The following is a 144,179-nucleotide window of genomic DNA, read 5'->3' on the forward strand; positions in this document are numbered from 1 at the left end:
ATGAATGCCCAAAACAGGTTTATTCATAAACAACCCAGATATCCATCAAAAAGCCAGCAGAAAACTGGAGATATAGCCACACAATGGAATGCCACACATCAATGAAAAAAAAAATGAACTTCTGGGTCCTTCCCAAGGCTTCATCTCAAAAGCATGCTAAGTGAAGGAAACCAGATCCAAAACAATTATATGCTGTATGGTTTGATTCACATGAACTTCTGCGATGAACAGCTGCAGGGGAACAAAGGTGCACACAGAGAAATCAATCAGAAGTTAATGTAATGATCCAGATGGAAAAGTCTAAATCAGGGTGGCTGCAAAGATGATGAGAACTGGTCCAGTTCTGAAAATATCCCCTCACAAAAAAAGTCGGTGTCATTTTCTGAAGAACTTAATGCGGTTTGAATGAAGTAAAGAAATGAAGCTGACTGGGTCTGAGCAGAAGGAGAGATGAAATTTTTGTTGATTTTAATGGTGAAGCTGATGGATGGTGCAGGCTGGGGGAGGGGTTGATGAGGCTGGCATGTGTCCAGTCTGAAATGCCCATCAGATGTCTAAACAAGAGTAGCAAACCAACAACTGGGTGAGCAAGATAAACTATAGATAGAGTTTATATAGAGATAAACTATAAACGACTACAGATAAACCACTGGGAGCCTTTTACCTCGCTGCTCCAAAGGAAACGATGAAGAGAGTTCGAACAAGAAAACACATAAAGAGGTGTTTTTATTGTACAGAAAGGGAGAATCTACTTTTTAAAACACAGAAATGCAGTTTGGAATCGTTGGTGATAAGTGGAGTCAGGGAGACTCACTAGAAACTCAGCAAAGTCTTTGCTAGGATCATCAAAGTCTTGCACATTTGGTATATCCTGGGGACCATCTTGTACTCCTCTGGTTCTGTCAAGTGTTGGGTGGCTTTTTACCTACACATTGTTGTCTAGGTAACCCACCTTCCCCAAAGACTTCCTGGCAGGGCTCTCCCAACAGTCTCTGCCAAGTCCCCACCTCCTCCACTTCTGCAGTCTGCCTCTGGGCCAGCATGTTCTTAGACCCTCCAAGTTATCAGGTTCTGTGACCTCTGAAATTTATCTGGTAACTTGGTTCTTAAAAGGCACACCTTCAGCCAAAGGGAACTGCCTGACGCTAGGGCTAGAGAAGTTATCATAGATAGCTGCAATCTGTGCGGTACGACGTGATGAAGTAGGTTTTTAAAAAGCATCTCTCTTCAGATTCCTGAAATTCCACTACTATTATGAAAGATGGAAGCAAAAGCCTGACTTGACTTTGGATGAGCAGTGCTGGGGAGAAGGAAGAAACTGTAGATAAGAAAGGAGAGGAGTTGAAAGACCAGCAATACCACACACACACACACACACACACACACACACACACACACACACGGTGCAGGCAGGGGACAGGCATGCATTCAGGCAGGTACACATTTTGTTAGTGTGAGTTCCATTTGGCCCACTCCCAACTTGGAGCACCTAGTAGGCCAGGAAATTAACACATTCGTTCTCACTATTGCACCATTTGAGGAACCAGACCCTCCCTCCATCAATAAATAAATTAAAAAAAATCTGAAATTAAAAAGTAAATGACCATCTCTGAATAACCTTAATTTACTCTCCCAGGAATCATTTCTTGAGATTAAAAAATATATATTAAGCCATTTCCGTAGAACCTAAAAAAACTCTATGGGAGTGATATTTAGCATCATGTCTCAAATCCTTGTGAATCTGGAAACCGAGGGGCCTACCGCAGAGGACAGTTGGACACCCCCAGACCCCAACGCCGAGGGGCGCGCTTTCCCGCGGGCTGCAGCCTGGGCTGGGCGCTTGCGCCTCCCTCTCTCTCCTCCGCCCTCCTTCGCCCTACTTCTCCTCCCTTTCTCCTCCTCCTGTGGCTGCTGCTGCTGCCAGACCTCGCCATTTCAGACCCACCGGGCTGCCCTCCCCTGAGCACTCCTTCACTGCCAGGGCAGGAGAGTGGCGCGGTACCCCGCAGGTAGGAGCCCCAAGCCGAAGTCGCAGGGTGCGCGCTGCACCCGCGGTGGCTGCACCCGGGAGTGTGGTGGGGTGACCCAAGAACTATCCCAGTCTGTGGAACCCGGCAGAGGAGAGGGAGGTGGAGGTGAGGGTCTGGGAATGCAAACTGTCAGCCTATGCCGGAACTTGGGTGACATCTGTTGGGATGGGGCAGAGTGTGTGCGCGGGCTACCAACCCCGAGAGTTTTGCTGGTGACCATGGTCTCTAAAGTTCAGCGACGGATGTGCAAGATCTGAGAGGCACCTGGATTGCGCAGCGGCTGGGTGGAAGCTAAAGCATTCAGCGATTCACGCTGACAGGCGCCTAGTAGCTTACATCTAAGAAAGTGGATCTCAACTCCCTGCAGGCACCAAGCCAGGCACCCAAAAACCGGTACCCGGTGTTGCGGTGCAGTCTGATGTCTGACCCTACGCAGCCTAGACCAGTGTGTAGCACATTCTGAGACCTTGGGACGAAGGAACAAGGGATCAGTGACTTTGAGTGGCTGATCTCTGATGGCCTGAGTTGGGAAACAAAGTTGAGGGCGCGATGGAAAGGGTGATTCAAGAGAGGGGATATGAGAAGTAGCCCTGCGGGAAGTGAGAAGCTCTGTGAGAATTTCTACCAGAAACTTGGAGACCACTCTTCTAGTTTTGTTTGAGTATTTTGGAGTTTGGGGGAGCGGGCGGGGGGGGGGGGGAGAGAAAGTCTGAGGCCATATTGGTTCACAGGTATTTTTACTGAGCTGAAAAAGAACTTCACTAGCTAAAGGTGAGCCATGTGGGTATTCTAAGATTCCACAGAACAGACAGGTGCTGCCCATTTTCCCCTCCGCGGGGGGATTGGGGGAAGGGGGTCGCACAGTCGTTTTTGGAACTGATCATATTATATAGCCCCCTTTCGACTCCCGTTTTGGAGCCTAATGCGTAGGTGCGGTATAAATAGACGCTGAACATCCTTGGTTCAGGATGAATGAAAAAGAATAAACGAGGTGCTGCAGTTTCTCTTCTCGGTGGCTGGGGGCGGGGGTGCGAAAGCAGACTGGAAACTGGGTATCTTGGGCTCTCCACCCTCCCTCTCTTGCTTGTTTCTTCACTGCTAAAGTTTTGATTTTCCAGGCAGCAGACACTAAACATACCTTTGTGTTTTCCTTAGAAAGTCACGATGTTGCAAACCCTTTTCCTAACTTTGCTGACTCTGCTGATGGTCAAGTCCCAGGACACCGAGGAAACCATCACATACACGGTGAGGGGCGATGGAATTTGAGATAAGTGTATTGAGTGGTTGCCTGTAACACAGCCTTTACCCGCCTCTGTCAGGGTAATAGGGCTGTGTTCTTTAAAGCAAAGTAACTTAAACACTTTAATATGACTCAGATTTGGGATTCCTGAGAAACTGCTTTGGGTTCTTTCAAGGGTGCATTCAGATTCTCAGATGAAATGGGAAACAAAATAGAAGGATTTACGAAAGACCGGAAATGAGCACTTTAATATCTTCATCCATGTAAGCTCTATGTTTCTATGACTCTCAATGAATCAATGAGTTTGAGGAATCTGGAAGCCTGGATACATGCAGATGAAATCAATGCATGCGAGGAACACTGAAGTCAAATAAGAATGTATTGCATAAGGACACTGTTTCATCTGTGCCTGTGCCCACTGTCCTTATGGGTGATCTTTATTGAATTCATGGAGGCTGTCTACTCACATCAGAACCCTGCAAAGAGTTTCTCTGTCAGCAGGAGACAGCATTTGCTAAAGAGGATTTAAAATACACTGTGTGCCTCCTGGTCTTGTAACTTCTATTGGCATCTCTGGGATTTCTGAGTCAAATCTGATCAATTAATTAGCTGCACCAGTATAGCCAATGTTTGATAAAATATTTAAAACATCTGGCCCACCCACTGCCCAGTGTGTAAGGAGAGAGCAGGCCAGGGCTCACCTCACTGTGATGAGGTGCTGGGTCCTCTGTTTTGTGTTTCAGATGAATGACATGTGTCCTGGGTGAGTATATGAAAAACACATTTTTCTGCTTCTTTCCAATTTTTAAAATTAAGTAATCCTACTAAAAAGAATGCAAATGTTTTCATAATAAAACTCAGAAGTGAGCTAATATCAATTACTAATAATAAACATTATCTCACTTTTGCATTATGTTATCCCTATAACATTATTACCCATTCAGCAGATGTTCCCTTCTTCTGTTCACATCAACTGTTAACAAAATCGGTTAGTGAAAATACTGTGTTAACATGAAAATAAAGAAAAATGAAAATGTGCTGTTTATCTTCAAATGAAAATATTTTTTTGCTACTCAGGATAAACTTACTACCTTCTCAATAAGCTATTATCGATCTAATAAAAGAGTTTGCTCATTTTTCCTGAGACTCTCTCCTAGAAATCACCATGTAGACCAGTCTAGCCTTGGATGCATGATCTGTCCATCTCAATTGCCTAGGCAGTTATTACTGCTTTTAGAATTGCTTATCTTATACCTCCTCCTTTTTCCAATCACCTAAATCTTATTTCTTTTTAGCAGAAAGTATCCATTGTGAGTTATAATGCTACAGTTTTAGGATTGTTAATGTGAAGGTCTTCCAGATAGGATGCCCGCTTTGTGCTGAGAGATAAAAGTCTATCCTCTTGTAAGATGTGTATGCCTAACAACTGATGGTTCAGAGAGCAGAAGTGATTAGCCAGGCTTAGTCACCTCAGTATGAACACAATCTCTGCCCCCTTGCAGCCAAGGGTCAGGTGAGTGGCACTATCCTGTTGATGGTGGGATAGAAGGACAGAAAGGTTATCCACTTGATTTAAGGTTACACAGCCAGCAAGGAGGGAAACCAACTTCGTTCAAGCAGACATGTTTAATAGTAGAGCCATATTTAATGCAGTAATTTAATGTGATAAATACCTAAAACAAACTGCAAGTTTTCCTTATTCATCACGCCATTATCAAATGAATTGCCATCTTGACATGGTTTGAAAGATTGGTATCTACAAAAGAGACAGTCTTATGTTCCCCTTTCATATTAGAGATAATCGGGTTCACTAAACTACTACTGGACAAATATCTACATAAACAACTCTTTCACTATCAAAAGTGGTTAGAGTTATTGGTTTATTGAGACAATTCAGCCCTCTATGTTGGGGAAGATATTGTTAAAAACTACAAGGCTTCTCAATAAAATTATCATAGATTATACAAATCACCAAAGACAAGGAAAGGCAAAAGTGGTTAAAGTCAGCGCTAGTGTAAAAGAGAATAACTTAATGTTGGCTCTTGATGGAGGTTCTGGGATCAACTGTTATAGGAAGGCTGGAACAGCCTCTTGGAGTTTCTGAGTTCAGATTGTGCTAGCAAGACCTGGAATGGCCCCTGGATGGAGGTTGTGAGCTCAGATTGTTCTAGGAAGGCCTGACATGGTCTCCAAGACACATGGAAGTGATTGTAGAGTGGATGGGGAAGAGGAGCATGTCTGAGTCACTGTGAGTTCATAGGTGGGGTTGTAAACCTGACCAGAATGGCTACTGTGCACCGAATGTAAGCATAAGGAGTCCTGCCTCATTGAGAAGCCAGGAAGACTCGTATGGGTAATATAGACATGGAGGAGTGATCAGAGCTTGATGGTGTACCTTAAACAGTGTTGGAAAAACCAAGACAAATCAGTGGAAGGGATAATGTGAGCTGAGTTTTCACCCTAGTAGGTTTCACATGTCACTAAAACAGCTGACTTGACTTGGGTGCCTCCACCAGATAGGTACATGCTAAGCGTTTATGTGTACAGTCAGTTCTCGCTTCTAGTTAATGAATTTGTCTGCTCTACTTTTGGGAGTCTGCCTGAAGCATCCTCTTCACTTCGACTTTCACAGATACCATCTGATCAAACCACTCCCTGAGTTTAAAAATTCTGCCGAGGCTTCTTACCTTCTCTAGTGGTGTTTCTCGGATATCTACAGACGACCTTCATGGCCATTGTCTGAAGTACTTCTCAGGGTGTAATCTACAGACGACCTTCATGGCCATTGTCTGAAGTACTTGCCAAGGAATCAGATTCCAGGCATCCTATCTAGACTGACGGAGTCAGATCCTTGAGAGCCAAAGAGTCTCATTCAACTAGCACGCCAAGGGATTCGGAGGCCTAGTAAAACCTGGGAATCCTACCTTCAGGGTAGAATCTAGTTCCTCACTCTCAAGGAGAAGGAAGACTTCCTGGGTTCAGTGCGGCCTGCCTTGCTGACCTCAACTCCAAACAGAACTTTTTGCCTCCTCAATAATTTCATGACTCCGTTCATAATGATCCCCATTCCTAGAATTTCCACAGCTCCCTGGGGGAAAATTGACCTTCAGGAAATCCTAGTTCACTCTCGCTATCTCTGCAAGAACTTTCCTCCTGTCTCCTCCCACACAAAAGCACCCCTGACATATTGGTATAACTCATTCCCTACCCACCTGCTCTTCTGGCCCATGAGCTGTCAGAGGAAAATGACAAGGTCTTCGCCATCTTGAATTCCCAGGCCTGGGACAAAGCCTGGTGTGAGCAGCTGCTTGGTGGTTGTTCAGTGAAAAACTAGAGCTAGGGCCAGACCTGGAGGTGAACTCAAAGTCAGGGTGTCAGGGAAGCTACATACTCGGTGACAAGTTTGGGGTTCACAGTGTGGAGGAGACACATAGGGGGCTTGCAGCATGACAGAGGCTCTCTTCTGAGAGGATTTCAGACCCTAATGCTATAGACAGATAAACAGCATGCTGGAGTCTCTAGGGAGTGCCCAAGCTCATGTGGCAGTGTGGGCAAGGTCCCTTCTACACATACAAGTTTTAGCAAGAGGGGCTATCATGCATGTGGTTGATTCGTACTCCACAGTACACATGTGTCTCAGGCTGGCTCTGCTTCATGGGAAGCAGGGGAGGGGGGTATGTCTTGCATTTTTGCTGAATTAAGATGAATAAGATGTTGATGGGAGAATCTTGAGGTTGGGGCTTGGCATTTAGCTAACAGGCATCCATTATAAAGGGTGTGTCCCTAGTAACCCCCGATTGCTTAGAGTCTACGAGTTCATGTATACAGAATGAACTATGAGGGTGAAAGGAAACAAAACCACATGGGCAGCAGTTGGTCCAGGTTCTAATATCCCTAACTTTTTATTTATATAAAAAATAGAGGAATAACTTTATATGGAGGGGATTGAGATACTGAACACCATGCTCAATATGGCTGTCTCCTGCCGAGTGTGAGGGTCTATCCTGGAGTTAGAGGGAAGATAGCCTTGGACCTGTCCACACTCACTGCTGAAGTGCCGACCACACAGCAATCACTTGTGGAACAGCTTTTGAAGGAACATGAGAAATATTGTTCCGTGTATTCCGTTGCCAGGAAGGCCATTCCTAGAATAGTCAGAAAGCTGGGTCTTGGGAGAGAGGCATCGTTACTAAAGCTGTGACAGAAGAAATTCCTGAATCATCTTAATTAGTCGTAATAACCTGGTTTGATTTTTTTTTGTCCTGTTCTTCATAGCTGATGCAAGAGAAGTACTATGTCCCATATTAACATAATCAAAAACATAGTACATCTTTATTCTTTTTTTCTCTTTTGGTTTTTCGAGACAGGGTTTCTCTGTAGCTTTGGAGCCTGTCCTGGAACTCTTGCTATAGACCAGGCTGGCTTTGAACGCACAAAGATCTGCCTGTCTCCTCCTCCTGAGTGCTGGGTTGTTTTTTTTTTTAAAAAAAAAAAAAAGTAGGGGTAGGCATAGTATCCTCCCTACCAGACTCACTAAGAGCTTGGCTGCCCTTTCCAGAGCAATGAACAGAGAGGTGACCTTAGAGATGGGGCACAAGTTTCTCTGTTACCTATTTTTCTGTTTTATTTTGGTTTGTTTTTGTCAAGAAAGAGTTTTTTATCTGTGTAGCTCTTGCTGTCTTGGATATAGCTCTGTAGACCAGGCAGGACTTGAACTCACAGAGATCCACCTGCCTCTGCCTCCCAGGTGTTGGGATTTAAGGCGTGTACCACCATCACCTGTATAGAACATCTTGAAGTAAAGATAAAGTAAATGAAGAAAACAGTTGCTCTAGTGTAGTCTGGAAAAGGTCATTTCAAATCTTTAGTTATTCCCAACTGTAGCAAATTGAATAAAAGGCAGAAGAGGAGTAATCTAAGTGGTTGGACTCAGGTATTATTTTCTTAAATTAGAAAAGGTTGGGATTTGGCTTAAGAGTTTGGATTAAATTATGGATAACCCACAAATAGAGTTTCTTTCAGAAGATTTAAAATAAATTTTGGTCAATTTCAAATTAGATTTGTTTTATCCTTTTCAAAGACAGTGAAACATTTGAGATGTTTAAAGATGTGAAGTTAGTCCAAGTAGGGTAAGGGATCTGAGTAAGTAAACAGCTACATCAAAAGCATGATTTAATTAAGAATACAATATAATATTTACCTTAGTATTAGGAATGTACCAAGCTAAATTTCAAATGTCTTTTACAGATAGCAGAAATGAAGAAATAAGGAAACACAATATTCTCCCTCTAGACTGGAGGGGTCTTCTTTTGCTTAGTGAAATCTTCTCATTGTCTTCACTTTCCACGGGCTTATTTTGAAAAATTCACAATTTACTAATGGTAGTTATTTATTGAATTAGCCCTCTGGAGAACTGAGAATCATAGTTACAATAAAAATTCGTATAAGGGGTCAAATTAATAAGTAGATATTAATCATTTGTCTACCAGAATAAGTTTGATAATTAGTGTTTAACTTAGCAGGAATATCTCAGCAGTAAGACTTTTTCACAACAGAACCTTTCCTAGTGTTAAGACAGTTAGTACCAGCAAGTGAAGGCTTCATACAATAGGAAAACATGTTTAGCATTTGGAGAAATCTAATCACAGGGTTTAAATATCTCACTTACTATAATAAAATTCTTGGACAGTGAGATTTTCAGTAGGTAAAGGCACTTGCTGCCATGCCTGACAAACTGCATTCAATCCCAAGTCCCATACAGTAGAAAGGGAGAACTGAGCCCCAAAAATTGTCCTCTGATTTCCATACATGAACCATGGCACACATGAGCCTACACACATATGCATAAATAAATGAATTAAATAAATCCTAAATCTAGCTTTTATAAATATTATTAAGAGAAAAATTAATACTTCAGGAAGCTAGAGGCTGGGGAGATAGTTCAGTCATCTGCCATGCAAATGTAAAGACAAGCATTTGGATCCCCAGAACCACATACGTGCTGGGCAAATGTGGCAGCTTGTCTATAATTCCAGCCCTGGAAAGAAATGCCCATGGATTCCCCAGAGCAGGTGGGCTAGTGGGACTACCCATATCAGGGAACTCTGGGTGTTATTGAGAGAGTCTGCATCAGTCATAAGGTAGACTAGAGATGGTGGTGAGACTGCCCATATCAGGGAGCTCTGGCTCTGATTGAGAGAGTCTGCCTCATTGAATAAGGTAGACAAATAACTGAGATCATTCATGGCTTCCACCTTCAACTCCCACAAGCATGTATGCACATACACCTACACATGTGCAAACTTACACACATACATGCATACGACACACTCACAAAAATAGAAGAATTAAGGCATATGCTTAAGGAAAACTTATTGTAACAAGACAGAGAACTAGAACATTGATTTTTATCTCGATACTTAGAATTTTGGCTATAGCACTTATAATGAATTATATTTCAACTACGTTATAAACCATCTTTCATAATAAATTTCCCATATAAAAATCTTTTGTCTGAAGACAATAACCCTTTCTAACCTTTGTTATGAACAAAGATTAAAATGGACTTACACATTTTGTACACATAACCTTTATATCTCTTTTTAATTTGATGATTTTTTTTGTGCCTAATGTTCAATAAAATCTTGCAAACAATAATCTTCTAAATGAAAGCTTAACAAACCATATTTGAAACACAGAACATGCACGTTGTATTCAAATATCTAGCAGACATAGGTATGGACAGCATGGAGGTCACCTGAAGTCACTGTGAAAGAGAAGTTGACATTTATGACGTAAGCAAGCACAGGCGGTTGTTTGTGAAGGTCCCCGCATGTCTGTGCAAAAACCCCTGTGTCTTTAAACGTTTGTAAACATATATACAAACCCACTTGTGCGCATACCCATATCTTAAAATCAGGTACATAGCACTCAATTGCAGTAACTACAGGTTCTATTTAGTTTTTTTTTCTTGGAATACAGAATGGCATCTAAATATAAGTGACATACATGTGGCTCATGAGCCCAAGCCAAGAAACATAAGCATGCAGCCCATAAACAAATGGCACACGCTTAAGTAACATGATTTCATTCAACCCTGAGAAGGGCAGAGCATCCAGTGAAGTTCTGCATCTGAGCAGACCTAGCAGCAGCAGGCCCCTTGGCCTGGAGCCAGTTTGGGCAGTTTCAGCAAAGGTTTTGCCACTTGCAACTGAGAGCTACAGGGATCCAAGGGGTGGGGGAGGATGTAGACCTTCATGTCTCAGGTGTGTAGTTCCTGGAGAGAAGGGGAAGGGAGGAGGTGTGACTGAAGAGAATCTGGAGACTACAGACAAAATTTAGGAGCCTGCTGGTTGGGCAAAGAATGAAATTGCGTAGGAACCAGCGGCACCACGTACTGCCAGTTCCAGAACAGCCCTGGAGAGAAATCCTGGAAGGCGGCCCACAGGGAGAGGAAAGGCCCTGAAAAGAATGTTCATGTGGAGATCAGAAAGAAAGGGCCAAAAGCAGAGAAACAGGAAGAATTCACAGAGAAGCTCTCACAGGGAAGGAGGGGGCAGCACTGAACTTCCTTGAGATCAGAGGAGCAGAGGGCAAAGGAAGAGAATCTGGAGACACCAATTTAGGAAAAGTAAGCGCTATTCTCATGTGATTGGAGCAGGGTGTCTGTCTTGAAAAGAGGAAGATTTGTTATCTCTCACAGAGAAAAACTGCAGTTTCCAGCCAATCAGAAAAAGAGGCTTTGGGGAGTGGAATTTTAGTAGAACGAAGGAGGAAAGCATTACATGAATGGCAGAGAGGAAAGCCCTTCCTAAGGTCTAAAAGAACTCTGGGAGCAGACCCTATAAGTACTTGCCAGTGCACGTACAGTCTGGAAGAGTTCTGACATAAAATAGAAAATCCGTTAAGAGGTTTCCAGCATCCATTTTCCTTCTGGGGAAGGAAGTTGTCAGAAAGGGTGAGAGTCCGTTGCTTTAGGGCTATGGAGTCCAGTCCAAGTTCAGGGGAGCATCTGACCCAGAACCAGAATAAAGTCAGCAGACAGTCAGAGCTCCTGGTGAACCCAAAAACCTCCCCAGTGGAGACCAGAGGAGGGTGTAGGGATGGAGAAAGCAGCAGCAAGGGTAGAGCCCCCCCCCCCCCCCAAAGGATGATCTTCTTCAGTGGTACCCCCTTCTAGTCACAGCACTGTGGCAAATGTTTTAATATCTGGAGTTTGAGGAGATTAATGGGAGAGACATTAACAGACAAACAGAAGGCATGAGGGAGGCTCTGAGAGCTAAGGCTCCCTGCCATAGACAGACAGTCGGGGCTCTCAGGAGAGCTCAGGCCCACGTGGCAGAGTGAGGGGTCCCTTCAGATGTGTTTCAGAGAAAGGAGAAGAGCTATAGGCCAGGCCGTTGATGAGTAGTCCATAGTACAAGTGGCTGTCAGGATGTCTCTGTTACCACAAGGAGGTGAGAGAGGAAGGAGTCTTGTGGTTGGGCAAAGAATGTGTGACCTAGATATTGGGGGTCATTTACTTGACTTTAATCAACCACGCGGGGCGTGCCTGAGAACGCCCGACAGCTTGAACTAGGCTCCACTAGCCTGAAGAGAGGAACAGCTATGTGTGCACAGGACCCGAGCAGCAGTGGGCTGGGTTCTGCTACACAGCTCCTCAGGAAGATTTAGAGAGATGCAAGAATTCAGGATGGGAGAAAACAGGGAGCCCAGTTGACCTTTTTCTCAATCATGGGTTTTTTGTGAAGTTTACAATGCAAAGCAGGGAGAGGGAGCAACAAAAAATATCAGTCGGAAATATTTGGGGTGAGCAGTCTTGAAAGAGGGAAAGAAATTCTAAGAAGATGGTGATGGACAACTGTCCCAAACACACCATGGAAACAGGCCAAGTGAAGGGAAAAAAGGGACCCCTAAGCTGCCCATTAGCCATACGTGTCTTAGAGGGGAGAATGTGGAACTAACTGCCCATCTCGTTTCTCTAGGGTTCCAAGACTCAGATAGCCCTTTCACGGTAGCGTCTTAGGGAAGCCATTCATTGTCTCCCGGCTCCATGTCTGATATTTTCTTTACAGCAATGCACCGACGGATATGAGTGGGACCCTGTAAGACAGCAGTGCAAAGGTAAGCTTGCTTCAAAGCCTCGCTGTCCACGAACAGCTCCCAGTCTCCGTCTCTCACGTGTTTCCCTTTCTAGTCCTTGCGTGCTAACCCACACACTATCCGCTGAGAAGCTTGCTGACTTATTTTATTACTGACTACAGATATTGATGAATGTGACATTGTCCCAGACGCTTGCAAAGGTGGGATGAAATGTGTCAACCACTATGGAGGATACCTCTGCCTTCCTAAAACAGCCCAAATTATTGTCAATAACGAACAACCTCAGCAAGAAACACCAGCTGCGGAAGTACCATCGGGGGCCGCTACCGGAAGCATAACTGCCAGTAGCGTGGCAACCAGCGGTGTGATGCCTGGAGGTGGTGTCATAGCCAGTGCCACTGCAGTTGCTGGCCCTGAAGTGCAGACCGGCCGAAATAATTTTGTCATCCGGAGGAACCCAGCTGACCCTCAGCGTATAGGTGCCAACCCTTCCCACCGGATCCAGTGTGCAGCAGGCTACGAGCAGAGTGAGCATAACGTGTGCCAAGGTGAGCGTGACGTATACTGACAAGTAAGTTCTTGCCCAAGGGTACCTCCCGGTGAGGATGTAATAGCTCCCATTGATCAAGGGCTTCCCACACAGGACAGGGTGACAAGTGCCTCGTCCACAGTAGCATACCCCATCATTGCCATACTCCTAAAAGGTACTTGCTCGTGAATTCATTATTCTTTTACGGACACGGAAGCTGTGCCTTCGAAACTTCACCAGTGGGTCCCAACTCACTGCTCTATTTATAGTCACTTAGGAGCCTTTTAAGGCTTCTCAGTGGCCAAGCCACGCCCTAGCACAATTAAACAACACTCCCTCAGGATGAATTCCAGGCATCAATATTTCTTTAAAGCTCCCAGTGCGGTTCCAGTATGCAGCCAAGTTTGAGAAGTGGAGGTCACAGGTGTTAGGCACAGAGCTGGCTTTTAAGCCCAAGCAGAGAGGTGCCAGAGTCATGGCTGCTGGGCAGAGGGGTCCGGTTATTTGTTTGGAATTTGAAACTGTGCTGTTGACCTACTCCATAAACGTCCCCCTTCGGTTTCTCAACCTTTTTTGTTTTGTTTTTTTGCCGTTGGAGTTACCACTAATTTGTTTTCCCCAATCAAGAGGAAATCTCCACCTTGGCGGGCAGCTCTGCATTCACGAGGCTGTTTCTTTTAAAGGTCTCATTTCAACACATTTTATTTCTACTGCATGCACCACGGCACCATATGCCTGGGCTTCTCTGTTTATTTCCACAGAGTACACATCACTGCATATGCTAGAAACAGCTGAGGGGTCATGCTAGCAGAGCGATAAGAATCGTAGGCTCTGAAGATATGTAAGATATTAACTAACTAGACTGTGCTAAAAGATTGTTTGCCTTTTCCTTCTTGGCAAATTCTCTCAGAACTGCTCGGGTGATGATTCTTTTATTAAGAACGGATTCTATGAGATCCCAGACTCCTTTCACATTGCTAGGGGCTGAGTAGGTAGATCCCCTAGGATGGGCAGGCCTGTCATCACCATCCACACTGGGCAAGGGATGGGGCTTAGGAGCCCTGCCCTTCTGCCTGGTCATGAATGAGGTCATGAATCTCTCAAGAGGTAGTACCATCAAGCATCAGGGACATGGTCTCTTCTCTAGTGTTTTGTTCTGTCTTCAAAATAGAAACAGGAGCTTTTCAATGGCTTCTAAGTTAAGTGAGGAATTCGCCCTGTTCTGGTTTTTATTATTTGATATTTTGTGGGCAAATTTTAAGTCACCCCACATCAAGAGCAAACTCATGCAGTGACGGTGTCACCTTTCAGGGGACCTCAGAAGAGCATCTGTTTTGTGTTACTGTCATGAGTCAGAATTCCAGTATTGATGATGAATGCTTCAGCATCTGCTTGGTATTTTGGTATCTAATTTAGGGTTATGACAATGAGATAAACTGATGAGGTTATATGAGAATATATGTATTCGGATGAATACTGGTGGAAAAATGCCTTCAGTTTGGTTCAGATAGTCCATCTTTTAGCTGAGTTATTTAAATACATTAGCTTGAAAGTTTTGGTGGTATTTTATCTGAAATAAAATATCTTTGGTGAAGTTGTTTAGATTTTTACATTCTGAGCTATTTTTAGCCCTTTCGGTATTATATACTGTAATGATACCTGGAAGAAAAAAAACAGGTGAAGAGTGGGCTATTTATCAAAGTAGCTCATGGCTCATCATTAATACTTCTGGCTGAATTGCGGAACAATGTCTAAGACTGAGTGAAGAAATTTTAGATTACAGCAAATCCAAGACATACATCAGGTATAGCAGAAACACACTTGTGAACAGTGAAAATGAGATCCTGTGTAATTTTCCTTTAAAATATTTAAACTAGTTACCTGTGCTTCTATGTCCTGGGGTGGGACCCCTTGAAATTGCCCCATCCTTGTTAGCCTGCCCATTGATATTGCTGTTGATCCAGTCTTGCTTGTTCAGCCATTTCTAGGAGAGGCTGTTTCCCAGCAGATGCCCTAGTGTTCTGGCTTTCACAATCTTTTCTCTGCCGCTAATCCCCACAGCTCCGGGAACTGTGATGCTGATGTATCTGTAGGTGCTAAGCTCACCACAATATGTTGACCTCTGCCTTGTGTCCGGTTGTGTTTTTCTCTGATAGTCTCCACTTGCTCTAAGGTGAAGTATGGTAACTACACTGTGTAAGGATAAGATTTAGAGTGTAGTAAGAAATTGTGTTGGACTAACCAAGTGATGTAGTCGATTCTTTCCTAATACCCATAAGGTCACTGGCCCCGGAAATCTGCTAGGCTTATAAAATTGGCATGACTTTCCTTCTGGTGCATGGGCTTTAAGTCCCGTTAGGCAGCTGCTGGTTACCACCAACATGTCAGCATCACATATTGCATCTTTATGGGTATCTTTCTGATTATTGCCATGGTTCCTAGGTGCTGCATCTGGGTAGAACTGTTTAATTGCTTCCCTCCCTTGGAAGCTTGCATAGTATTTTCTGGACCATGAAGGCGAGACCACAGGAAAGAGGTTTTCAGGTCAGATCCAGTTTGAGTCATCTGAATCATGTGCTCTCAGTGTGTGATGTTTTCATCAATGGAAACAAAACTCAACCCCTGAGAGGCAACCAATGGCTACATTAATAATCTATATCTTTTGGGAATCACTTGGACTACCGTGACCAACCATTCAAAAGGAGGTTTCTTGTACCCAGTTACCAAGGTTTTTGTTAGTCTGTGATTCTTATGGGGAACACTACAGTCAGAGTGGTTTAACTTCCTTTATGACACACACACATATACACACATATAGGCACACACACAGACATACAGAGTAACACATAAACATACACAGAGACACACATACACATACAGACACAGGCACACATGCACACTCAAGCACTACAGACACATACACACACAGACACAGGCACACACACACTCAAGCACATACACACTTAGACACACATTCAGAGAAAAACACACAGACACACACACAAAGAGAAACACAGAGACACACACACTTTATATGCATTCTGTATAATTTTATGTAAATATAAAATGATTCATTGAAGTTTATCAAGCAACCTTGGTGTTCTTTGTCCTTTATCCCTTCTTCTTCTGTACTGACCTCCCTCCTCCCCAGTTGGAGTTCCCCTCTTCACGTCACCTGTATCCTGCTATGTGCTTCCAAACCCAGCACCTTTCCACCCTGCACTCCCACCACCTGTGGTCACTGTGGCTACTCTAGGTCCTGTCTTCCTCTCTGAGGATTGGGACTAGGAACCACAGATGAGAGAGAACATGCTTCAGGGGTTTTCTGGTCCTTACTCAGTATAGTCTTTTCTAGGTCTATCCTCTTATCTAAAAACTTTGTGGTTTCATATTTTCTTTGTAGGTAAATAGTATTCCAGTCTGTTCAAATATCACATTTTTTTATCATCTATTCGTCTATTGAAGAACGTTTAGGTTGTTTCCACTTCCTGACTATTAGGGATGAGCTCCTTTTTCATTAACCAACTGAGAGTGGGTAACCCCAAAATCATATACACACCACCAACAAAATGGACTCAGTAAGTTGTATTTATATATTGTGCATATATATATGTGACAATAATAACCAAAGAATATAGGTTATCCTTTTGGGAGTGAGGGTAGGACTTGGGAGGGGTTGAGGGAGCATATCTGGGAGGGGCTGGAGGGTGGAAAGAGAAGAGGGAAGTGATATAATCCTATTTCATTTTAAAGCATCTCAAAAAAGCCTCATAGGAACAGACATATTTAATTAATAGAAAAGGAAAAAGTATCTTTCTAAAGCCACTAGCCACATATCTAGGGTCCAGGTTTACAGTATTGTCACAGACGTGTTATGTGCTCTCTGACTAATTGGAAAGTTGTGCTTTTAAGTAGTCATTTAGCTATTTTTCAGGTTACTGGATGAAGTTTTTCTTACATTTATTAAATTAATTAAGTACCAAAAGATATATTTAGACTACCTTACAAAGGTTTTTTGCATATTAAAATACATAATTTCAGTTCTCTGGGTAATTTTTATTTACAAATAAAAATTATTAGACACTTTGCTTATAGAAAATATAAATACATAGCTATCTATTATATACACACCAGAGTATTTAATCTAAGCTGTTCTAAATAATTCAACAATTTCTAAAATTTGGGCTTGGGGTTCTGTACTGGGCTTATGTACAAAAGTAGTGTTAAAGGTTCTTTAATGACCTAAGGCTTAAAATTGGATTTCTTCCCACCTCCCAATTTTGCAAAGTGCCCATAAATGTGGATTTACTTAATTGTTGATAAAAAAGAGTTATAATATGATAACAACAGAATAATCTGTCTAGGGATCTGACTAATATAAGTCCAGTCATGCTTGTGCCCATTTATTATTGAGCTAATCAAATATGCAGCCCAGCTCCTTTTAATTGCCTGCAGATGTGTGACGTCCTCATTCCAGGCCAGCAGCATAAAATAGTGTTTCATAACCAGTGTGAAAGTGGGAGGGCCTCTGCTTACAGCAACAGTGTGCTCCAAGGACCTAGATCCCTGATGCCACCATGCCATTCGAGGAACTCTGTTTTAATAAGCCTCTCTGCTCCCTTTTAAATGCTGCAAAAGTGTGTCCAATAAGCCAAACACATTTACGTTGACTGTCTGGATTAGGATAAATGAAAGCTACACATGAATCATAGTTGTACAAAAACTATTTCTTTTCTTCACACATATTTTTCAACAGGTATATGTCATCACACAGTCCAGAACTGAGAACTTCTTACACAAGTGCTATGGTCTCTATTGTGTTTCTGTCCTAAACAGTGCTTTCAAACGCATCACGCCAATCACATGTCCAATGGAGCCACCATTAGATTTTTTAATAAATATATAACCAATTGTCTATGTCTTAGCAGTTTAATAAAAACATGAAAGTCTTAATCTTTTCCACATGCTTTTCTAGAGTTTTCAGTTTTGTGGGGAAAAAAAAACAGAAGGCTTGAGATATGATACAACTTCCAAAGATCACATCATGGCATTTTTAAAGTAATTCTTGACAAAGGAGGGTTCAATAGCGGAGCCAGACATACTAAGAGTTGTAAGTGGCTGGCATTACCCTCATAGATACACAATAACATGGTCATTTCCGTGTTAAGTATCTGAAGTCCATGTGATATCATCCACCTCAAAGACAACAGAAACTTGTGTAGAAAAGCAAGTTGGATGGATAGGAGATACATTAGAACCCATAGGTGGCTGGCCTCTTGTTTTCCACATTGCTGTCCCTATGTGGTCTTCCTCAAAGAATGGAGTTAGGAGGCACTAGTTGAAGTTAAGAAAGAATTTTTTGTCATATAAAGTTTTCTGAGTACAGCTTTGTAGGGGAAAATCATTTTGAAACTGGCAGAAAGAGAAAATATGAATTGTCGTATTTAAAGGAATGCGTGTGTTTAATTGAACTTACAAAAACTGGGATATTTTGCCTCGCTTGTAAGAAAAGAAAAGATATTAACTTGGTCACCTTTCACAGAGACAACTACTAATTAATGAAAGAAACTAACTAGGCCATCAAGAATGAACTCAAGATGGTTCAGTGAATAAAGGCACTTGTCACCAACTCTAACAATCTGAGTTTGACCTCTGGGTCCATAACACTGAAAAAAAAAGCTGACTCCAAAACATTGCCCTCTGACTTTAACATGCAGGCCATGTCGTGCACATGAAAGCCCAGGCACATGCACTCATGCACATGCACATACTCCGACATGTCACCTTCTTAGGCTTACAGACAAAGCCTCCACCCTCTGTGTATTTATAGCTAAAATACTATTTTGAAAAAGGAAGAAGTAATTATGCATGTACTTCTCTAAAAACCTTGAGCTAACACATTCAGCATCTTAGAGGCTAGGGAAATATTCCTGTTATTTCTTTCATTTTAAATGGATGTGATCTCATAACCTAAACAGATGGCTCAGCGAACCTCACATTGTTCTTAACAGGCAACTCTAAAATGCTGCCCTTTGTTGATCTGACTAATGCCGCAAGGGTCTTTGGATGCTTGGGGTAGTTTTGTGAGAAAATGTCTGGATATTCCTGCGTATAATTACACAGCCCAGTAAAGAGCTTTGATATAAGAAAACATATTTTGAAAAGGGAAGACTATAATTGTGTAAATTATGATATAAACCTAAAAAATGCTCAAGTAGAAAGAAAAATGGGCATTTAAACGTGATTATGGTTTTTCATTGTTAATTAGTTTTGAGTATCTGACAATTCTCTATACAGAAATGTATAGCAGAAATTTGACTTTTAAATAAGTAGATACATTGAAGTAGAGATGATTGTTTTCCTCCTAAACATAAAATATATTTTATTATTTTCTTTTCAAAATACTGTGGTCATTGAATTTCTAGTCAATTTAAGGTTTAAAATGACCTTAAATGCATTTGTGAAGAATATATGTGTATTTGATTCATGTAGAGAAATAGCCTTAAAATTTCTCTATAATAGACAGGCAGTGGTGGCATATATCTTTAATACCAGAACTCAGGAGGATCTCTGAGTTGGAGGACAGCCTGGTCTATAGAGTGAATTCTAAGAAAGCAACATGCATGCTGTGGTAGGGTAGGGTCCTACTGTGTTTTCCTTCTCTTCCTGCTGCAATCATTAGCATGCGGTCACAGGACCATAAGCCCCTGCTAGAAATGTATCCCTAAACCAAGGACGTGATAATGCAAATCTCAAAGAGAGGGAGTAAAGAGGGGAGTCTCGCATCTCTCCTTAAGGCCTGAGGGGGTGAAGTCTCCACATTGTTGGAGTGAAACTATCATTGTGTTCTGGTTGGTTGTAATGAGTGGCTCTCAGCATCATCTGTAACTTCTCTACAGATCCCTGTAAGCTGATGACACAGACTGTGGTGTGAAGCAGTGTGGTTTGGAGGCTCAGGGCACACTGAGCCACAGAGGGATGAAGTTGGCCTAGGCTTTGGCCGCAGAGCATCATTTTCAGCTACTGAAGCAATAGGGAATCTTCTCAGTACCGGTTGTGCAGATGACCGTCCCACTTGGCTCACACGCTGAGTCAGCCAGCATTTGAAAAGTACATTGTGTCTTTTTTTTGATATAAATTTGATCAAAGATGTGTTTCCCATCACAGGAGGAGATTCTTGTTAGAACAAGTTAACACTTAATCTGTGGAATGAATTTCCCTCTCCCCACAGATGAGCAAAGCAGCAGATTAGAGTAGAATTGCAAGCCTGGGTAACTTTAAAGAATGTGTAAAGGGGCCAGGCGGTGGTGGCGCACGCCTTTAATCCCAGTACTCGGGAGGCAGAGGCAGGTAGATCTGTGAGTTCGAGGTCAGCCTGGTCTACAAGAGCTAGTTCCAGGACAGGCTCCAAAGCTACAGAGAAACTCTGTCTCATGGAAGAAAAAAAAAATAAAGGATGTGCACAGGAACAGGCCCATTATTTCTTTGTTCAGCAGAAAACCCCCAAGCTGTATTCTCTGAAACAAATGTTTCCTTTTTTAAGGATGGTCTTTGCACTTGTTGGCTACTGGCATGATTTTATTCTTTGAAGCCAAGGGGTAAACAAAATTTGTACCGAATGTGTTTGATTTTGCACGAATGTACAAATAAGCTATTCACACCACATCTGAAATTCATTAGCACACTGCCTTTTCCAGGAGGTAACTGCAAATTGCACACTCAAACCCAAAACTGAGCAGGAAAACTGGAAACATTGGCAGACGAAAACACTGTTGTTACAAGAAGTTAAAACAATTGCAGGTTTGTCATTTGGCTCTAATTGATAGGTAAACATTCAGAGTAAGCAAAGTGGTGAAATACATGAAAGGAAGGCTAAGTAGCAAGATATTTGCAACAGCATGGAATTCTTAGTCTGAATGGAGATTAAAAGGACAAAAAGACAGTGGGTCAATGTTGCATAATTGGCTGGTAAGTAGAGAGAGAGAGAGAAAGAGAGAGAGAGAGAGAGACAGAGACAGAGACAGAGAGACAGAGAGAAACAGAGAGAGACAGAGAGATATCACTTAAATTTTAAAATTTTACCTACTCTTCAAATAGTTGCGCATTTATGCTAGTCCAGGCTAAGCAGTCAGTATTTCAATGAGATTGCCCAGTTACAACACAAAACTATTCAACTAGTGTTTGCCAAATGCGGTCAAATCTGAGAACCACTTTCTATTGTCATTTGATAAAGTCAAAATAGAAGAAAGGCATTTCGACACAATCAAAAGAAAAAAGAATGATCACAGTCTAATACTTAGAGAGAGAACTCACAATTTGACCCACAATTTGGCAAATGACGTTAAAATAGGCAACACTTTAGCCAAGCAATCCATGAAACATCTCAAGTACCTGATGACTGTTAAAAGTCAAAACAAAACTAGTTTGTGACACAGAAAATCTCACAATTGGTTAAAACACATACTCAGACCAAACACAAAAGTAAACACCAAAAAGCAAGGTCAAAGATAAAAAAAAAAGTTCCTCCTTGGAATGGAGCATTTAAGAGACAATGTTGGAGTAGAGTTGGAATAACTTGGAAATTAATAGCCAAGCCTCAGAAGAAACGACCATCCTATAGCCAGGCAGAATAGTGAGGAGCATTGTGTCTGGGTCCCTTTTGTCTCAGAGGTCCTATCGGAGGTTGCTTCCGATAGGAATGGCAATGATGTAACGAGGGACAAACCAGATCGGGAAGAGCCTATGATGTGCTGGCTCCAGTAGCTTTCCCAGCAAAGTGCTAGTAACCTAACCAAACTCTGATAAACACCTTCCTGGGTCATTTCATTTAATATCCAAAGAGCACTAACATGCTTCGTTTATGTAAATGACCAGTTTTTAATCACAGGCTCTAAGACCTCAGCTATCCTTGAAGATGAACCCATTGGCTATTATGTCCCAACCTGTACTATAGGCCCCAAAGGAGTTATTTAAAAGAATTTTCCATCCTTTAATGTAAGGCATTTTGGAGAATCTGTTCTATTTAAGCTTTTCTACAGGAAAAGGGGGATTCATAAAACCTCTTCTTTGCAATCCTGAATTGTTATGTTTTAATAAATACTAGTAATTAAACAGGATGTTCTTAGTCCTAGGAAAAGGAAAATTGGAACTATTGAAGCTATTTTCCAACAAACCTTTTCTGTAGTGACCTCAAGTCTATATCAGATATACCTTTCCTCAAGCTAATAAAAACTTGGGTTGGTAGAATTTTAATATTCATGATATCTGAATAAAATAATCACAAGGATCGAAATTTTATCCAATATTTTATTGTACTTACTTAACTAATGTGTAGGTGCAGGTGTGCCATGGCAGGTGTAGGAAGGTCAAAGACAGCTTTCAGGAATCGGTTCTCTTCTCCCACATGCATGTCTTGGGGATGGAACTCAGACTGTCAGGCTTGGAGGCCAGAGCTTTTATTCACCGAATCATCCTTCTACCCCTTTATTTTTTTTTTTTATTTAAAAAATCTATAGGGCTAATGATGAAGCCCAGAGTCTTGCGTATGATAGACAAGTATGCTACAACTGACATATATCCCCAGCTGTGTTTTCATATGTTTATTTTACTCATTTTTATGTGTGTGAGTGTTTTGCCTACATGTATGTCTGTGTATCACATGCTATGCCTGCCTGGTGTCCTCGGAATCCAGAAGAGGGCATTGAATCCCCTGGGACTGGAGTTAAAGATGGTTGTGAGCCAACATGTTGGCTGGGAACTGAAGGCAGGTCTTCTGGAAGAGTAGCAAATATTCTTACCTGCTGAGTCATCCCTCCAGCCCCTGAGTTTTTATATTTTAATTGGCAAGTAATAAATCTATATGTTTTGAGGGCATGGTGTGATTTTTGATAGGTGTACTTATTATGGAATGATCAAATCAAACTAAGTAATATCTCTATTTCTTCACATACATTTTATGATATGGACGTTAAAATCTACTTCATACATTTAGAAATATACAATAAATTATGAGCCATATGTTCAACTTGTGGAAGAAAGCTCAAAAACTCATTCTGCCAGACTAACTGAACTGCCCCCTTTTTACCAGCGTTTCCTCGCCCCTCATCTTCCCTATCCAGTATCTGGTCACCACATTCTTCTTTTTCTAAGTTTGGAATTTTCAGGTTTCACATATGTGAGATTTTGTAGTCTATCTGTGTGGCTCATAGATATTCATATGAGTTCTCTAATAGCCCAACGAAGGTCAAAACTCTTGATGAAGGATGGCACAATAAGAGAAAGGAGGAAGAAGGACGGCAGCTTGCCTCTGTGGCATATGTCCTCTGACCTACCTTTGGCCCGCAGGCTGTCCTCTGCTTTTAGAACCCAGAAAAGACACTCAGCCAAGTGATGAGTTAAGAACGATCACGTCTGATCTCAAGATGGAGTAGAAAAGATTTAATTGCTGGGAGGCAAGAGAGAATGCCAGGGTCTCAGGACCTCCAGAAGAGCTAAGACCTGGCTTACACTTAATGCAGTTGGCAAAGGAGAAGCGAAGAAAGGAGAGAGCTGTGGGCTAACTTAGTGTCACTAGTGTCCCACGTGCCCAGCTTACACAAGAACCATGGCAGAGCTTGCATCTGCCTTTGCGCTTTATATGGTTTTCACTCTCTGCAGTTGTGTGGGCTGTCAATGGTCTAACTCTGCTCCCCGGAGGGAAGCCACGAAACATAATCCAAAATGAGAAATATCTCCTGTAATCCCACTCAGTGTCCTCTTTACATACCAAGTCCTTCACAACCTGGCCTCAGGAAGAACTTCTATTGATGTGATTAGATGTCACCATTGTTCATAATTTGAGACCTAAAGAGATACTGTTGCATAAAATGGGTTTCTATCTTTTTAATCTATCTATTTGCCATCTTTATTCCTGAGAACTCTGTGATAATGGAATATTCCAAGTTGTTGAATGGTCATTAAGAAATTGACCTGTGTGAGATGGATGTACCCTTTCTTGCGTGGAGCCAATATATACTAGCAGTTTTTGCTTACATGTATGTACACATACAGACACCTACTCTAGCACGTGTCTGTACGCATGCAAGCACAGAACATGCATTTGGCATTATTTGCAGAAGGAAAGCACCCAGATTACACTTACAGGAGACAAGACTTCAGTCAGAGTAACCTGAACACAGCCTCGCAGAGAACAGGACACCTTGGACAGCTACAGCATTATTTGTTCAACCAAGAATTTCTATAACATTTTCCCTAGAAGAGTCGACAACACCGAAATGAAGCTGATAAGGCACAACCCCTGGCTTTGTCATGACACATTTGTGACACATTGGGATCATTTCTTTGCTAGTCTGAGAGACTCTCAGCAAAGAGAAAAGGCTTGAGAAACCATGAAGTGGACTAGAAAATAATATTTTAACTGGGAATAGTGTTAAATCTCCAAATCCTTACATTCCTCGGACTTTGGTAAATTACATAGTCAGAAGGAAGTTCTGAATGAAGACCTGCTCAACAAACAAGACAGAAAATTCCAGTCATTCATGATGAATTAAACTTCACAGTAAAAAACTGTGGGCCCTTTTTGTTAAAATAGTTCATGACCTGTTGGAATCCAGGGAAGAAGCTAGGCTGCTAAAGAGCAACCTTTGTTTTGAGTTTTAGTTGTATAATCCCCTACCCTGTCCCCACCTTCACCCCTCATCCCCAGATTTCGTGATGGAGAAAAAGAGCTAATGATAAAAGGAAGTTAAATAAAAAATGGAAATTTAATTGTGGTGCAATTTAAGATGTTAATGATAGTCCTTTGAAAGAAAGAAAGAAAGAAAGAAAAAAAGAAAGAAAGAAGAAAGGAAGAAAAAAGAAAGAAAGAAAGATTATTTAGTGAATAGATCATTCAAAAAATAGTTAAATAGAAAACATTTGTAAACTAGAACTCAATTCTAAGTAAACTGAAAAACCTTCTCATTGATGTTTTAATCAAAACATGAAAACAAATTGAGTAAGCAAAGCAAGGTAGTCATTTCCAATAACCCAACCTATCACAGGTGGCTAATTCCTCAAAAAAGATTACCAGGATTATGCTCTATTAGAAAAACCTGGATAACTTGGTTATCATTGTAAGAACTAGCTACAGACAGTAGTAGAACTCTAATAGATGGCACTGAAAAATTATTGCAAAATCTGCTTGTATTATATACAATCAGAAATAGGCAGACATACAAAAGTGTGAATCCAGTACAATATTATTTCAGTCATGTATCGTCCTTAGCAAACTATTGTTTCTTCTCTCAGATTTATAGTGTCCAGGTATAGTTTATAGTGAATAATGGGAAATAAAGGAGATATCAAGAAAAAATACATAAATAATATTTTGGTGGTGGTGGTGTTTGTTGTTGTTTTGGGGTTTTTTGTTTGTTTGTTTGTTTTTTGTTGCAAAAATCAGGTAGCAGTTGTGAAAAATCCTCTTCCTTAGTGCAAGTCTTGATTTTGAGTTTCCTTTGTAATAAAATAAGGGAAACTGATTTTTAAAAATCATCTCAATAGATGGCATATGACAATTGTGTCAAAACTACTTTATTCACTAGGAAGAAAACACAACTGTCCTTTAGAAGAAATGGGTTTCTTCTCCATGGGAGAGATTGAGTTGGGGCTGTCCAGAACAGAGCTGACTGAGGGGAGAGAGAGAGAGAGAGAGAGAGAGAGAGAGAGAGAGAGAGACTTATCATGGGAATTGTCACATGATTATGAAGGCCAAGAAGGCCCATGGGACACAGACTACAAGCTAAAGAACCGTGGATACCATTGATGCGAACTGATTGGTCTGAAGGCCTGAGAAGGTAGGATCATAAGAGACCAAATGTCTAAGATCCAGGAGCTCTGATGCCTAGAGCAAGATAATGTTTCTGGCCAAGAAGCAGAGGGTGATTTGCCCATCATCTACACTTTTGCCTTTTTGGACCTCAGTATACTATATTATATCCATCCACATTGGTAAGGGCCATTTGCCTAATCCAGTCGACCAACTCGAAGACTCTCTCTTTTGGAAACACCTACAAGTACTCACAACAGAAATAATATTTCACCATGTATCTGGGCAATCTTAGGTCCAGTCAAACTGACATATAAAATTAACCATCATACCTCTTAACTACAACCATTACCCCTAGCAAAGTGCAGTTGTTGAGAATGTATGACTTGGGTGAGACTATTATCATATAGTATTTGGACGAGATGGTAAAGCCAGTCACGAGACATCTTGGGTTTCTCTGCCATGTGACCCAGATACCTAAGAAAATCAGTTGTGAAATCTTATTAAAAATTAAATTTAAAGCTATATAAAAGTATTTACATTCAAAACTCAGTTTAGAGGCCAGCCTGGTCTACAAGAGCTAGTTTCAGGACAGGCTCCAAAGCTACAGAGAATCCCTGTCTCAAAAAACAACAACCACAACAACAACAAAAAACCCAAACATACAAACAAAAAAAAAAAAAACCAACAAAACAAAAAAAAAGCAAAAAAAAAAAAGTATCCTTTGCCTGGAGGTGGTGGCACACGCCTTTAATCCCAGCACTCGGGAGGCAGAGGCAGGCGGATCTCTGTGAGTTCGAGACCAGCCTGGTCTACAAGAGCTAGCTCCAGGACAGGCTCTAAAGCTGCAGAGAAACCCTGTCTCGAAAAACAAACAAACAAAAAAAAAACAAAAAAACAAAACAAAACAAAAAAACTCAGTTTAATATACTTTAAAAACTCTTATTTGCTATGCATTGGGAACCAAAAATCTTCAGACTTTAATGAATTTACAAATTACCTGAGAACCCTATTAAGAAAGATTCTGACTGTACATCTAGGCTGACACCTGACATTATACATCTCCAGCAAAATGTCTCCATCTTCTGTAGCTGGCCATGGGCTTCCTGCCATGAAGCCGATTTCTCCATTGATTCTTCGGAGTCGGTCTTCTGCAGTAGCCAGTCTCATATGGGAATAATCAGATCTGCATGTGGTGTTTTTTCTCCTTTGTTAGCCGCTCGGTTTCTTCCTTAGGAGCTCACATGTAACCCCTACAGCTGTGCTACATGGGTATTTCCACTGCTTACTGATGAAGAGACTTTTATCTCTGGCAAACTGCTTTCATGTTTGCATGCTCAGGGGCATTCCAGAAAGTAGCCTCTGGCAGCAAAGAGTGCTAGAGACTCCACCACACTAAGCAAGACACAGACAATTGCCCTCCAGGTTCTCCCCTAAGAGAACTGACAACCTATTAATCTAGCTCGTCTCTCCAAGCTTTAGTTTCCTTAGCTCCTACACTGAATTCCATATGCAGACATACTGCCAACAGTAAAGAGAGAAACAGAGGTTTCATCCAACCGGTATGGTGGCAACGCTCTGGCTCTTCACTGAGAAATAGCTGACACTTACAACTGTTTCTGTTGATGGGTATTTTTCTCTGCCTCAGATGGTATTTTTATCAATAAAAAAAAAATTGAGCCTGCCAGGGCAAGTTAAAATCTACCCTGAGAAGAAAGCAGGAGCATCCTGTGATTGTAAAACTCTCAATGACTCAGAAAGAGAAAACCAGACATGTCTAATGATCTGAAGGTTTATTGACAAAGCAGTTCACACCTAGTTCTGCTTGTCTACTGGATGTCTGATCCAAATCACTGAAGCATCTAAGCTGGATCACCACTCTACCCCAGGCACTGTGGTGACTTGGAAAGGAATTGTTTTCATTTTGGCATATGGCAAATAACCATTTGCATGTGTTAACAGGAACTTCTTAATAATGTGGGAGTACAGACTTTAAGGATGACTAGCCTTCTGCTGTGTTCTTGATTCTGAGCTGGAATTTCTCACCTTCACTAGGGATAAGAGTGCCTTTCAGCAAGGATAGATCACTTAAAGTGTACCAATTCCATACATTTTGAAATGATTTTTTTTTTCAGCTTTGCACTCAAACTAGATTCATAAACCAAACAATTTATCTTGCTTAGATAAATTTATCTAAGCAAAAAAAATTTATCTTTTTTATTATTGTTTCTCACACATAAACCATAGGGAAAGCTATATTTGAGTTATCCATTGCAATACATAAAATTACTCCCAAACCCAGAAACTTTAACCAACGAACATTGATTATCACACAGCTTTTCTCGGTCAGGAGTACAAGTGTGACATTCCAGCTTCTCTGGTTTTGAGTCTTTCACAAGGCAGCAGCCATCTCTACACTAGACTCAGAGAGATTCACTTCCTCCTTCATTTGTTTGTAGTTATGAGCAGGGCTCACTTCCTGCTTTCACCAATGGAAGAATTCGTGACTTTTTCCTTTATAATTCCTGTTGCATAGCATATCTTCATGGCATCCATCACTGCGCAGCTTCTTTCATTAAAGGACATAAAGAAAGAAGAAAGGTAGAATGGTAATTAAGCTAAAGTCACGGTCCTTTGTAACCTAATCAAAGAAACAGACACCAGTCTAGGACTTCAAAATAAGTCAGTGGATCCAGCCACACTCAGGGGGAAGAATGCCGAGAAACTGGCATCACTGGGAGACAGGTCAGAGGTACCCACAACAGTCTAATTAAAACTCCAGAGTTGATGCTGGTCAAATTTTACAGTTAAATCTAGAATTTTTTTTACATGGATTTTGTAAACAGAGACTGCTTATTCATTTCCCAGACACCCAGACCCAAATAATCACACAGAAACTATATTAATTACAACACTCTTTGGCCAATAGCTTAGGCGTATTTCTTGCTAATCTATGTATCACCATTATCTATGTATCTTCTACTAATCTATGTATCACCATTAGGCTGTGGTCTATTGATAAGGTTCCAGTGGCGTCTTTCTCCTTCAGCAGCTACATGGTGTGTCTTTGACTTCACCTGCTCTCTCTATATATCTCTTTTTGGATTTCCCACCTGACTTTATTCTGCCTTGTCATCAGTGAAAAGCAGCTTCTTTATTAACCAATGGTAATAAAAACATATTCACAGTATACAGAGGGGAATCCCAAATCAGGGTTCATAAATTAATTAATAATTGAAAGCAAAACGAATGCCCATTGTCAAGCAGTGTAAGATACAGTATGTCTCATTCAGACACCCATCCCAAGGGCAGTGTATGGGTGAGGTGCTGTCCAATAGAAGAGCCTGCTTGTTTCTGTCTGCCCCTATTGCCTACATCACTCTCTTCTCTTTCATTGACTAGAACTTCTCAAATACTATCCACTCCTCCAAATCTTTTCTAAAAAATTCCATCTCCTTGGATTTTAAATTTTTCACTCCACTATACACATAAACAATACCTCTGAAATAAAACTCACTGAGAAAGTACAACAATCCACATTTGTTTTAGAAATTAGTATATACTTGGTATACAAGAAAAAAATACAATATACACTGTTGTTACTTAATGGTAACTTTGGTTTTAGACATCCTGGCAGCTGTGTGTTTCTCTGAGACTCAGAGATATTTGTTCTTCTCTCCCACTGAAATCTCAGTTCTGATTTGGTCACAATTTTCTTCTTACAGGCTATAGCCTACACCAAGAATCATCACCTTTGTGTTTAAATATGCTCATATATTTTCTTATATCATGAAAGTTTGCTAGGAGACATGCCCCAAACATAACCTAAGGTTGCAATAGGTACATAACTTAAAAATTCAGAAACAACAAAATTCTACATCAACTTTCTTGGGGTCCTGAGGAATAAGTGTCTTGATAAAAGACAGGGTGGGTCTTATTTATCAAAAAGAGATAAGAGGTAAAGCTAAGTCACATTAAAAGGAAGAGAGAAAAGATACATGACCAAAACAAGAAAAGTCAACAGGGATAGAAATCAAGAAGGGAGAACTACTAGCTATGCTGTCTCTCCCAGCAGAACAGTCTGGAGACAGTCTGAGAATTAACTAGAGAAAAAGAAAAAAGAAGAGTCTAATTCAGCTATATTCACAATAATAACAAAAATCCAAATGAAATCGATTTTCTCTTAAAGATAAAAATAGATCAAATGTTTTAAAGTTGCTTTTTAAAGTATGTGATACAGTTCTGACACAGCATAGTATGTTGTCCCTCAGCTTGCTGTAATGCAGATTATTTTCCAGAGTTGTCTAAGTATCTCTCATGTCATTAATCCAAGCATCTATGGGCCTGCTGAATGGGTTGTTGGGACCTCAAAACCAGGTGCAGGCTGGCCTCTGGCCTGCAGCCTCCCAGGGAGGCTAATGCAAGGAGAGCTGACTCGGCTCTCAGCAGGGTTCCCAGTTAAATCTGCTTCTCTTTACCAGGAGGCCTAGAGGAGGCAGGAGCATGATGCTCCTACGGTTTTTTCATATTCTGCTACCCATTTTCTAATACATCCTCTTGACATGAGCAGCTCCACTGTATTCTTTTTTCTTCAACACTAACTCTAAAATGACAGGTGGAGGATTATCTTTTCTGCCACTTACCATGAAACAGCTCCAGACAGTGGTCGTAGGTTTCTGAGCTTAACCACACAGCTCTCACTGAGTGGATAATCAATCATTCTGTGACTAAATCCATCTGGAACAAATTTGAAGAAGTGGCCATGTAGGTTTCTTTGAGGGGGGAGGAAACTAAACTGAAACCAGAGTTGATTTTTTTTCAAAGTTTTAGAAGGGAAAGAATTATAAAACACAGCAATGACTTTCCCTCCAGAACTTACGCACACACTGTATGTTTGTGTAGACGTGTTCCCACTTGACAGTGGACTTAAACATTGAAAGACCCTCTTTGCATTGCAGGAGAGTCCACTCCCCAGAGAGTGAGACCTCAATTTCTCCTAGGGTTAAAGAAAAGGAAAAGAGGCAGGGGGGAGGCACGGTACTGTCTCATCACCATAACTCCATGCTGCTCTTCAATCCCCCGCATGCAGGTTCAACTGTGGAGCTATAGAACCCAGAGAGCCTGTTCCTGGCCTTTTCTGGCTAGATCACTCTCTTTTTCCCCTTTGTATCATAAACATTAAAGGATAATTAGAATTTCAATGACCTTAATTTTTAAAAACATTTTTATTAGTTTTTGAGATTTGTGTACAATGTGTTTTGATCGTATTCAGCACCCTTACCTCCTCCCAGATCCATTCCCCCCTCCCATCATCACTTAATGTTGTGGAAAAAAAAACATGGAGACAACTTGTGCTGCCCAAATAGTTCTAGGTGTGTGGCCTTGCACTGGTATGTGGTTGACTTAGCAGCAGCTCTATTCTTGGGGAAATCTGACTGCACCTCTCCCAGCAGCTAACAATGGCCAGTAGCTCCTCTTCTGGGGCTGGGACTTAGTGCCGGCTTCGCCTTCCATGCTGATAGCTGGTCTGCCTTGGGCTTGCACAGGTCTTGTGCATGCAGTCCCAACTACTGTGAGTTCATTGTGCAATGCCCTGCAGAGTCCAGAAGACAATGCTCCCTTCTAACCACCCAGTCTGTGGCTCTGCTCTCTCCACCCCAGCTTCTGCAGTGACCCCAGAGCCTTAGGAGGAAGTGGTACAGCATACTCATTCTGTTCAGGGACAAATACTCTTCAGTCTCTCCTTCAAGTGTGAGTCTGTTTGTCACATCTACTACAAATAGAAGCTTCTGTAATGAGGGTTGAGAAATACGTTAACCTATGGGTATAACAATAAATCATTAGGAATTGGTTTAATACTACAGAACCTTGGCTTTTAAAAACTCTTTCTCTGCTATAATACAAAATGAGAGTGAAATTTTAAAATATATTTTTGATGTGTAACCCTAAGTCAATACTATATATTTATTTGTTATTTTGTTTTGGGTTTTTCAAGATAGGGTTTCTCTGTGTAACATCCATGGCAGTCCTGGAAATCACTCTGTACATCAGGCTAGCCTCAAACTCACAGAGATCCGCCTGCTTCTGCCTCCTGAGTGCTGGGATTAAAGGGGTGCAACACCACTGCCCAGCCACATTTTTAAACAATAAATGTTCCAAATGATTCAGCTCCACACTGAGCATCATTTCCAGATAGTCAGTAGTAAATGGTAGCTGCAGGGCAGCCTTGGGGTCCTCAGAACAGAGACTGGTGACTGCAATCGGGTGGCCTGCTAAGACTTTTTAGACAATAGGTGACATAAATGACAATCTGGATTAAACAAACTGGGCTGGGAGAGGATGTGAAACCAGGTAGGCTTTGCTGGGGCACAACCTAGAGACCACATGGTGTGAGTGCTGGTGGGTGCCACAGTTTGCTGTAAGAGAAAAGGCAGCCTCTGCGAGCACAGCAGGAAACAAGCCTGGAAAAGTCCCTGGGTGACTGTTTAGATAAGACTCGTATTCTTGGTTAAGTCATTTAGACATGATATGGTCGTAAGAAAACTTTGGTCAAGGAGTGACATAATGGAAATACCGCTGTCAAGTAACTAAATAATAAAGAGTAAAAGTCTACATAAATAGTTAAGTGTGTTAAATTGTCGTAATTTTCACTGTGGGAGAGAGAATGTGTCAGTCTGATTGATAGCCAAATGAGTGTCTCCAGAAATAATTGTGTGGCATTTGAATGCTGTATTTACGGTAACTGTACTAGGAGAAACATTCCGGTGCTGTGTATACAGGAACAACACTAGGAGGAGCATTTGGATGTTATACACACACACAAACACACACACACACACACACACACACACACACACACACACACACACACACACACGGTAACAGTGCTTAGAGGAGCATCCCAGTACTGTGTAACAGTAACAGTGCTAGGAGAAGCTGTATACATTGTTACAGTGCTAGAAGGAGGTATAATATAAATGGGTTATTTTCAGGATTATAATAACTATCTTAAAACTATTTCTAATAAGTGCTGTTTGCTATTTTACATCTGAGTGCTTCTCCTGATTCAGTGATTTCAAACAAGTTATCTTCAAGGTGGGTCAACAATATATATATATTTATTCATAGCCATATATTTATTCATAGCTATAAAGATAAATATCAATCACACATTCATAAGATGGTATGATTTCTGTTTCCATGCTTCATGAAATAATCAATTAAGGGATAATTAGCCCTTAAAATGATCTTTTGAGCAACCAGCCTTTCTGCCTCATGCCCACGTTATTATACTATAAGGTGTTCATTCATTGTGAAGTCTAACTAGAAGACTATGCAACAAGTCTCCTCCTACAAACTGTCTAAGCACAGACTGTTCACAGCCATACTACTATCTGAACATCAAGGCTGCTCCCTCCAAAATGCAATGAGCCCAAGTTTGGCTCAATGTAAGGTTTTGAGAGTATATGAAATTATAACAAACAGCAATTCTCTGTCCCGCCACTCCCCACCCTCTCAGATAGGAATGGATGGAGAGCAAGCTCCTTAAGGAAAGGAGAAAGCAGCAGGTTCCCATAGCATCTACAGAAAGTATGTCTTCTAGCTATTGTCTTTGTTAACAATAATAATTTTTAAGTTGTATGGGAAACAGAAGTACAGTTTAGGAATAAGTACAGGGCTGATCTGCTGAGCTAATAAAATATAAATTTGAATTTATAAGAATGTATGGTTTGTGAAATAGGCCAAAGACACTCGAGTTGAGTTTAGATCCCATTTCACTAAGCTGTTCTCTGAAAACTAGCACACAACCAGTTTACAAAGGTGGCAGTGACTGACGAGTCTGGTGACAGACCTGTGTAAGTCACGGTCAAGCCTGAGCTTTCCCTCTGTGGGGTATGTGTCTTCTGAGATGATGTGGTAGCTGTCTAGGTTGCTTTTATGTTTCATATTGGATTTAGGAATGAGATGAGGGAGATGGATTTAATTTCACTTTGTCACAGCCGGGGACATGTCACCAACCACGGATAAGGTATCTCATTGCAAGATCCCTAAACATGTCTTCCAAATGCAAAGTTATGTGCCGGGCCTGAATTGAGCATGATCAAAGCATAGTAGGTACCGAGAAAACAAGTACCAGAGCTTATGGGGCCTGCCCGCAAAGAGCTCACACATGGGAGCAGGCTAATTTAGTGTGGCATTACACAACTATTAGGTTCCATTTTAGGACCTCCTGGGGAAAGTGACACCAGGCCTTGATCTTAAAAAGTTGTAGGAATCTGATTTCAGAGACATGGGGGAACGAGGGAAGAGAAAAAGTGTTTTCCAGACCTAGTGAGAAACCTTTGCTGAAATGTAAGGTGTTTGGTGTGACCTGGGTGCACACGGTGTGAAGAGACAGGAGTCGAAGCATGAAGAGCCCCACACACCGGGGTCACGGTTTGGGTTTTATCCCAGCGATAGGCCAAGATGACATGATGAGTGTCCTTAGTATAAGCTGAGAGACGCCCGGTATCAAATTGTCTTACAGAAGGATTAAATGCACAAATATAGTGTCAACCTTTAAATTTGCTTCTGAATTCTAATTTATTAACAAGATCACATTATTTATCCTGAATACTTAGAACTGGCCTTATTTTCCATCTACAGTCATACTAGGTATGGATTTCCTTCCCAAAACAGCTCAAGTCTGTTTGTAAGTCTAACTTTCCATCAAAGGATGCAGCAAAGACCCGGGTTCAGGAACAGCTGCAGAGGTCAAGCCAGCTTTATGGATCCCCTCGGTAACGGCTGCGTCATTCCCACCACTGCTGGGTTTTCTCCACACAGACCCCAGCTGTAGTTCTTGAAGGAGATTTTTATTGTTTGAAGCCAACCCTGTTCGGGGCTTGTACTAAAACTGATTGAAACACTGCTTTGAAAACCATACTGACATTTGGGGTTTGCAGAGGGCAGGAAGAAAGTCCATATAAACGCGTTACTTGGCCCAATGCTCTCTAATTATGCAAAAAGAAATCATTTATCATAGAGAGACGTAAACTGTAAAGTATAATGGGAAGCCTTAAGCATTGCTTATCTTACGTGCTTTGTTTCTTCATATTGTAAAATACTAGGATGTGTACATCGAATTCAGCAGACAGCTCAGGGGCTGCTTTCAACTTGCTGAGGCTGTGCAATCCCTCAGGCCACTGATATGCACCTTGAGTGATAATGCGACAGTTGCCTAGTGGACATCGCCAGAGTTTGTTTGTCAGACCAAAACTTGATAGAAGCTTGGGCCAGATCAGGCACCATGAGCCAAGTGCCCCTTCATCCTTACTGTAATTTTAATTAAAAATGAGGTAGAGACCAGGCAGCAAGGGCCTCCCCTAGGTAGTTCATGATTGCTGCCAGTCTTCTTAGCAAGGAAGATTATGGCTACAACTCTCCAAAAGCCAGCTGGACAACAGGACATCATGTTGGTAAAGGAATCTGGGGAAAGAAGTATAAAGAAGGTTGGTATGTGCTGACCCCGAAGGGCACTCCCTCCTGCTGAGTTAGAGAGCTGGGGGAAGGCCTACTGGCAGAGGCAGGCGAGAGGTGAGAATGTATTACATATGGCTGTAGCATGGGTGATATGCAGAGTTAGAAAAGATGCGTTGATGAGGAGGAGCCCAAGAAAAGTCATTTTGTATATGGAGCCACCAATAAAGTCTCAGTGAAGGTTCAGAACAATTTTATCACGTATAGAGCTAGGGCAAGGTTTTGGGATTCCTGAGAGCCTGGCAGCCCCAGCCTCACTAGGCAGGTGAAGACATCAGGGGATATGTCCTGGGCCTGAGAAAAAGCAACTACGAACAACTATCTAAGAAGAGGTGTCCAAGGTCTGTGTCCCTCACGGAGGGAGCAGCAGTCAGGGCTTATTAATTACAGCAATGGTCTCAAAGGTGATACAAAATTAAATATTAAACGTAAGAAATGTAGAGCCAACCCAAGATTACAGAGGAAGTCGCTGTCAGTTCTCTTACCTACACCTTTAAAATGGCAATAAGAGACTGGATACAATGAATATGATTCTCCTCACAATGTTTGGTATCCAGTGAAACCTGACTTTCTGAAAAGTACTTCTCAGGGTGTCATGATCTTTGCCTGTTACCTCTAAGCATCTCAAAACCTGACAGCAGCTCTCAATGAAACCTGTAGTGATGTGACGAGCAGGCCTGCTTTTCATCCCGCCCGGATCCCACACAGCTAGCTTTACATCTGAAATAACAACACACAATTGTATTCATTTAAACACTGCCTGGCCCATTAGCTCTAGCCTCTTACTGGCTAACTCTCACATCTTGCTTAACCCATTTCTAATAATCTGTGTAGCACCACAAGGTGGTGGCTTACCGGGAAAGATTCAGCATGTCTGACCTGGTGGCTGGCTTCATGGCAACTGTCTCACTGCCTTCTTCCTCCCAGCATTCTGTTCTCTCTTCCCCACCTACCTATGTTCTACCTACCTATCAGGCCAAGCAGTTTTCTTTACTAATTAACCAATGAAAGCAACAGATAGATAGAAGACCCACCTACATCAGAAACCTCCCCCTCTGCTGAGGCCACAGGGCTGTTTCACTGACACACAGGTCCAAGTGCTATAGGCATGGTTGTTTTGAACTCCTTATTGGAGAAATCAGATACCCTGCAAATCTAACCCATTCATTTCAGTTTAACTCTCTGCCTTATCCTCAGGGAAAAACTTCAGGATCCTGGTTCTTCTTCTGTATGTAGATATTTTCCTATCACAAAGCATTATGAAATAAAGGGATGCAGTCTCCCTTTATCCTCTAGTTCTGAGCTATAATTTCATTACTGACTTGAAAGATGGTGACTATAATGCCCTTAGCATAATTAAATAAATAAAAATTACCACTAAAACTTCCATTTTCATATATTTCTAATAGCTGGAATGTACATTAGAGCACTTTCTTGGATTTATATTTCACTACTAATTGGAGCTCTGGTTGGTGCTGTCTGCTAAATCCTCCATATAAACACTAATACCTGATTGTCACAAAGGGCTGTTATAGTATGAGCTATCCTTTCCTATCACAAAATATTATGAAATATAAAAATGGTAGCATGCTTTATTTTACCAGACCCCTTTGTGTTTGAAGGTTCCAATTTCCTCCATGAGAACAAAATATAAGGCAGTCTGGCTTCCCCTGTTCTTGAACCCATTCATCTTGGATATATGTTAAAAAGCAGGGACAGTGGTCATGCAGTGGTTGGTGATCCTCCGCATCAGACTTCAGCTATGGTAGGCCGTATTCAAACATGAGAAAGCATAGAAATGAAGACCTGTGTCTAATTATATACAAATTAATATGAAAATTATTCTGGAAATCATAATGTTTGCAGCTTTCTTATTTCCTTCCATCTGCGTCCGACAGAAACTTTAACTTGATAGGCTGTAAACTTTTAGTCTTTTCATCCGAAGCAGCTTGTGGAGCATTTCCAATGACCCCGTGCTGCACTTGCTGTGTTATTTCAGTTCTTCACTGCAATGGCATTGTGTAATTGACACTATCTCTACTTGGTAGATATGGCAGCAAGACTTGGAAAAGCCAAGTAAATGTCCTAGGACACCAAATAAAACTGCAGTTCTGTTTAGGGTTGGGACCCAAGTGATGGGGGATAGCACAATGACCAGAGCACTCGCCACAGGAGTGTGAGCATCTGAGTATGGATCCTAACCCCTCAGACAAAAGCCAGGAGCAGCGACACGTGTCTGTATCTCAACACTTTGTAGAAGGGGAAACAGATCTCTGGTGCTCACTGGCCAACCACTCTAGCTGAAGAGGGGAGCTCCATGCTCAGTGAGAGACCATGTCTCAAAAAATAAGGGGAAAAGAGAGGATACAGAACATTGGTTTCTGGCCTTCATTGGCACATGCATAGGCAAACACACCTACATATACAGGTGTACACATCTGTAGGACCATGTATACATACATACAACAAACACACATATACTACACATACATAAAAGAAAAGAACACCCATGATCTTTTTTCTCGTCTCGATCATATTTAAGACAAGGAGCTACATAAGATGTTATTCTGCAATTCTAAAACTTTTTAGACAGATCTGTTCCTTTTTCGAACTTGGTTCATAGTTATACATAAGCATTTTTGTTTGTTATATTTGTAATAAAAATGCCATCTCAAATAAAAGAATTTAGGACTTAAAATACTAGCAGGGAGAGAATAGCTTGATTCCTCTACTTCAGAACATAAAGAGATCAGTGATTGACAGTCACTGACAGGGGACATTCATAGACCTTTCTGGCAGCCTCACCATCATCTACATTAACCACATGTGTGCCTGAAGCCAACAGCTTTCATTTAAAGGTTTCCATAAATAAAATATTACGTTCCTAGGGAAAAATAATCCCAGGGTAATTTTAAAATTAACAATATGACCTGCTCAAATGTTTCATTTTCTTCCATTTTTGTGGAATGAGATAGACTCCATACATGTGCCACATACAGCAACCATTAAAGGAGATGTAAGAGAGCCAAAACACACAGACCCTTTTTCATCTGTGTTTACTCGTGCCAAGAAATTCCCTTGAAGACTGGGTTATTTAGCATCTACCTTTAACACATCTACCACGTGCCTGGCGTAGCTCCATCTGTCTTTGTACTTCAGCTGAGAAACACTGTACAGTGCATGTCTCCCCATGAGGTTTTCTCCAGTGTACGTTGTCAGGCATGCATTGAAGCTACTCTAAAATCCTGGCAGACAAGGAACTTCTCAGGTACACAGTAGTACGCATCCAGGACTCCCCACTCCTCTGATAATCCTTCCCTCTTACCCAGAAAGACAGTCTGTTTTCAGACTCCCCTTTGAACCAATCCAGTAGAGTAAGGGAGAAGTTTGATCAAAAATTTTAAAGGAGAAAGAAGAAACGGAGACTTGAAATCATGACTCCAAGAAAACAAAAACAAGTTTTTCATGGAAATGAGTTGAAAGCAGGGAAATGAACACTTTTGAAAACGGCACCCAATAACCCGTCAAAGAAACCATTGTTTCAGAACTGAAAGAGATCTCAGAGAACAATAATACTGCAAAACTTACCACTCCCACCAAGGAAATATAAGATAAAAGGCCCAACGTTTATTTAAAAGTTCAAAGACCGTTTTCCATGTTGGTTTGCAGAAAGCTCTCGACTCAGACCTCCCGCGGGGCCAGCAACTTTACTCAACAGGATTTTCTCTTGTCCCACATCGCCTTTACACTCCTCCAGCTGAAACTTATGAGTTACTCAAACTTTCACAATGCTCATTGCATTTTGACACAAAGAAGGAGGGATTCCACAATCTATGTCAACACAGTTTATTGGAAATTAAATTGAGGAATATAGGATGGTGGCTTGGGGAGAATGGCAATGGTTGAATGGTTCTTTGTGAAATACAAGTTGATAGTTGATAGTTGCTCACATTTAAGATTTTGGTCACTGACATAAGAAAACTTTAGTACTGGCCAGATAGCAAGAAGTCAAAGACATGAGCTGCTTTTCTGCTCAAGGAGAAGGGAGGAAATAAACAGGCCCTTGAGATAAGAATGTTCCTCCATATATTTTATCTTCAAGTTTGTCAAGATGTTACAGGATAAATACAAAAGTCAACTTCCTAAATGTACAAAGGCACACATGTGTGCGCATGATGGGTCAAATGAGAGGAAGTGCTTAAGCCTGTTGGGTCCTTATACATTACTATTAGGACAAAGGCAATGTTTTCCCTCTCTTTCTTTTGGTATGTGTGTGTGTGTGTGTGTGTGTGTGTGTGTGTGTGTGTGTGTGTGTGTGTGTTTTGTGTGTGTGTGTTTGTGTTAGGCTTAGGGGAAAAGTTAATTTTAAAATACAAAGAAATCTGCCCAAAAGATTAAAACGTCATTTCCACTGCCACATTTATGTGTAGCCCCTTATCACTGTTTTCTAATACAGATAAGAAGGCAGATCCCTGCTACCAGCCTGAGATCCATGGTGCACTGCGTGCAAATTTCCAAAAATAGTAAACTCATTACTTCTGCATATATCAAGGCTTCTAATAACTTTAATATCTTTTCTTGAATGTTAAAGTTTCCTTGAATTTCTCCTCATATCTTCTAGTTCTGCCTTTTAGAATATATGATCGAGATATTTGCCTCTTTTCTCTAAATAGCTTCTCAAGATGCTAAAGTCCACTCTGAGCCAACTGTGACCCTTATGGGTTGAGCACAGAGAAAAAAGACCAAGACTGATGGGGAAAGGAGGGAGGAAGGCCATTTGTTCCCACGACTTTGGGTGCCGTTCAGCTTGCCCTAGTCCTCATTTTCACTTTTACTCCCTTCTCTAAGCCACAGGCTTGTTAGAAATGTCTGCCTTTTCCAAACCTAGTTTTGCTAGTTTTATTGTTGTTATGGTTGACCTTTTGCTTCGGTCTCTTCTTCATCCCTATGGTATTTGGAGAGCATAAATAGGGTTAAATCTCTGCCACTGAGCCACACCCACTGGGAAACATAATCTCTATATGGCAGTCCTTTGAAATTTATTTAGACTTGTCCCATGGCCAGAACATGACTATTTTCTTTCAACATTCTCTCAGTACATACAAAAGCTGTGTTTTCCATACAGTGGTAAGCATTTTTTTCAAAGTTTTTCCCATGTTATTTATTTTGTCTTCATTTTTGAATAATGTATGGTGATTCTTTCAGTTCCTGGGAGAAATTGCTAAAATCTTACCATAATTGTGCTTCATTATGTTTATATTTAGCTTTTACTTTATTTATGATTAAATGCTTTTAAATTTAGAGTTTCTATGTTTCCCTAAAACTTTTGTTGTAAGTACTATTCCTGATTTATTCCTTAGTGATTTTTCCCTTAAAGGCAATTTTATCCAATGTTAAAATTGCAAAGCTAAACTTTTTCTGGTTAATATTTGTATAGTATTTTTTATCTCTTTTTTCTTTAATATCCATACACTTACAGTTGAATTATGTTACTTGAAACAGTATATTCATTTTCTTTAATTACATGATTATTTAATAATTATCATCATCATTATTATTATTGCTAGTGTATAATATGAGCATCAGGGTGGGAACGTTGTGAGATCAGGTCTCCCTTTTGCATGGGTTCCAGAAGTTGAACTCCTGTCCTCAGCTTTCATAGAAAGCATTTCTGATTGCTGAACTGTCAGGCTGCTCAGTTTTTGTGTTTTAGAGCTAGCATGTAGTCCAGTTGTAGTCACTAATTAATATGTGCGAAACCCGAAACAACTACCATACCATCTGCCATCTACATTGCCTGCACATTTCAACTTCTTCTCCTTCTTCTTCTTTTCTTTTGTGGGTTTCCGAGACAGGGTTTCTCTGTAGCTCTGGCTGTCCTGGAACTCACTCTGTAGACCAGGCTGGCCTCAAACTCACAGAGATCTGTCTGCCTCTGCCTCCTGAGTGCTGGGATTAAGGTCAAAAGTAAGAGTCACAAAGACACTTTGAAAAAGCTGTAGGCCGTTAATGAGTTGGGGAACTAATGCCAAGTTGCACCCAACATTTAGTACTGTGCTTAAATTTAGTGGGAACTAAATCTACTTAATGTTAGAAGAACAAGAATACAACTGGTTTCTATAATTAGGAGGTCACCAAGCCATGCTTGTTATAATTGGCACTGCCATAGCCAGAGGCTTGTGTCACATCGAGTGATGATTACCTAAAGGAGAAAGCCAAGAATGTGTTTGCTTTGGGACCAAAACTCAAGTCATGCTTGCTCGTGGGAACTCAGAAGGCTCCAGAAGTAGAGTTGGTCTCCATTCAGCTTATAACTTGCCAGAGTTTGATTTGGGGCTCAGGAACTGGCCAGTGCCAAGACACCCACAAAACACAGTTAGATACAACACATCCCATGATCAGTAGGATCAGAATTATAGCCAAGACCATCCTTTTTTTATTATTGGTTTTACTGAATGCTACATTTTTCTCTGCTCCCCTCCCTGCCTCTCCCCTCCTTTCAGCCCTCTCCTATGGTCCCCATGGTCCCAATTTACTGAGGAGATTTTGTCTTTTTCTACTTCCCATGTAGATTAGATTCATGTATATCTCTATTAGGGTCCTCTTTGTTGTCTAGGTTCTCTGGGATTGATATTTGTAGGCTGGTTTTCGTTGCTTTATGTTTAAAAACCACCTATGAGTGAGTACATGTGATAATTGTCTTTCTGGGTCTGGGTTACCTCACTCAATATGATGTTTTCAAGCTCCATTTATTTGCCTGCAAATTTCAATATGTCATTCTTTTTTTCTGCTGTGTAGTACTCCATTGTGTAAATGTACCACATTTTCCTTATCCATTCTTCAGTCAAGGGGCATTTAGGTTGTTTCCAGGTTCTGGCTATGACAAACAATGATGCTGTGAACATAGTTGAGCACATGTCCTTATGGCATGATTGAGCATCTTTTGGATATATACCCAAAAGTGGCATTACGGGGTCTTGACGAAGGTTGTTTCCTAATTTTCTGAGAAATTGCCACACTGACATCCAAAGGGGCTGTACCAGCTTTAATTCTCACCAGCAATGCGGGAGTGTTCCCTTTTACCCACAACCTCTCCAGCATAAGTTGTCATCAGTGTTTTTTATCTTGGCCATTGTTACAGGTGTAAGATGGAATCTCAGCATTGTTTTGATTTGCATTTCTCTTATGACTAAGGATGTTAAACATTTCCTTAGATGTCTTTCAGCCATTTTAGATTCCTCTGTTGAGAGTTCTCTGTTTAGGTCTGTAATCCACTTTTTTATTGGATTATTTGTTCTTTTGATGACCAATTTCTTGAGTTCTTTGTATATTTTGAAGATCAGAACTCTGTCTGATGTGGGGTTAGTGAAGATCTTTTTCCATTCTGTAGGCTGTCGTTTTCTCTTGTTGACCATGTCCTTTGCTTTACAGAAGCTTTTCAGCTTCAGGAGGTCCCATTTATTAATTGTTTCTCCCAGTGTCTGTGCTGCTGGGGTTATATTTAGGAAGTGGTCTCCTGTGCCATTGCATTCAAGTGTACTTCCCACTTTCTCTTCTATGAGGTTCAGTATGGCTGGCTTTATATTGAGAAGACCATTCATTTTTAATCAATATTTAAAAATAATGACCAACCTTATAGGACAAATTTGAATTGCCACACAGAATGGCTTTTATTCCTAGTACCCAGCCACTCAAGAGCCAAGACTGATATTTTAAAATACAGTCACACTCCCCAAGGTTGCAGTTGGACCACTGACAGTAGTATCCCCTATTCTAGGGCACCTTTCCCCAAGCACATCTGGGAAGTAATTGTGTTTGAGAAAGAAACAAAAACGAGTTCATCTGGGTATGATACCATCACACAGATGCCTGAAAATATCCCAACACTAAAATATTTATCTGTAGGAAGTGTTGCTTTAATCCTCTGAGTGCAATCAGTTGCACTTGCCCAGTGCCCGAAGAGCACTAAAGAATGAGCATGTGGGCCTCTGTCTTCTTTTCTTCTGTTTCGACCTATAACTTATGGGTACATCTGCTGGGTGAATAGTACAGAGAAATAGCAGGTTAAGCATCATGTGACCCCACATGAATGGTTTTCCTTCCACATTTATGAATGATACACTGAGCCCCATCTAATCAGCTTGTGTTTGGAATCTATTGTTCCATGGAAAGCTAGGTGAGCAAGGGTTCATCTTCCGTGCAAATCCATCCTCATTGCTGAAGAAGCAATCCCGATACATGCATCACTTTTTAACCATGGAAACAGTGTATTACAAGACTCTGCTAGAACATGGTACCGTGCCAAAGATTTCCAGGACACTGGATTTGGTCACTTCCTAAAACAAAGGCTGAACCATCAAGAGGGCTGAAGCTGATCTTGATGATGTTTTTGTTTATCACTTAAAGCACACCAAATTGTTATCTATGCTTTGCCAGAAGTGATAAGAATCTAGAGCTATAAATCTCCTGCTGGCCACAATGATGACAGTTCCCCTCTGTTAGTAAATATCTTTTTTCTCCACTAGAACTGCTTAGCTCTAGTGAATTCTAGCTAAAGGGTGAAAAGCCAATTGGAACTGGGCATGTTGCCAGATAAATCTGATCCTGGCTCTATAAAGGAAGCAAAATGGGAACTAGAAAATCTTTGACAAAAATGGTTGATAAGTGGCTAAAGACCGGGGAAGGAAGCAGAAAGCATAGAGAACTAGAAATCTAACTGTAAGCAAAAGAAAGACACAGGGAAGAACCCAGGTATGACATGATTAGCAAACCTCTAATCCTGGGGAAAATGTTAAAGTATAGATGTCTGCAACTCAACTTTTGCTACCCACGTTTGTGGGAGAAAAGTCTGTGGAGAACTAAATCAAAGAAGGAGCAAAGGGGAGCCTGGAATTTGAACATGGGCTTCCTGCAACATCAGGCAGCTCTGCCTTACCTGTCACTAGCATCCTCCTTCCTTGCCTGTCAACTGTAGGCAGTAGTCTGTTTTTGTTTCCTGAGGTGTCCTGGAGTAATCCGACTTCTTAAGACACTCTTCCTGTATAGAAAATATTTATCTGCTTTATGCCAATTTGTATTAGAGCTTTCATAAATGTCTACACAATGCTATATTAATTAGTATACACTCTCCTCTAAGTAGATTTTAATCAGCAACATTAGTGGATTCCCAGGATTATAATTACCAGCAGCCACTATTAGATAAGACAGAGGCAGAGCAACAATGTCCTCAGCTCTTGCTAAGAAGTTCCTACCTCCTCCAATAATTTTGAAAATAAAGACCCTCCAAATCCCTAAGTCCCTCATCCATCAACTCCTTCCACTGAAAGTTCACTGAGGCCACAGTCCTAGGTCACATGAGCAGCCACAGAATCAGTCACTTCAACTGCCTTCCTCCTCTCTTTAGTCTGCAGCGCCTTCCTCAAAATTAGTCCAGAGTCACTTCTTAAACTCAAGTGACCCAACGTGGTACTACTGAGCGCTTATACTGCATGTCATTCTTGCCCATAAAACACGCTAAAGTGACTCCATGTCGTGGTAAGTTATCAAATTATGGAAAGAACATTGCAGAGATTAAAATGTTGCATAAGAGAGAGAGAGCAACATGAGTCAGGGATTTGGAAACTATGAGTCAGAATACAAGGGAAGGAGCCAAAACTGGAGAACAAAGGCCTAAGCAGGGCCTAGGGGACACCCAGTGAATGGACACAATCCCCGTGTTCTGCTTGCAGATAAGGACAGATCTGCAGTGCCACTGACTGGGGCAAGCCTGATAGGAGGCTCAGCAAAGATTGTACTGGATTATTTAAGGCAGCTAAGGTTGTCAGTGTCAAGAATAGAAATACCTACAGTAGTATAAATCACAAGGAGGGAGATGAGAACACTTTTAAGTTATTCTCAATTTATCAAAATGTTTAAAAGTGCCGTGGGATCTTAGGAAGCATGTTCTACTGTTTTGTTCTTGGTAGTGTTAACATTATCCACGGCGTCTCATTAACAGCTGTTGGCTGTAGTGTTCAATACAAACCCTCGAATCCTCCATTTAGGTCTCTGGATTCGGATAGTGACTTGGGCAAGCATTTGCGGAGCACATTCTGCCAGACCCAGCACCGGGCTGAGTCCAACTCCCTGCCATTCTCTTCAGAGTTGCTGGGTCTCTTTCTTGTGGGACTTGCCTTCCACCACCAGATCCTGTATCTCATCACTTTCTCAGGACCCACCTTCTCTGCAAAGATCCAAAGGCTGCTCACTCTGGCCAGCGTAGGCTGAGAGTCCTCCAGACTCAACGGTTTACCCTTGTTCCCACTCAGAAGCAGAGTGTTAATTCTGCCGTGCTCCTCAGGCCTCCCTGCTACTCTGCCTTATGAATTTTACTTCCATAAGCTACAGTACTGGCAGTACTGGTCCTACTTTTGGTAAACCCTGAACACCAAAGTAATGATTCATTCATCCATTAATTGGGTAAACATTTACTAAAAAAAAAAAAAAAAAAAACCTATCACATTCCATGCACTATAGTAAGCAGGGGAAATGAGGAAATGAGCTTCACTGTCAAGGACAAATGATGGATAATTAAAAACAAAAACAAAAATTCCTTTCCCCAGAGCATTTGTTCCTAGATTCTCAGGAAAACATGGCTGACCTGAGTCATTTTCCTGTTAAATAAAGCCGGGCTTTGCCCACGCAGATGGCCTCCCAAACAGATGTAGGAAGTGAGTTCTGCTCACAAACAACAGAGGTTCCTGCAATAGCAGTGATTGCGCCGCCCTGGAGTGGTGACAAACTGTCACCCTGAGTCTTCTGACAACAGACATGCAGGGAAAAATGCACAAAAAAGTTTAAAGATGTTTAATGGTTTAATGTGCCTTTGTGTGAGTGTATAAACAAGCAATAATAGGATCTTCCAAACAATAGCATTACGGCACTTAAATAGATACTATAATTGAAGACAGTCCACAGAAGTTCAGTCTGCTGGGATTCTTTAGCTTTAAATAAACTGCTAAATATGAGGGCTGGGGAGAATAAATACTCTACACGGTGGTTAGAACGACACACACGTAGGTGACACTGCCTCCAGGTCATGGAGGTTATGCGTTTAGTATTTCTAAGTGCAGGTCAAAGGAACATTGCATCCACCAATTCATGCTCACGAGATGAAGCCAATTCTATCACAGCTTTTTTGTTTTAGATAGAGAAAAAAATAAGGTAGTTGGAGTGGCATAGTAGTGTATTTGGGTCTTTGCTTTTATTAAATGACTGTAACTCACTGAATATTTTTTATTACATAATTCTTTTCAGAAGCTAACTAGAGCAGACTCTTAGAAAGGAGCCTTACAGGTTTGTATGTCTAAAACCTATTTCATGATACATTGATCCCAGGGGAAACGTCAGTCGGTTATCAAAGCAAATGATGGGAAAATAGGAAGGAACTTGCAGGACACCCAGCATGTGATGAGGTGGAGGCAGTTTGCACAGAGTGCTTGCAAAAAGAAAAGCCTCCATCACTGGCGAGGCCTCTTTCAGCAGTGCCAAGCCGGCCTGAGAGTCCTTGATCTCCTGCCAGCATGGACAGAGGGAGCTTGCCACAGTTGGATCTACCAGGACTCTGTCTCTCAGGGCTGTTATCACGGCAAATGTTGGCAGATGTTCCTGACATAAAACAATAGGAATTCTGCTGTCATTTCTGCATTAGGGAGTCATAAAGCTCCAAAGAATCCCAGTAGAAAAGGTTTTCATCAAGTGCATTTGAGGAAATAACGAGGCACGAAGGGGAGCAGCTGACTTCACAGTACGGTCACTGCTCCGTGGCCTTTCACCTCGAAAGGGCCCTTTGGGGTAGATTGGAAAACAGCATCATAGTGACAGCGTTAATGCATTTCAAAACAACAGCAACGAAAAAACCTTGTTAATGTTTAAAACCAGGTGCCAAGAATTTTGTGTCAAAGAAAGCCTTACCAGGTTTATCCAATGGGCAGTCGTGCATCAATCACTGGAACATCCTCATTCTCTTGCCCTCTCTTTCTGGACAGAATATCTCCTATTGCTCCAGGCTAAGTGGAGTGATTATCTCAGAATGATTTCTTATAAAATGAATGGCTTACTTTATGGTTTTGCTTAGCCTGAGTGCAACAATTCAATTCTCCTTGAAATTACAACAACAAAAAAAGAAAATTCCAAACAAAATAACACAAAGAACCACTTTCTGCTTAGGTGGAAAACAGAAAGCATAGTTAATTCTCATGGCTGAAAATTGATTTCTTTTAATTGATTCTCAGCCCAACACCTTGGGTCTCCCACAGTGATGGTCAAAAATTCACTCCCCAGCAAGTCTATCTTGGTTATGAAGAGATGGTCATCTAGAAATTACATGTTTTGTGACATTTTATTGAAGCTTAGTCTTCAGTTGTTAGAGAATAACAAAACTATGTAGCCCCCGCTTTGAAATCTATCTTCCTGGTGGCTATGTGATTTCTGAATGGCTGTGAAGGATATAGACAAGGCAAAATTAATTCTACCTACAAGTGGCAGTGAATGGTCACACAAATCCCTACCACACTTTTGTCAGGAACAGGCTCTCTAAGTTGTCTTCCTTGGTAAGTGCCCCTCTTTGCTAAAACTGAAACTTGCTTCCCACTGAAGCACATGTAGCAATCATTCAAAGTAAAATCTCTTAGGAGACTATCTATTTTAACGACACTAACATAGCTGTCCTAGAAGAATAGTATCAAATTGGTGCTTTTCATTTTGAGTTTTGTAATGAAAACTTTATATATACATGTTATTCTGACATTTGAGTAAAAGACACCAGAATCAGAAGAGAGACTATACAATAATAAGATTTATAAGACAGTCTTTCAAATTCAAAAGCATTTGATAGCAAAAGTAGGAGTCATGCAATCTAATTTAATTCTCTCTCTCTCCTTTTATGTAAGTGTATCTACACATGTATGTTGCTGGTGATGGTACCCAGAGCATTACATATACAAAGAAAGTGCTTTACCAATGTGCTATATTCTAGTCTCATTTTACTTATAGTTTTGAGACAGAGTCTAAGTTGCCAAGGCTAGACTTGAACTTCTCCTGTAGCCCAGGCTAGACTTAAATTGGAGATCCTCCTGCTTCAGTCTTACAAATAGTTGTTGTGTGTTCTCATAGGTATCCCTATCTAATAAAAGTATAAAACTGTCTTAGAGAAGCACTCATGCCTACTGGGAAAGTAATGGATGATAGATAAAAGGAAGAAGATGGAGTAAAAGGAAGTAAGATAGGTATAAGAATTACTAGGACTTCGTAAATCTCAGGTGTACACACTGGTAGTTCTGAAAATATTTTACAAGCATTTGAAATATCTTTTCACTTTAAATATCTCCAACATTATAAAATTATTTTATAATACTTTTAAAGAATAAAGTAAAGTTTAGTTTAAGAAAAATGAAAAGAGAGCCTCCATAGCTTCACAAACAACTGGAATTCTTTCTGTATTGCATGTCTTTCCCAGATATCGATGAGTGTGCCTCGGGGACCCACAATTGCAGAGAGGACCAAGTGTGCATCAACTTACGTGGTTCCTTCACATGCCAGTGTCTTCCAGGGTATCAGAAGCGGGGCGAGCAGTGCGTGGGTAAGTCCCTGGTGCTGTATTAAGACTCCCATCTTGAGACTCTTTAGACATCTAAACAAAGCCCTTCCAGTTGATTGAAGAATGATACCCAACAGCTTCTTCCTCTTCCAACAATGAACAATATAGTTTCCAGCTACCAAGAGGAACCTTAAGGTTGAAACTATCCTAAATACTAAAGTACTATAGACTAAGTGAAAGCAATAATCTAGTCTGAAAGGAACCATAAAGACAACCGAGAACTAAATTTTTAGTTAGGGGTTGTGTCACTAACATACTGGTGACAGGGACCACTGCACAGCAGAATATGGTGAATGTGATAGATGCTGAGGTCAAATGCCCCCCCACCCCTGTCATTTGAGTCTATGGTTATTTAAGTGCTCTGTGTATCACCGGGTTCAATTGTCCTGTGGAGATGTCACTAGTTCCAACTCAGGAGCTCATGAATGGTAGTGGTTAGCAAATAGGTGGTCCTGTGCCATGTGACTGACTGGGATCATCAGGCAGAGTTAAGAGAGTAGAAAGAAGTGTTTCTCAACCTCCCTAATACTCTTTAATACAGTTCCTCATGCTGCAGTGACCCCCAACCATAAGATTACATCATTGCTATTTCATAACTCTAATTTGCTACTATTATGAATCACAATATAAATATCTGATGAAGGATATCTGATATTCGGCCCCCAAAGGAGTCATGACCCACAGGTTGAGAACCCCTGGTCTAAAGCCTCTTTACACTGCAAGTCTTTGGCAGTGTTTCAAGAGTCTGAGAGGATACCTCCCTGAGGTCTGGGGCCATCTCAGCTTGTGATCATTGCTGGTGCCAGAGTGCCCACAAAGAGTCCAGTACACATAGTAGATGACCTGCATACATTCTGAATGAATGAAAGAACACAGTTTGAGGAGGCCAGCTGGCAGGCAGTGAAGTAAAACAGCACTCTGGCTCACTCAATCAAGGAGCCCAGCAGAAGTCACGAACCACTGTGATTGGCTCCCTCTGCCCATCTGTTTACATGCCTAGACTCTTACCACAGACCAGTGGGAAGACCAGATTTTCTCCTAGGGGCAGAGGATGAGGATTTGGAGACAGCCAGACAGCATCAGCTTCTACCTGAGAATGTGAGCTGTTGACATGGGTTTGTCAGCACTCAGCTCCTTGTAGATCCTGGCTGACTCTGCCTGCCACGGGCTGTGTCTAGGTGCTGGAATGGGTGCCCGGACTCAAGGAAGGACCAGGGTTTGTAAAGCTCGAAGTTACAACACAGAACAAGAGTGCTGGAAAACTCCACAGATGCCAAAGCAAGCTACGCTCTTTGGGTTAGTCAGGAAAATAAACACTGAGGGCCTGAAAGTACAGTAGTAACCTATTCTACTGCAGGGTGAACCGAAGACAATGGCACACTGAGAGGCAGCCTTTATGGGAAAGTGGGAAGATGAGCTCACATCAGATCATGTGTGTACTGACATTGCCCTCACCCACAAAGGTAGTTCTGCTCTCCTCAGAGATCATAAAGGGGTCTCCTCATCATTTCTAGTGCATCAACACCCTCCCTGCCAAAGACAGTTGCACCACAGCTTCTTCTTACTGGTTATGGCTCTGGGCCACACATGTGCACACATTCTTTCCAGAGCAATGAGACCCTCCCCTGCAAAACCCTACTGCACTATTCAATCCCATCCCAGTTGCCTCCCCAAGGAGCCATGATCTAACCAAATATAATTAGTCACTCCTCCTTCCAATTAGGATGATGTAGACCATTTTTAGAAATTTCCAATCTGTTGCAGTCTGATACCTATGCAAAGTATAATAAAAAGCATTGTGGCAGTTTCACTTGCCATAGCTAAACATGTACTCTGAGTTCCTGTACTTGTTGTGGATTGACCCAATCCTCCATGGACCACCACAATCAGCAGGGCACTGAGCAGCTTGCTCTCTCTGTCCCTGCTTTATCTTTCTATTACTTATCTTCTCACTATGTGGAGTAACCTGTTTATGCCTGTGTCCCATGCAGACAGATACAGAATATATGGCAGGTGTGACTATACAACCTTATTGCCAAATGCAATGCTATAAAATGAATGTCTTCTAGTTGAAGGGACAGGCACCACTGAGTCATAATATATTCCCCGAGAGTAGACTGTGTACCAGGTACAGTTCTAAATGCTGAAATAGATATAGGATTAGGCCAACAGTTTTTACAGAATCTTTGGTCTGGAGGAGCTATTAGAAAAAAAATCCATACATATTGACTAGCGGTTGCGGCACCTGGCTATCACATAAGGCACTAGGAATCACTATAGACAATAGCTCTTAATTAAAGTAAGGTTCCTCCACATCAAATAATGTAACTGAGCATCTACTATACTAGTCCTTGCTCGGGGCATGAAGCATACAGTAGAGAGCAGACAAATATCTTCCACCTCTACTTCAAGGGAAGAGACAGCTCTTATTTGCCTCAGAAAATAGTGAGAGAGACAGACAAGCAAATAAACATGCATCTCAATATTAAGCAACAACAAAAGTTACAAGGAAGTCTGAAGCAGGATAAGAATATGGGTGGGGACATAAACTGTCATATGTAGTGAGAGGGCCATCCTCCCTGGGTACCAGAAAGCAGATACAAAGGCTCTGCAGATGTCTCTCTAGTTATTTCAGTGTGCTGATTAGCCAGCAGCATTCTGCATCTTTCTAAGAATACCTCCCACTTCATTACCTAGTATGCTCCAGATACATCACCTAGTCTGTACCATGTGAACTCTCCAACCATTCTACCATATGGAATAAGAATCGGAAGCTCCAGAAGCTAAGACATGGAATTGCCAGATCTGAAATTCAAACTCACGTTAGCTTCAAGCCCTTTGAGCACAGCTTTGTTATTTCTTATTCTTTTTTACAGTGGGGTAATGTCACTCTGTGGTGCTGTATTGTATGTACGAAACTGTCCTGTTAAATTACACACGCTATGCTGGAGTTGTCACAGAGTGTAGGCATGAGGTAATGACATTTTATTATGCTTCTCTGCAAGTTCTCCACTGAGCGTTTTATAGCTGGAAATATTTATCAAAGAAGGACACAGGCTGGAACACTTCATCCAAACGTCAGGACATTCTCCAAAGGTCACTTGTGTAGTATCCTCTCCTTTCACAATGTTCTTTCATTTGACCCTCACAAAACTTCCTAAGATACACATAGCAAGCCTTCCTATCATGTTAGGAACAAACACGAAGACACAAATGTTTGGATGGCTTAGCCACTAGCTGACCACAACCCACGTCTTTTCTCTCTCAATTGTAAGCTGTATCTTCATTCTTTTTCCTTTTCCTCACTTTAGGTAAGCTCTTGGCACCCCACTCTCGGCATCCTCCTGGGTGTGTGAAACAATCTTAACCTCTTTCCTCTCTCTACATCTCAATGCATTCATTTACTGCTAACATGGGTTTGTGATTGGTCTTTTGTTTCATTTTGTTTTTGTTTGTTTTTGGTTTGGTTTGATTTGGTTTTTCTAGACAGGATTTCTCTATATAACAGCTCTGGCTCACCTGGAACTCACTTTGTAGATGAGGCTAGCCTCAAACTCACATTGATCTGCCTGCTTCTACCTCCAGAGTGCTGCGATTAAAGGTGTGCACCACCATGCCCTGCTAGGTCTTTCTTCATAATGTTTTACTTAACAGATGGCCAAAGTATATTTAAAATACATGTCTCCTAATTTTAAGAGAGAGGATGAAAAGGGGAGATTGAGGAAGGGAGGGAAGAAGATTATTTTTAACACAAGATCTTCCTGAGATGTTTTCTACATTAGCACCACCGAGAATTCAATAAGTCAACGACTTGGTTCTAGTTTTTTGGGTTTGCTTGTTTGTTTGGTTTGGTTGTTTTTGTTTTTGTTTCAAGACAGGGTCTCACTATGTAGCCCTAAGTATCATGGAATTCACTATATAGATCAGGCTAGTCTCAAACTTACAGAGAACCACCTGCTACTGTCTTCCATGTGCTGGGATTGAAGTCATATACCACTATGTCCAGTTAACACCTTGGTTCTGTGTCTGTGCCATCTACTTAGATATAGATGAATGCGCTGTGCCTCCATATTGCCACCAAAGATGCGTGAACACGCCAGGTTCCTTTTACTGCCAGTGCAGTCCTGGGTTTCAGTTGGCAGCAAACAACTACACTTGTGTGGGTAAGTCCTGTGAGAACCGCTGTCCTGGCAGACCAGCTTCTGCCTAAAGGAATGGTCTGCTGCTTTGTTTCTGGTGTTCTGTGCTCCCATGTGAACTACTTTCCATCAGCTTCCCTCAGGGTCATAAGGCTGAAAAGACAATAACTAATCTGTTTCTTAAAACATATCAGGATAGGAAGGGAAGTAATTTTAAACCTTGGTTCAAGTTCTCCTCCGTGGGGGGGGGGGGGGAGAGAGAGAGAGAGAGAGAGAGAGAGAGAGAGAGAGAGAGAGAGAGAGAGAGAATGTAACTAAAGATTAAAGGATACACATCTTCAATTAGTCAGTGTGTGTGATAGAACGCTGAAGAGGCCAAAGGGTCACTGGAAGTTCAAGTGCATAAACTTTCCACTAAGAGCGCACGTGACCCTTACATGCCTCGTCTCCCTTTTCAGTGTGCAATGTCATGCATGCCACATGATTCAGACCAGCACAACCTGGAAGGAATCTAGTGCAGGAGGGAGGAAAATGCCTTCTTCACCGTATTTTCTGTGTGTTGGAGCATAACAAAACTCTGCATGGGTCTCAAAGGCTTATGCTATAATTGTCGAGGAATTTAACAGAAACCATTTAAAAAGTAATAAATATCCCAGATAACTCTTTACCACCACATGCTGAGAGGTCATATCAGTTCAGGTGTCTTGGAAGAATTATTTATGGATATGGATTTTGAATCTGGACAACATAAGAAAATAGATGCAGGAACATATGTTTATTGGACGCATTAAATTCTTTGGGGGAAATTTATCAGACATCAAACTGTCATTCCAAGAAAAAAATTATATTCTGGTATTTCTAAAAGAAGTGTGTGACCGACTTTTGTCCTTCCAACAACTGTGGCACTGAGGGGGTGTTCTCCAATAGGTGTCCACAGCGGGGGACTACTTACCATCAAATAACACAAGCACAGAAGAGCAAGGCTGAGCCTAAAAACGTGCAGCCCCAGATACACAGAGACAGATGTAGACTTAGATTCTTTCCTTGCAGACATAAACGAATGCGATGCCAGCAACCAGTGCGCTCAGCAGTGCTACAACATCCTCGGCTCCTTCATCTGTCAGTGCAACCAAGGATATGAACTGAGCAGTGACAGGCTCAACTGTGAAGGTACCATTTCCCACATGTCTTAGAGCAAGGGCCAATCTGATTGACGTTTTCTTATACCTGCCTCATAAGTCAAGCCATGTTTATTTGGGACCTGCCTGTTCTGCTGAGGAAAACAAAGTCTTATTCCTACAAATCCTGTTCTTGAAATCTTACAAAGGCAGTACAGTGAAAACCGTGACTTTTGAAATAAGGAGAATTGAGTAGTTGGGACACTAGGTTTTAGCCTGGGAGTGTCTTGATTTTCAAAGTGTGCTCCCGTGGTGGCTTCTGCTGGGAGTTGATGAGAAACTGAGAATCCCAGCACCCATCCACAACACAGAATCTGCACTTTTAGGTTTACAAAGAGCTGGGGTGTGGTAAAAAACCAAGAGACTTGGTTCCTAGTTTTATCCATGCACTGTGTGGCTTGAACACATTTTTAAAGAAGTCAGGGTTGAGGTTTCTAAAGAATAAAATGGTGGTCAGTCAGTGGAAAACGTGACTTTGAAAGTCTAGTGGGTATGCACATCCTGGGTAATTCAGGGGCTTAAAGCATCATGAAAGGGATGCCATCAGCATTTGATGTTCATACCTGCCTCATAAGTCTAGCCATGTTTATTTGGGACCACATAAGTCATAACCCATGCAAAGAAGTCTCAAATCAAGCAAGAGTGTTTAAAACCATAAGGAGTTAGCTTGGAACTGCTGCCTCTGCTGAGCTTAGCAAACTATAGGGTGGTTGCTGATTCTGAAATGCAAAAGATTCTTCCTCAGAAGGCCACGCCAAGCCAAGATGTCACCGCTGCAAAACTGCACAGGGATAGAACTTGAATTTCAACAGTTCAGCAGCAGGGGCACACCATCACTGAAGAGGCAAACATAAATCTGATACCTGATTAGGCCTGCAGAACACAAGATGAAGAGTATCCGCCATTAGCCCACTCACTCAGTCTGCCTAGCATCAGTGACACCTGCTGTAAGAAACCCTCTGCAGGCTGGGAGGGAGAGAGGAGAACGGACATGATGTCACGGTTGGCTCTGCATTTCAGATGGAGCCTTGCCTTGCTTCTGTTTTAGAGTTTGCACTTTTGACATCCTTTAGCTGATCTAAACATGTGTAAGATAAAGCTAGTGGCAGGAAAGTTTCTCAGCTCTGTGCCCCTGTTCTTGTCTGATTCTACAGACATCGATGAATGCAGAACCTCAAGCTACCTGTGTCAATATCAGTGTGTCAACGAACCAGGGAAGTTCTCGTGCATGTGCCCCCAAGGCTACCAAGTGGTGAGAAGCAGGACCTGCCAGGGTAAGCTCACTGTTCTCATAGAGCTGAAGTCAGCAGTAGCGGGGAACAATGTGGAGAAAGTGGCAGGATTCAGACTTTCATTTTTCTATCTTGGTTGTACAATTTGAGTTCCTGACTCATAATATTATTAGAGTACATTTTATGGAAGGGAGATTCAATGGTACCCTGACTTCCTTTAAACCTTAACTTCCTTTCTAAAACTGTGATTTAAATAAACGTTAATGTTTTTAATATAATAATATCTGTGGAATTACACCTTCCAATAATCTACCAAAAAAAGACTCACTTATAAAATACTTCACTCTGAGTTTTGAGTTTAGAGCCCATTCTTACTACTTGAGCTATACATACCTCAAACAAGCCTCAAAGACTCCAACATATCAAAACTCTGAATGAAGTATACATGGAGGGTGGTAGAGGGACTTGCTCTATACCCCGGGCTGCCCCATAGCACCCCAGCCTCTGCCTCATCAGTGCTGAGATTACAGGCATATATATATATATATATATATATATATATATATATATATATATATATATACAGCCAATTCATGTAGAGTTTTAGGTGTTGAGAAAAGCCATACTCATGGTGGATATTAAAATGTGTTTGAATGACTCAAAAAAAGAAAGCAAGCATTGATCCAATAATGGCTAATGACCCTGGGCTCAATTTCAAAAATTAATACTCAAATGGTCCTCATGTCCTTTCAGGAGTGGAAGAGAGAGCTCTCTGCAAACATATAATTCAGAGTCTGACAGAAAGATGGGAGAATATGCACCCCACTCCCCTAACCTTCAATGTTGTACACAGTTTGAAATTTCATTAATGGGAGAAAGATTATCAAATAAAGACAAAAATATAGATGATCCCAGGAAATCCAATATAAACACATTTACTCAAAACAGTGGAGTAAAGCCAAATACAGCTGAACTTAGTGACAGAAAACCTGCTGAGATCTAACTCTGCCGCATACTGTCTGTACAATCTGAACAAGTCACCAGACGTCTCTAAACATTGACTTTCTCTTTTGAAAAGGGGACACACAGGAACAAAACAAAATAACACATTAAATTATTTGCACAACCCATAGTGATTTGATGAAATTTACTTAGCAATGTCAATGAGCAATAGAAAATCTCTAGAGTCCTTTTTACTTGGAATTAGAAAGACTAAACTTGAGGACAGGAAAGATCTTATGTTTAAAGGACCAGATGGAGGGCATGTAGAATCTAGTCTAGTATCACAGTTGTATGGGGGCAGCAGTGAACTCAGAGACCATTCGAAACCTGGGATTTTGCAGTATGGAAACACACCACAGGAGTAGGTATAAGTGTCATTAGAAGGTCATCTCTTGCACAGTGACCACCTCTATAACCCTTCCCAGTTATAGAAACTCTGCAAATGTTAATTGTGGGAAAACATTGCTCTCTAATGATCTCACATAACCCTAATTGAGATATGAATATTACATGCAGGGAAATATTAGCCAGTCGAATACTTCAACCAATTCCCCTGGAATCATCAAACAAATGTCTGTGTGCTTCCAATCACAAGTGAATTTGATAGTCAGCAAAGACAGACTCAAATAAATGCATAGTAGGATCTTATTTGTCTGGGCTTTGTCTTCAGGAATATTTCTGTTATAATTAGGGGTAAAAATGCATTGAAATCAAGCGAGGGTTCACAGTGCTGTTATGTTGAAAATACCTAGCAGCAAAATGCTTGGCTATGCAAAACATCTTTTTGTCATGCAGACTTCACTCTTCTAGCATGTAAAGCAATTGTTTCACTCTACTGAAACCCCAGCATCATTTGTAAGGATGGATTAAAAGCTAACGTACTTGAATTATTAGCTTCTTCCAAGTGTAAAGGGTCTGTTATAAATGTTCTCATGATCATAAGATCGCAAAAGTCAGAGCAGTGTGCATGTGTGTATCTAGAGAGGATCAAAATAAGATGTACTTACTCAAATATATCAAATATTTTAATATCGTTTCTTCATGAAAATTTCTCCAGAATGATATAGGTGTTGATTGTGCTAGCTCCTATGTTACTGGAAGTAATAAATGAAGTCACAGCCTCGTTTCCTTTCGCTACTGCCACACTCTCCATCGTGTGAACCAGTCTTAGTCTTCCTGTAGCTGAATGCCACCTTCATTGTGCAACACGCTGGAAATATTTAAAGGATATGTCAACAGTTACTTCGAGGGAATCTTGACGTTTTGTCTTTAGCTAGAGTCAGGCCATGAAGACAGTTTGTATAACTTGTTCTCAGAAACTGTAGCTTTTCCAGTTTCTTCCTGGATTGAAGAAAAAATTTAGCCAGCTGGAAATGAAAAGAACAGGTGTTCTTCAAAACAAGGCATAGAATTATTCTCACAATAGCACCCTTTCTGTTATTTTATGACCTTGAACTTACCCTCTGTTTTTCCTCCATAACCAAGATCTCCTTGTCACCTAGCTCTTCACAGCTTGCATGAGAAACAACTGAATTATTATTCAACAAAGCCAGGTGATCCTGATCCGTGCCTTAACACCAGCCAGAGGAAAAATTCCGGAGTAGCTATAGTTGCCCCTCCACAGGAGTTTACATACTAGGAATACAAACAAGCAAAGCACACATTTTGATTACGTAAAATAGAAAGCAACAAAGACCCTAAAGGGACCATATCAGGTCTAAAAGTTCAAAGGAGCTCAGACCCCAGCACCCAGTCAACTAACTGGAAGCAGGATTAGGTAAATCACTTCAGGAAAGATATATTAAGGAATGAAAAAACTCACTTGCCTTCAGGGAAGGCATGATTCATAAAAGGCTTCTGTGAGACAAAAGAGAAACTACAATCCACATGGGAATGAAGTGAGGATTACACGATCATATGGACATTAAGTATTGCTGTTAACCTACAATAATGCTTGCTAGTAAAACCCTTTCTTCAACTGTCGTCTGGGGATCCAACTAGCGAAAGATGAATTCAGCACCTGTATGACCTGGTCTACGCACCACCGCTCTCAACCCCAAGACTCTCCTCATCTGGCTGCTTCTGTTTACACTGTCTCTTCCCTATTTACTTGCCACTATTGACAGTCCCTTCTTCTGCACAGTCCTAAACTGTCTCTGTCTCTGTTCCGTGAGGTGGAGCCCGTCATAGCTCACTTTCTCAGTGCATCGTCCAAGGAGCGCAGCCCCTCCCAGAGCACCATCTGTCCCTGTCCCTCACAGGTCGTTGTTGAGTCTCCCTCTCTCTCTTCCTCTCTCCCTTCCTCCCTGCTACTTTCCCAGGCTCCTGAAACAGCTACCCTCTCTTGAAAAAGTTCCCCTCTCTACATGAGAATTCATCTCCGCAGCTTCTTCCACTTGAGATGCCTCTTTCCTTCTGGTTGCTGACCCTCCACGCACAATCAGCTGTACTTCAGATTTGTTGTGCTCTTACCTACCTCTTCACTGCATTTTACTCTGTAAGCCACTGTTGGCATACCTACATTCTCAACTCCCTGGAACAGGAAATGAAATTTTTTGTTGGTCTTCTGTTTACTTTCATATAAGCAAAGTCAAAAATTAGCATTTGACTTTTAAGTCAACAAATGGACAACTGGTGGGTGATAAAAAAAAATAAATAAATCGGGAAATGTCATGTATTAGTCCACAATGACTCAGCTCTGTCTATCCTGATATCGAAGCAGCAAATTTAGGTTGAACTCAGCCTTGTGTCTAAAAGCAAACTGAACAAGCCGGGTGTGGTGGTACACACAGATAATCTTAGGTCTTATGAGGCTAAAAGAGGAGAATTTTGAGCTCAAGGCCAGATTTGGTTACACTGTGAGCACCTCACCAGCTTGCTCTACGTGTAAAACCCTAACACACACTCCAAACAAATAAAAGTCAGTCCCTCTAGTGCTTCCTTACAAACCAAAATCTGCCACACATAAAATGTGCTTAGGTCAGTAGATTGTTTAACCCTGTGACTGCAGATATAAACGAGTGTGAGACCACTAACGAATGCCGAGAAGACGAGATGTGCTGGAATTACCACGGCGGCTTCCGTTGTTACCCACGAAACCCGTGTCAAGATCCCTACGTTCTAACGTCAGAGAAGTAAGAAACATTAGGAACTTTATATTAAAAGTAAGAAGCTTATGGTCCTCCTGAGCCTAACTGGTGACTGCGTTTGTGTCTGTCTCTGCAGCCGATGTGTTTGCCCGGTCTCAAACACCATGTGCCGAGACATGCCTCAGTCCATAGTCCACAAATACATGAGCATCCGATCTGACCGGTCCGTACCTTCAGACATCTTCCAGATACAGGCCACAACTATTTATGCCAACACCATTAATACCTTTCGGATTAAATCTGGGAATGAAAATGGAGAGTTCTACCTACGAGTAAGTATGTTTCGGTAGTGGTAGCTGGCAGAAAGGTGGCCATTTACTGTGTGCATTTCATGGCGTCAACCTAAAACCTAAGGCGCTTCACGTGTTGGCATTGTGTCCAGTTTTCTGAAATATATGTAGTAATGCCATCAGATATTAAAATCTACTCTTTACAGAAGAGTGAGATTCTGAAAGACTGAGTAGTCTCCCAAAATTCACCCAGATTCCAAGTCATGGAATCTAATTAAGCTGTGCATGACTCCCCAACACACAAGCATGCCCCCAAATAGGTTCTGCAAACGCATGCTTTGTAACTCTACAGAGAAAAACACTCAGAGAGCCTTTTTGTGATAAAATTTACGATTGTTTTGATGTTTACACATTTAACCTGTCCCTTGATATATTTTACGGATTGATGCTTACACGTTTAACCTGACCCAAGATTTATTAACTTCCTTCCTGCTCCAGAGAAACATGATCCCATTTCTTTGCCAGAAAATTAGAAGGGATTAATTTCTCAGAGACAATTTCTAAGGCGAAAAACACAACTCAAAGTACTGTCCATTGCTTTTATTTTTCTTAATAGGAAAGAGTAGGTTTCATTAACATATGATGTTTTAGACTTGAGCTATAGAAGTTGCCTCAACATGAGTATTACACAGTTCAGGTGCTTATTAATTATTAATCAGTAACTGCACGGTAGCACAACAGCTCTTCTCAAATATTTCAATAAAGAAACTTTCTAGTTTGACCTTTTAACCAACATCTAAGAAGATAAAACTTCCTGTACTAATATTATGCAGTTAGAAGAAGTCCAAACATGTTGTTTTCTCTATAGTAAACCTGGCATTTTTTTCAAAATTATTTTTATTCTCCAGAAATCCTTTTCTTATGAATGAGGTAAAACATTACCAATTTTGTAAAGTATTAGAGATTTTAAATTATTTGCAGGATGCGCATGAAATCCCAGCATTTAGGAGAAGGAATCAGGCCTGCAAAGTTGAAACCAGCCTGGTCTCTCCAGTAAGTCTGGGGCCAGCCTGTGTCTGAGGCCCATCTGAAGTTCTGAGAAAGAGTACATCTCAAATTAAGTATAAGAGAAATAACAGAACAATAAAAATGGGTACTCCAAGAATATTTAACACACAATTAAAATCAACTCCTACAAAAGTTCTACACTGGAATTCCACATGTAGCCAGCATTTAATGCAGAAGGATCAGCCAGCAGGCTGTAGTTGAAAACTTACTGTGTTCTTGATGTTATGCTGGCTGCTTTGAGAAGCTAAGAAGACATTCAGTGCACTGTTCCTTCTTTCAAAGAGCATTTTACTTAATAATTTTTTCCTGGGTCAATGTACTGTTTGATTCTGTAGTCTGTTAGAGGCCACAGTTGTGGGTAAGACCATTCACAAAGAGTATGGAAGGAATGTCTCAAATTGTTCAGAAGAGGACTAAAGTTAAGAAGGACTAAATCATGAAAGCCTCCCTCTGTAACCTTACCTGAGACTATTGACCATCTCATCCACCATGACCTTCATGTCACCCTGCCACCAACTCCCAGATCCCAGCCATGGCCTGAGGTTTCTTGTCATTCAGCGCAGTATCGCATGAGAATCTTGGTCTTCAGTGGCACAGCCAGTAGCTGACGCTCCTCTTTTCTACATGTCCTCACCCCCACTCTGTGAGCTACTGTCACCAGCACCCCACTCCACCAGGCAACAGCCCCAGAGGAATGACGTAATTCACATATATTCCCTACCAAGCGTGTGGGCACAGGTTGGTAATACTAGAAAAGCTTAGGCTCCACTTTCAGATAGGTCCTCGGTATGCTCAACAGCCCTACTGCTTTTCTGTGTCTTTCGTACCATTCTCTTCAGCCCTTGTTCTCGAATGTTCTCAGATTTAGGAAGTCCTCATACCCTACTTTTTAGTAGATAAGTCACTTCCTGTTTAGAAACCACTGACACCAGCACTAACACTAATAGGCATAAATGTCCCATTCTATCCCGTGCAAATGTACATCTGTGCTGTCTCTCCGGTTTCCAAAAATATTTTATATTTGCCAGTCAAGACCAGCCCAGCACTGTGTGCTTCTCATTGCATTTCCGCTGGACCCTTACTCCATCAGACTGCCCCCGCCTCCAAATGTTGAATTCTAGGTGTCCCACTGTCTCTCTTCTCCTGTGCTCTTTGCTCTGTGCTTCCTCACCTCTTAGCCGTTCCTTTGTCTTTCCATCAAATACCCTACTGACACTGCTCCAGGAAAAAGCCACCAATGACATCCATAATGTTAAATCCACAACCACTTTTCAGTTCCAATATTTGATTCTGCTTTGCTCTGTCAGAGGCTGCTGCCCCCCCACCCACACACACACATGTTCTCCACTGAAGCATTTAGTTCTTCTCATCTTTCTTCTTTTTCTTTTTCTAATTTTTTGGGGGGCTGGAGGGGTTTTCAAGACAAGGTTTCTCTGTAGTTTTTGGAGCCTGTCATGAAACTAGCTCTTGTAGATCAGGCTGGCCTTGAACCCACAGAGATCCTCCTGCCTTTGCCTCCCAAGTGCTGGAATTAAAAGCATGTGCCACCACCAGCTGGCTCTTTTTCTGTTTTTAAAATTATTTATGTGTATGTATGTATTTTTATAAGTATGTGAACATGGGTGTGCCTAGGTGCCTGCAGAAGCCAGGTGAGGGTGTCAGATCCCTTTCATGAAGGAAAACATTTAACTGGGGCTGGCTTATAGTTTAGAGGCTTAGTCCATTATCATCATGGTGGCATGCAGGTAGACATAGTGCTGGAGAAAGATCTGAGAGTTTTACAGCTTGATATGTAGGCCAGGGGGAGTGAACTGTCTCCAGTGGGCATAGATTGACCATAGGAGACCACAAAGCCCACCCCCACAGTGACACACTTTCTCCAACATGGCTACACCTACTCCACAAATCCACACCTCCTAATAGTGCCTCTCTCGATGGGCTTAGGGTAGCCAATTACATTCAGACCACCACACAAACACACAATGTTAAGAAAATGAAAAATGACAATTTTCTTTGCCAGTTTCAAAATTATCAGACTCTTACATGAACTCTTTAAAAAGGCTGGAATGGTTCGATTTGTGGATAGAGAAATGCTAACTTTAAAGGAAAGTGTGAAATGTTAACACATGTTGTCAAGAAATGTGGGAAAATAAGAATTTGGAAAGCAAAGCCTTACCTTGGAGCCAGTGCAGAGGACGGGGTTAAGGTAAGGATGAAGGTTCAAGCAAGCAAGAACTAAGCAATGCTTCTTTATCCTATATTTCCCCCTGGTTATCACAGGAAGTATGCTAAAGAAACATAGAAACACTAGCCCCAGAAAAATCATTCTCTCCACCCCTCTTTTCTCGTTATTTTAGCAAACAAGCCCTGTGAGCGCAATGCTTGTGCTTGTGAAGTCGCTAACGGGACCAAGAGAATACATCGTGGACCTGGAGATGCTGACAGTCAGTAGCATAGGGACTTTCCGCACAAGCTCCGTGTTACGATTGACAATAATAGTGGGGCCATTTTCGTTTTAGCCTTTATGAGGGCCCACCACATGCATTTAAATAAGCCAAAGAATATTGTTACATTAAAGCACTATTTTATTTATAGATATATCTAGTACATCTGTATCCAGACAGTGACACTATGATAGGAAGTGGGCATTTAATCTGTAAGATTCAAAGTTTATCTTTATCACTGAGTGTAAATTAGACACTAAGCCACCAAATGTTCTTCTTGAAGGGAGCTAAGCATATATTATCTGGTGAAACTTGGATTCTTTCCTATAAAAATGGGACCAAGCAATGATACTGTTCTGTGGTATGTAGAGAAATACATAATTCCATAGGCTATCTCATGAGTATGGGCCATCTTAACACCAAGAGCAAGGAGGAGGGGTTTTTTTAACTGCTTTGTAAGAAAAAGGGAAAAAAGTCAATAAAGATATATTTCTTTAGAAAATGAGAATCTGTCATGTTTGTGTTAATCTGTATTTTAGTGATGACTTTAAAGGTACTGTTCATTGTTCATCAATGAATTATTACTCCACAACATAGTGGTTTCTATAGGATTCTTGAACTTTGTCATAATTTTCACCCACAATTACAAAGGAATCAAATATCTCCTCAAAATTTACCCCATTGGGAAATCTATGAGAAGAAGTAAAGAAAACAGCTTTTTGTAAAACCATGTTAGAATCCTCCAAAGAAGAAAGCACATGTCGTAGAATTCCTGAAGCAAGAGGTGTACCCAAGGTTCAGAAAGAAATGGGAAAAGAAGTATTTCCCTGTAGACATCCCTTTTTCTAAGTTTGACTTCTTGCAAGCCTCTGATTTGCCAGGCAGAATTTAGTCTTTGTGCTTGCACTCATAGAAGAAGGAATGGTGGCTCTTTAACCTTAAGATTCACATTAGCCTTTCCTTCCCAGTCCTATGTAAAAGATTCGTGTCTTGTTTGTGTAAAATAACTGCTTCTCTTTGATGTATCATATTTTTAACTAAAAATAAATATTCTAGAAGATCACCCAGTTTTCAGGAGACGTTTTTTAATGTGGCCAATAACAGATGACATAATTTTTATGTATTAAGAAAAATCAATTGTAACTGTCAGAGCAAGAACAATCTTTATATTTTATATATAAGATAATAAAGTAGGAGATGAAGACACACAAAGACTATTACAAATATGCCACAAGTAAAAATGTCACAAGTAACCTCACTGCTGAAAACAAATGTCTTTTAGAGTTGACTAAATGTGAAAGAATTGTCAAAAAGACAATTCACTAGGGAACAAAGTACCAGCCCCTTATGTGTAAGGAGTTTGGGTGGGTGTCAGCCACAGAAGGACACAGAAACACAGACAGTACAAGATCCTGCTGGGCAGCCACAGGACTGCTGCACTGTGGGGCACACCCCCTCACCTGCCACACAAGGTCTACAGTCCACATAAATTAGAGATTGGCATAAACTTTTCCATTTTTAACCAATCTAGATGACCCCCCCCCAATTTGGATAAAGCACTCAAGTTAGAGTTGAATACAAGAACACTTTAGGGAGTGAGGATCTACAATATTTGTGTTGGTTACTACTTTAATGATCAGTCTTAAGGCAGATGTTGCTGCAAAGCATTAAGTCACTACTGCACAATGTGCTGGTGTCTATGGGACTCTAAGCTTTATCAGAGATTTCATCCAAAGCCTAAGATATTATCCAAGATTTTTTTCCATCTTAAAAAGACAGACTTGTCTCTAGTTCTCCAGGGCACTGCAGAAGTAACAGGGATCTACAGAAGACTCGTGCATAAATGTTGACCCTCCAGCCTCCCTTCAAACATGGCATATTGGATCTGGATCAACAGAAGCCATTAGCTGCCAAAAAGATGATTTCCCTTATAGTCCAAAGTCTGGTCCAACCCACAAATCACAGATATGTTGAAAGACCGACAGCCCCACGGAGGCGTTCCTTTTGTTAAATTGTGACAAGTGCACACGTAAAAGGATGCACGGCTTTAGTGTGTGCAGCTCCGAAGTGCACACTTCAGAGGATGCAGCATGCTCGCTAAGCTGTGCAACTGTCACCACTCTCTAGATCCATAACATTTTATTCACTAAAAAAGTCCATTCTCGTCACTCCCAGAACCACTTCTCACAGACTCCTATAAAGCTACTTCTGTCTGGATTTGTCAGTTCTGACATTTCCTATAAATAGAAACATATATACGTGGGTTTTTGACTCTGGCTTCCTTCATGCGGCGTGTTTCAGAGATCACTGGCAAGCATTTATCTGTAATTCTCACAACATAGTTTGTATCTGTAATTCATGCCTGTTGTGTTCATTGCACAGATACACATTTTGGTCATCAATTCATCAGCTACTAGGTATCCCTTGATACATTATTTCTGCCTAGAATTCTTCTTGTCATACGTTTTTACAAAAAATCTGATTATTTACTCACCTATTTCAGAGTCAAAATTATCCCGTTTTCAGCAAACTTTTGCCTAGGAGAGGATAGCCAGGATTTTTTTTCAATTTTTAATTCACAGGAACAAAGCCTTGCAAAGACTTTATAGGCACAACAATCTTCAGTACACATAAAAATCATATGCTCTCTTTGACTGTGGTTTGAAATCCAAAGTCGGTGATGACCCAAATTAACAAAGGCAATAAAACAAAGCCCTGTTTGTTCTCCAGCTGGGTGGGTCCATCCTCCTGTCCTTGAAAACCATTGATCTGAAGCAGTTCCCATGGCTGGAAACTACAGCCGTGATTCACTGTCAAAGTTATAATTAGACGTTTTCTATTGGCATGCATTCATTGAGGATTTCCACTGTAACCCTGTCCAGCACTGGCAGGTATAACGCAGAAGAACCAGCATTCGAAGAGATTCAAACATATGGTGCCTCAGTCATTTTATCTATAAAACGAGAAGGTTGGAACAAGGTATTTTCCCAACTTTAAACCCTTTTTAATCCCTACCCCATGGATGCATTGAGAGCTCCCTCAAAGTACCAGGGTGCTCTGTGAATATGGCCATTGTTGGGAAGTACTGCACACCTGTGGAAGAAAATGATTATTGTCCAAAAATAGATCCTCACACTATAGGTTCATCTTCTGAGGTCATGAAAATAGTTCAGTTCAGCTACAAGTTTTTAAGATTTACAATATAAAATACATTTGTACGTATTAACTCATAAATGATGTCTTTTTAAAGTATTAGAAGGGCAATGTACAGGGAAGTCGGAGGCTAGCGCATGGCAGTCTGTCTCTCCTTATGCCTTGTGGGTTCTGGGGAACGGACTCGGGTCATCAGGTTTATAGCGATCACCTACCCACCGAGATGCCGCCCCCATTTCTCTCCACTGATACTAACTGAAACAGTGAGCATCATTTTAAAACTTGCCTTATGCACAGAGAAGGAGCCAGTCACAAGTACAGGCAATGTACTCCCAGAGAAATGTCTGCATTTTTCCTTGGGGGGCCTCAGAAATGAGGACTGATCCAGACCTACTCTAATGGGTCAGGCCTTGATGTTTTCTGAATTGATGGATGTTCCGACAGTGGTCAGGAAAGGACTAGTGATTAAGTTCTCTCCAAAGGAGGATTACTTCCCTCAGTTGCCAAATCACTACCCCAAGCAGCATGACAACATGTGATTTCCATTCCCTTAAAAAGAAGAAACTCTTCTGTCACGCACCCTCCTTTTTAAGTAATCAAAGGACTCATGAACCTATGTCTGATCTTGTTGGGTCCTTTGGCTTCTAAGACATGCTCAAGGCTACAGTGTATTGAGCAAGGTACCTGTACCCAGAGTGTACTTAAGAGTTAAGAGTTTTCCGTAGCCATACTCCAAGTCTTAATATCACCAGGCAATCCGTTTCCTCCCAAGCTCTTCCATAGACAGTCGACTGCATCACCAGCCAACCTTGCTACTTACATGACCTACGGTCACAGCCACTGTCACACAGTCGAGACAAAATCATACGTGTCCATACTGTAAAGTTATTTACTTTCTCGAGTTGTAGCAAATTCGTTTGCTTTAACTCCAAAATGATAGAAGTACTTTATGTACAATACCCTCAACACATTGAAACTCCAGGAGCTGATTCTACATGAAAGGACAGCATTTCCTAAAGAAATGGAAGCGTGTCTGTAAAGCTCACAATGGAATGCTCTGCATGTGGTGGCTCTTAGAGGCAGAGTGGAGACAATGGGCTGGGTCTAGTGCTGGTCAAGAAACTGGATGAAAAGGCTTACAGAGCCCATGCTGCCCCAAGAGTAATGGAAGGGTTAGTATAAAGCATACTGACATTCATAAGTTACTTCTGAGAGAGAAATATGTACAACATCACAGAAAGGCTCTTCCTTTGGAGGCCTGGAAAAGGACATCACAGTGAACCTTACAGCCATCAATGATGCCCCAAGCTCGCCTCATGTGTTTGAATGAAAGAAAGGAAAAGAAAAGACAAGCTTGGGTAACGGTGCCTGCTGCCAAGTGTGATGACTTGAGTTCAATCCCCAAGACTCACAAGATGAAAGCAAAGAATTGACCCTGCAAATTGGCCTCTGACCTACACACACATATACAACAGAGAGAGAGAAAGAGAGAGAGAGAGTCTAATGTTTTAGTTTAAAGAAAATATTTTAAAATAATTATTTACTAAGATGTAGGACAGCCCTAGAAAGCACCCTTAATATGTCACCTCACTCTGTGAGAAAGATGTTTTAATGAATCTAAATGATGTACTAGAAAGATTAATTATCTAAGACCACTGAGCAGCGCCCCACGAGTTCATTGTTTTGGAAGGTCCTTCACAAAACGGCTTCTGTCTCCATGAATCCGAGCAGTTGCGTGTGTTTTAAAGAGCTCTGTGTGCTGCTAACTTTCTAGGGCTTCCTTTAAAACACAGCAGCTGCTGCTCTGCTCACACGTTCTGCACAAACAGCCCACGAGAGACAAAGCCCTCCATTAACGTGTTGAATTTTTTTAACACACATACTTCCGTCCCAAATCAACATCCCTGAACGATGGCATGTGTCCATGTCCCCAGCTGGGGGGGAGCACCTGCGAACTACAAACACAAACTGTCACACATCTGCTCCCAAAATGGCCAGCCTTGTTTCATCTGGCCCACAGACTAAAATATCAAGACTGTTGAACAGAAACAAGGCAAAAGCGAGCTGCCTTCTACATGCAGTCAACGCAGAGGTCTGGTTAAGCCATTTATATTGTAAGCACATGTGCACGCTAACTCAGCACAGGCTCTCTTAATAAGCCAGAACTGGAGTATAAATGCAGTAGAATTTTAAAGACCCAAATGCAATACTCAATTCTTTTCTAAAAACCTTCCCATAGAAACTCAGTTTCTGAAGGATTAGCATTATCTTCAAATACATGCATACAACACGAACAAATGATTGAGTAAATATATTCGTCTCCAAATTGTTTATTTCCTTTAAAAACCGTATTCCATGGTTTTGTATTTTAATGTTTAGACTATGTTTCACATTGTAAAATACTTGACTAAGCCAGGTGTCTCTGTTTGCACCGTCCATAAGCATATCCTGACTCAAAAACTACACAGCATGGAAGTAGTTTGAGAGACTGTCTCAGACAGCACACAGGAGGAAAGAAGCAAGGCAATGAAGAGAGATATCTTGAGCCAATGAGGGAGCACGCTATGGACAACTTGAGCTCAGTTCTGGAATCTACCCCCACCAAAATTCTGGGAAACTCGCTTTGGAAGTGTTCCATGAGAGACCAAACAGACTGGGGCATCACCGACCAGTGTGTACACACAAACACCTGCCTGCAAGTGAGTGGGTACTCTGGTGCTGGAAACATTCCCTGGGCAGATGGGAAAGGCTCCTTTATATGGAGCACTACCAGAAAGTTACAGACATCTATCCTAGCTCCCAGTAAACTTCCATGGTAGAGATGGGGTGGGACGCTGACATCTCAATGCCAGTTTCAGCCCAGATGACTCTGGCAACCGCAGTCTGTGTCACTGGGTCACTCCTTGGCAGTCTTCTGTCACATAAATATGTCACATAAATAAACTTTTCTTCTCCGCAGGTGTCAGCTAGCAAATTATGCTCATGCCGTATGGCCCTGAATCAGGCAGAAAGACACCTAAGTAGAAAGTGTATTCTTCATGGTTGACATGACATCGATCTCACCCTGACATCATTCTACACCAGACTGTGGAGTGTTATATAAAATGGGGTGCTCTTGGATGTCAACTCCAGAGGATCTAACAAAGCTGAAGTAGCGAGAGCCCTTCCCATGACCTTGGAAAGGCCCCTAGCTATGTGTCCACCTGGTCATATACTCATGGGAAATTTGCAGTAGTAATGCGCTTCAGTGGATTTGTAAGCTAGTACCTGTGTTTTAAATTCACAGTCACCTTTTCTCTCATCTCACACGGCACCTGAACTTCACAAGCAGTTTTTGAACACAGTTGAAGCAGGAAGCATTTATATGGTCAACAGTCATTACAGTATATACAAAATAGAGCTCTTATCTGGGTACAAATAGTTCCTAGTTTATACCACCCTCTGTAGAGGAAGCAGGGAAGAGGAGAGGAAAGGGGGAAAAGGAAGGCGACAGGAGAGGGATACAAATTTGTCAGAGCCAAAAACTAATCCATGGAAAGTTCTTCCAGTCCCTAGAGATATGAAGCAGTAAGCAGAAGATATTATATTAATGCATGCTCATGATATGCTTTATGCTGTATGCATAATTATTAATGTACCATATCATGAAAATACTTTCATGTTTCTATAAGATCCCTAGAAATTATTCTGACAATGAGGAATGAACTGTGCCTAAAAAAAATCTTCAGATAATACCCAAAGCCAACATTTACTGAAGGAAAAGATTAATTCCTTTTTTGTTGTTTTTTTATTTGTTTGTTTGTTTACTTGTTCAAGACAGGGTTTCTCTGTGTAACAGTGATGTGGGAGGGTCTTCTGTTTGAGTTGATTTCATTGGTTAATAAAGAAACTGCCTGGCTCATTTGAGAGGCCGGCCCTTAGGTGGGTGGAGTAGACAGAACAGAATGCTGGGAAGTTAGTCAGATGCCATGTCTCTCCTCTCTGAGACAGACAGGATGAAGCTCCGGCCCAAGATGGACGTAAGCTAGAATCTTCCCGGTAAGGCACCACTTCGTGGTGTTACACAGATTATTAGATATGGGTTAGTCAAGATGTAAGAGGCTGAAACTAATGGGCCAAGCAGTGTTTAAAAGAATGCAATTTGTGTGTTGTTATTTCAGGGTATAAGCTAGCCAAGCGACTGGGAGCCGGGAGGGAACCCTGCCCGCAGCTCCTCACTACATAACAGTCCTAGCTGTTCTGAAACTTGCTCTGTAGAGCTGGCTGGCCTCGAACTCACAGAGATCCGTCTGCCTCTGCCTCCCCAGTACTGGGATTAAAGGCGTGCACCACCACCGCCCAGTGAGATGAATTTTTAAAAAACAAACAATGACAAGATTCTTGAGTTAACCAAGAGTAAAAGTTGATGAGATGGCCAAAGAGAATGGGCCAGCTGGGAAAGTGCTTGCTACACAAATGTTAGGACCTAAGTTTGATCCCCAGCACTCATGTAAAAAGTAGGGTATGCATGCAATCCTAGCACTGGGGACACAGAGGAGAAATCTGGGATTTGCTAGCTAGTCAGTCTAGTCAAATTGGCTGCCACAAAAGACCCTACCTCTAAAAAACAAGGTAAATAGCTCTTGAGAAATAACACTCAAGGTTGACTTTTGGCCTCCAAATACACACACACACAAACACACACACACACACACACACACACAAACACACATGCACACACAAACACACACAATAGAGAGGAATGAATCATGTAAAAGAGACTGTGAACAGTTTTAAAAATATTTTCAGAGGGGAGAATCCTGGTGTTAGGGAATCCACAAGGATGACCGCAGCTAAGACCCCTAGCAACAGTGGAGAGCAATAGACCTTCCCCTCTAACTAGACTGGTGAATCCCCAGCTGACACCATACAGTTTTCATCCAGTAACTGTTGGAACCAGATACAGAGATCCACAGCCAAACACCAGGCCAAGCTCGGGGAATCCAGTCAAAGAAAGAGAGGAGGGATTATATAAACAAGGGAGGTCAAGATCATGATGAGGAAATCTACAGAGAGCTGAACCAAGCTCATGGGAACTCACAAACTCTAGACTGACAGCTGTGGAGCCTGCATGGGACCTAACTAAGCCTTCTACATGTTGGAGACAGTTGTGTAGCTTGAGCGACTCCTGGCAGCAGGACCAGGATCTGTCCCTGGTGTATGAGCTAGTTTTTGGAGTCCATTCCCTATGGTGGGATGCCTTACTCACCAACCTTGACATAATTGGTGGGGAGAGGGGGCTTGATCCTGCATGGACTTATTGTGTCAGGCTTTGTTGACTCCCCATAGGAGGTTTTGCCTTTTGGGAGGAGTGGATGGGGATGAACTGGGGGAGGTGAGAGAGAGCAGGAGGAGGTGTGGGAGAGAGAGTTGTGCTTGGAGTAGAAAATGAATGTTAAATAATAAATAAATTTAGTTTCTGAGAATCATGCATCCCGCATGAAATATATTATGACTGTACATTAGGAATCACATTCTGCTCCAACCCACACAGTAGCAAAAATGAACATTGACACAAGACTGAGAACTGGCAGCACTCGCCACTACAAACCTCACCATATCAAAGGATATCATATGAATTCCTGTGCAAGAAAATTTATCATGATCCAAACTCACAGATCTGACAAGACAGAAATTTGACAGAGGTATCTCAAATTAGGCAGTACAAAAAAATTGCATGGCCTAATAACTATTAATGAAGATAAAGAAACTTCTGTACGTATTAATTTTAAAAAAACTCAGTCATACAAGAAACAAGAGGGGGCTGGAGAGATGGCTCAGAGGTTAAGAGCATTGCCTACTCTTCCAAAGGTCCTGAGTTCAATTCCCAGCAACCACATGGTGGCTCACAACCATCTGTAATGGGGTCTGGTGCCCTCTTCTGGCCTTCAGGCATACACACCTACAGAATATTGCATACATAATAAATAAATAAATATTTTAAAAAAGAAACAAGAAATGAGCATCTTGCTATTCTCCCTATAAAAATGACATAAAATTGTTTGCAGAAAAACCTGTAGAGAAACATGTTACACGAGAGTGCTCAGCAGTTAGCTAGGGGCAAGGAGGTGGTTTTTCAGACTTGGTGAATTTTGCTAATGTTTGTCAGTTTTTAAAATATGTAATTTCTAGTGATATCGCTTATAATTTAAAATAAAAATTTACTTACTTCTAATTTTGTGCTCCTTTTACATCCATTCCCTCACAATGAGCCCCAACTATGTGCACACTTCACTCAAAACTCGAGTGCATCCCTGGTCAAGACAGCACAAATCTGCCCTCCTGGCACACAACCGGGACTTTTGTGGGAACCATAGAATGATACTTTCTTCATCCATTTTGTTGTTGCTGAAACAAGATACCTAATGCTCAACACTTTACGATGGAAAGGAATCTATTAGCTGGATGGTAGTGGCTTTGAACTCACAGAAATCCACCTGCCTCTGCTTCCCACGGGCTGGTCTACAAAGCAAGTTCCAGGACAGGCTCTAAAGTTACACAGAGAAACTCTGTCTCAGAAAACAGAGAGAAAGATAAAAGGAGAAAGAAAAGGGATCTCAACCTTCCTAATGCTGCGACCCTTTAATACAGTTCCTCATGTTGTGGTGACTCCCAACCATAAAATTATTTCATTGCTACTTCATAGATGTAATTTTGCTACTATTATGAATGGTAATGGAAATATCTGTCTTAAGGGACCCCTGAGAAAGGGTCATTTGTCCCCCAAATGAGTAGTGACACACGGGTTGAGAATCACTGTCTTAAAACTCATAATATTGGAAGTTGAACATCTAAGTTAGGTAGACCCATCGCTTCAGTCTCTGGTGACAGCATTCCAGCTATACCCTAACATGGCTCATGCACCACATGGCATAAATGAATGCAAGAGTGACGTGGAAGAGATCATATGGTCAGAGTGCTATGGGATCGAGGCAGAGCCATGCTTTGTTCTCCTGTAACAAGCCCTCTCTCAAGAACTAACCAACTTCTTCAAGAGTCCACGAGTCCACATTCATCTCTTTGTGAGGATAGTTTTTCCCAAAAGACTCCTACTAGACTTGGCTTCTTGAGGTCTCAGTACCATTCAATACCTGCTATCACTTTTGATAACATTATTGTGAGGACCTTTAAATATTATTATTTTGAGAACCAAGCTTCCATGTAAGTTTTGGAGAAACTGCTTCTGAAACACAGAAGACACTTAATCTGGGTCTTAGAACATTTGAATGAGCAGGAAAGGGTGCAGGAGAAGACCTTTTATTTTGGCCATGCTGCCGCTACTTACGAGCATTATTTAATCTTTTTGGCAGTAATTGTAGATTTAAATGTATTCAGCTTTAACTCAAATTCAGACATTTAAAATATATTTTAGGGGCTGGAGAGACAGATCAACAGTTAAGAGCACTGGCTGCTCTTCCAGAGGACCCAGGTTTGATTCTCAGCATCCACATCCACGTGGCAGCTCACAATTGTCTGGATCTCCTTTCTTGTAGATGATGCCCTCTTCTGGCCTCCTCGGGCACCAGGCATGAAAATGATGCACATATATACATGTATCATGCAGACAGATAAGAGTGTGTGTATGTGTGTGTGTGTGTGTGTGTGTGTGTGTGTGTGTTATGTGGTTTTCTTAGAATGTCAACATTCTGTTAACTTGTGTTTTACCAATGATTGTTTCTCCCTCATATCTTTTAAGCAGCTGTTAATGAGAAAGGAAAGACTTCAGAGCTACCTATACTCTGATTATATTCCACCTCTGGACCCTGCCTTATAGTACCAGCATCTTTTACTGAGCAACCACCATGCATCTAAGCCTAGGCTAAGTACTAAGGGAAAAGACAAAGAATGACATATAAGCTCTGCTCACAATAAATTGGAAATACATAATTAAAGAGAGTATCTCAAGTACCACCTTCTCCATCATTTCCTGAGCACTTACTACGGACAGGAGCTTTCAGCTCCTCATTCACACATCATACTCACCGTGGGAAGGGGGATGATGGGCTCTGTTTTACTAGTGAAAAATCAGCGTCAATGATTTGGTCAGGGCCAAATATCAGGCATGGTAGAACCAAAACTGGAAACAAGAACCAACTTAAATATTGCCCAAGGCAGCTGAGGGCACCTAATCCAAGAACACAAAGAAAGCCCCTCTGTGCTCTTCAAGATGGTGGAACTGGCTTTCTTCAGGAAAAGACTGTTTTAGCAAAGGAGGCTTACGTGGAAATCAGAACACAAACACGGGGTAACAAGCACATAAATATTATGGTTCATAACTCTCAACCAAGGTCTTGACTCCTAGTGCTGACTCACATGACAAATCTCACTCCAACCGGCTGTTTATTCCCCTCTGCTCATTATATTCTCTGTATTTCATTAACTGCACAGGCAGACACCATTCTTAGGGTTTTTTTTCAAAAACATATCAGCTGTTGTGTGGGGGAAACATAATTATCAAATAATCTCAAAAATGAATATAATTTGCAAATTGCAGCTGTGGCAAGCACTAAAACATGGCATGAGATATTACACAAGCCTGTAATGGAGAAACATCTGTCCATCTAGAGAGGCCTCCCTGGCAATGCATCTCTTCTTAAAAATGAAAAAGAACTGAGCACATCTTTAAAGTTAATATTCAAAAAAGGATCTACATATACAAATACTTTTGGAAGGAAAGGATATTTTCTGAAAAAAAAAACATAAGTAACTAGAACCCTGATGTGGCTGGTCCAAAAGGATAAAGCTTAAGAGCTAGGTAGAACCCACTGAAGTTCTAGCTTGACTCTCAGAGAAGTGGCAAAGGATTTCAACACTTTAAGGAGATAACTAATGTTCTTGTCAAGGTCACAAAGAGGTGGAAGTGGTGCAGGTAGGAAATCCCACTGAGGATGAACATGGCAACTCAGTTGAGAGTGTTGGTTGAGAGCGTGAGCAGACAGTTACAGGTTCGGCATTTATGAGACAAAATCAAGGACATGATGCTGGAGAGTGTGGGGAGATAGGCATGTCAGGAACGAAAGGGTTTCTGGCTCCTATTGACAACTAGGCAGGTCACCATTTTCAAGCCAGGATAAAAGAAGGTTGTCTAAGTGATCATGTTTGGAGCTGGCCATTGGATCCTGGTGGCCCACCCAAGAGCAGACACGCCGTCCTTCACCCAAATCCACCAGCAGCCAACAGCTCAGCAGAGAAGGGGAGGGGGCTCTGTGAACAAATCCATGTTTGACAGACAAGCCCAGTCTTGCACAGGCTCAGCAAATCCCTATCTCAACACCACTTACTCATTCCCAATGTCCACTGTTGCCCCAGACTACTCATAGATGCCATACACAGGGAGGGCAGAAGCAAGAAGGGCTGTATGTCCACTCTTTACTAAATTTATTTTAGCTAATAGGTAAAAATATAAAAATTATGCATAACCATAGCATGCCTAGCCAGACCTGTAATCTTAGAGTTCGCAAAGCTAATGCAAGAGAGTCACAGGCTCCGCACCTGCCTAGCCTACAGCTTTTAAGACCAACCTGAACAACTTAGTAATGTTTAAGAACTACATTTTACTCTTAAAAAGAAATATTAAAAATGAGTTTCCTATTTATGAAAAACACACAGATATGAGTAATAGTATTATTCTAATAATTGAGCATTATGAGCAATTAAAATTTCTAATTAAAAATTTAAAAACCACATGCATGTGTGACTTCCTTGAATTGCTGACATGCCCTCTTTAGATCAGCCAAATATGCTGCTAAATGTAAGTACAGAAAATTCCTGAGCAAGCACACTCGCTCAGGACCCTGGCAGAAGCAGGAAAATCATTAGACGACTCTGGACTACATAGACCTCTCATAAATCAATCAAAAATTAAAATAGAGTATTCTTTACTGGGTAGGGGTGAGTAATGAATGAAAGCAGTAAATACTCTGTTGTTTGGAGATTAATGTAGAACTGTTAAATATCAGCTGCCACTTAACATGTTTGGATATGTGGGAGGGGGTGTGAGTCTGGGTGAGTATGTGAGTGGGTGAGTGGGTGGGTGAGTGGGTGTGACTGTAGGTGTGAGTGTGGGTGTGAGTGTGGGTGTGAGAGTGAGTGTGGTGTGAGTGGGTGGGAGTGTGGGTGAGTTTGTGAGTGTGGTGTGAGTGGGTGTGAGTATGTGAGAGTGAGTGTGAGTGGGTGTGAGTGTGGGTGAGTATGTGAGTGTGGTGTGAGTGGGTGTGAGTATGTGAGAGTGAGTGTGAGTGGGTGGGTGAGTGGGTGTGACTGTAGGTGTGAGTGTGGGTGTGAGAGTGAGTGTGGTGTGAGTGTGGGCGGGTATGTGAGTGTGAGTGTGAGTGTGGGTGAGTGAGTGTAGGTGAATGTGTGAGTGTGAGTGTGTGAGTGGGTGGGTGTATGTGAGAATGTGAGCACAAGATTGAATGTGTATGAGTGTGGGTAGGTGTGAAAGTGTGAATGTAAGAGTGAGTATGGGTGTGAGTGTGAGTGTGTGTATGTGTGTAAGAGTATATGAGGGTGTGAGTATGTCACTATGAGTTGGTGTGAATATGTGCTAGTGTGTATTGTGTGAGTGTGCGTGTGTGTGTTTTAACTGCTCAAGGTTTTGCACATTTTCTTCTGCTGAGTGAGAACTCGTGCAATGAACTGTGAGGAAAACTACAGACATTCTAGGGCCATTTTACACACCAGAAATAACTTCACCCAGCTCTAGTTGCATGTTCTCCGGAGTTCTAAATCTAAACCATGGCAAAACAACCACAGGGGACTGATATATGGCATTCACTTCCTGTTCCAAGAAACTATAAAGGAATGGGAACTAGAAATATTAGCCCCTTAGGCAGTAGCTCTCATCTTTTTTCCTAAGAGAAATTTCAAAACCTCTGTAATGAAATTGCTGAAAGCACAAAACACGTGGTGCCATGGCTGCCCTGAAAGAACAAACACGTGGTGCCATGGCTGCCCTGAAAGAACAAACATGTGGTGCCGTGGCTTGCCACGAAACAGCAAACAAGAGATGCCGTGGCTCCATGAAATAGCAGTCCATAAACACTCTGGAGGAGAGCAAGTTAGACGTCTACACCAAGAAACCAGCAAAGCTGGGTTGCTGATTTTGCTTTTCAGGGCTCTGAGTGCCAGTCAGAAGATCCTGTTTTCAAGTCAATAAAGCCATATCTAGACACCTCCTTATTCGTGAGTGTTCAGAGGAAGGTGGCACAAGTTTCCTGGCAAATTAAAGTAGAGAATCCACATGAAGTAAAGAACAAGAAAGGATGTGCCACAGCACCAGTTAGCTCTGCCAGATGTTTCGGTAGCAGGGAAATCCCTGCAAATTAAGCACAACGGCCTGTTAGTGTCCCTATAACTTCAGTAACGAGCTATTTGCTGTCGAAGCAGTTCAGGTCTCGGCTCCTGACAGTTTTATAGACCATGGTCAAGCTTCTCAGCAGTGTTTGGGGCAGGCGTGACTGACTAGCAGATAGATTATGCAGGCGGACTTCCCGCTTGTAGATACGTATTTACTTTACAAAGAGAGCCAGTAAACCCTCTGACCAATTGGGCCCCAGATTCTTTGGGTCTCATGAAAGCTAAGAAAAGACTGGATGTAAAAGCCTGAGGACACATTCAGGCTGGAGCTTCCTCTAATGGGTCTTTCCTACAAGCACTGTGAAAGACTGCCAGAGTCCAGTTGTATTCATCACGGACACAAAGAAAAGCAGTGCATACCTCTGAGAGTCCAGCTGTGTGGGTATAAAGATGCACACACTGGCGATTCATGGAACATCGCTTAGGAACAAGGCAGAATTGTACCGAAAACCTCCTAAATTCCCCTACCCTTGTCACTTAGCCTGTCATCCAAGTTCATCCAGAATCAGTATTTCAACTTTTTAGAGCAGTATTAACTTAAGTGAACCTCTAATCTAGCTAACTGAGCCCTGTCTCTCTGCTTCTGCTCAAGCCACTGGACAGAGAAGGTCATCACTCTGCCCTCTGTCTCCCCTTCCCCATCCTAAACCCCAGACCACCACCAAATGCCCACTTTAATACCTCCTCTCCATGAACAACTCTGGACCACACTCATGTCTCCTTTCTCTGGCTTCCCAGGATTAACTGTATTTACACTCAGTTGATGCTGATGATGGCATATAACCGTTAGATCATCACTGGCCTCTTTTATATATGTCTTCTCTCACTCATAATTAATAATCACTAACAACTTTGGCTTTATATTGCAAACTGACAGATCCATCCATGCGCATGTGTCGTCCTGCAATTTCTAACGCCAGAACTATCTTTCTTAGATTTCAGCTAGGTTCAAAGCTACGGCCTCTCCTTCCATGTATGCCACATTCAGTCACCAGAGCTTGTGAATTCTGTCATTATTGTATCTCCCGAAGCCACCCACCTTTTCCATTCCCGCTGCCAGCATCTTTGTGTAGGCCTTGATTTCCTTGCCTGGACTGTTTCAAAAGTCTCCCACTGGCCTTCCTGACTCTAGTTTCCTCACCTCTAATCCAACGCAAACACCCAGCTAGATTAATCTTCCTAATACAGCTCCGTCTCACATTACTTCTCAAAGTAAACACTCGCCACGGTATCCCATAGACTATCAAATAAAGTATAAATTGCTCGTTCTGGCATAAACTAGCCCAAGGTAGTGAGTGCTGTGGTATGTCACCCATCCCCCTCCCCTTCACATCAGGGTATTTATTCCTCTAGACATCAGCAATTCTGGCTACTGACAGGACACAGTTGAATCCCTTTCCAGAAATTTCCTTTGGCAATAGGAGCTGTTTGTCTCACGTTCTATCCCCCCTACCCCCACCCCAGGAGGCAGCCCACATGCAATGCTGGCTGTGGGGGACACAAAGACTGGGCTCGGTCTAGAACAACTTTGTAGCATTCTGCCAGCTTCACACAGGACCAAGCAAAGCTTTTCCAGCTTCATGTTAGCTCAACTTTATCTCTACCCTATCCTGTTTCCTTTAGTCTCTCAGTTATTAATCCCAAGGGAATTCCCCAATAAACACCATCCACTGGAATCTTCATCTCAGAATGTGTGTCCAGAAGCTACAATGTGAGACATTAAAATACCTTTCTTCCATAGAATTCAGTTTTGTTTTCCATGTAGCCTCTGCTCCAGTCAAGCTGGGTGATCTCCCACTCCTTAAGAGCATTCAAATGCCACCACTCATTTGTCTACCTAACGTAGAACCTTGCTGGCTGTCCAACAAGTTACAGAATTTTTAAAAGATTGGACTAACAGCATATAAAAGAGCAAGCAGCCATTAGAATACAAAAGGAGCAGTTGTTATGGTTCAGATGTGATTCAAGTGTCTGCATTGGAAGCTGATTTCCTAATTTGGCAGCATAGAGTAGTGGAACCCGTTAAGAGGTGGGGCTTGGGGCAGGGTGAGTAGGTCACTAAAGACAGAGATCAATAAGCTTCTTATGGGGTCCCAGTTAGTGCACACAGAGTGGGTTATTGTTTTTAATGGGCTGGCCCCTTCCCAATCTCTGTACTCTTGTATTTCTATGCTATGTCTTTCTCAGTCCCGCTCCCACCAGGATATCCCTCCATAGTGCATCAGAGACTCAGGGCCTCGCCATAAACCGCCATGACAGAGTAATGTGGTCTTGAATTTTCAGCCTCCAAAACTTTGAAGTTAAATACAATAAATAAATTTAGTTTTTATAAGTATTCAACTGCGGGTATTTTGCTACAGCAACAGAAAATGAACTCATAAGGCACTAATTTCCCAGTTGATATCATAGGGCAAACAGAGAAGAGTATGCTAGACAGGGAAGAACATGAAAATTCATCTACAAGAACATTCCAGAATAACTGAAGGTCAAGGACTTTGAGAAGTGGTAACATAAGAAGGGGCATGGGAAATCATCAAGGGCAGAACAGGAAAGGCAAGCCTTTTAGATAGGCATTTGGAACTAGGGAAACATCACACGGCTTGAAAGAAAAAAACAACCTAATATTTGCACTTTAGGAAAAACCTTCTAGGTACTGTACAGAGAAAAAGAATAGCTGACTTTTGAAAGAAGTTAGCTTCTTCAGTCATCCAAGCAAAATATAATGGGAACTGACCCAAAGGGATCCATTTACTCTGTGAAGGCTGGTGAAAAGGAAGGAATCAACATCACTCCAGGCTGCTGATGACTTTCTGGAATAATTACCTGGATAGTACTCACAGAGATACAAAGCTGAGAAAGATAGAGCTGTAGGAAGAAAGATAATGGTTCGATTTTAGTTGAATGTGCTAAACTAGGGAGGAGTAGGAATGAACAGAAGACAGGCATGGAGGGCTGCATGTGAGAAGAGCTGCCTAACTGGAGACACGGGTCTGGAGCACCATCAGCCTTATATATGCATACATACATATATACATATATACACACACATATATAGTCACAGAGAACTAGAGGTGTGATTGCAAACACCACCAGGGAAGCAGAAAGAATCCTAGCAGAAAATGGGGCCAGGAAGCCCAGAGAGGACTTCAAGATGAAGGATATAGTTTACAGTTTCAAATATTCCTCAGGCCAAATTAAGTAAGACCCAAAAATGTATCCACTGGTTAGAAACAACCCTGTGCTACTGATCCAACTACTACCCCAGCCCCCTAACCTCCCTCCACCACCTGGCCAGTCTGGAATGTTCTTTCCCACAATCAGAAACGATCCCATCTCTCAAGGCTGAGTTCTAATTACCTCACAGTTGCCTACTGACTTACCAAACATCATCACAAGTTACCTCTCTTACCAACTGAGATTTCTGAGGGTTAAGTCTGCCTATATATCTTAGCTCCCCTTTAGCTCATTAAAATATGGAAACTATAGATCTAGAAAATTTTTCTAAATATTTGTGTGGTTGGAGGGGGAGAGACATCATGGAAGAAAAGGGCCAGAGAGTGAAAAGCGCTTATGAGAGCTGTCTGTGGGGCTGACATGGCGCTGACCATGTCAGCCAGAGCAGGACACGCCTACTCAAGATGGTCTTCCCTGTACACGCAAACACGAGGCATGAAATGACAGTCACAAGGCCTCTCTGCCTTTTCACTGTGTGGTGAGTTTAGTGGCCCAGTCTAATGTCAGCACTGGAGCAAAACATCTCCCTCTTCCAGAGCCTGGCTGACCTCACTGGCTCCAGAAGGGAGGCCCTGAACAGCCCGTGAGAAGCAGATACTCGTCTTCTGCTTTTTATTTGCCCGAGTATAAACTTCTAAAGAGGAAAGCCTATTTGCATAGGCACAACTGCCAGCTTCACTTACCCTCTTGTGTTTAATGAGCCTGTTTTGTTTTACGGGCGCTTCAAACAAGCTGACAGAGAAGAGGCGACTGCACACAGCCAACATGAAGCGACTTGCTGAGCCCTCAGTGTGAGGTCGGAGGCTTGCTTCGCTTCACCCCCTCAGACCTACTTTTCCATGACTCCCCATTCAAACACAGATCAAAACCCAAACCAGTAGAGGAGAATTCTTGCTCTTCCAGAGTGTCAACAGAGGAGAGCATTTCGAGGCAGCTGGAAGGAGACGCGGTTGCCAACATGAAAACAATGAACGTGATGGTCATGTGGTAGCTTTTGGAGACATTCGACTCAGAACTTCAAAATCTGGCTTCACAGCTGTGTGAACAGGAGTTATTCTGCCCTCCCTCCACTCTTGCCTAAGCAGCATTCCTCTTGGACTTCTTGGCGTTTTTGAACACCAGCAAATATTTACTCAGTGCCCAGCAGAGCATTTTGAATATGATTGGTTGTCACAGTGGTAACGCTCAATGTTGGTAACAAATAACCCTTTAAGCCATAGCTTTTTCTCAGTTAGGGGGATAGGGTAGTGAAAGTCAGTGTTAACCAAGATAGAAATGCCCAGCAGCTTGAATCTGAAATATGTTGCCTGAAGAAATGTCAGGTCAGAGGGCTGGAGAGATGGCTCAGTGGTTAAGAACACTAAATGCTCTTCCAGAGAGCCCGGGTTAAATTCCCAGCACTACATGGCAACTCACAACTGTCTGTAATTCCAGATCGAGGGGATCCTACCCCCATGACAAACACCAAAGGACAATAAAAATAAATAAACCCTACAATAAAAAAGAAGAAGAAATGCCAAAATGCCCATTAGCAGTAAGCCATTCTCCCAGTGGCCTCTGTACTCAGCACCTCCTGTCTTTTCAGAACGACTCTCACATTAATATTGCTTATAACACCACAAACTTCTCCCCTGGGTGGCTTTAGACTTGAAATGTGGTTCCCACCTACATCCCTGAGCCTGCAAAAATAGGTGATCACCTTCACGCCACTTTACCTGACAAGAGTCCAAGGTCATAAGGTACCATGACAGCAGAAGCAGCTGTCAAAGAAGACTTTCAGATGGAAAGACATACATATGGATCTCTGGAAGGAATTGTGGATTTAGTCCAATACCAGCATTTTACATGATTAAGACAACGTTTAAACACATGGAGACATCGGAAAGCTTTACCAAGACTGCATCCTTACAAGTACCTTCTCAGAAGGCTCTGTTTTCTGTGTGTTGCCTCTGTTTTTAATACCCACAATCTATAACTTGTCACAATAAAATAGCACATTGTATTTAGCTATCTTAATCATCCCAAGAACAGCTGTAGAGCCTTCGAGAGGGAAATGGGTGAAAGTTAAACAATTGAGGTAGAAAGAATATTTACCAAACACAAACTATACATAAAAATTGAGAAAGTGTTTTTGATTAAGCCAAAGGAACTCTCCTCTACCTAGTCACGTTGATGACAGGTGGGATTTTACAGATGCTTGGTTACACTGAGTCCTCACAACCATCTACATATACAGACTGAGCAATGGAAGAATGATAGTTTTGCAAACTGACTTCCCAGAGATGCTCAAAGCAAAAATACTTCCTATATGAAAAATTTGAGGTATTTCTTTTCTTATAACTTATCATAGAACTACTAACTTAAACCAGAATAAACGAGTGTTTCACTTTCAAGATGCTTCTTTAACTGATGGGTTGCATTTAATTAACCAGCTAATTTTTTATATAATTTAACATAGTTGCTTCTTGCTTAAGAACATTAACTATACAATCATGATATCTTTCAGGAATTTGGATTTTTCTTCTGGATTATTCTTTCTTAAAATGAAAGAAATATTTATTTTAATGATAGGTCCATGTGGATGCATATATGCCCACAGAGGCCAGAGAGGAAGCCAGACCCCCTGGAGCTGGTGTTGTAGGTGACTGTGAAAAGCTCTGTGCAGGTGCTGGCAAGCCAGCTCAGGTTCTCTGGGAGAGCACTGTGCCATTTCTCCCGATCCATGACAATTTCATGTTCAGAATACTAACCTGAGCATCTGGATCTTCAGAACATTGTTCACAATTTATTCTATTTCTAATAATTAGTAGAAACTATACTTGACTGGAAAAACCCAAGCAGATTGGAAGTCAAAACCCACTTTCCAAAAGTGGCCACTAAATTAACCAGTGGAGAAGAAACTGTAATGTTGGGTGAGCCTTTCTAAAAATTGAATCAATTTTTTAATTGGTCAAATTCAAAGATGACTTCTTTTTCAAATATTTATCTTTTAAAGTTGCTTCCAGGTAGGTTGGTGGAACTAGACACTACCTCTTTGTGAGCCAGTGAAGAAAATCAAATCAAAGGAAAAGGAGGCCATTTTGAGAAAGGAAGACCATAAGAACCAGTAAAGAACTTAAAAACTAAAGAGTGGAGAGAAAGACAACACAGAGAGTTCAGTCAGAAACAGCATCATGGACCGCACCACCGAGGAAACCACTTCCTAAGGCAACTGATCTTCTCCTTGCTGCATTGCTCTTAGATTCAGCTAAGCAGGTTGCTCAGTGAGAGGATCCTCTCTCCGCAAGAAAACAAAGATATCCCAACCAACAGAAATACAAGTAGTACCATAGAGACACACAAACATAGTGCAATGGAAACTCTCTGGAATCTACGAAAGTGAACCTAGCAAAGTAATGGGGAATATAGAACCTGAATCGCTTTCTTCTATAAGCAGGCAAGGCTTCCAGTGGAGGGACTGGAACATCAGCCCAGCTGCAAAACCTTCCACCTCTCTGTCCTGCCTGCAAGGTGTAAAGGTAGTGCAGAACTCATTGGAGCAGCCAACCAATGATCGGTCCAACTTGAGACTCACACGATGAGAAGGAATCCATGCCTGGCATTGCCTGGATGGCTAGGAAACAGAGGATAGATATTCCAGAGACCTATGACAGAGTCAAACACAACTGGCAAAAAAGGCAACAAAATGATTCTTAATGACTTTCTGTTATACTTGTAGGCCAGAGCCTAGAATAATCATCATCAGATAGACTCTATCTAGCAACTGATGGAAGCAGATGTGGAGACCCAGAGCCAATTATTAGGTAGAACTTGGGGAATCCTGTGAAAGGGAGGGAGGAAGGGTTGTAGGACCCATGGCTCACGGATACCAGGAGAACACAGACACAGAATCAACTAAGCAGGGTTCACAGAGGCTCACCAAGACTGAAGTAATAAACAGGGTGCCTGTATGGGTCTGACCTTCATCCTCTGCATGTATGTTACAGTTGTGTAGCTTGCTACTCTTATGGGACTCATAACAGTGAGAGTTGGAGTGTCTGGCTCTTTTTCTTGCTCTTTCCCTCCTACTGGGTTGCCTCATTCAGGTTTAATGTGAGGGTATGTGCCTAGTTTTATTGTAACTTATTATGCCATGTTCAGTTGATATCCCTGGGAGGCCTGTCCTTTTCTGAAGAAAGGAGTAGATCTCAAAGAAAGTAGAGGTGACCCATGGGAAGGGTGGAGGAAGGGGAAACTGCAGACAGGATCTTATATATGAGAGAAGAATAAAGGAAGATGGAGAAAAAAATAGGAAAAGAAAGGAGAGAGAGAGAGAGAGAGAGAGAGAGAGAGAGAGAGAGAGAGAGAGAAGCCAAGGCAACACGACTCCAGCAAGAGATAGTGACTTCTGGTATGCCGAACTCAAACACATTTAAACAGATAAAAGGCCAGACGAATGTTTCAAAAGTTTTCTGTTAAAAATAATAAATGATGTAAGAAAAGATACAAACAAGCAGGTCAATTCAATACAGGAATTGGAGAAGAATGTCTGAAAGGTCAGCAAAATGTATGGAGAAAACAGAATTGTGGATGAAAAGGTCAGTAATGTGGGAAGAGTTCAGCAAGGAGATGGGGATTTGGGAGAAAAAGACAAAAGCATTATAAGAAAAAACTCAATGAGCCATATAAAAATCACAATGGAAACCACTGTTAATAGCTTTGACCATGCAGAAGAAAGAATATCAAGGATGGAAGACAAGGATTAAAATGCTGCACTCAGATGATAATACAGGAGAAAGAAAGTAACACATGGATATAACAAAACATGAAGAAACTCGGGTGTGACTAAGAAACAAGATCTAAGAACCTGTGGGACAGAAGAAGTGTCTGAAGTAAATCCTAAACAAACAGATCATAATACAATTTTTTAAAATCTAGAAAAAGAAATAGACATTCAAACAGAAAAGGCTTTAAAAACCCCCAAATACCAATGACCAGAGAGGAACCTCTCTTTGACATATTATAGTTTTCTTTTAAAAATACAAAGTAAAGAATATTAAAATGCTGTGAGGGAAAATCACCAGCTCATCTGCAAAAGTGGAAACAGCAGAATAATGCGTAATCTCTCATCAACAAATGTAAAATGCAAGGAAGCATGGAATGACATATTAATTATATTTCTTGAGCTCTGAAAGCAAGAAACTACAAACCAAGATTCTTATATGCAGCAAAGCTGTCTTTTAAAATAGACAGAAAATTAAGGATATTTCAAATTATGTATAAACTACAGTGGTTATTGACTATGAAGTCAGCATGACAAACAATACTTAAAAGAGTAGATACTCTACATTCAGGATGAAGAAACACATATCAAACATAAGACCACAGTAAAAAATAAATAAATACATTTTCATTAGAGGAACAGATGAACTGAAGAGAGATTTGGAAGGAGTTCTTTCTGTACAATAAAAGTAAGTCAGAAAACCTCAAATACCAGAATGGAGAAAAGCAAATAATAAGTAATAATCCAACCAACCATAAAATAATCAACAAAATTACACAAACTAGTAAGGTTCTCTCAATTGTATACTTAAGTGCAAGTGGCCTCAACTCACCACTAAAGAGAATCAGATTGACTCAATTAAAAACTGCATCCAACTATCTGTTGTCTTCAAGAAACATACCTCACTGATGCTGAAAGCCAAAGTGTAGAAAACAACCAATCAAATGAACAGAAACTGAAAATAAGTTACCTAGGGTTCTCTGATATCTGACAGACTTCCAACAAATGTCTTTAGAAGAAGTAAAGATGACTCTTACATTAGGACATTGTCTTAGTTAAGGTTTCTATTTTTTTATTTGAATTAATTTTTATTTATTTATTCATTTATTTTTATTATCGTTTATTTTTGTTTTTTTTGTTTTTTGTTCCCCTTCCTACCTCCCCCTCTCCTTCTACCATCTCCTGTGACCCCCATGCTCCCAATTTACTCAAGAGATCTTGTCTTTTTCTCTTCCTATGTATATCCATATATGTCTCCCTTAGGGTTCTCTAGGTTGTCTGGGGTTGTGGACTGTAGGTTGGTTTTTCTTTGCTTTATGTCTAGCAGTCACTTTTGAGTGAGTACATATTACATTTGTCTTTCTGGGTCTGGGTTACCTCACTCAATATGGCTTTTTCTAGATCCATCCATTTTCAAGATGTCATTATTTCTTACTGCTGTGTAGTACTCCATTGTGTATAATGTACCACATTTTCCTTATCCATTCTTCAGTTGAGGGATGTCTAGGTTGTTTCCAGGTGCTTGCTATTACAAATAATGCTTAAGGTTTCTATTGCTGTGACAAACCACAATGACCAAAACGCAAGTTGGACAGAAAGGGTTTATTTGGCTGACACTTCCATATTGTTGTTAATCCTCAAAGGAAGTCAGGATCAGAACAGAAACTCACTCAGGGCTAGAGACGGTAGGCAGAAGGCCATGGAGGGGAGTTGCTTACTGGCTTGCTTCCCCTGCTTTCTTATAGAACCCAGGAAAACCAGCTCATGGATGGCACCACCCACAGAGGCTGAGCCCTCTACCATCAATCTTTGATTAACAAAATGCCTTAAGGAAGAATCTTATGGAGGCATTTTTCTCAAGTGGGTCTCTCTTTTCAGATAACTCTAGGTAGATATAAGACTAACCATCACAGACATCTCTGTCACTGCCTCAGAGGCTAAGGGAACATCACAAAAGAAGGAGCAGAAAGGATGCAAGAGCCTGAGGTTGGAGAGATATGCAACAAAAGGTGTGTTCTGGACATGACCTGGCCATTGCCCTCATGAGCTGCTATGTCTGTGGTCACCTGCACAGAAGGCTGGGTCTGTTGACATCTTACCATAAGAAGGGAATTGCCCATAAGACTCTACCTGAAGGTCGTTAGAGGTAATGCTGGGGTGGGGGTCATTTTCTTCATTAGCATAGCCCCTGTTCACTGTCCATGCACCAGTAAATAACCCCACACCTGTGTACCATTAAATGCAGTGTGTCACAAATTAAAAGACATGAAAGCAGTGTTCTGGGGAAGAGAGGTTCAGAAGGAGTGGAAGAAGGGTAAGAAAGCATAGTTGGGTGAATATGATAAAAAATACATTGCAAACATGTAAGAAACTGTCAAACAATAAAAATAGTAGTAAAAAAATGAAGCCTACTATATATCAATGACAGTAGCCACTTCTATCCCTAGATACGTCATCTAGGGTAAAAATCAACAAACACCCATGTTAAACAACAGCACAGATGCAATGCATTTAATGGTATATAAAGAATAGTCCATTTAACAAATAGAACACACAATACCCTCAGAAACTCATGGAACCGTCTCTAAAATATATCATGCTTTGTGCCACAAATATGTCTTATTAGCTGAATAAATTGGGAGCATGGGGGCCTTGGGAGATGGTTGAAGGTGAGGGGAGAGACAGGGAGGGGAGCAGAGAGAATGTAGAGCTCAATAAAATAAAAAAAGAAATTTGTTAAAATAAAAAAAAACATGTCTTATCAAATACAAAAGAATCCAAATAATTTATTATATTAAAGTGTAGTAAGACTAGAAATTAATAACAAGAAAAATTCCAGAAGCAGACAAATACTTAGAGTCTGAAAAAGATACTTTTGAATAAATCATGGAGAAAAAGAATTTTTCTAAATTGAAAATAAAAGTACAACCTATCAGAATCATTGGGAGACAGCCAAGAGAGTTCTAAGAGGAAATTTTATACCCATAAGTTCTTACACTTAAACAATGGGGTGAAAGCAAAACTATTTCCTGTACAAGCAAGAGGACATCAGTTTAAGCCCCCAGAACCGACATAAAAATTCAAATGCATAACACAAGCCTCTGTAATCTACCAAGAGAATATCCTGAACTTTACAGGCTGGCTTGCTCCTGGCTTGCTGGCATACAAAGCAGAAACCAACAGGGATCCTGCTTCAAACAAGATGGAAAGTAAGAACTGAAATTCCACACTTTAACCTTCAAATTAGTGCTGTGGCATGTGCTCATATGCACACACGCACACACACACATGAGCACATACACACACACACACACACACACATCATTTACCTGGATATGCAAAAATAATTAGGGGCTAAGATTATTCTGTGAGTAAAGTACTTTCTGCTCCAGCTTGGGGACTTGAATCTGGATCCCCCAGAACCCACATAAAAAATGTGATGGGACATAGTAATGTGTGCTTGTAAGCCCAGCACTTGAAGAGCAGAGACAGACCCTCACTGGCCAGCCAGTCTAGCTGAAATGACAAATTTCAGGTTCTGGGAAGAACTCTGAATTTAAAAAAAAAGTGGAAACAATTGAAAAAGATGCCAGTTGTAAACCTCTGACCTCCATATGTGCACATACATGAGCATACACACATATCACACATACATACATACACATGCATACATACACATACACACACACACACACATGATCTAAAAGGTCTCAAATAGTCTAATGATGTACCTTAAAGTCCTAGAAATACAAGAGCAATATAAACTCAAAAACAGTAGACAGAAAGAAAGAAATGATAAGATTTAGGGAGAAATTAATGGGATGGAGACTAAAAGAAAAATACATAGAATCAATCGAACAGCTGGTTCTTTGAAAAAAAAACAAGCAAGATTCACAAACACACAGCCAAATCAACCCAGAAAGAGACAGAGGCAGAGAGAACTCAAAGTAGTAAGATTGGGAGGTAAGGGGGGAGTTACCCCAGATCCCAACAAAATCCTGAAAATAACATATTCAAAAAATTATAAAAATCTGGAATAAATTGATGGTTTCCCAGACTCACATTAAACCAAGAGGATGTAAACAATTTAAACAGATTCACAGCAATCATTGAGATGGAAGCAGTCGTTATAATAGTGTGAAGGTTATGGTGCTGTGCTGTGTTTGATTTCTTATTAAAAAATCCAGGCGTTGTCACTATGCATTAATCTGTAGCAGTGTTAGAATATATATAATCATATTTTATTCCATGGACTATTTGTCCACATTGCTGCATTGCCTTGGTCAGGTTGATTAATCATACTGCTTCATTGTTATTCCGTTTATTCATAAACAAAAACAAGACTATAAGAATGCATTTATCAAATCACTGTATTACAAGATACATGCATAAAAGCCCCTAAACAAAGCTTAGCACATGCCAATCGCTCTATAAATATCAACTGTTCTGGTTTCTTTTCTGTTCCTGTGACTGCCACCACTACCAAATGCAATGTGGAAGGAAACGGCTGGCTTGCACTTCCATTTTACTATCCATCACTGAGGCAAGTCAGGTCGGGAACTCAAGGCGGGAACCATGGAAGAATGCTTCTTGCTAGTTCTCCTGCAAGATTCGTGCAGCAAGCTTTTTTATTCAATCCAGGACCTCCTTTCTAAGAAACATTATCGCTTGTAGTGGGCTGGTGCTGTGGGAACTCCTGCAGCCAATAGCCTTTAAGACACCATTCCATTTGCATGTGGTATCTTGCTGCAGGAGCTCCTTCGGCTCCTTCAGCCAATAGCCTTTAAGATAGCAGCCCTCTTGGGCATGGTCTCCCTGGCTTGGGTAGCTAAGCACTCCCTCTCTTCCTTTGGACTCTGCTTCTGGCTACCAGACGCTTTTCCTGGTCATGCAGGAGGCTGTTGTCTAGGACGGTGATCTGTAAGTTTTTCCCTTTAAATAAATAACCCTTTTATTAATCATAATTACAGACTGGTGTGGGATTGTTTTTGTGACTTACTCCTTTAGTATCTTGTACTATAAATGTAGACGTAAAGCTTGCACAGCCTCTCACTCACTCTTTCTCACCTCTAGTTCCTGTTCCCTGCTTGTGCAGAGGACTGTGATCTGCCCCTAAATAAAGAACACTTTATTACTCAATTCTGAGCTAGTGTGGGACTACTTTATAGCCTCCTCTACCAATTAACAACCAAGACAATTTCTCACAGACCAACCTACTAGATACAATTACCCAGTGGAGATTTTGTTTTTGGGTGAGCCAAGGCTGAGTAAAATCTCTGGGTTTCTACAACTTCTGCCTATTCACCTCAGTCATCTCCACAGCACTCATCTGGTCCTGTCTACAGACAGACACCGGACTTTACCCATCCCCTCTACCCTAGAATGTCTCTCATCGAGGAGAAGCACTAGACTACAACAGCAGCTCCTTGTACCCCAGAGATTCACCTGAAGCCCACGTATCCTGCATCTGCCTTCTGCTAGCTTCCCCCTGACCCCCACTCCTAGACCCCCTCTCTTGTATGGATCCTAGAATTTTATCACCAATTCTATCAGAAAAATCCTGAACACCTCCTCCAGACTTCTGAAGATTAACGTTGAGAATTCTATAACTCTAAAGAAAAATCTGTTCCTGGGATGTAAAATCTCATTTAATCAAATCTGAGCTGGGATTCTGATACTTCATCTGGACAACACCAAATTCCCAAAGACGGTCATAAGCCCAACCACCCAACAAGTTGGGGTAACAGAAAACAAAGCTTTAAACACTACTCAACCAAAGAGAGAAAATTTACCCATACAAGAAACATTTCCAATGATCAAAATCTAAATGGCTCAGTCCCTCACAAATATACAAACACAAATAAGCTCAACAACAGGTCTCCACAAAAAAAATATAACATCCCCCAAGAAAAGTAACTTAGATGACATACAAGACAATGATTTCAAAATAGTAATAATAAACATATCAAAAATACATAGCAATTGAAATCACATTCTGCATTCTGTCTTACCACTATGGATTAAAGCTGGATATAAACAACAAATGAAAAGGCAGACAACACAGAAATTCATGAACACTAAACAACCCAATACTGGACCAAAACTGAGTGAAGAAAGAAATCAAGAAGGAACTGTTTTAAATCCAAGAATTGAATGAAAATAAGAATACAACATACCAAAATCCGTGGTACGTAATGAAGGCACTCATAACGAGGAAGGTTTACAGCAATGTGTGCCTACATCAAAATACTGGAGATATCTCAAATTAATGATCTAACTATACACCTGATGGCCTTAGAAAAACAAAAACAGCTGGGCGATGGTGTCACACTGATGGGGGAAACTCTATTACCCAATCACATCTAGGGTGTAGTTACCTGGGGCCCAGATAGAAAAACTGAAAAAAACCAGGTGCACTCTCTCTCTGCACGGTGCCCACTGGACAGATAGGACATCGGACCTCCCACTCTTGTAACGTGAGTTTCTCCTTTTTAACCATTAAAATATAACTGTTATTCTTGAAAAAAAGAGAGAGGGATAATTGGATGATGGGATAATAGATTGGTATTTGTGAGTTATTGTTTTTAGACAATTATATTAGTATAGATTCTTGTATCTTGATACAAAGTTAAATTTATTGCATATTGTATGCATGTATGCTTCTACCTCTGTTTAAAACATTGTTTATGTTTTGATATATATATATATATTTATATAAATATATATATATATATATTTACCATATTGCAGTGAACATTACTACCTCTGATCAAGATACTTCTACATTGTTTACATTTGAAGGTCATTGTCCTCATTTATTGCACAGTTGTTTATTGTCTTAGTCTTTAAGTTAGATATGTATTGAGAATTATAGATCAATAGTCATCTATGTTTGTCATATTTATAATTAGGCTAATCATGTTCTTTAGATACATAGAGATTATATTCAGTATAGATAGATAATCTTCAACCTCTTCAAAGAGCTGTAGAAAATGGCCTTTAATCTAACCTAGAGTTCCGTGATAATGAGACATGATTGCTCCTGGCAACACCGATCTAATCCCGAGAGAATGTTGAGCACCAAAGACACTCCACCTGGAGCCTTTCTTCTTGGCAGAACTGGCCTTTAGGCGAAGAAATGCCCATACCTCAACCACTAACAGAGATACAGAGTATCTGTAAATGGATAAAACAGGATTGTCATATCCTGCCAAGACAGGGTAAGATAGTTTTAAAAGGTTTCTTGCCTTTAAAAATGGTATGTCAGTTACGTTAGGCCTTAGCCAAAGTTGGTTGCTTCAACATTGCAAATTAGACTTTGGGTGATTGCCCAGGTAGTCAGTTGTCTCTGTCATTTGTTGCACAATTTGGAAGTTTCTCAATTTCACTTCCTGTTTACTCAAGTAATATTGCTTCCATTCTCAGATCTTTGATGGAGTTGAAGATTAAATAATTGTAGTTACCTTCCTCATGATTTAGCCAAGCTTAATTTCAATGCAATAGTTAGACCCCTTGGAATAGAATGTTTAGTAAAACTTTTGTTATGCTTTCCTTGTTTAATATTGTTTATTGTTTGTAATTTTATATTTGGTATCTGTTCCTATTGTATATAGTTGTATTGGGTTTGGATCGATCTTGTTTAGACAAAAGGGAGAGATGATGGGGGAAACTCTATCAACCAATCACATCTAGTTAGGTTGTGGCTACCTGGGGCCCAGATAGAAAAACTGGGAGAAACCAGGTGCGCACTCTCTCTGTGCAGTGCCTGCCGGACAGATAGGACGTCGGACCTCTCACTCTTATAGCATGAGTTTCCCCTTTTTAACCATTAAAACATAACTGTTATTCTTGAGCTGGCCTGGTTATTTATCATACTGACTTAATTCACAACAACGCACACTTTTAATCCCAGTACTTGGGAGGCAGAGGGAGACAGAGGCAGAGGCAGGTGGATCTCTGTGAATTCGAGGCCAGTCTGGACTACAAGAGTGAGATACAGGACAGACTCTAAAGCTACACAGAAACCTTGTCTCGAAAAACAGAGAGAGAGAGAGAGAGAGAGAGAGAGAGAGAGAGAGAGAGAGAGAGAAAGGGGGGGGAGGGAGGGAGAGAGGGAGAGAGAGAGAGAGAGAGAGAGAGAGAGAGAGAGAGAGAGAGAGAGAGAAATAAAAGAACAATCACCATCCAAAAAGAGCAAATAGGAAGAAATAATCAAAATTAGGGCTGAATGAAGGAAATCAAAACAATATAAAAAATAAGAAAACAAGAAGCTGGTGCTTTGAAAGTATTAACATGATTGGCAAACCTTTAGCCAAATTAACCAAAGAATGAGATGATCCAAATAAATTATATTAGAGAAGATAAGGAAGATAGTACAACAGACCCTGAGGAAATTCAAAGAATCAAAAATCTACTCTCAGCAGAGTGTGGTGGCACATGTCTTTAATTCCAACACTCCAGAGACAGCGGCAGGTGGATTTCTATGAGTTGAAGGCCAACCTAGTCTACCGAGTGAGTTTCAGGACATCCAAGGAGTCATAATTAGATCTTGTCTTAAAAAGAAACAAACACCAACAAAAAAAACAACTATATTCTACAAAATTTAAAAATCTAAAAGTAATGGTTGAATTATTTTTAGATATATACAATTAAGTTAAAGCAAGATAAGGTAAATAATTTAAACAGGCCCATGACACCCAGTGACATAACAACTATAATTAAAATCTCCCAAATAATGCCAGACATGGTGGCACAGAGGACTCCATTTTCTACTATAGAGACACCTGCTCATCCATGTTCATTTTGCTCTATTCAAAATATTCAGGAAATGGAAACAACCTAGATGATCATCAACTGATAAATTGATAATGAAAATGTGGTGTCAGCCACCCTGCGGCCAATGAGGATGAAAAACCTGCATCAGGTACCAAGGGACTCTATGTGAGCTCAAGAGCAGTGTAAACAAAAGACTTCTCGTTTTTATTATTAAAGCGAGCAAAGCATGAGGTGAGGTTTACTGTTAGCTTAAGCAAATACAATAAGGGAGTACACCTGGTATTATGTCTTATCATCTTTGGTCATGTGAAAAGGGCCAAGAGTATTCCTCCCAGGCCTTTGCCTTTCCATCAGAGATAATGTGGACGTGCCAGGGCATTCCCTTCGTGCCCTTGCTTTCAAGTATGTTCACTTATAACAGTTCATGCAATTCTTTCTAAAAAGCCACCTTGTGTAAGAACATTCTGCACTCTGCCCCATCCATGGTTCACAGTAAGGTCATAACAAGTTCACAGCTTTCTTACACAGGTGCCCGCAATGTGAGGGATTGCACAATAGAATATTACTCAAATGCTAAAGAAAATGAAAATCGCAGGTGAAAGGACGGTATTAGAAACAATCACTCTGAATGAAGTTACCCAGACCCAGAAAGATAAATTTCACAAGTTTTTTCTAATTTTTGGATGTTAATATTGAATTTTGAGATATATGTGTTTCATTTGTAATATCCAGTAGGGCCAAGAAACTACTAATGGGCCCTAGGAAGGACACTCAAGGGAGGAGAGATAGAATGCACTCGTATAAAGTGTTAAAGGGAAATAAAGGTACAGGAAGGATGATACTGGAGCGGGGAGTGAAAGACAGCACGAGACAGAGACGGAAACACAAAGAGGGACCTTTTGAAAGAGATATATAGAAATCTACTACTGTAGAAGCTACACACACACACACACCAGAGAGAGGGAGAAAGTTAAAATTGAGTTACTTTACAGTGGGGCTACAATTCCCCTATTAGACACCAGAGACTAACAAATAAGTTCTGAAGGGTAACTATGACAAATGGCAATAGCCTATAATGTTTGAGGGTCTATGGAATTCACTGACCAACAACTCCAAAAGAAGTAACCTGGCATTGAGTTTCTTATTTGTTAGTTTCTGGTGTCTAGAATGGGAATTGTTGCCCCATTGTAGAGTAAAGCCCTATTGTTGAAGACACCACATTCTTGAGTCGTAAAATATGGCAAAATGAAGCCAGTAAAAATCTGAAAGCTTTATCCATACTGATTAGCTAGCTTTCCTCATGCTAGAGAGTGCTATGCAAGCCTAGTGCGGTAGTGCACACCTTTAATCCTAGCACTCAGCAGGCGTAGACAGGCGGGTTTCTGAGTACAAAGGCAGTCAGGTCTACAAAGTCCAGGACAGCAAGGGCTACACAGAAAAACCCTGATTTGAAAAACCAAAGAACGAGGAGGAGGAAGAGAAGGAGGAGGAGGAGGAGGAGGAGGAGGAGGAGGAGGAGGAGGAGGAGGAGGAGGAGGAGAAGAAGAAGAAGAAGAAGAAGAAGAAGAAGAAGAAGAAGAAGAAGAAGAAGAAGAAGAAGAAGAAGAAGAAGAAGAAGAAGAAGAAGAAGAAGAAGAAGAAGAAGAAGAAGAAGAAGAAGAAGAAGAAGACGACGACACTATGTAAGCTACTGGAGGAGAAAAGAAATCATCAGTCATACCTAGCTATAAACCCTTCAAGCTATAATAATGAATGGCCTCAGAATACATGCCCATCAGTGCAATGGTGGAATAAACATCATGGGAGTAACCAATTACTTTCTGATTGGATCTAAATACAGCACCAAGGGTTGAAACTCATACTTGGCACCATTATCTGACTAAGAACCTATGGACAGACAGTCTTAGGGGAAAACCCACTACTATTATGCTTCTATATGGATATAGTATTAAACTGACTCCTAATTATTTTTCACTATACCTGCATAGATCAGGGCATTTCTCATCATCATCTGAGAAGCTTCTATCCGCAGTAGATTGTGATGAACACGGTGAGCTAAGGTATGAGACTAAGAGACTACAGAATGCTCAGACTTCTGGGGAACATACATACACAACCCTATCCACAAGGCTCAGAGCTCATTTCTGCAGAGGGGATTGGATGGCTGTAAGAGAGTAGGTAAATGACTACAAAAATATTGTCTTCATGATACATCAGAGCAGCTGCACAATGAACTCATGGCAGTTGTGACAGCGTGTGCAAGCCCAGGCCAGACCAGACCCCAGCAAGGAGAAAGAAACCAGGCACATACTCCCACTCCAAGCTGTAGAGCTACTAGCAACTTTTGTCTGCTTGGAGACAGAGAGACAGTTTCTCTGAGTATAGCTCCTGTTAAGTAAGCCACTCTCTGATAGAAGACCACACATCCAAGAATATTTTGGCAGCACAGATTGATCTTGAAGGATTTAAAACAAAAAAAAAAAAACAAAAACAAACAAAAAACTCACAGAGCTGGGTGAGTAGGGAGGGGACAGTGAATTGAGGAAGAGTTGGAAGGGGGGATAATGAATGTCATCAAAATATGCTGTAGGAAACTTTTAAAGAACTAATAAAATATTACCTTATAAAAAAAGGATGGAAACAAAATTTTTTGTTTAAAGTGTGAAATGTGGCCTCACTAGTTGAGTTCTTACCTACCATGAACAAAACTCTGGATTTTATCCCCAGTGCTGCCAATGAAACAGGGTAAAAATCCTGTTTGATTTACATGCAATATGCCATTCGCACATTTCTTTTGCTGAAAGAAACAAAAACACTACATTGCTATACCTTCAATCCTAATTTACTGATTTTAAGAATAACTCTATACTAAAATCAGTATGGCAAAAAATATAATATAGTGCTATGTAATTCCCATCAAAAAGTATCTCTTCATGGATTTCTTTTTCCCCATAATGATTCTTTGTGGTTCCCAAAATTTATAATATTAAAATATACTTATTTAGCAGGCTACCCTCAATGGGTTCTCACACCCATTGCTTCTACTGAGCCTCACAATCTTCCTGGAAATTTTTTTAGGGTGTTATATATGTGATAAGGTATATTAGCCTGTGAAGAAAATAAAGGATTCTTTTTCAAGGTATACAGTCACCTAATAAGTAAGATATGACTATAAATATGATAGTTTTAAGCATTTGATGTCATTTAATAATTTATATGATGCTTATTATATCAAAGTTAAATATTTCTAACATGTGGCCTGACCCCTTCCCAAAGAATTCTGAATGTTTCCTGTTAAAGGAATTTAAAAGCAAAATCAACCATGATCTTTGTACTGATCTTTGTACCTCTGGGTGGTTTGTCTGCTGCTTCTGCCTCCCATAGCCCCAAAAGCTCCCTGAGCTGCACTCTCTTCCGGCTGCACTGGCTCTTTCCATCTCTCCTGTGAGTCAGAGTTTTAGCACTGACTCCAGGGAGCTGCTCACTCCATCCTCCAAACAGTTAACTGCTCCTCTTCATTCATCCTCCTTCCACCTCACAACTCTGTCCAAGCCACATAGTACATGTTACATTAGCTCCATGTACATCTATTCGCGGTACTTTGTACTGATGTGACTTTAAGGTATTTGGGTGATTATGGAAAGCTCTCTGTCTTTTCCACTAGACTATGTCTTACTCCAAGAAATAGGAGTTCCATGTCTGACTTTTAATGGTCACCTCCATTGAACAATATACCTGGAATAGAGTAGTTACTGTGAAATAAATGAATAGCTCAATGGCATCTGTAAAATAATAGGAGTTGAATTTAATCATGTATTGCTTGTTATAAAAGACTCTGCAAGTTTGCTTGTGAGTAGCTCTCACGTGGGCATGATTTTATAGAGGCAGCCACTTCTTCACTGGAAATAGAGTCCTCTCTACAGGATCTCATGATTGCTATCACTGTCAGTCAACTCTTGTTCGCTGGGGAAGAATTAAAGTTACCACAGTGTCAAGACGAGCCAAGATTCCCTAAAGAAAGTTCTATTAGATGCATTAAGAATAAATCTCTAGAAAATGGATGGGGCTAGAAAACATTATTTTGAGTGAGATAACCCAGACACAGAAAGACAATTATCACATGTACTCAGTCATAGGTGGTTTTTAACCACAAGGCAAAGAAAACCAGCCAACAAACCATAACCCCAAAGAACTTAAACAATAATGAGGACACCAAGAGAGACTGACATAGACCTAATCTACACAGGAAGTAGAAAAGACAAGATCTCCTGAGTAAATTGGGATCATGAGGACCATGGAGGAGGGATGAAGGGAGGAGGAGAGACGCAGGGAGGGGAGCAGAGAAAAATGTAGAGTTCACTAAAAATCTATAAAAAAGAATTAATCTCTCACAAATGATAAAAGGACTGAGAAAAAATGAGAAAACATCACCCTTCACAATAGCTACAAATAACATGAGATATCTTAGAGTAATGCTAACTGAAGAAGTAAAGACCTGTAGGAAAGAACCTTAAGTCTCTGAAGAAAGAAATTGAAGAAGATGTCAGAAAATGGCAAGATCTACCCCATGTTCTGTGATAGGGAGGCTCAACATAATAAAAATGACAATCCTACCAAAAGCAGTCTACATATTCAATGCAATTCCCAACAAAATCAACTTCATACTGCAAAACAAAAAACCCAGGATAGCAAAAATAATCATGTACAATAAAGGAACTTCCAGAGGCATCACCATCCCTGACTTCAAGCTCTACTATAGAGCTATAATAACTAAAACAGCTTAATATTGGCATGAAAACAGACAGGTGGACCAATGGAATCAAATCAAAGACCCTGACTTTAATCCACACACCTATGAACACCTGGTTTTTGACAAAAAAGCTAAAATTTTATAATGGAAGAAAGAAAACATTGTCAATAAATGGTAATGGCATAACTGATGTCAATATGTAAGAGAATTCAAATAGAACCATATATATCCCAACACACAAAACTCAAGTCCAAATGGATTAAAGACCTCAACATAAATTCAACCACACTGAACCTCATAGGAGAGAAAGTGGAAAGTAGCCTTGGACACATGGGGACAGGAGACCGCTTCCTGAATATAACACTAGTAACACAGACACTGAGAGCAACAGTCAATAAATGGGACCTCCTGAAAATGAGAAGCTTCTGTAAGACAAAGGACAGAGTCAATAAGATAAACTGGCAGCCTACAAAATTGGAAAAGATCTTCACCAACCGCACATCAGACAGAGGACAGATCATCAAAGTATATAAAGAACTCAAGAAATTAGACATCAAAATACAAAATAATCCAATTTAAAAATGAAGAACAGATCTAAACAGAGAATTCTCAACAGAAGAATCTCAAATGGCCAAAAGACACTTAAGGAATTGCTCAACATCCTTAGCTTGCAGGACAGAAATGCAAATCAAAACCACTCTGAGATACCATCTCAAAAAAAACCACCTATGATGAACACTCCTGTATTGCTGGTAGAAGTGCAAGCTAGTACAGTCCCTTTGGATATCAGTATAGTGATTTCTCAGAAAATTAGGAAACAGTCTTCCTCGAGACCCAGCAATACCATTTTTGGGTATATATCCAAGGGATATTCAATTGTACCACAAGGACATGTGCACAACTATGTTCATAGCAGCATTGTTTGTCATACTCAGAACCTGGAAGCAACCTAAATCCCCTCTACCAAAGAATGGATAAGGAAAATGTGATACATTTACACAATGAAGTACTACACAGCAGAAAAAAATGACATCTTGAAATTTGCAGGCAAATAGGTGAAACTAGAAAACATCTTATTGAGTGAGGTAACCCAGACCCAGAAAGACAATCATCATATGTACTAACTCATAAGTGGTTTTTAAACATAAAGCAAAGAAAACCAGCCTACAAATCACAATCCCAGAGAACCTAGATAACAATGAGGACCCTAAGAGAAATCTACATGGATCTAATTTACATGGGAAGTAGAAAAAGACAAGATCCCTTGAGTAAACTGGGAGCATGAGGACCTTGGGAGAGGGTTGAAGGGGAGGGGAAAGAAAGGGGGAGCAGAGAAAAATATATAGCTCAATAAAATCTATAAGAAAAAATGAAAAGAATAAAAACACTTATGATAGCTTATGCTGGAAAGGATGCAGAGTAAGCAGAACACTCCTCCACTGCTAGTGGGAATGCAAACTTGTACAGTTGTTGTGGAAATCAGTGTGGTGATTTCTCAGAAAATTGGGAATCAATCTACAGTAGTACCACTCTTGGGCAAATACCCAAAGCATTCACACCTATGCCACAAGGGCATTTGTTCAACATTGTTCATAGCAGCATTAATTGTAACAGCCATAACCTGGAAACAACCTTGATGTCCCTCAACAGAAGAATGAATTTTAAAAAATATGGTACATTTACACAATGGAGTACTACTCAGTGGAAAAAAAATGACATCTTGAAATTTGCAAGCAAATGAATGCAACTAGAAAAAAACATCCTGAGTAAGGTATCCCAAACCCAGAAAGAGAAACATGGCATGTACTCACTCATAAGAGGATATTAGACATAAATCAAAGGATTAGACATAAAGCAAAGGATAAACAGCCTGTAGCCCACAACCTCAAAGAAACTAAGTAACAAGGAGAACCCTAAGAGAGACATACAGGTATTCTCCTGAGAAAACTGGGAGCATGAAGTGGAAGGAAAGAAGGTTGGGAGGGAAGAAGGAGAGGCGGGAGGAGAACATGAAGGAATGGAATAGCAGAGATGGGGGAAGAACAGAGAGGGACAACAAGGAAAGAGATTCTTGATTGAAGGAGACATTATACACTAGCAAGAAACTTGGCATTAGGGAAATTTTCAGGAATCTAAAAGAACGGCCCCAGCTAAGACCCTAACCAGTAGTGGAGAGGGTACCTGAACTGGCCTTACCCTGTAATCAGATTGATGACTATCTTAACTATCATCATAGAACCTTCATCCAACAACTGATGGAAGCAGATGCGGAGATCCACAGCTAATCACTAGGCAGAGCTCCCTGAGTCCAGTTGAAGGGAGGGAGGAGCAATAATAAGAGCAAAGGGGTGAAGATCATGATGGGGATATCCACAGAAACAGCTGTGGTTTCTGTGGAAGCTAGTGGAAGCTCACTGGCTCCAGACTGACAGTGGGGGAACCTGCTTAGGATCAAACTAGGCCCTCTGAATGCAGGTGACAGCTGTATGGTTTAGGCAATCTGTTAGGTCACTGGCAATGGGACCAGGATTTATCCCTAGTGCTTGAACTGGCTTTTTGGAGCCCATTCTCTTTGGAGGGATACCTTGATCAACCTAGATATAGTGGGAATGGCCTTGGTCCTACCTCAAAATGATGTTACAGACATTGTTGACTCCCCATGGGAATGAGGGGAAAGGTGGGGAGAGCTGGAGGAGAAGACAGAGTGGGAACTGGGATTGATATGTAAAATGAGAAAGGTTTTTTTTAAATAAATAAATAAATGGAAGGAAGGGAGGAAGGAAGGAAGGAAGGAAGGAAGGAAGGAAGGAAGGAAGGAAGGAAAAATGAGATGAAATTCAAAGTTTTTATTGCCTTACCTCTGATAATGTGAAACAATCTAATGATAAATCCCTTATTACAACTAAAAAGAAAAAGAATAAATCTCTCTACAGTTACTCTCTCCTTTGAGAGATGATTCACTTTCGGATAGTATAAGGACTTCTCACCATCTGACTGTAATGACTTTTGGCTTCTCTGAAAAAGAGCTAGATCTTTTTATGATTTGAGAATACTCCTGTTTGTTTTTCAGATCAAGCTGGAGAATCTAAATGTATACAGAAATCTTACCTGGTCCACCAGTCCCAGGGGCCTCTGCTTCTTCATGGAATCATGACACCTCCAGAGTACTATGAACATAGCATAAACTATTATGCATTCATGTCACACTCAGATATTCCATAGTTCTCACTGGAGTGCCCCTGATCGACAGCAATCTAGTCTTTCGGAGACTTGGGGGGAAAATTAATGAAAGTTCTCTAGAAAAAAAGAAAAGAAAAGATTGTATCTCCCTATGGAGATCTAGAGAAATAGGAAGGAGATGGTGGGGAAATGTACTAGGATAAATAAAGAAAATGAAAAAAAAATAACTCTGGAAGCAAATGCCAATTGAGATAGACCGGGATTTGAGTCAGAAGTTTAGTGTGAAAAAAATACAACCAAAGGAAACTAGGGAAAATGAGATAGCATTGCAGTTTTTGTTGCTCTCTTATAAACATAATTTTATAGCTATTAAACAAAACAAAAATTAGAGTTGCCAAAATGTACTAAATATGAAGGGAAAAATTTTAGATAAAATGCAAACTTCCAAGAATATGTGTAAATTAAATGAAAATAAGCCAAATGCAAATAAAACATACCTAGCATTTGTTTTTAAAGAAATCACAGTACGGCACTTGGAAGAGCCTTCTCAGGTTGCTTTATTTGTTTTTTTGTTTTTTTTTTTTTTATTGACTTTCACACAATGCGTTCACACACAGGCCCTGATGTGACTGGCACATAAATCAAATCCTTGATATAAATTAAAAATAAAAATACATGCACACAAGAGGTTCCTGATACTGGCAAGACCCCAATCCACATACACCCCTGGGCCCTCTGACCTGCTTAACATCCTCGCAAATGTCTGTCCTTAAGTCAGCAACAGGGAAGATGCTATCAGCCTTGGTTTGTATACGTTAGTGTGCTTTCTATAAAGAGTGACACTTTGCCAACAAATTGCCATAGATGATGCGACAAAGTATACAAACTCTTCCTCACTCCCCATTCTCACCAAGACAGTTAAAACGTCCTGAAAATCTGTTCAACGCACTTGTGACAAGCAGTAGTAAAAGCCTATGAACAGATGTGCCTATGTCCTGGGTTCACAACGCCTGAGCAAGGAAACTAGCTCTCATAGAAAAACTTGCATGCACAATGAACTGTTCTGCACCTCAGGAAGAGCTAATGTTGCCAACAATAAAACAGAAAAAAAAAACCGATTTGAAGTAGACTATTACAGGTCATATAGAGCAATCGTGACTGACTAACCATCCAAGAGGAGGCATAGTAACTCCCTTTGGGCCAGAAGCCGAGTTCCAGGGAGGGGCTCACCGAGCAGTCCTCATGTCTGTTGACTTGCTTTTTCAAGCTGTTAGTGTAACTCGCAGCTACATTGGTTTGTTTTGTTGTTGTGACATGGTCTCCATAGATGTGTATTGAAATTGTGCCCAGCTGCGCTGAAGCCAAGAACCATGCAATCTGGAGGTTGTGTAAGCAAGATTACAAGGCTCCAAGGTATCTGGTGCGGGCCCTGCTCATCTCTCTGCTTACCTCCAGCCTCTGCTTATATAGCCTGGGCAATTAGAGGCTGTGTTGGGACCAGGTCCAAAGGGTGTAGCAAAGTGACCAGATTTGCAGAAAAGCCACAGCTTCAACTTTCCATCAGTACTCAATTTACATACCCAGGGAACAGCCACCGATAACTAGAACCAATCTGGGGTTTGGTTTTTCCATTTGTTCTTTCCTTTCAAAGCATAACCCAACTTGCTCATCGTTATTCCTCTCAGGAGAAATTCTGTGTGTTTTCTTAAATCCTCTGTCCCTTTCACGAAATAGATTCTCAAAAAGTGACTCTTGGTAGAGTTACTCATTCACGCCAGACTACCAAATACAAGCCATCCAGATAAGGTTTCTTAGAATAAGTAAACATAATATTTGGAACAGTCTTATACTAAAATGTATACCTATATCAAAATTAGTCATTGTTTATTTGAAACTCAAATTGAACTTTCCCCGTGTTTTATGTGGAAGCCCTGCATTAAAGCGTAGGTGGCTTATATTTTACTTAAAAATATTGACTAAGTCAAAGTCTCCATACTCTAAGCCAAATTAATATTTAACAGATTTTTGGCAATGGAGCAAAAGAACAAATGTGTCAAGTAAGCAAGCTTTGCTTATTCCAAGCCCAATTGGAGTCGCAACTTTTTAAATTTGAAGGTCTCAACTCCAAAGACAAAAAGTGTAGTGAGTCTTACCTGCTTGTAATCGAGGTTCCTTAACAATGTCTACTTCAGATCAGATCGTGCAATTATACTAATTGATACTCTTTCCTTCTAAATGAAAAATAGTATTCAAAGATCAAATCGCAGCCCCAAGTTCTCACCGAGGACAGAGGCACCAGTGGTGACAGCTGGACCTCCTAGGACACACCTCACATCTCACCAGAGAGATGTTTCACGTCACAGCCTTGACACAGCCAAGTATGCATGAAGTGTGTGCTTTCAAATCCAAAAAAAAAAAAAAAAAAACCCTCTGTATGTGGGAGCGGGAAGAGAAGGGGTGTGGAAAGAATAGTAATGAAAGAAAATTAGGCAATCAAGGAGCAAACGGAAAATTGACTCAACTCAGTGTTTTCAAAGATGCACATGGGGAGCGGGGAGGACACTGTGGCGGCAAAGGTTCCCCAGAATAGGCATTGGCATGACTGACATGACTAAGAGACTTGCAGGAAACACTAAAAATGGACTTGTTTAAAATCCTCCCCAGCCTCTTCCTCTTGCTTTCTCTTCCTCTCTCTTTCTCTCTCTCTCTCTTTGTTTTTGGTGTTTTTTTTTTGACAAAATATTATATCCAGGGCTGGCCTCAATTTCTGATGGTCTGCCTCTGCACCAGAACGCCTGGACTGTACGCCTATGGCTCTGTACTTGGCTGGAGACTTTTCCATGCACAGAGTAGCAAACTGCGGCCTGCCTTTCGCGGGACTTCCCCTGGGGTCTGAGTGTGAGCAGGCTCGATCGTCAAATACTCTACTATGTCTGGAGCTCAGAAAGCGCAGTGAATGCAGACACTGGCATGGGGTGATCCTTCTGCCCTGCGAATGACATCGCAAGTCTCGTTCATCTCGGAAGCTGCAACCAGCCACGAGAGGAAGGCAATGGAAGCAGTTCTTTAGATGGACCATCCCTGGTGTTCTCTCAGGAGCCAGTCTTGGAAATTCATCCCTGAGTTCTGGTTCCTTAGCCCATCGACCCTGCCACTAAATACATTTCAAAGTAAACCAACCACAGCAGAGTCTGTCCCATATAGCAGAATGATACAAGTGATTCCCCAGATAGCTATCCCACCAGCCAACTGGTCCTAAGCCAGAGGTGATCCGGGATAATTTTATCATCTACCAGAACACACGTGACAGGATAAGGCAAGCATTGTTGTTTGGGTGGAAAGCGAGGGTGACATAAAAGTTGCCAGCATCGAGTGAACAGAGTCCAGGACGTGGCTGAATCTCCTACCTCGCACACAGGTGCCTACAACAAGGAACCATCCTGCCACAAACATCAGTAGTTCCAGGATGCAGAATCCTTCCCTAGTACAACACCCATCTTGATTTTTTTTCATTTTTGCAATGTTTTGATTTTAAATATGCATTTGTGTGTCTGTGTATGTATTTGTGTGAGTGTTCCACAATACTTTTGTGTGCCCCACTTGTGTGTGTGGTCCTACAGAAACTATCAAAGGGTTTAGGGTGCCCTGGAACTAGAGTTAAAAGCAGTTGTGAACCATCCCACGTGGAAACTGGGGGCAGAACCCAGGCCCTCTACAAGAGCAGAAAACTGTCCTAACCCATGGGCCATCTCTCCAGCCCCACAACTTTGATTTTAAAAGTATCCTGTGCTGTAATGTAAATTGCCTTATGAAATATACATATTGCAGTTTATTTACATGATTTTCACCTTTTGTTTCTGAAACCATGTCATGGCCTAAAATCAGCATGTGCTTTGGTATGATAATTTTTCTTACTCATTTTTTTGAAAATACAAATGCTGTGGTTAATCCTAGAGTTTGTCTTTTAAAAACCAGTGGCAACTTGAAATCAAGGAACCGTGTCCCATAAGCAGGCCCCTTCTCATGAATGAACATGTTCATTTGCATGTCGAGGGGCAGTACTAGAGGTGATCACACATTACCTTGGCTTCAACCTCAGGTGGAGCATTCAGCCACCCCTTCTCTTTTCATTGATTATGTGGTCCAGGTATCAGTGGTGTTTTAAGGCCATAATCAGCGGAGCCAAGAACAGCCCATTTTAGGCTCTTGGAAGTTGAAATGGAGAACAGGGACTAAATCGGTGAGTAAATGGTCGCCCCTATTAAGGAAAGGCAGCCGAAAAGTAATAGCAGAGGGGCTTTGGCTCTATCTCCATCCATCGCCGGACAAAGACTCTATGGTGATATTTGAGATAATCATCAGTGTGAAGGCGGGGCAAGGCCAGTACAGGCACCCTCTCCTCTGCTGCCCAAGGACCTAGCTGGGGTCATTCCTGTGGATACCTGGGATCCCCTCTAGAGCCAAGTCTCTTGGCAACCCTAAAATGGCTTCCTTAATGTAGATAACTTCTTCCCTGCTCCTATATCTGCCCTTCCCCCATCTCCACCCTCCCACTCCCCCAAGCTCTCTCCAGTCTTTCCTTTCTCTCTCCCCCTCTCCTCTTCCCCCAAGCTCACCCCCATCCCTATCCCCAACCTCATGCTCCCAACTTTTGCCCAGCAATCTTTTTTGCTTCCAATTTCTGAGAGGATCTATATGTTTTTCTTTGGGCTCACCTTGTTATTTGGCTTCTCTAGGCTTAATGTCCTTTGTTTATGGTGAGAGTCCACTAATGAGTGAGTACACACCATATTCATCTTTTTCGGTCTGGGTTACCTCACTCGGGATAGTGTTTTCTATTTCCATCCATTTGCATGCAAAATTCAAAATGTCATTATTTTTTACTGCTGAGTAGTACTCTAATGTGAATATATTCCACACTTTCTTTATCCATTCTTCCACTGAGGAGCATCTAGGTTGTTTCCAGGATCTGACGATTACAAATAATGCTGCTATGAACATAGTTGAACAAATGCTTTTGTAGTATGATTGGGCATCTCTTGGGTATATTCCCAAGAGTGGTATTGCTGGATCCTGAGGTAGACTGATTCCCAATTTCCTGAGAAACTGCCACACTGCTTTCCAAAGTGGTTGCACAAGTTTGCATTCCCACCAGCAATGGATGAGTGCTTCCACTACTCCACATCCTCTCCAGCATAGGCTATCATTGGTATTTTTGAGTTTAGGCATTCTGACAGGTATACAATGGTATCTCAAAGTTGTTTTGATTTGCATTTCCGTGATGGCTAAGGAGGTTGAACATGACCTTAAGTGTCTTTTGGCCATTTGAACTTCGTCTGCTGAGAATTCTCTTTTCAGTTCAGTACCCATTTCTTAATTGGATTAATTAGAATTTTCATGTCCAGTTTCTATGGAGATAGAGACAAAGTTCCTCATCAGAGCAACAGACTGAGCTCCCAAGGTCCAATTGAAGAGAAGAAGGAGGGAGAAGATGAGCAAGGAAGTCTGAACCGCGAGGGGTTGGTCCACCCACTGAGACAGTGTGCCTGTTCTAATTGGAGCTCACCGGGACTGAATGAGCATGCGACCAAACCGGACTCTGAATGTGGATGAAATGGGGGACTGATTGAGAAGCCATTGATAAAGAACCTTCATCTGGCGATGTACGGAGCTAGAGACAGAGACCCACATTGGAGCACTGGACTGAGCTCCCAAGGCCCAGATGAAGAGCAGAAGGAGGGAGAACATGAGCAAGGAAGTCAGGACAGCGAGGGGTGCGTCCACCCACAGAGATGGTGGGACTGATCTAATGGGAGCTCACCAAGGCCAGCTGGAATGGGACTGAACGAGCATGTGATCAAATTGGACTCTCTGAATGTGGCTGACAATGAGGGTGGACTGAGAAGCCAATGATAATGACACCAGATTTGGATTCTACTGCATGTACTGGTTTTTTGGGAGCCTAGGCTGTTTGGATGCTCACCTTCCTAGACCTGGATGGAGCAGGGAGGGCCTTGGACTTTCCACAGGGCAGGGCACCCTGACTTCTCTTAGGACTGGAGAGCGAGGGGGAGGGGGTATGGGGGGAGTGGGAAGGAAATGGGAGGATGGGAGGAGGTGGAAATTTTTAATTAATTAATTAATTTAATTTAAAAAATTTTTAAAGAAAAGTAATAGCAGAGAATGAGATTCCAGAACTGCATCCATCTGCTTGGGACCAGGCCTCCTTTACTACCACCAATCAATTTGCTGACCCTCTGGCCTTCACAGACCTTGAGTAACTATTACAAGCTTTTCAGGCCTCAAAGTACATCAGCACTGGAGCACTTAGCAAGAAGTAGACCCTGGCAAGGAAAACATGTTTTCGTCTGCTCCAAATTCAGCTCTTGTTCAAAAGCAAGGTATGTGTCTCACAGCTGTATTTCCCGATGCTTATAAATACCCCATCCCTCTACAGTCTATTCCTGCTGGAGTGAAAAGGTGCTCAATATCCGCTCACCAGTGCTCCCGCCAAGCCAGGGAAGAGCTCGCAATCCTGAGGACCTGAGCTTGAATTCCTAGCACCACATAAAACGCCTGTCCTAGCAGACACCTATAAGCCCAGCACTGGAGACTGGGACAGGAGGAGTCTGGGAAGTCAGCAAGCCAGCTAGGCCTAAATGGGGTCATTACACTGAGCAATCGCTCCAGGTTCAGTATGAGACCCTGTCTCAAAAATACAAGGTAGGGGGTGACCATGGAAGACATTCCAAATGTCACCTTCTGGCCTCCATGAGCCACACCCTGGTAAATGAACAAACACACACACACACACACACACACACACACACACTAGTGCTACAGAGATATGCACACTCCTCTTATAGGAAGGGGCAAAGTTCAAGAAAAAAATATGGGGGATCGAGACACCAGCCCATTCTAATGTCCTCTTCCATCTGGCAAAAGGAGATCTACCCAGCTCAAGAAAATGTTTCCTACTATTTATTTGCTAAATTTTTGAAAATGTCAAACTTGACACAATTCTAGTGTCTCCAAACACCTCAAGACCCAGGAGGCAAACTTCTAAGCTTACACAGCCATGGATGGCACCTGACACCTGGCCTTGACTACACCCAATGGACTTTGCACCAGCCTCGCTGTTGAGGGGTCAATGGCAGGCAGTTCCAATCTTTCCTGTCTGAAACAATCCTCATCATTTCAGCAGAGTCAGTTTTCTTTGTTTTACATTTATTTATTCAGAGACATCTAAATATATGCCGGTCTGTTGAAACAGCCTCTGGGCTGAAGTACAATGAAAACATTAATTAAAACACCAGATTAGAAACACCCAGCGGAGCGCCTGGAACCGCATCAAATGAGCCTTCCATTTAAGTGTCCGTCAGAAAAGATGCAGTCCCGGCAGGTGACCTGCCGTGTGCCTTCATGGCTTCTAGGGGATTTTTGCCCCATGCGGAGGTGTGTGCTGCCCGCCCGTGGCTACCCATACCCAATTAGTCCGTTTTTCTACCAACCCTTGAGCTGGCACTGTCTCTGCCACCCCTTTCGTTCCGCAGTTGACTAGGGAGGCATCTTCAGAATCCCCAAGGTTGGCAGGGATGTGGGCACGGGAATCTTACATAACAACCGGGCTTTGTCCTGGCAATACCAGAGAAGCCAATTGCCCTCAACTTAAATGTGTCTGTCCCTTTGCGGGCGGTAGCACTTTCTCTGAAACGCCCTCCCTTCTCAACCCAAAAGCTGTAGCTGAGCTTACTGGGGCTGTACAGTGCCAGCTCCAAGAAACAGCCACTAAATAGTCTTCATTTCAGATGCTGCAGGCTTCAGATTGAGGGTGTGAGCAAGACCGTCCACGGAAGGGAGGAAGGGAGGGAGGGAGGGAGCCTTAATTCTCCTGTGACATAGAAAATTCCCTAAATTCCAAATTTGTTTACACAGCTAATTAGGCATGAACTTTTTAAATCCAGTTCAGGCCTGTTAAAAAGTAAGATAATACTCGTGCGCAGGCATGTTCTGTCAAGGACTCATCCTGTAAGAGACAGCATCGGTAAGAAACAGGACTTCATTATAATGCCTAAAATTTTCTTAAGGGCTCACAAAGTAAAATAAAAGCAAGTAACTTTTTTTAAGCCTTTGGCTTCTTTCCTTTATGTCTAATTTTCCCACAAACCTCCCGACTTAGATAAACAAAAGAGATTTCATACATGGTAGGAGTGTATTTATTTACTGTTCCACTGAATTCTGTGTTTCCATTCATCTTTATTTTTCCTTAATAACAAATGTGCCGATATTTTATTACAAAGAGACCACCACCAACGTAGACAGAACTGCCTTTTATCAGGCATCTGGCCCTACTTACATGCCGACAATCGTGTTTAAATCAGCCATGGTGTTTTTTAATTAATTTTATGATATCATTGAACTAGATAGATCTCATGAACTGTGTGCTACTACATTCTAAAGTGCCAGGTTATTACCTAAAAGAAAAACACTGCTTTTCTTCACTTGTAACCCACATTCTGACTTCTCTTGCTGAATTCAGTCGCTAGCTAATCAGTTCAAGAGCAAGCAACTTCAACCAAGATTTGGGATTACAAGTTTCTGAGAGCTGGGCTTTCCCCGAAGGTAGTTCTCTTGTTACCCTTTGCATTTTAAATAAGCCATCTTGGAGCATAGTTTGTGTTTCTTCCTTAATGTATGCACCCCGTGGGGCCGCACTGAAGCTTGTGGTGGCTCTGTGCCAGCAGTCAGGACAACAAGATGGCTACGCGGTCCCGCTTTGTTCTATGGTGTTCACGATGCAGCTCCAGTCCAACAGCGAGGTTGCAAGTCAGCTCAGCAGTGCAGTCACTGGTGCTGCAAGAGAGGGCCTGCATTTCCCTAAGGTCCCCTCATTTCATTCTGCCTTTAATACGTAGTGTTTTCCAAATTGATAGCTAATAAAACATCCCACAGGTCATATTTTCAGATGAATACTGATAAATACAAGTTTGATGGGAGTGCTTTCTAATATGCTAAAATCCCCTCCAAGTCTAAACAAGATATGCTAATGAATTTGACCTTTCCTTGGTGATTCAGAATCACCTTTAAACTGTTAGCAGCTGCACACAGGTGAACAAAAGCATCGAATAGAATACCTAGACAACAATGAGGACCCTAAGAGAGACTTATATAGATCTAATCTACACCGGAAGTAGAAAAAGACAAGATCTCCTGAGTAAATTGGGAGCATGGGGACCTTGGGGGAGGATTGAAGGAAGGAGTGGAGAGGCAGGGAGGGGAGCAGAGAAAAATGTAGAGCTCAATAAAAATCAATTTAAAAAAAAAAACATCGAATAACACTGAGCTAATAGATTTTCCTGTGATTTTGAACAATTTGCACTGTTTTTCACTTTTGGTTCTGTAAGGTCAAAGATTACTTTGCACTGATGTTCACGTCAACTTCTCAAAGGAAACTTGGGGTCTACTGTCTTCAGTTTGTAGATGACTGGGAACACAAATGACTTTACTGTAGCATCTGCGCAGAAAGTTAGTTAGTTCCGGGTGAAATTCTGAGGCTCTGCCCTTGGCTGTAAATGCATGAGCAGCAGTGACTGAACCTTCAGCATCTCATCTAGATACACAGAGGCCTGTCCGTTTACTTCCGGCCCTAGTCGGACTGCCAAAAGAGTGATTGACTGAGCCTTGTCCTTGGGTATTGGCACAGTCAGTAGTCAAACTGTTCACCCTCAGGTTTTCTCTCTTCCTTTCCTGCATGTGTCTTCTCACCTCCCTTTTAATTCTTACCCTGGACCATTTCAGTGAGCACCAAGTCATTTACCAAAGGAAAAGAGTCATTGAAAAAGAGCAGAGCATGTTAACACATGCAAGCTGAACTCTCAAGTTGGTTTTGTTTTGTTGGAAGAGAATGAAAATAAATTGAATTTTAAATTATGTGAACATTTTGATTTTAAATTTTCCCTCATCAAAACGGAAGCATGGAGGTCAGCTAAACTCACACAGGTCCCTGCCACTCACATATGCTGTCCCTCCCAATTATAACCCCTCAGCTTCTTGAAGGGCCCAACAGTGAGGGTTTGAAGCCTGTCCCAGACGATCCAGGCCGAGATGACTCAATGCTGTGATCTAAATATGAAACGTCCCCAGAAAACCCATGTATTGAAAGCTTAGTTCCCAGCCATGGCTGCAATTAAGAAGCAACTGGACCACGAGAGAGCTAAGCTCATCAATGGATGGATTTGTGGCTGAATGGCTGATTAGGAGACAGGGCCTGGAGAAGGAGGTCACTGGGGTCCCACATTTGGAGGATGTATTTTTTTCTCCTGTCTCTTCTCCCTCTGTCACTTTACTTTCCAGCTGCTATGTGGTAAGTCATACCTGTTGACTTGAAGTTCTGTCTCCCCTCAAGCCCGCAGCAATGAAGCTAGCTAAGCATACACGCAAACGCTGGGAACCATGACCCAAGATAAACCTTTCTTATTTCTCGCTGCTTGTTTGTTGTTTGTTTTGAACCAGTCTCACTATTGAGCCAAGGCAGGCCTTGAACTCACAATCTTCCTGAGACTATAATTATGGTTCACTATGTCTGACTAGCCCTTTCCTCCATTAAACTGGTGTCTACTAAATATTTTGCCACAGTAGCAGAAAGTTGACTGTCATACTCAAAATCCTCCAAAAGATCAAAGCTCTTATTCAACATCGTACTACATGATGCTGGCATCTCTTGGAGTTGGGGTAATTCTGGTAGACTGAGTCAAGACTGTAAAGTGCTAAGCTCAGGGAGTGCTCTTAGCCCTAGGATAATTAAAACAACTACTCACCCTGGTAAGCAGTGACTCCCTGAGCTGTCTCCCATGGTTTCCCCAAAATGCCCTTTGCATTGAAGCATCACTAAACATTCCAAGGCTCATTCCTTCTTTCTCTTCCTACCAGTCTGACAAATCATTTCTTAGTAACATCCTTAGTTTGAAATTCTTCTGTTGTGGAATATCAGTTAAGATGTATTACATTCATTGATGCTATAGAATATTTGTTCAATGATACAAAGATGTGTTGCATTCTTTTATGCTACAGTTATTTAACTCTGTAAAGCTGTATTACTTTGCCTGCTTAAAACACATGATTGGTCTAATAAAGAACTGAATGGCCAATAGCATGCAGGAGAAAAGATTGGGGAGAGCTGACAGGCAACTAAATAAATAAGTAAATAAATAAATAGGAAGAAAAACCTAGGAGGAGAAGATCAAGGAGCAAAAAAAAGGGGATAAGAGGAAGACATCAAGAGCCAGCCATGCAGCTCCACAGCCAGCAACAGAGAAAGAAAGAGAGAGAGAGAGAGAGAGAGAGAGAGAGAGAGGGAGGGAAGAAGGAAGGAAGGAAGGAAGGAAGGAAGGAAGGAAGGAAGGGAGGGAGGAAGGGAGAAAGGTAAAAGCCTAGAGGCAAAAGACAGTTGGAATAATTTAAGTTAAGAAAAGCTAGCTAGAAACAAGCCAAGCTAAGGCTGGGCATTCATAAGAAAGAATAAGACTCTGTGTGTATTTATGTGGGAGATGGATGGTGAGTCCCCAAAAGAGTAAAAAGCAACCAACTACATTCTTCTTTTATTTCCATCAATTTGGATATTTGGCCTCTAGTCCCAGGCTATTATAAAACATCTAGGAAGCTCTCTTCCTTCAGTCTCAAGTACGTACCACTTTTGTATAAATCTTAAAGCTCTTGAACATTGATGCAAAGTTGAGTTGGAGGTCCATTTTTACCATGAAGTCTAGCAAATTCTATGGATTAACAATGAAAAAAGGGACCAGGATGGAAGAGGAAAGAGACAGGAGGCTCCTCAGTTCTGACAGGACTGCTGGGATCTCACAGAAGCTTCTAAAGAACATAATCAAGATAGGCTGTCAAGCAGAAAAGAGGCAGAGTAATGTCAGTCATCTCGAAAATGAGCCACCAAGCCAAGGAGGCTCTGTCACAAATGGAAACAATAAAAGCCTCAATGCAGATAGATGTTCCAGTGCCACGGTGCCCGATCTCCACAGGAAACGCAAAAAGATGATACCAAGCAAACCACACACACACACACACACACACACACACACACACACAATGCTGACACTGCAACTGGTCAGTTGGGAAGGCACACAGCACTGGCAGAAACTGCCAGGACCATTCTCCTCAGGTATCAGGTGCTACTCTGGAAAGTAGTTTATATGTTAGTGGTGCATCTTTTAACTGCAAATACCAGTAAAATATATACTCAGTAAATATGTGACATAAGGGATAATATAGTGTGTTCCCAGGTTCTATAGGCCATTTACACAAGAAACTAAGAAAAGATTACATTAACTCCGCTTTTCAGGAAGGGCTGGAAGTCATCAGCCTAGCTGAGGTCTAAGACACGCTAATCAGCTGGTAGAGAGAACACAAACCCTCCCCTTTCTCTGTCTAACTTCGGAGTAAACATCAACTCTCCTATTTTTTTTTTTCATACCTTAGCTCAAAGTCGAGGCACAGGAAGAAGAAAGAAACTACCAGAAACAATTCTCCTTTCACAAGACTGCAAGCTAAGCCCCAGGGTCGAGATATCCTTATGTTTTCAGACTTTAGTGTTTATTAATGCTTGAATTCCAACCACAGAGAATGGGAAATAGATGTTGTTCAGTTGAGAATGTCCAGCAGGCATGCTAAATCACTTTTCGAGCAAGAGTTGGAATGTGTGCATGCTGAGCATCCTTTGAAAATGGTTCATTTAAAAAGAATTGATAAGAATGTATTTCCTAATACCTTTTAAGACTCAAGTTTAAATAAAAGCCTGTTGTACCAGTTTTAGAAGTGCAATCACCTTTGTTGACTGGCTTAAGAGAACAAAGAAAAAGTGATTTAAGATTTACAAAGAATGTGCTACCTGAGCTTCAGGGGGGAGTGGTCAGTACCAATACAGATAGCCCCATGCTTAAGGAGGGCTACTTAGTTTCTTTTCTATTTAAAAAAGAAAGTGTCAAGTGCTATCATGTTGAGAGCTACTGGGAGCTTTACAGGTGTGGCCTCACTAGAGGAAGTAGTTCATTGGGGGAAAGACCCTTGGAGCTAGTTCCTGTTCCAGCACCGCTGTTCCCCCCGACTCCACCCTCCCACCTGCCTACAGCCATCCCCTTGACCCCGCCTATTTCTTGCCCACCCATGTGGTATGCAGCCTCTGGCACAGGCACAGTCTCCCACTATGATGTTCCCCACCACCACAGGCCCAGAATCTATGCGGCAAAGGAATATGGACTGAAACCTGGGGAAACCATGAGCTAAAACACTTCCCCATGAACTGCTGCGGGTCGAACTCAGGTCTGCTGCACCAGCAGTACGCCGTCAGAGCTAGATCTCCATATAAAAGAAAAGTCAGAAGGGCCACTTCACTGCCAAAACACTAGCTAGACTAAGAGACACTTTATTGATCTTTGTTGTTTTATTTCTAGATGTCTGCAAGGGGACGCATGTCCAACATAGGATAATGAGGTTCTTTCTTCCTGAAGAGTGAGGTTGTAACACTGTAGTCCGGGTGAGGCAAGGCGTAAGCACATACAGGAAATAGTGAAGGGACATCAACTAAAAATGGCCAAGTGAATTACCTGTTGTGCCTGTCTAATTATATGAACAATGTGGACTTTTAACATACAAGTCAATGAGGTTTCTTTGTTGTCTAATAATACAAATTAATATATAGCTGATAATATAGATTGGCAAACCAACTCAGCAATACTATGAGTATCTGAAGGCACATAGTAAGATTATGAGAAATTTTGATAAAAATGAAAGAAGAAATTGAAGTGAAATTGTAATTATTAGACAGTCAAATGAATACTTTTAAAAGATAATCAAAATGTGATGGAGCAACTATCAAGGGTAAGCAGTAAAAGTCATATTTTAAAACTATATATAATATAAAAGTCATATATTAAAACATCATTGGAGCCCAGGAAACCTCAGGTTTGACCTTCAGCTCCACAGAATGAAAATTCACTCAAATCAGTTTGTTCCCTTTTAAATGATTTAGAAAAGAAATGACTCAAACCTAAGGGAATTTTCAAATGTCAGAAATGCAAAACAAAACAGAACAGAACAGAACTGAAGCCAGAGTCGGAAGCCCAGTTTGTTTGCTACTTGCAAACAACCTTCCCAAGTCCTCCAGGGACCCCTGAGCCTCGCTGCTCCCTGGCCACAGTCAGATCAAAACCCAAAATGCCCAGCTACTTTTTTTCTGTATTTAGCTTTTTCTTTTCTTCTTTGTTAAAATTTTTATTGAAAATAAAGTCTTCTCTCATACAATACATCCCAACCACAGTTCCCCTCCCTTGACTCCTCCCAGTTCCTCCCTCCCCCAGGTCCTCTGCCCGTTTCATCTTCAGAAAAGAGCAGGCCTCCACCCAAACAAGACAAAACAAACTACAATAAGCATTCATATCAAAAGCATTCATATCAAGGCTGGACAAGGCAATTCAACAGGGAGAAAAAAGTTTCAAGAGCAAGCAAAAGAGTCAGAGAAGCACCTGGCCCACTGTTAGGATTCCCACAAAAACACCAAGCTAACAGCCATAAAATATATACAGAGAACTTGGGTCAGATGCCTGTGGACCCTAAACTTGCCACCTCAGTCTCTCTGAGCCCATGTGATCACTGCTTCTCTGATGACAACTGGACAAGGCATCAGTCTACGAGTTTAGCAGAATATTTTTAAGAATCATTTCATTGAGTGTGTATGTGCGTGCGTGCATGCATGCCTCTCGCTCTCTCTCTCTCTCTCTCTCTCTCTCTCTCTCTGTGTGTGTGTGTGTGTGTGTGTGTGTGTGTGTGTGTGTGTGTGTGTGTGTGTGTTTGGTTCTACCCTAGGTCTCTAGGTTGTCCAGTCTCCAGTTCTTGGTTGTCCAAGCAGTGTCAGGCATGGGTTCCCTCTCCTAGCCTAGGCGTCAAGTTAAACCAAACATTGGTTAGCCCCGCCCACAAGTTCTGCACCACCATTGCCCCAGCACATCATGCAGTCAGGACAGATTGTAGGCCGAGGGTTTTGTGGCTGGGTTGGTGTCCAAGTTTCTCTTTCTTTAGCCTGCAGAGTAACTTTCCACACCAAAAAGACTAGAACACAGGAGTGAGGGCTCCATGCCCACACCAGCTCAACCTCTCTATGTTCCACGAACTGTGTGTATATTTTCCTTGGCAGTGGGGGCCCACTGTCAGAGAGTGGCCATCTGTCTTAGCATCAGCCTGGGTTGTTTAGGTCTCTCCATGTGACTCCCAAAGCCAACAAAGAAAATAACCGAGACCCCACCATGGAAGTCTTGCCTGGCTAGTCTCTGTCTCTTCTATTACTAGACGTCCTCACCAGGGTCACCCTCATAGATTCCAGTTCCCACAGTGCTAGGTTTCCACACCATCACCCTCAATGCTCCCTAAGTCAATGTCTCTCCTCACATTCTATTCCTCCACCCACCACCACCACTACACTATCCCACCACACATCCTTCCCACTGCCATCCCCACCCACCTCCATCTCCCCACAAAATTTATTCTGTTTCTCCCTCCAGGGAGGTCCATGTGTGCTAGAGCTCTCCCCTTTGCCTAACCTCTCTGGGTCTGTATAGTTAATGTCCCACTTTTTATTCTTTTAATTGTTTTTATTGAGCTATATATTTTTCTCCACTCCCCTCCCCTCCTCTCTCCTCCCCTTCTATCCTTTCCCATGGTCCCCAAGTTCCCAATTTACTGAGGCAATCTTGTCTTTTTCTATTTCCCATGTACATTAGATCCATGTATGTCTCTCTTAGGGTCCTCTCTGTTGTTTGGGTTCTCTGATATGTAAATTATAGGCTGTTTTTTCTTATTTGGGGGGTTGTTTGTTTGTTTTTGCTTTGTGCCTAAAACCCACTTATGAGTGAGTACATATGATATTTGTCTTTCTGGGTCTGCGTTACCTCTCTCAGTATGAAGTTTTCTAAATTCATCCATTTGCCCACAAATTTCAAGATTTTTTTCTGCCATGTAGTGCTCCATTGTGTAAATGTACCACATTTTCCTTATCCATTCTTCAGTCAAGGGACTCAATGCCCCACTTTTTAAGGTGAATGAATGGCCAAAGGCTGTCAGGTAGTTGAAAAGGCTATTTTAAGAAAAGAGATAAAGAGGAATTGGGGAGATGGCTCGGTCATGGATATAGTGTTTGCCACGCAAGCATGACAACCTCACTTTGAACCCCCAGAGCCTAGAGAAAGCCAGGCATAGTAGTTTGGGTCTGTAATTCCATTCATTCTAACGCAAGATGGAAGACAAAGCCAGGAGAACCCAAGAAGCTCCTGAGCCAGCCAGCCTTGTGCACATGTAACATGCCACAATGAAAAAAAAGGCCTTTCTTAAGCAAGGTAGAAGGTGACAATAGACACCTCAGGTTGTTCATACACACACACACACACACACACACACACGAAGAATTAATTCAGTGGTAGAATACATCATTATGTGAACAAGCCCTGAGTTCTCTTCCAATGCAAAGAAGAACAGAGGGAGGCAAGAGTAGGACTTCTGATGAAGAGTGGGTTCTCAAGTTCCTGCCATGGTTCATCTGGGAGCTCCTGAGGAAGCTGCACCTGTGAAATGAGTAAATCCAGAAGGAGAAAGATGCAGCACAGTGCAGAGAAGTTCCTAGAGAAAAGTCTCATAAGATGGCTGCTTTTTATGTTATGATAAACACTGCAATCAATAACAGCTTGGGGGAGGAAATGGTTACTGGCCAGAGTCAGTCTCCAGTGGAAATCAAGGCAGCCACTCAACTCTGGAACCTGAAGTCTGAAACTAAAGCCAACATCCAGAGGAACGCCCCTTGCTGGCTTACTCTCTATGGTTTGCTCAGCCTGCTTTCTCATACAAAACCCAGATCCACCTGCCCTGGTGGCACTACCTGCAGTTAGCAAGCCTTCTGCCATCAACCATGAATCAACAAAATGTCCCAGAGGCCTGCCCACAGGGCAGTCTTCTGGAGGCATCTTCCCAGTTGAGGTTCCCTCTTTCCTGGTAACTCTAGTGTTAGGCTGACAAAAGCCAACCCACAGAGTGGTATAAAAGTGAAGGCCTGGTAAATAGGCATGCGGAGGTGCTAAGCAAAACAAGTTTAAAAGCCATGTGGAGAGAAAACGTAGAGGGGACCTGCAGATTGTCTCACGGATCTTTATGTGAAAAACTAATGGGATCCACTTCTCGAAGAAATCTACTCAAGTTTTCAGATCAGCAAAGATCAATAGTAAACAGTAAAGATCAACACTAAACAAATGGTAATACAAAAACCATTACTAGAAAACCAAGAAATTGTAGGAAGTATATAACACATAGAATAGTAATATAAACTGTATGTTTAGCCTATATCTTACATATGATTGATAGTATAATATATATAGTATAGACCACAAACATAGGTGACTAAAGTGTATATAAAATCAACTACATATCTAATACTACTAATTATACATAAACTACACTACATACATAGATAATATATATACTTGCATTACAGTCTATACATAAACTATACTATATACATACATAATATGTATATATAGATGCATAATAGTCATAGGATTCTGAGGGAGCCAGGGGCCCAGAAAAAAAATGAGAGGCAATTTAAGATAGAAGAATAACAATAATAAAGTTTTTGTTATAAACCTTTTAATATTAATTGGCCTTTTAAAATGTGTGCTTTCTACTTGGATTTTAAAAATATCAATTTTTATAAAAAGAATGGCAAAAGGAAGTGTAACACCCGATTCTGTGTTACCCCCTCGGTACAGTTCGCGCGCCACTGTACCTTACGCGAGTCGGACAAGGGCCTGGAGATTGAAAGAACACACAAAGAGACCTGGGTCATTCGAAAGGAGATCAGCCGAATGCCGTTTATTTAGCCTTGGGGAAAATCTTATATACCCCACTCCTGCCCAAGGAATTCCACCCAGGCAGGTGGGAAATTACCATATCTAACTGCTGCACAAGGACTTCCACCTAGGCAGGTGGGAAATTACCATACCAACAATAGAGTCAACAATGCCCTACAACAAATCACCAGGCAGGGCAGAGGGAGCACAGGAACAAACAGGATGCTTAGTCATCTGACCAGAAACCGTCCTCAAGGTGAGCCCCAGGAACAAGGGCAGACCCGGGCCCTACAGGTCTCCCTTTTTATATAAATTATGACTAGGCCTGTCTTGGGTGGCATTGGACGTCAGGCAATACCCCTTACCCGTCATGGGAAAGCATTCAGGTCAAAACACATTTCCTGTCTTAGGTTGGGGTAGCCCCCCAAAAACCTTTCCCATCATTGGCTCACTAGTCACCCATCACTGAGTTCAGCCAGATTTGTGCTGAAAGATTCTCTGGGGCAATTGCTAAGAGGACTTGCCACGTGGCAACATTGACCTGAGTTTGCCTTTGGCTCTGGCACCATGAAACCATGAAGATGATGCTCCAGTGCATTTAAGCATTCCTTAGGAGACTGTGCCTGCTTATTAAGTCTGCCCAAAATGGAGTCCTTTAAGTAAGGTCTCAGCACTGGTGAAAGGAACCCTGGTATAGTAAACTAGAATAATCTCAAGAGCCAATTAGTAAATTGTATACTCCAGGGTCCATGAAAAACAGCAATAAGCCTTTACTGTAACCTAGCAGTGGACTTTAACCACAACCAATAGCAAAATTAACTGCAATATTCATTTGTAAATTTAGCTCAATTTGAATGGCCAAGGCATTTGCAACCTGCCCTGAGAGGGTATCCATTGTGCAAGCAGAAGCAACTGACTGACTAATGGAAAATCCAGCAGCTCTAGCTGCTCTGGCAGCCACAGCAATGGCTGCATTATCATGGGATGGGTAGATAGGTCCTTAGCACTAGGACCACCACAGCTAGCTCCTCAGGATCCCAGCAACTCTTCAGTAGACAAGCCAGTATCTACTTGATCTCTTGGCTCTGTCCTGTCTTCAGGCTTCTGGACGGGAAAATCCACAGCACGCACCAGACGCTCAGGTACCCATATTGGATTGTCAGCATCCTGTGGGAAAACACAAACAGCCCCTCTTCCCCACACCAGTACAGGATCTGGACCATACCAGGTGCCATCTGCTAGATTCTTCCATTTAACATGAGGCATCCCGGAAGAATCTGGCCGCCAGTGCCGGTCAGCAGCGGTATGACATTGAGTATCAACAGTCAAAAAATTTAAAATGTATAAAATAAAAGACAAATGGTCTCTGGGGGTGGAACCATATTCCCCCTTTCTTGTTTTATGCAGATAGGCTTTGAGCGTACGATGCGCTCGTTCCACTATAGCTTGTCCTTGAGGATTATAAGGTATTCCCGTTTTATGGGAAATGAAAAAGTCAGAACAAAATTTAGTAAAGCCAGAGCTGGTGTAGGCTGGCCCATTATCAGTTTTTACAGTTTTTGGAACTCCCATGTAGGCAAAGGCCTGGAGACAGTGACTTTTAACATCACGTAATTTTTCTCCTGTATGAGCTGAGGCAAAAATAAGATGAGAATATGTATCCACGGTTACGTGAACATGTTGCAAACGCCCAAAAGAAGGAACATGGGTAACATCCATTTGCCATAAATGATTAGGAGCAAGCCCACGAGGATTAACTCCCAAATGGGGAACAGTTAAAAGTTCTGTACACAGAGAACATTTTTTAACAATATCAGTGGCTTGCTCTCTAGATATTTTTCCGCGGCTTCGTAAGATTCTAGACTAACCGTACAAATTTGGCGGGTAAGCTGATCAGCCAATGCATTCCCCTCGCTCAAGGGACCAGGGAGGTCAGTATGTGCCCGTAAATACCCTACGTAAATGGGAACAGACCGGGCCCAAAGCAAAGTTTGAATAGCCAATAACTGCGTCTGGACTCGAGATACAGAGGCAATATAAGCTGCAGTTTCCAAAGGTGCAAGAATTTTGCTTATATACTGACTATCAGTAAAAAGGTTAAATGGAATATCAGCATATTTCTCTAATGCCATTTGAACAGCGATCAATTCAGCCACCTGAGCAGATTTAGTATCAACAGGCTGAATATCAAAATCAGGAGGGGAGGCTACCACAGCTCTCCCTGTGGAAGATCCATCAGTAAACACATTCCGAGCCCCTGCCAGAGGCTGCAAAGAAATAACTTTAGGGAAACATACCGGATGATTTTTGAAAAAGGTGACCAACTTATCAGAAGGATAATGATTATCAAACTTGCAGGGATTAGTGCATAAAAACAAGGTCCAATCTTCAGCAAAATTTTGTAACCAAGTCATTTCTGCCTGGGTATAAGGCGTAATAACCTTATCAGGCAACATTCCAAAGGTTTGCAAACTAAGTTTATACCCTTTCTGAATAACACGTAGCACAGCTGATGGGTACGAGATAACAATTTTTACAGGTGACACGCGTTCATGTACCCATAGGATGGGTCCTCGCTGCCAAAAAACTCCAGTAGGACTATGCTGAGAGGGAAAAATTATCAATAGCAACGGCTGACTATAGTCAATATGAGTATGAGCAGAGGCAAGCTTTTTCTCAATTAAAGTAATACATTTCCTTGCCTGAGGTGTCAATTCACGAAAGGAGGTTGGGTCTGGATTTCCCTGTAGAATGTTCATAATTATTTACTGCTCTAAGATCTTACAGCAACCTCCATTTACTAGACTTTTTCTTAATAACAAAGATAAGAGTATTCCAGGGAGAAGTGGATGTCACTATGCATCCTGCCTCTAGCTGTTCTAGGAACTCACTCTGTAGACCAGGCTGGTCTTAAACTCATAGAGTTCCACCAGTCTCTGTCTCTAGTAGCTGGGTCTAGTTGCTGGGATTAAAGGTGCATGCCACTACACCTGGCTTTTTTCCTGGGCTGATTAACCATCCCTTTACCAGCAGGGCAGTTCCTTTTGTTGTTGTTGAGTCCTGACCTTCCATATTGAAAACAATTCCTTAACCTGGCTTCACTTTGACCTTCCTTAAGGGCAGAAACAATTACCCTACCCATCACGTGAGTGCCATCAACGTCCCTGCCTAACCGGATAAAGTCATTTAAATCTCCATCTCTATGGGGGCGTAAAACCTCTTGACAAAAATCATAAGACAAGGATCATATGCAATCTGTGCTGCTAAACCATCATACTGTCCTTCACCAGTTAACTTGTCAAGGTTATGCTGGGGGAAACCCGCCTCGGCATTTTTCCGTGCTGTCTTTTTGCAATTTTCCTGCATTTCACCTCTCCATAACAAATAATCTCCCCCTGAAAGACAAGCCCTGCAAAGCTGCATCCAGTCATTGGGTATAAGGTTGAGTTCTGCAAAGGATTCCAAAAAGGCTATAGTGAAAGGAGCATGAGGTCCATAGTCCATAACTGCTTCTTTTAACTGCTTAATATCCTTAAAGGCCAAGGGGTATGCTGCCTGACCCTCTGTTCTTGCGGATCAATAATTTCCACAACAGGATAAATCTGCCTCTCTCTACTTAGATTATTTAATCTGTTTTGGATCTCTCGGATTTCTGCCTCTAAGTCTATAGGGGCGGAAGCACTGGTATAAGGATTTGAAGTGTCAAGAAATGTATTTTGCGGCGGAGGTCTCATGGAGACATCTCTGTTTGCTTCCTTTCTTTCCTCTTTTTCTAACTTCCTTTTTATCAGTGCGATCTCCTTTTCTAAAATTTCTTCTTCCTGTTCTATATCCCTTCTAATACTCTTAACTTCCTGTTCCTCAAAACTCTTAATAGAACTCACAGATTCTACCTCCTGAATCTCCTCAAGGGTTTTGTTCAAATTCTCTAATTGCTCTTTTACTTTAACATCATCACTGAGAAGAGCATCTCTGACTAAGCGCCATAGCGAAAATATTGCTATGGGGAATTCTTCTGGCCCTCGATCTTTTAGAGCATTTTGAAGGTCAGCCTTTACCTGCTCCCAATCAGTAATATTAAAATCCCCTGCATGTAGAAACCAGGGACTAAACTCTAAAACCGTCTTAACGATCTCTTGTGCTGTCTCAACTTTAATACCGGTGTCTTGTTTCTCCAAAAGACTTAACAACTGGCCTGTTAACCGGCCCCTTAACACTGGAACAGAATTACTTGCACCCATAACCAATACACCCTCACCATTCAATTTCTTACCTGCTGGCCAGACTTCCGAGGGCGACCTCTCAGGAATCCCTACTTCCCAATCTCGCAGATGGGTCTCCGACTGCAGTTGATGATCCCGGCGGGGCCTCCAATTGTAACACCCGATTCTGTGTTACCCCCTCGGTACAGTTCGCGCGCCACTGTACCTTACGCGAGTCGGACAAGGGCCTGGAGATTGAAAGAACACACAAAGAGACCTGGGTCATTCGAAAGGAGATCAGCCGAATGCCGTTTATTTAGCCTTGGGGAAAATCTTATATACCCCACTCCTGCCCAAGGAATTCCACCCAGGCAGGTGGGAAATTACCATATCTAACTGCTGCACAAGGACTTCCACCTAGGCAGGTGGGAAATTACCATACCAACAATAGAGTCAACAATGCCCTACAACAAATCACCAGGCAGGGCAGAGGGAGCACAGGAACAAACAGGATGCTTAGTCATCTGACCAGAAACCGTCCTCAAGGTGAGCCCCAGGAACAAGGGCAGACCCGGGCCCTACAAGGAAGGAATGAAGTTTTGTACTTAAAATACATCATGTAAAAATATTTATATAACCGTGATTCTAATGACTGTAACTTCCCCTGTTTTGTTGATGTTGTTGTTTGATTTAAAAAGAAAAAAAGTAAAAAACTCAACCTCTGACATGAAGCACTCAAGTTCAGGTTCAATCCAAGTGAGTATATTGAGCCCCAAAGCACTGTTTGGTTGTTAGTGGGAAGACACCCTGCTTGCCAAACTTTAGGTACCAGTTCCTTCTCACACCCTCTCCTCTTGTGTTTCAAGGGGGTTGGATCACACTCTGCAAAAAGGAAGTGAAAATCTAGGACACATATAACTCCCATGGCAATTTTCACAGTACTTTAGAGAGCAGACAATTCAAAACTTATAGATTCAAAGGATTTCAAACAAAGCCACTAATTATGAGGTGGCAATTAGCCCCCTCTTTCACAGAGATCTGTGAAGGAAATGCATCATTCATAATATCACAACACAGAAAAACTGTGCAAGGGTAAGTACTTGTTATGTTCTCTGTTGAGTAATCCCGGAAGCAAAACGAGCCCCGTGCTGCAGAACTCTTATTTTACCTTTCTTAATCTTTGAGTAATTAACACGGAAAAAGGATGTTTTCTGGGCCACTACACAAACAAATAATTTCCCCGCAGAAAGACGCAAGCGAATGAGCCTGAGCATGTGACGGGCTTGGCAAGCAATGCGTCTTAACAAATTTGCAGTTGAATTATTGAACTGCTAAAATTGCAGAGTTCAACAGAAAAGATCTGGATGAATAAACAGGGTTTGGTGAGTGTGGATCTGGGGGGGGGGGGTGGTAATTTTGTTTGTTGCAACTGCTTGTTGCCATGAGTACCAAACGTTATGGCACTTCCATTCACACTGTGCATTTTTTATTTGGGAAAATAAGGTTTCACTTACATAGTTGAGGTTCACCAAGCACATGAACTTAAAGTGTGAGGTTTGCACACACACACCATAGATTTATTTGCTTAACCACTGACCTTATTTATTTTTAGATGAACTACAGAATGTTGGTTCTTCAGAGAGAAGAATAGAGGCCTTTTTGGAGTCTTTTTAACCTATTTATTCAATAAATATTTTAGCACTATTTACTAGGCGCTAGAAATAGTACGGAACAAAACAAAGTATTTAAAATACAGTGAGTTACTTGGGCAATCAGCAATCAAATAAGTAGTTATAATGAGCACTTGGAATACATTCAGCAGAAAGCACTCCACATATCCTGGAGCAAAAGGGTGGGGACAGCTTAGTCAGGAAAATTTCCCAAGGGAAGATCTAACATGAGAACTTGAGGGATAACAGGGGTTCATCCAAGCCAAGGAGGATGGAGAAAAGGCAAAGATGCTAAGGAAAACCAGAGACCAATGAGAAGCAGTGTGAGATCCCAGCTCAAGTAACAAAAAAGAGTTGGCACAAGTGAGCCAATGGGTTATGGTGGTAGTGTTATAGAAAATAGGTATATCTTATAGCTAGTGTAGAGTCAAAATTTACAACATGTCACAACTTATCTCACATGTCACATGTCTTAGTTAGGGTTACTATTGCTCTGAAGAGACACCATAACCACGGCAACAGTTATAAAGGAGACACTTAATTGGGGTGGCTTGCTTACAATTCAGAGGATTGGTCCATCATGGCAGGGAGCATGGCAGCATGCAGGCAGAGGTGGTGCTAGAGCTGAGACTACTACATCTTGCAAGCAACAGGAAATCAACTGACTCACTGGGAGGAATGCTGAACATAGAAAACCTCAAAGCCCACCCCCAGTAGGACACACTTCCTCTAACAAGGCCATACCCACTCCAACAAAGCCACACCTCCTAATAGTGACACTCCCTATGAGATTATGGGGGTCAATTACATTCAAATTACCATGTCACATAAGGAAGGAGATGAAATAAACATGGCTGCACTAGACCACTGGATCATGGTAGTTGTCATTCGCTGAGCAAGAACACAGAGAAGAGACCAGCATGGGGAGAAGAGGTGTGTTGACTGATGTACTTCATTGACATTTTCCAGTAGGCACTTGTACTTTAGGTTCTAGACTCCTATGGAGAGTTGGAACTCATTATATCAGAGTAGATACTCTTGTTCAAGTGACATCACACAGAGGAATTCTATAGATGGGAATATCATGGGCCAGAGGAAGGACCCAAAGTGTCTACTGGCTGTTAGGAAACAGCTGAAGAAGGAGAAGTAAGAAGCCTTCAGAAGAATAGAGGACAGTGTTGTAGGGGATGGTAGTGCCTTCTATGGACAGAGACCATTACAGAAAACCACAACCAATCATAATGCAGAGTTATGGGGCCCACAACCTAGCACACAAATCTACAGTACAACTCCTCACACCTTGCTTAGGGATCATTGTGGAAAAGGGGGGCTGGAAGAGTGTAAGAGCCAGATCAGGGAGTTTGCTGGGAGATTGTATTCCCTAGTAATGTTAGAAGCAAAACCTATAGCTAAATAAGGACAATAATAGATATGCTAAAGTGGATGGGAGAATTTCCAAGAGGTGCTGATCCTACACAAAGAACTATAGACAGCTATAATAAAATGTGATACATTGTAGAAATGTTATCAAGACAACATTAAAAAAAGATTTTAGACTCTAAGGTCTACCAACTCTTGGGAAGTAAACATGGAGTGAAATACTGGCAAACAAGGACTATTTGAAAAGTATTTGTTTGTGTAGGGCCATCTTGGTGTCAAATTTCCTTCTCCATGGCCATAGAAACTCAGCCCAACAAGGTGTTTCACTCTCAGAAGGTAAGGTGATATCCTTAGAGATCTGTTGATTATATTTTTAATTAGCATACGAAGTAACGGGCTTAACTGTGGCATTTTTATCATACGTTGTTTTTGTTGTTCTCCTATGCACTCTCCTCCCACATCCCCTGCCCACCCCCTTGCTCTCCTGGCATATTTGGCCTTCCTCAAAGCCTCATTTCTCCCTCTCACAGTTTGCCTTCTAATTCATGAACTAAACATACAATAAGAATCACAACATATATAAAAATTAAAAGCTAGGGTGGCTCCTTTCAGAGACCCATACCCACATTCCTATGCACTTTTCTTTCTCTTAGCCCTAGTGTTTAAATTTTGTATTAAATTCTCCACATAAATTCCATCTCTGCCTTTAAAATTAAGGGCTAAAATTTGCATGTAAGGGAGAATATTGCAACATTAGTCAATCTGGGTCTGGGTTTTCTCATTATAACTTCTAGATATACACATTTTCCTTCACATTGAACAAGTCTGTTATTCTTTATAACTAAATAAATTCCATTGTGTATATGGACAGTATCTTTAATATCCAAAGATCTGTTGATGGACATCTAGGCCGATTCCATTTCCTATCTGTTGTGAAAAGAGCTGCAATTGACTCGGATGGGTAAGAATCTCTGTGGTAAGAAATAGAATCCTGGATCAGATGGTTCCCCAGGCAAGCCTGTCAAATCAACTTCACTCTCAGGAACCCACACAGTGGAAGGAAAAACTGACTGATGCAAGCTGTCCTCTGACTTCCACATACATGCTGTGGCAGGAGTTTGCCTAACACACACATACATACATGAAAATAAGTAAATGATAAAAAAATTAGAAATTATTTATTTTTAAAAAAAGAAATAAGGAAGGAAGAAGAGAGGGAGGGATTGAGAGAGAGAGAGAGAGAGAGAGAGAGAGAGAGAGAGAGAGAGAGAGAGAGAGAGAGAGAAATCCTTTGGGTGTAGCTCAGGAGTGATATAGCTGGGTCATATGTAAGTTTTTGAGAAACCTCCACCTTGATTTCTGTAGCAGCTGCACTAATTTACACTTCAAACGACAAAGCTAAAAGTTCCTCTCCCCCCCCCCCCCTCCTCTTACGAATATAATTGCCAGTTAGCTTCTCAAGGGTAGCCATTCTGATTAAGGTGAGATGGAATTTCAATGTAGTTTTAATTTGCATTTTCCTAGTGGCTGAAGCTGTTAAACACACTTTAAAATATTATTGTACATTTTTATTTCCTCTTTCAAAAACTGCCTGTCGATAGATGAAGAAAATGACAGAGCCCCACACTGGAGCACCGGACTGAGCTCCCAAGGTCCTGATGAGGAGCAGAAGGAGAGAGAACATGAGAAAGAAAGTCAGGACCGTGAGGGGTGCGTTCACCCATGGAGACGGTGGGACAGAACTAATGGGAGATCACCAACTCCAGTTGGATTGGGACTGATGGAACATGAGACCAAACCAGACTCTATGAATGTGGCCGACGGTGGAGGCTGACGGAGAAGCCAAGGACAAAGGCGCTGATCTTTGACTATTCTGCATGGACAGGCTCTATGGGAGCTTTCTCAGCGTGGTTGATTACCTTCCTGGACCAGGAGGGAGTTGGGAGGACCTTGGTCTTAACATAGAGTAGGGAACCCCGATGGCTCCTTGGCCTGAAAACGGAGGGAGGGAGGGTATGGGTGGAGGGAAGGGGAGGGAAGGGGGAGGAAGAGGGGAGGAGATGGAAATTTTTTAAATAAAATAAAAGAAGCCTAAAAAATGAAAAGAAAAAAAACTGCCTGTTCAGTTCATTGGTCCACGTATTAATCGGCAGAGTTTTTAGTTGAGTTTTTATAATTCTTTATATAGTCTAGAAATCAAACCCTTCTGGAATATAATAGGCAAATGTTGTTTTAAGTTCTGTAGATTATCCACTCTGGTGATGGTTCCCTTAGCTATGCAGAAATTTTTAATCTCATGTAATCACACTGTTAAATTACTGGAATGACTGCCCACATTATTTAGAATTTTTACCTAAACATATATCTTACAATAATTCCATCTTTTCCTTTAGCAATTTTTGCATTTTATGTTTGCTATTAATGCCTTTAATTGACTTTTGTGTGAGATGAGAGATATGGGTCTACTGTCATTCTTCTTCAGGTGTCTCTAGTGTGGATCTGCTGTCGGATGCTGTCTGTCTGTCCTTCATGTATTGTGTGATGTTTTACTCTTTTGTCTTTTTGAGGGGCCATTCACCCAGCTCCCAAACAAATCACACACAGAGGCTTCTTCTTAGTTATGAATGATGTATGCCTGACCTTAGCTTGGCTTGTTTCTTGCCAGCTTTTCTTAACTTAAATTATCCTGACTACCTTTTGCCTCTGGGCTTTTATCTTTTCCTTACTTCTGTTTAACTTACTTTTTTTCTTACTCCTTGGCTGACTGGGTAGCTGGGTGGCTGACTCCTAGCATCCTCCTCTCTTTGTTCTCTTGCTGCTCCTATTGTTCCTTAGTTCTCCTTCTATTTATTCTCTTTGCCTGCTAGTTCCACCTATCCTTGCTCTAACTACTAGCCTGTGTTTCTTGATTATCCTGAATAGTTTACAATAATATCTTTCAAAAACTAGAATTTTAACTTACCTTTTTTAATGAACTGCATAGGTACAATACTTAAACAAGAGTAGGAACATATATACAATATTTTGTATCAAAAATTACCTTTTTTATCAATATACAAAAGTACTTTTAAAAGAGAAAAAATATATACAGACTGTAACAAAATTGACATTGAATTTGTACCCATATACCAAAATCCCTGTCAATATAAAATATCTGAGATTAATAGTTGTCTTTTATCATATATTTCTATATTCCCCTAAATATAACAAACATCCATGACCCACAAAATAATCAAAGACCACCACACCCCCTTTTCTCTTGGGAATGTGGACATTGTGTTCTCTAGACTGCTTCCTGCTGAATGTAGGTGAAGTATTTTTAGGGTCCCAGAGAGAAAACTTGAGATAATGGCCAAGTCCTTGGAAGACCAGTTATAACCTTTGTTGATAGATAATACCTGTCAAGTTTCAGATCTCCCCTGAACAAATCAGATCCAAATCAACCTGGAACAAATCCACAGCCTCTTGTTTCCTATGGAAACAAAAGCAAAGCCTCTTCTCCAAGTCATTTTTGATTTTTATTTGACAGATAAGCTTTTTTCACTTTTTAAAGTTAAGGGATTCTTAAAATATCCAGGCTTGTTTATTTCAACAGTCACTCTTTCAATCCAGGTCTCTTGGCACCTGTCCTTTCCTTTCAGCAATCAAAAAAAAATTCAAAATCAATACGATAGCATAGAGGATCCAGACTTCCTGTGTATTTTCCATCTTTATATGACTTTTTTCTTCTATACAAACAAAAGTAACACATCTGAAAATAATATTCCCCAACATTCATGTCGATTTGTACAACACCTATGCTATCTCTCTCTGTCTGTCCTTCTTGTCTGTCTCTACAACACTGCTCTGTTATCACTGTCTGACCTTCATTTCTGACAACATCACTATGCTGTCATTGTCTCTATGACTCTAATGTATAATTTCAGGTCAAACCATCTTAAATAGTGGTTTTCTACTTGGGGTTGCCTTAGCTACTCAGGGTACTTGGTGATTTCATGTAAATTTTAGGATATTTTTAACAGTTCTGTGAAGAATGTCATTGGAATTGTGATGAAGATTGTACTGAATTTATAGATTGATTTTGGCAATATAGGCAATATTGTTATATTATTTGCAATATTAATTCAGTCAATCAAGGATCATGGGAGACTTTTCAATCATCTTGTGTCTTCTCCAACTTCTTTTAGAATTTAATTCATAATTATTCTTTTACAATTTAATATGTGCATGCAATATATTTTGATGACGTTCACACACCCCCATTACTGTCCCTTGTTCCCTTTCTTCCCACCAAGATTTCTTTATGCTTTCATACCTTTTTAGGTGTGATCCACTGAGTTTAATTAGGCTTACTCCCATGAGCATGGATGGAAGTCATTTACTGGAGCACAAGCAACTTAACAGTGGCTACACCTCTTTAAAAAAAAAGTGCATCTCCCATTAGCCATTCACTTCCAGTAGTTTCTCATGGATGGGATGGGGCTCATGAGTCTTCCCCATCCACTATGGAAGGTTAATGGGCCCATTCTTGTGTAGGTCTCATGCAGATAAATGCAGTTGTTGTGAGTTCATGGGTACAATAGCCATGTCATATCTGGATGACAGACTTCACAGCACTTCCTCACCCTCATTCTCTGGCTTTTACCTTCTTCCACGAGGTTCTCTGAACCTTGGAGGGGGTGGTGCAGATAGCCCTTTAAAGGTTGAGAACTCAACAATCACTGTCCTCAACACTTTGACGGTTATATATGGACGTAATTATACATGCTTAAGGGCAGTCTGGTGCCATAAAGCATGTCCACCTAGCAAAACAACAGTACTTCCTTCCTTCTTTCCTGGGCACCAGGACCTGCTCATTGATGAGCTGTGACCAGGTTTATAACACTCAAGGAAGAGTTCCCTCCTGTGGAATGGGCATCAAGTCTAATCAGAAACTAGTTCTTTACCCTGTTAACAGGCATGCTACAATTGCCTTGGTAAGCACATCTTGTCTGACTATTCAACTGTATAACACACAAGTGCCCAGCTAAGTAACACTGTTGATACCTTTTCTCACCCAGCAGCCTACATAGCACTTTTTCCAGCATTATAAATATTACCCATCAGAGAAGAAGTTTCTATTTCATTTCCAACTTGATTCATCTGTGTCATAAAACCAAATCATAAATTGTCTTCAAAAATGGGTTCTTAACACATATTACTGTATTGGAGAAAGAAGCTGCTTGTTGGTTCCCGGCTGCTCAGCCCAGAAATAATCACACAGAAACTGTATTAATTAAATCACTACTTGGCCTTTTAGCTCTAGCTTCCTATTGACTAACTCTTACATATGAATTTAACCCATTTCTATTAAGCTGTGTATTGCCATGTGGAAGTGGCTTACCAGCTAAAGTTCCAGCATATCTCTGGCAGTGGCTCCATAGTGTCTCTCTCTCCATCTTCTTTCTCCCAGCATTCAGTCCAGTTTTCCCCACCTACCTAAGTTCTGCCCTATCAACAGGTCAAGACAGTTTCTTTATTCATTAACCAATAAAGGCAACACATAGACAGAAGGACCTCCCACATCAGTACTAACAGATAACCAAGAGCAAAAGCAATAGACTGTACTATCCGGTGACAGTGGGAGACTGCTCAGGAGCCACTCTGTCCAAGAACTCCTGTGGAATTTTATCACTGTCATGGGACCTCAGTTTAATGATCCATGTGGCTTCTTGGAACAGCATTGTCCACCCACACAGCATAACTCATAACACTTGCTTTTTTCCCAAAGGGGATAAAAGATTGGTTCTTCTGGGGCCAAATATGAATGGTTATGGCCTAGGAATACACATTTGAATTCCCCTGAATTCCATGTTCCAATATAGTAACAGTTTATTGAGTTGTTGATAGCATAAGAACAAATAAAGTAAAATTAAAGCACTACCAGGTGACAGTTTTTGTACTTTTGCCTAATGAAAAGTGGAGTTTTGTTTGTACATGTCACAAGATTCACCTAATGGTCACAAAAATACATACAGAGGACAATAAATGACCACTCGGGAGGCTAATGATATCCCAGGATCATGTGACTTTAGAATTTGAGCACTCTAAAGTCTCCACACCACTGAAGTTCCAGTCAGTTAACCAGCCTTCCAGGAGGCTCACAGTGGGGTGCGGTCCTTCCCAGGAAGCTTACTTTAGAGTCCCCTATGGGCCAAGCATAACATTTTCTGCATGCAAGAGCACATATGATTATTTAATGTTACTTAATATACCATATCACTAGTAAATGTTCATTCCAAGGATCTGAGGTAGCTCAAGTTGACAAAGACTTAAATAGTTCCAGAGAATTAACAGCTGAAATGGAAAAGGAATTGATAGTCATTGAAGAAAATTACAGGAGGGTGAATCCAAATCTTAATTGCATTTTATTCATATTGCGTTCCAGAATTTCCCCAACATGAATTTTAATGCAAAGGGAAGATATTATCCTTAAATGTATCTTTTTACCACATAAACCAAGTATAAAATTAAAAATGTATGTGGAAAAAGTCTCTGAATTAATTATAAAAGAAAAATTGAGACTTCATCAACTAGTAGGTATATGATAGAGGAAGGTCATCTGTCTATGTGTTACTTTCATTGGTTAATAAAGAAACTGCCTTGGCCCTTTAATAGGACAGAAAATTAGGTAGGCAGAGTAGACAGAACAGAATTCTGGGAGAAAGAAAGCAGAGTCAGGCAGATGCCTCAGGCAGATGACATGCTTCTCCTCTCTGAGACAGACGCAGGTTAAGATCTCTCCTGGTAAGCCACTCCTTGTGGTGCTACACAGATTACTAAATATGGGTTAAAGCAAGATGTGAGAATTAGTCAATAAGAGGCTGAAACTAATAGGCCAGGCAGTGTTTAAAAGAATGCAGTTTCCATGTAATTATTTCAGGTAAAGCTAGCCCGGTGGTGGGAAGCTGCCTGCCGCTCCCATCGCAACAGAGTGGCTCTCAACAGGTATAGACCCAGCAGAGATTATACTGCCTTTTACTACTGATGAAATTAAAAATTACGGGAAGACAATGAATCTTGGCAAAGAGCTTTTGCTAATTTTTTTAAGACAAAAGGTTTTTATTCAAAAAATGCCAAGTATAAAAAAAATAAGATTTCTTTTCCCCATACAGCATTTCACTCCGATAAAACCAGCAGGCTACACACTGCTCAAACAGGGTCCGGGAGGCACGTCATGCCGGCCGGAACTGTCTTTCTATCTATGTACAGTCAGCAATGCCCCTTCCCAGACAGAGCCCAGACCCACTCCAGTAAGCAGGCAAGGGGCCCCCTCACAGAAGGGATGACAGCAGCTGTCCCACTGGAGTCCCTTCACCCCAGCAAGCATTGCAGCCCCCCCCAAAAAGGTCCCCAAGTCAAGAGGGAAAAAAGAGAAAAAAAGAAAAGAAAAACAGAACATGACAATAAAACCCTATTAAAGAGATTAATAGCAATTATCCCAAAAGTGATAGAATTAACCTTATAAAGAAACCTACTTGGACCCTTCCCTGAATTATATGTGACACATCAATAACAGAAGCCTGTGCATTCTATACTGATGCAAATAAATCAGGAAAGGCAGGTTACAAATCAGAAGATATAGGTAAGGTGGAACAAAGCCCTTATAATTCTGTCCAAAAGGCAGAATTATATACTATGTTCATGGTACTAAGGAATTTTAAAGAACCTCTTAATATAGTTAATGATTCACAATATGTAGAAAGAGTTGTTTTGCATATTAAAACCACTGAATTTATACCAGATGATACAGAATTGATCTCATTATTCATACAGGTTCAAGATATAATCAGGAATAGGCTTTGTTCCATATACATAACACACATCCAATCCCATATGGGTCTGCCAGGTCTTCTAGCACAATGTAATGAAGAAATTGATCAGTTATTGATTGGAAGTATGTTGAAGGCCTCAGAATTTCATAAGAAACATCATGTCAATAGCAAAGGTTTAAAGAAAGACTTTTCTATATCAAGGCAACAAGCTAAGGAGATTATAAAGAGATGTTCTACTTGCTTTTTCAATAACCAAACACTGCTATTTTCAGGGAGTAACCCAAAGGGTACTCAAATAAAATGAAATCTGGTAGATGGATGTGTTCCACTTTGCAGAATTTGGAAAAATTAAAATATGTATACCACACCATTGACACTTATTCAGGTTTTCAATGGGTAACTGCTTCAAGCTCAGAAAAGGCTAATTCAGTAATCACACATTTATTAGAAGTTACGGCCATCATGGGTATACCTGCACAAATAAAGACAGATAATGGTCCAGCATGTGTCTCTAAGAAAATTAAAGTTTTGCTTATTATAATATAAAGTATATTGCAGGTATACCAAACAATCCTACAGGTCAGGCAGTTATAGAAAGATCAAATTGAGCTATAAAGGATATGCTAAACAAACAGAATAGAATGGAAAATATCCCCAGAAATATATTGCATAATGTTTTATTAACCTTGAATTTTCTTAATGCTAATGATAAAGGAACAACAGCAGCAGAGAAACACTGGATAATAGAAAAAACATCTGAATTAAATCAGCCAATGTATTTCAAGGATGTGTTGACTTCACAATGAAAACCAGGAGATGTGCTATGTTGGGGAAGGGTTTTTGCTCTTATTTCTACCTGGAAAGAAAAGCTATGGATACTATCAAAATTAATAAAGATTCAGTTTGAAAAAGAGAAACCTCTTGAGAAAGAGAAATGACAGTTAATCCACAGAGGTAACAATCATACAGGTGGTATGGAAACCTCATAAGGGTTGGAGCAGAATTCTGTTCTTTTCTTTGTAGGAAAATACACATCTTCAAAAAGTCAAAAGACCCTGGACATTGGATGCCTAAAGAAGAAAAGATAACTATCCAGAAAGTATCACCAAACAAAGAGGAATATGTCTTATGAGGACATGTTATCTGCAGAGCAAAATTTTATATGTATATTCTTTGTACATATATATATATATATATATAATATCTAGTACAACTATAAGCTCACTTACAAAGCAAAGATGGCTTTGGAGTTGGACAATGGCTATCATTCTCTAAATCCAAGCATGTTATTAAAAGAAAAATTCAGAGTTTCTGTCTCATGTCAGGAGCCATAGACTAATCAGTTCTTTAGATACATAGAAATTATATTATGCATGGATAGGTAATCTTCAACCACTTCAAAGAACTGTAGAACATGGCATTTAAATAACTTAGGGTTCTGTTGATGTGAGACATGATTGTTCCTGGCAGCACTGATCTATAACCAAAAGAATGTTGAGTACCAAAGACACTCCACTTGGAGCTTGTTTTCTTCTTGGCAAAACTGGCCTATGGGCAAGGAACTACCCATGCCTCAAACACTGACAAAATGCATGATATCTGGACAGGACAAGCAGGATACAAGAAAAAAGACTGCCAAACCCTGCTAAGACAGGGTAAAACAGTTTTGAAAAAAATGTCCTGCCTCTGAAAATGATCTGTCAGTTACTCTAGGCCTTAGCCAAAGTTGATTGTCCCAACATTGCAAATGAAACTTTGGGTGGTTGCCCAGGTAGCCAATTGTCCCTGTCATCTACTACACATTTTGGAAGCTGCTTGCTTGCACTCTCTGTCTACTCAAGTAATATTATCTTCCTTTTCAGGCCTTTGATGGTGTTGAAGATTAGATAGTTGTAGTTACTTTCCTCTTATGGTTTAGCCAAGCCATTTCTAATACAAGACTTAGACTCCTTAGGATAGAATTATTATTGAAACATTTATCATATGTTTCTTGCTTAATATTGTTTGTGCTGGTTATAATTCTAAATTTTATCTTTGATATCTGTTCTTACTGTATATAGTTTTGTATTGGGTTTGGAACTCTCCTATTTAAATAAAAGGGGGAGGTGCTATAGCAATTCCTTTAGCCAGTAGCCTTTAAGATACCAGTCCACTTGGGCAAGGCCTCTTATACTATAAATATTGATGTAAAGCACATGCTCACTCTCTCCTGGCTTCTGGATTCAGTTCCTGTTTCCCCATTCATGAAAAGGACTATAATCTGTGAGTTTACCCCTAAATAAATAACTCTTTATTATACTCAATTCTGAGCTAGTGTGGTATTATTTTGTAACTTCCCTCTCATTGCCCCTAGTGAATTAAGGATTGACCTTTCAATAGACAGTGCTTTCTATGATTAAAAGGCCAAACCACCCCAAGCACCTTCAGGGACCAGTAGAATATTGCATTGGATTGCACAGCACATTTCCAGCGATTATGAAGGAGGGAGGGAGATGGAACATCATCTCCTCTCACTTGATGCCTGGGTTTAGGTTCTTAGCCACACTTCCACAACACACTGTGGTGTCGCACTTATCCTGCTTCAGTGAACTCTGGTTTGCTTTCTCACATCCTGAACCTTCTTTCTCAGAATTTTCTGGTGCCACTACTGTGAACAATTCAGTCATAGGAACAGTCGATACTGGTCAGCCTAGTAACCAAAACAGCAGTGCAGCAACAGTGGCTATTGTTGTATTCTGGTGATGACAGAAGTTACAAAATAATCCCACACTAGTTCTGAATTACATATACTAAAGGGTTATTTATTTAGGGGTAGACTCACATATCATAGTCCTAGATCACAGTCCTCTGCATGAATAGGGAACAGGAACCAAATCTAGCAGCTGGAAGTGAGGGCCAGAAGTGAGAAAGTGAGTGCACACTTTACAGCTGCATTTATAGTATAAGAGACCATGCCCAAGTGGGCTGGTATCTTAAGGCTACTAACTAAAGGAGCTTCCACAGCACCTTACCATTTTGTTTAAATAGGATAGTTCCAAACCTGATACAAAACTCTGCATACTAGGAACAGATATCAAGTAAAAATTTATAATTATAACCTGTATAAATAATATTAAGCAAGGAACATGTGCTAAATTCTTTCTCAGTTTCAGCTGTTAATTCCCTGAGACTGTTTAAGTCTTTGTCACCATCTAAGGTTTTGTTTAAATGAACTATTAGATCGGGTGTTATCCCAAAAGCCAGTTGTAGACTGGAAATGTTTCCTAACAATCTTTGAAAGTCATTAAGAGTCCAAAATTGGTCTCTCCTAATTTGTGCTTTTTGTGTTCTAATTTTCTGTAAATCTGTTTTATAACCTAAGTAATTGACTGAATCTGCTCTCCATATATTTTCAGGAGCAATTTGTTATTGCCATTTAGGCAAAACTCTTTTTTACTTCTTCAAACATTCTTTCTAAATTACCTGCATTTGATTCAGATAACAAAAAGTAACCCGTGTAATGGTAAATTATAAACATAGGAAATTGTTCATTTATTATTGCCAATGGCTGACTTACAAAGCATTGGTATAGGGTGGGGCTATTGAGCATTCCCTGTTTGAGGATGGTACACTGGTATCTCCTAGTACACTGAGGATTATTATAAGTGGGCACTGTGAAGGCAATTTTTTCTCTGTCCTTTTCTTGCAAAGTTATAGTGAAAAAACTATCTTTTAAATCAATAACTACAAGAGGTCATCTTTCTGGTAATAGAGAAGGCAGAGAGTTCCAGATTGTAGAGGGCCCATAGGTTTAATTACCTTGTTGACAGCTCTTAGATCTGTCAACATTCTCCATTTTCCAGATTTCTTTTTAACAACAAATATAGGAGAATTTCAAGGGCTGGTTGATTCTTCAATATGGCCAATATCTAGTTGCTCCTGGACCAGTTGTTCTAAAGCCTGCAGTGTGTCTTCTGTTAAAGACCATTGTTTAGCCCATATTGGTTTCTCAGTTAACCATTTTAAAGGTAGGGCCATTGGTACGTCTAAAGTTTTGCTAGTTGCTTTGTGTTCTTGTACAGCCTGAATGTCTGGTGACCTTTGTGTATAGTACCTTACAATATCCTTCCCAGAATTATGAGTTTCTGAGACTGCAAGAATGTTAATCTGGGTATTCCATTGTTGCAGCAAGTCATAACCCCATAAATTCACTGCAATATTAGCCACATACGGCCTCAGCCTTTTTTCCTGTCCTTCTGGCCCAATACATTCACCCCATCTTGTGCTTTGTTTCATTTGAGATAAGGTTCCAATTCCTAGTAATTGAACATCTGCTTCTTGAAAAGGCCAATTTGGATGACAAAATTCTGGAGTAATAATACTCATGTCCACACCCATGTCGATCAAACCCACAATTACAATGCCATTTATACACATTCTTAGCTTTGGTCTTTGATCATTTATAGAAGTCTGCCAGAATACATGTTTTATTTTCTATTGGAATTTTCAATTCATCCTCCATGTTTATTCCATCATCCAGGACAGTATGGTATATTTACAGAAGGCTCTGGATTTTTTAATTTTCCTGGTGAAACATGTCCTCCATAGTGACTGAGAATGTCTGAACCACTTTTGACTTGGAGGCCTACGAGAACCCCCCACACACGTTTCCCAATGGTATCAGGCTGCCTTGTCTGTCTTTTGTTGATCTGCATTCATTGATCCAATGTCAGCCTTTGCCACACCTTCTATGTACACGTGAAGGCTGAGTCCTCTTATTATTGCCATTCCCAGAAGAGATATTATTCTTAAGAATTTCTTGTCTACAATCTCTTCTCGGATGTCCTATTCTACCACAATTAAAACATTTGGCAGTTTGATGTCTCCTCAAACCTTTGGGAATTGCTTCTCCTACCCAAGATTCAGTATTATAGTCAAATGTCTCAATGTTTATTGTATGCAAGATCCATTCATCCATTGGTGTTGATGTAACCTTTAAAGGCCCAGGTATCTTTTTGCATTCTAAGGTGGCATTTTAAAAAGCCAAAGATTCAATAAGTCTAATACCCAGGTCTGTTACTTCTATTTGTACAGCCTTAGTTAATCTTTGTAAAAGTTACTAAAGGGTTCTCTCTGGCTCTGTTTAACCTTGGTATATGATTCAATTCATTCTCTTAGTTTTTGAATCATATCCCAAGCATTTAAGGGCTGCTTTGTGGCATAAGGACAAGATTTGTTCATCATAAAGAGCTTGAATCTGTGGGTCAGCAGAAGTGCCCTCACCAAGAATTTGATCTTGGGAAGTCTTAGTGAGGGCACTTTTGTTTTTCTAAATTCTAAATTCTAAAATTTTAACCTCTTCTCTAAAATAGCATTTCCACATCAATTGAGACCCATCATCCATGACTGTTGAAAGTATCTGAGGTCAGTCATGTGGCATGTCTTTAATGCTAGAAGCCCATGTCTTTACCATCTCCCTAACAAATGCAAATGCAAACCATAAATTACTACTGGCTGCTTGATTTCTTTTAGATCATTCATTCCTATAGGTATCTACCTTCTTTGGATCATTTTGGTCCTTTAGAATTTGATACTTTCTCAGAGTAGATTACAGGGTAGAAAGCTAAAACCTTGGGTAAGTCATCTCTGACAGCTACTGGAGATGTTAAATCCTGTCCTTGTACCTTCTTTCCCTGCACATCAGCTCCAATAATTTCCTCAATTGTTTCAATTTTTTTCACTATGGTTTTTTGTAAAGTTGGAATCACCTAGCTTGTATATATTTCCAGTGATTTCATTGAGGCACCTAGCCTCTGGTCCTCATTCAGCACGTGTGATTCTAAGGTCTGAAGTTTTTCCTTTAAAGATAACATCTCATCTTTGGACATTATTTGGATAGCATTCAGATTACCTTCCTGGAAAGATACTCTATCTGCTAACCTATCAAAACTTTTTAACAAATTTTAATTTCAAATTCAACAGAATAAAATCTTTCAGATAATTTCTCAGTACCCTTAGACATGGATTCAATTTTGTCTGTCAAATTAATGTTACCCTTTTCAATAGTATTAATTTTTTCAGTTAACATTTGATTTTCAATGGTATTAATCCTATCAGCTAGCTGGTCATTATTAGTCTATAAAGACTATCATTTCTAAAAGTGCCTCATTCTTGGCTCTGTTATCAAACCATCTTCTTAAGATATAATATGAAGAAAAAAAAACTGAGTCCCAATATTCAATAAATGGATGTATCACAATAACCATATAAGCCTTGCAGAATACAATCCATAGTATTAGCAAAAAGGTTGCTAAAATTCTCAAGGGTAATGTTGTCTGCAATATACTTTCAAGTTTATTGATTTATTAATTAATAAAATATTTACCTGTTATGAGGTCCAGTAAATTGTTTGAGGCGTAATAATCTTTATTGTCCAGCAGGTGCCATGGTTGCAGAGTCACGACTAACAGCAGCACAACCAGTGGCACCAGGCACAGTCCAGCACTGCTTTGGTTTCCCACCTTGGTGCCAGTTAAATACTGATAAATATGCTTTGCTTGACAAATTAAAAGCAATTAAATCAATTCTGTACATGGAGCAAGAAGCCCAGAACTCACGAGCAGGGAGCACAAATTGGAAGCTGTGCAAGTTGCAACACAGCAGGGAATGCGGTAGTGGGAGGGAATGTGCCCTAGCTTGAAATTTCCAAGTTGCCACATACACTTAGCTCCACTGTGGTGGGAGTTTTAGAAAAAAATGCTTAGTAGGTAAAAGCAAGCCAAGCAGGCGAGGGTGGAAGACTTTCTGGGCTGTGGACCGGTTAGGCCTTTAAGCCAGTACACCCAGTAGGTGTGGAGTTCAGATCCACATGGGTGCCAGGTGAAGACGGACACTAAAAATAAATCCCACACTAGTTCAGAATTGAGTATAATAAAGGTTTATTTATTTAGGGGTAGACTTACAGATCACAGTCTTCTTCTCAAAAGGGGAGCAGCAACCAAATCCCACAGCCGGAAGAGAGGTTGGATACAAGCTTTACATCAGCATTTATAGTATAAGAGGCCATGCCCAAGTGGGCGGGTAACTTAAAGGCTACTGGCTGTAGGAATTCCTACAGCAATCATTATTTGTAGGTGATATGATAATATACATAATTGACCCCCAAAAATCTACCATGGAACTCCTACAGCTGAGAAGCATCTTCAGTTAAGTGATTGGATACAAGATTAACTAAAAAAAAATCAATAGCCCTCATATATACCAATTATAAATGGACTGAGAAAAAACAGGGAATTAACACCCTTCACAATAGCCTCAAATAATATAAAATATCTTGGGGTAACTCTAACCAAGCAAGTAAAAGATCTGCATATAGTGGTGTAGTATTTGTGGTTTTTTCTTTTTTCTTTTTTATTGTTTTTATTTAGTTATATATTTTTCTCTGCCCCACCTTTCCTCCCCTATCCTCTTGTACCCTCTCCTATGACTCCTACACTCCCAATTTACTCAAGAGAGCTTGTCCTTTTCTCCTTCCTATGTAGTTCCATGTTTGTCTCTCTTAGGGGCCTCTTTGTTGTGTAGGTTCTCTGGGGTTGTGACCATAGGCTGAATTTTCTTTGTTTCATGTCTAAAAACCACTTATGAGTAAGTACATATGATATTTGTCTTTCTGGGTCTGGGTTACCTCACTAAATATGGTTTTTTTCTAGATCCATCCATTTTGCCTGCAAATATCGATATACCATTATTTTTTGCTGCTTTAATGATTTAAATTTAAGGTCAATTTTATTATATGTATATGTATATCTGCTCTTGATTAAGGTATTGTGATTGTGTAGTTCATTTAAGAATGTAATGTATAATTAGGAAATATAGGTTGTTAATGGATAATCATCAATAATAGTAAGGCTTGTAGTCATGTTAGATTTTCTAGATATATAGAGATATATTTCAGTTAGATAGGCATTCCTAATATCTTTCAAAGACTATAGAATATGGCATTTTAAATGTTTTAAGAACTTAGGGCTTTTCATGACAATGAGACACGTCTGCTCCTGGCAGCACCAATCTACTTCAAGAGGAAGATGGGCATCGAAGAGGCTACTTATGGAGTTTGTTAGCCATTTGGGCAAGAAACTGCTCTTGCCTGGACTGTTGCATAAACTGGACACAAGGAACCCACAGAAAGAGGACTGCTGAACTTGCCTAAAGGTGAGATGGCCTTTTGGGGTTCCTGATTCATTAAAGAGTCTGCAAGACATTCTGCAGGACACAGCAGAAAGTGACTGACTGTCTTTGGAATTTCCTGCTTCATGGAAATGTCTGCTGGATACTTATGGGCCTGTAGGCTGAAGATGGATGCCCCAACGGTACAGAGGAACTTTGGGTGACTGTCCAGGCAGTGAGTTGTCTCTGTCATTTCTAGAGTTTGAAAGTTGCAAATGACTTGTTTACTTAGATAATATTATATCCTTCTGGAGTCTTTGATGGAGTTGAAGAATAAATAGATAGTTATAGCTTTCCTTAGTTATGATAAAAGATAAAATAAATCTAAATATTGTAACTGTAATACTTGCTTGATAACTGTTTTGTTATATGTAATTTTGCTATGTTAAAGTTGAAGCCTTTCTTTTTTGTTTAAACAGAAAAAGGGGAAATGATGGAGGAGAGTTATCTGTCTATGTTA

At 41.1% G+C, this 144,179-nt stretch overlaps 1 protein-coding gene across 1 annotated transcript; it reads left to right on the forward strand.

Moving 5' to 3' along the window:
• The first annotated feature begins 1,885 nt into the window (after window positions 1-1,885).
• Efemp1 (EGF containing fibulin extracellular matrix protein 1) lies at window positions 1,886-63,808 on the forward strand. The gene is made up of 11 exons (XM_038338298.1): window positions 1,886-2,009; window positions 3,186-3,275; window positions 12,345-12,393; window positions 12,534-12,920; window positions 48,721-48,843; window positions 52,905-53,024; window positions 54,051-54,170; window positions 55,333-55,452; window positions 59,423-59,546; window positions 59,638-59,833; window positions 63,217-63,808. Exons 2-11 carry the CDS (start codon window positions 3,195-3,197, stop codon window positions 63,376-63,378), a joined length of 1,482 nt encoding a protein of 493 aa, XP_038194226.1. The 5' UTR covers window positions 1,886-2,009; window positions 3,186-3,194; the 3' UTR covers window positions 63,379-63,808.
• Window positions 63,809-144,179: the final 80,371 nt, after the last annotated feature.

The sequence above is a fragment of the Arvicola amphibius genome, chromosome 1 (genome assembly GCF_903992535.2).
Source record: "Arvicola amphibius chromosome 1, mArvAmp1.2, whole genome shotgun sequence".
Taxonomy (NCBI): domain Eukaryota; kingdom Metazoa; phylum Chordata; class Mammalia; order Rodentia; family Cricetidae; genus Arvicola; species Arvicola amphibius.

Bases quoted from the DNA above. Each gene is read 5' to 3' on its own strand.
- Efemp1 (XM_038338298.1), top strand. From the start codon at position 3,195: ATGTTGCAAACCCTTTTCCTAACTTTGCTGACTCTGCTGATGGTCAAG. The intron at 12,921-48,720 runs GTGAGCGTGACG...TGTCTTTCCCAG, and splicing joins TGAGCATAACGTGTGCCAAG to ATATCGATGAGTGTGCCTCG. The intron at 59,547-59,637 runs GTAAGAAACATT...CTGTCTCTGCAG, and splicing joins TACGTTCTAACGTCAGAGAA to CCGATGTGTTTGCCCGGTCT.